Raw genomic sequence first — 126,111 nt, 5'->3', positions numbered from 1 at the left:
TCGGTTCGGCGCGGCTCGGCTCGGCTCGGCGGTGCGCGGAGCCGGAGATCGCCGGGGTCCGGTTCCCCCCGGGAGCATCCTCTCCCCGCTCCCCGCAGCCGGAGCTCTGCGGGGCGCTGCTGCCGCTGTTCCCCCCCGGACTTGGTGGTGCACAGCGTGGGGAGAGCTGCGGGGAGGGGAGCTGGGCAAGGCGAGAGCTCCTGGGGACATCTCGGGTAGCGCTGATGGGGACATCCCAGGTGGCCCGGTGGGCTCCGGGCTCCGGGCAGGGTCCGGGCGGGATGCTGTAGGGACCCTCGCGTGACGGTGACGTGGTGCTGGGGGGGGGGAACCCACCCAGGAGGGTTGCGCCTTTGGGATGCCGCCCGCACAGCCCCTGCCCCGCTCTCCTCCTCCCTGCCCTGCATCCCTTCTCTGCGGGGCCCAGGACACCCCCCGAGCCTCCCAGTGCCGCCGCAGCAGCTCCCGGGCTGTGACATACGTGACACAGCGGAGCTGCCTCCTCACCGCCCCTTCCCTCCCAGCCCCGCGTCTACCTCTGCAGCCTCCGGTTTCTTTTTTCCCCATCCCTCTTGTTGCAGGATCTGTGGGTTGTTGGTATTTTTTTCCCACCTCCTTCCCCCCCCTCTCCCCCCTCCCGGCCTGTTTTCCCACCCGTGCTCTCATTGCTCGAGCCCTCGGCTTTGTTTCAGCTGGGAAAAAAAAAAAAAAAAAAAAAAAAGAATAAAAAAAAAAGCTTCCCTTGTAAAGTTGGCCCTGGCAGAGCCTCTGGAGAGCGATGCTGCCCACCAAAGCAGGGGCCAAGAGCAGCCCTGCTCCCCCAGCGCTGAGGACGTTCGCTCACCCCGATAAACGCGTGTCACCTCCCCGGGACGGCAGGGTCCCTGCGGGCATCGCGCACGCACCCAGGTGACCCCGAGAGCTGCGGGGCTGCGTGCGGGGCCAGCCCCATCGCCGGGCTCCGGCGGGGTCGGGGTGAGCTGCGCCTTCCATGCGCCCAGCTCTGCCTTTGTCTGCGTGGCCGGGGTAGGGGGGGTCCGGCTTTGCTTTTTTTCCCGTTTCCGTGCGGCTCTGATAGGGCAGCGCGTCCCCAGGAGGGGATCCCGTTTCCCAAAGCTCTGAGCAGGATCAGCGCCAGGTGAAGGCACGGATCCGGGCTGGTGCCGCCCGCGTCCCCGCACAGAGGCTGCTTTGTGGCCCTCGGGGAGGTGCTCGGTTTCGTGTCACCATCTCAGGTGTCTCCTGCCGGAATCCGTCGCCGTGTTTATCAGCAGCGGTGGCTGCGCCGCTACCTCCGGCCCGGCACTGGGATTTCAATGGGACGCTGTGAATGGCAGCGGGATGGGGGGGGTCCCTGGGGACGGGGTGACACCGGGCACGACGTGGCCACCGCAGCGGGAGACGTGAGCGAGGACACTGAGCCGTGCCGGAGGAGCTCGGGGTCACTGCGGTTCCATGGTTCCATTGTGTGGTGCCTCCCGTAAGGAGGTTCCCTCTCCATACAGAGGTGACGTGGGGACCTGGGGGGCACACGTGCGTTGGCGCCTCTGCAAAGCGCCGCTGCCTCATCCCAAGACATGCTTTATGGAGCTCCCCTGATGGGCCCGACCCCCCCGTAAACATAGAGCAGAGCATGCCAAACCCTGCTCCGTGGGGCCTGGGGGCCGCAGCGTGGTGGTAGGGCCGCCCGCCCCACGGGGCTCGCATGGTGCAGCAGCCGCAGCAATCCCTGCCGTGCTGCAGCGCCCAGCACCCGGCCACCCCGCACAGCCCCGCTGCCACCTCTGGCCCCGCTGTCCCCGCTCGGTGCTGGCACCGCTCGGCCCCGGGTGGCAGCGGGGCCGAGGGCGCAGGGGCAGGGCAGTGCCGCCGTGCAGGTGCCGTGGGCTGCGCCTGGAGAGCCAGGAGCTGGGGGCAGGTGGGAGCTCGGCCTCGCACGGTGCCGGGGGGACACGTGGGGACGTGGCAGCCGCCGGTGGGCGGTGGGAAGGAGGGGAGACGGGGAAGTGGGGCTGCGGTTTGTCCCCCCTGCTTTGACCCTCGGAGTGACTCGAGGCTCAGCTGCGGCCTCGCACGCAGTGACTCCCGTGTGTCGCCAGCGGTGCTGGGGGCGGGGGGTGGTTTGCAAACACGTCGCTGTGGGGATGGCGGTGGCGGCTCCGGCTGCCACGGTCACAGCGTTGGGGCGTGTGGGTCGGTCTCTCTTCCCCCTGGATCAGAAGGGCCGTGCTCAGAGCCGGCCAAGCGCACGTGCTAACACCAAACCTCCCCGTAACATCCACGGTTCAGCCTCAGCCAGGGTCAGCCCCAGCACTGCCGTCACCGAGGGAGGGCACCGGGAGGGGACCACGGGCGGTGGGTGCAGGTGGCATTGGGGTGGCTCCGCTCAGCTCCAGCGCCTCTCGGCTGTGTCCACCCGTCTCCAGAAGCTGCAATCTGCAGAGCCCTGGGGGGCTCACGCTGCCGCTATCCCTGACACAATGAGGGCCAGGCAGCGCGTTACCTTGGCCTTCATTTTTTCAGCTGGGACCGTGGAAATGCCATCAGGGAGATCGCTGCAGGAAGGGATGGAGCGGGCATGGAGGTACCCAATGCCTCCAGCCCCAACACGAGAGGGCTGTCCCCATGTCACCGCACCATCCCAGCTCCCTTTACTGGGCTGCAGCCCCTCAGCAAGGTGGGACGCAGAGGGTGGCTGTCACCTGCGTCCCTTCCTGGGAGCTGGCATCACTCGTCTGCCCACCCCTGCTCGTGGTGCTTGGCTTTTTGGTGCTGAGAGCTTCATGCACGTTACATGGTGATGTCCCCCTCCCCGTGTCCCCCTGTGATAGTGAGTGGCACCGGCCATGCCATGCCAAGCTCGGCGCCGTCCCGCTGCCCGCGGAGCCGGTGGCAGCAGCGTCCCCCACGCGGACTTTAATGATTGGCTTTCTTCCTTCGCAGAGTACTTTGGCTGACCTTAATGCAATTAATTAGGGCTTAATCAACTTCTGGTGGCCGTGCGCATCGCGCGGCCATTGCTGCCTCTCCAGGAGGGGAAAGCAGCAGGGAGGGCAGGGAGTGGGGCTTTGAGGCAGGTCCCGGTGAGCCAGGCACCTGTGACACTTGGCACGTGTTATAGGGCCACCGGGGTGCCCGCGCTGTGCTTCCCCCCATTGCTGACCCTGTATGTCTGTGCAGACCCATCCCATCAGGCCCCACTTCCTTGTGGGGTGCCACGTGTCCCCCCCGTCCCCACGTCCCCACCCCGTGACACTGAGACCACTCGTGCTGGTGGCTCAGTGCCGGTGGTGGCCGGAGCCGCACCAGCCGCCGTCTCTGGTTTGTTTGTTTCGCTGCCAATTCATTAATTTTGAACAGCTAATGAAGATTCCGCAGCCCTTCCCACCCGGCTCTCCTCGGGCGGGTCCGTGGTGCCTGCGGTGCTGGCCGGCCCCAGCCCACCCATTTGCGTCCCTCTCCCGCTGCCAGCAGTGCCACGTGGATGCAGCCCCTCGAAGGCCGGCGAATGGGAAGTGATATTTGACAATAATCCCCGCGCTCCCCGGGGCGGCCTTCTCATATTGCAGGTTATTAAAAAAACACAAGGCAGGCAGCGATAACCACGGAGCGGGGAGAGCCGGAGCACGGATTGCTGCTGGCCAACCTGCCCCAGAGGGAGGGCTGCGGGGGGTGGCACGGTGCAGCATGGCACAGTATGGCATGGCATGGGACAGCATGGCATCATATGGCGTGGCATGGCACAGCATGGGACAGTATGGCACAGTATGGCATGGCATGGGACAGCATGGCATCATATGGCATGGCATGGCACAGCATGGGACAGCATGGCACAGTATGGCATGGCATGGGACAGCATGGGACAGTATGGCATAGCATGGCACAGTATGGCATGGCATAGGACAGCATGGCTCAGCATGGCATGGCACAGCATAGCACAGCATGGCACAGTATGGCACAGCATGGCACAGCATGGCACAGCATGGCACAGCATGGCACAGCACAGCGTGACCATGCAGGTTGAACCCAGGACAGCGTTGCCTCCTCAGGGCCGGGCAGAGGGAAGCTGGTTTTGTCCCGTAGGAAATTCAATCCACCCAGGAGCCGTGTTTACTTGACATAGTAGTTTCTGAGGTTTTTTTTTGGGTGTTTTTTTTTTGCTGCAAAAATATTGATTTCCATGCAAGGAGGCTCAGCGCGGCTTAAAACGATTCCTTGCGTGGTTTGAGGGGTTTCTTTCTGGTTTTAAGTCAACATTTCCCCTTAAAATGTCACTCTGGGAGGCTGCTTTTTTTTTTTGAGCAAAGTCTGTGATGACATTTTAAGCGGAGAAGACGATTTCTGCTTCGTTTCCATATGTCATCTCGGCACGGGGTGGCTTTCTTTTTTCACTCCCGCATCCCCCAGGGGAGGAGCGCTCGGGTAACCTCGGTGCCCCCCCAGGCTGAGGCTTTTTGCTCTGCCTTGCAGCGAGGAAACTTCTTCCTGCAGAAGTTGTGCCCAGGCCCCATCCCTGGGGGCAGCCCCGGCTCGGCCCCCTGCAGCGAACCCGCTGCCATTGAGTGCCAGTGGGACAGACCCTATGGGTCAATGTGGGGCGATGCCGTGGTTTTGAAGCTCGGTTCTGCTTTATCTGGTCGAGCTCACCCCGCCAGCAGCTTGCGCCGCTCGTGCGGATGAAGCTAGACACTGAAGTTATCGCGCTCGTATTTATTAGGGCAATTATACCTAATGATTCACACGCTCGTGGGGAGTAATTACTCCCAAACGCGGCACCGTCGGTGTTCCCACCCAAGCTGGGCGCAGCCATCCAGGGGCGCAGCTTTCCCCGCAGCCCCTCGTCCCGCCGGCCTCTCCTCGCCGCCGGGGCGGACGCGTTGGAGAAGCGATCGCGATCCCCACCCACGGAGCCGCTCCCCGGGACCCAGAGATGGAGGAGGGTTCCCGGGGGTGGATGTGAGGATCCGAGCTTCCCGGTGCTGCCGCGCGGCGGCTTGGATTGGCGGCACGCGGCTGCGCTGCTGTTCCCTAAGGGCCGATGGGCCCCGGGGTGGCACCGCGCCTCTGCAGCTGCCCGAGGTGATGCCCCAGTGCGGATCAGAGCGGGCGCAAACCCTTCGCCTCGGGTGGGTTTCCCGCACCGCAGTGCCCCGGGGCAGCGACCCGGGGGAAGCGATCCCCGGCGTCATTCCGCCCACGTCCACCTTGGTAGCGGAGGAGCCGTGTTTGTTCGCGCCGGTGTCTGGCCTCCTGTCAAGAGCTCCCGCGGGCAGCCTGGAGCTGCTCCTAATGGGCTGCCAGGGGATTTGCGCTCTGACAGCAGCGCGCCGGGCGCTGACAGCTCCCTGGATCCGCTCACTCCACTTCTCCCCGGCGAGACAGCGAGGGGACGCGCGGGGATGCTCCAGTGCAGGGGGATGGCTGCGGGATGAATCCCTTCTCCTCCCCACCGGGTGTCTGCAGCAGGGGGTGTTTGGGGCTGAACCAGCGCGAGCGGCGGTACAAGCAGGCACAGCGTGGGGATGCTCCAGGATAAGACGGTGATGCTCGATCCAGCTCGGTGCAGGGGTGGGGCCCCGTTAACACGGAGCAAGCAGTCACACCCTGCGGGGCTGCTGCAGGACCCCGCGCTGAAATACACCTCTCTTGTTTCACACAGGGCTTCTCTGCCTCCCCACGGAGCCCCACAAGAGCTACGGGGGCTCCCTGTGTCCATCCTGGCCGGCACGGAGCACCTCACCGTCCTGTATGGCTTTTTATTCCTATGTGATTATACACCTCGCTTCATATAGGGATTGAAGCCGTGCAAGGCGCTGGGGTCTGGCAGCGGGGAGCAGCCCGTGTTCTCCAGGAGCTGAGCTCGGGGGTGCCCCGCTCCGTCCCACTGCAGCTTCCCTGCGTGGCCCAGCATGCAGGAGGAGGAGGAGGAAGAGGAGCAGCGCGGGCCACCCCAAACCGCGCTCCTCAAAGTTTCTCAAGAGGCCGCCACTGCTCTGTAAAGGTTTGCATTAAATCTGTCGCGTTAAGGAAAATAGTGGAAATTACTCAGCTCGTGGAAGAGATTAAAGGCAGGCCCCTTCCGATCACTTCATAAAGGAAGGGCCCCATTAACACCTCGTGAAATATTAGCCATTAATCAGGCTCGGCGCAAAATAAAACCATCCGCATTTATCATTATTGGATCCTTAATGAAGTGATAATGGGAATGCTGGGGAGCTGTGATATTAATGTCTCCTCAGAGGCAAGAGCGGAGCCAAGGGCAGCAGCCAAGATTTTGAACTCACTGCCAGAAGCTCGCGCCGTTCGTCGCACCGTTACCATCCCGGCCATCAGCGGCGCTCGGCCGCGAGCCGCCCCGCTCAGCAGAGCCCTCAGCGAGCTCTCCCACCGCTGTCCCCATGTCCCCTCCGTGGGGATGAGGACACCACTCCCAGAGGGTGCAGGGTGTGTAGGGATGGCCAGGAGCTGCACTCGCTCCGTGCTCTCAGTCCCTCCCTGGGTTTCCTCCTTGCCCCAGGTGAGCTGGAGCAGCACGGGTGTCCCAGGCAGGTACAGCCCCAGGTCCCCAGCAGCGCTGCTGGTGTTCCTCGTTAGAAAAGGGGACAAAAATAAAACCGGACAGGGAGGCCAAGTGAACGTAGATGTGAAATGCACTTCACACGGTTCCATCCTCTCAACCAACCTTTCATCAGCCTCGCCTCAGCAAAGTGCTTTTAATCATGAGTGAAACGCCGCTGCTCGGAATGCAAGGACGCTGCTCAGGGCGTGTGTGGGAGCAGCAGGGAGCCCTGCCCGGGTTTGCAGTGCCCAGGGGAAGGGGAGCACCGAGCCGAGCCGCTCACCTCGCCCACCGGACACAGCACACACCGAGGGAGAGGAGCAGGAAGAAAGACAAGGCTACGTCACTCATCTGGAAAAGGACAGACGAGCCAAACGCAACGCCGCTTCGTCTCCGCCAGTTCCCCCAGATCTGTTTGCAAAGCCTCCTGTTGAGAAAGATGACGGAAGGAAAGTTATTTTGGAACAAATCAGTTCCTCTGAAGACAACTGTAAATTTGCTGGGAAAAAGGAAAACTGCTCCGGATCATTTTATTTTTATTTTTTGATTTTCAGAGGGCTGCGAGGCGCTGGCACTGCTGCCCAGAGCTGTGGGTGCCCATCCATGCAGGTGCCCCAGGCCATGGAGGGGCCCTGGGCAGCCTGAGCTGGGGGGCAGCCGGCCCATGGCAGGGGTGGCGCTGGGAGGTCCCTTCCATCCCAACCGTGCTGTGATTCTATGATTTCCCAGGAGAAGCCAGGGAACGGCTGGAGCTGGAGTCACTCTGGATTTCACTCGATCAGAAGCAATTGCAGCACCCCGGGGCCAGGCTCAGCCAGTTCAGCTGGCCCCAGACCGGGCATTTTGGCTTGTCCGCCTGCAGGGCTGGCACGTCGGGCACACAGCGAAACCAAACGCTCGGAAGCCCACCGGTGACCTTCAGGGAAAACACCCGACACAAAGCGGCTTCTCCCGTGCCCTCAGCCCCCGACGAGCTGTGTGACGCTTGGCAGCTCTCCTCAAGCAGATCTCCAAGCTGTCTGCCAGCCTAAGCCAGCTCAGGCATGCTGCAGAAGACCTCCAGTCCCGAAGCACAAAGGAGACGTGGCGATACGGTTCCCCCCTGGGGCGAGAGCTGCGTTTTCAAATCCCCAGGCTCGCTCCTTGCCACCGAGCTCAGGCTGGCACTGATCGCGAGGGGAAGGGGCTGCCCCCCTTGGCAGTCCTGCCAACACCCCTGCCCGTCAGATAGCAGCTTACGGAGCAAAGCAGGAGGAGGTGTCACAGCCTCCTCACAAATCCACCCGCCCATCCACCTCTGAGCGGAGCACGCGACGACTGCCCCGTGACACCACGAGATGAGATCAGCCGCACGGAGCGGGCGAGTCTGTCTGGGAAGAGTCTGAGTCGAGTGTGTCCTATTAAATTAGGGCTGGATTTTCAAAGGAGCTCAGCTCCCACTTAGGCTCTGTGACAAATAGGCGCATTTTTCACAGGAGTTGAATGTGTTGGGTCATACCGGCTGCTGAGCTGAAGCCTTTGGAATAGGTAGGCAAATTTCAGCCCCCCATCCTGGGAAACCCAGCCCATCTCTGCTCTCCCACTTACTGCACAGCAGTCAGCGGCGAAACCGGCATCACCACGGCGTTCTCGAGGGGGGGGAGCAGCTCCCTGTCAAAGCAAGGCTCCGGCAGCTTTGCCCTTTGATCAGCTCAGCGGCATGGGTCAGGAGAGCTGAGCACGGAGACTTCCTTGCCTTTTGTTCTGCAGAATTAGCAGAGTTAATCAGAGTGACAGCGACTTCTGCCTCGGCACAGAAGAAAGGTCAGTGGCTCAGGCTGGATGCGCGACTGTTTTCCGGCCAGTCGGAAAACACCACCACGAAAGCTCCTAACGCACAGCTGCCTCCACAGGGGCTCTCCCGGGATCAGGGGGAGCTCTCCCCAGCAGCCGTGCCACGGCCTCGCTTTCTCCGTGCCTCTCACTCCCAGCTGAAGCTGTCGCAGCAGCGCTGGCTCTCTGCAGAAGTGCTAAATGTAACATCCACGTCCACAGCGTGACTGCTTACCTTCCTCTGATCCCAATTACAAGTGCTTGACTGTTCCCGATGCTTTTACCGTGGATTTGCTTTTGTCTAATTAGTAGACTCTTGCTGTCAAAGATATTAGCACCCTTGACAGCTAGCCCTAATTTAAGTAGTTTCATCTGCAATGTTTATAGCCTTATTTACCCCCGGTCCTAATTAAATACATCTGAATATCTGCGGAGGGAGCTCTCATGGTCTGTCCGTGGCTCGAATTAAAATAACCTGGATGTCCATGACGTTGGTGCCCGTCAAGCCAGTCACCAGGAGGTGACGCCCGCGCTGGAAGTGGCTGAAGAAGGCGTAGGAGTCGTTGTTGCTGAGAAAGGTCTCTGCATCGAGGCCTTCCTGCAGAGCCTCAGCCACCAGCTCCGGGCTGCAGAAAGCCCCTGCTGCCTCCGTTGGCCCGTCCTGCCCGTCCGTTCCCCCGCTCAGGAAGATGACATCACACTCGCCCAGGGGACCGCTGGCCTCAACCCCCCGTGCGCCGTGCAGCCCCAGCCCCACTCGCAGAGCCAGCTCTTGGTTTCTCCCTCCCTTCCCGGTTCCTTGAAGCCGAACCGTAGTTTCTCCTCCGGCCAGGATGCAGACCGGTTTTTGGGGCTCCAATCCTCGCAGGGCCTGCAGAAACTCAGCCATGTTCAAGCCTGGGATGTCTAACTCCGTGGCCAGCTGCAGGAGAGTCCCCCTCACCTCAGCGCCCCGAGGCCCTTCCCCAAGGCCGGCCAAGTGCAGGCAGAGCAGGCAGATCAGCCGGCAGTACAGCGCAGCAACGCGGCCAACGTCCCCGCAGATCGCTGCGCTCAGAACCAGGGCCGCATAGCCCAGGCCCTCTGCTTGGCGCTTGGCCTCAGCCAAAGCCAGCGCGTTTGACCCAATGATGATGTTGCAAACGTGGGAGAAGTCTTCTGCAGCAGTGGGCTTGGTGGGAGAGCTGGAGAGGACTGCGTCCACGGAGCTGGGCAGGCTGTGCAGCAGGTTGTATTTGGCCAGTATCTGAAGGCAGTCTTGGACGCTGTGCGAGCTGGCAGCAGTGGGCCCGCTCGCTATGATGTCCAGAGGGTCGCCAATCACATCGGAAAGGATGAGGCTCACCACCTGCAAAGAGCAGTGCCAGTGGGTTACTGAGGGAGGCACGCCAGTGAGAGAACAGCCCCTGCGTGAGCTAAGGTTCTGAAAGCACAGCGGGAGTGAACAGAGCAACAAACCAGCGCGATGGAAACTCCTGCTGGGTGAGGGCTGGGGTCTGCCGAGTGGTGCAATTGCATGGGCAGGGCTGAATTGCCCTCCTCCAGCCCTCTCCCTGAGAGTCTGGGTCCTCAGTGAAGTCACAAACCCGAAATAATGCACAAATGTTGTTCACTCAGTGAGGAGAAGAAGCCCTGGCACTTTGGTCAGTTGTTTAAAACACTGTTTAGGAGGCAGATGGTGACTCTGTGCAAGCAGAGGTTTCCTCTGGTTACCTGAGCAGGATATGCGAGGCGGGCCAGCCCTCCACCCTTCAGCAAAGACAGAATTTTCCGGACAGTGTTCAGCTCCTGTATGGCAGCTCCTCGGGAAGCCAGCATCTTTGTGAGTTTCTCCTTCTCCTCCAGGAGAATGGGAGGGATGGGGGCAGGCAGCAGGGCTGATCCACCTCCTAGGATGCAGAAGAGATGGTAGGGACTGAGTGCACTTTACAGTGGGACAGGAATAAATTTGGGCTGTCCAAGAGCTGAACAGGAGCAGCCTTTCCCCTTCCCTCAGCAGTCTGTGGAGGAAAGGCAGAGCTGGTCAGGGAAGTGGCAAATGAAATCTCCTCCATCAGCAGGCTTAAATAACGGCAGTCCTGCACTGTCTGCAGTCAGCTACACTTCACACAGGCACTGTAAACCTCACTGGAGCAGGGTACCACACATCTGCAGTGCAGTGGGGAATGCAGAGAAGGGCCAGAAATTCCTATCCCCACACCATCAGGCTACTAGTGCGTTCCCACACTCATTTTCAAGGGCTCCCTGGATGGGTGAGCAGGACCACAGAGCACAAAGCATGAAGTAGATGGAGATGCTGCAGGCTTTGCTGGTTCCATTTATTCAACACACTGCATAGAAAAACAGCTATGGCTGCTTTAAGATAGGAAACTACCCCCCTAACTGCACACATCTAGGCCTGGGAGGGAAAAAAAAAAGGGGACAGAATAACAAGGGACAAAGCACACCCAGGGTGATAGTTTTATCAGTGGGAATTGGAATCCTATCAGGGCAACTGACACAGGTGGGCATTGGACATGTACGAAAGAAGGTCAGGAAAAGGATTAGAATGGAAAAGCGAAACGGTGGAAAATGCAGAATAGGAAGGAGAAAAATGTGAGCAGAGAGTGAACATGCACAAAAGTACAGCTGAAAGCTACCGTCAAAAGGCAAAATCTGCTCAGAGGTTTGGGACAAATCAGCATCAATAAAACATGATGAGCAAGAAAAACAAATGCAAATGCCCAGGTTTCAGTCAATAGCCAGGATTCTAGCTGAGAGGCAGGAGCCGATGGGGACCAGCTGCTGTGTGGGAGCGCACGTGCACCAGGAGCCACAGCCACAGGTAGGTCCTGATGGGCCGAGGAGTCTCTTGGAGATGCCAGAAGCTAAAGGACTGGAGGACACCCAGGGGAATCCCTAGCGAGAACAGCTAGATGTCAGCTACTTGGGTGTGTGCCTAACAGCTCTGTGCTCTCTGCACCACATCACGCTCCAGCAACCACAATGGAAACAATGATAATTACCAAGCAGAGGCCAAGTGGTTTCAGCAGAGCTGCTCCAAGCCCCTGCTTGCTTTTGCCCTGAATCACCCAGCTGAGCTTGAGCTGTGGCCATGTCGCTGCATCCCCCTGATGCACAATATCCACTTCCCTACGCAGCCCTGGGCCTGGGGATGTCCTGACCCAACACTCAGGGCCTGGGGGTGTTTGCCTGGATGCGGTCAGGGCTGACCCCTCAAGGTCAAGGTGTGCAGCTCCCTGTGTCAGAGGCTGGGGCCTCATTTCCTCTGGCGACAGTAAAAATGAGGGGAAACAGCAAAGCTCTAAGGAGGGTCAGTCCGAAATTTCAGCCTATGTGCTCAGACCACTGCACAAGTTCAGAGCTTGGGAGTTAACCAAGCACTGCTTCTTCCAGGTCTGCATCCTCAGATGTAAGAAGGGAACAGGAAAAAAGTGCCACCCTTGCCAAAGGGTGAGAGCAGCTGACAGGCTGTGTGCCACCATCCCAGCCTGCACAGCTCAGCCACTCCCCAGTACCTGGGGCAGCCCTGTGCCCTCCCCTGCTGCACTCCTGGAAAAAAGCTTGTGAGAGAAGGGAGAGGAGAAATCACTGAAAGGGCTGGAACAGCACGGCAGTCCGCTGCTGGACAGCTGTATGTGGCCAAGTAGCTGGAGGGGCTGCAGCAGCAGCAGGGACCCTCAACAGAGCCTATTCCCTGGGATCCTCACCTGAGATGAGCACGAGGAGCAGGTCATCTGCCGTCAGGCCCTCAGCCAGCTCCCGAATGGCATTTGCTCCCCTAAGAGCCTCTGGGTCAGGGAGGTTGTTCTTGGCACCTTCAATGACCTGGATTCTACTGTGTGGCTTCAGCAGCATCTCCCTGCAGGGGAAGGGAAGGCAATCACACCACTGACGTGAGCACCTGCACAGGCAGCCAGGCTGTCACCCAGCAGAGAAACATGCCTGGTGCACCAGAGGGGAACGGAAAGTGGACATGGTGGGTACCAAAGTGAGGGCAGCTGGAAAAGTCTGAGGGTGCTGACAGCAACACCCCACAGAGGACAAATCTGGCAGTTTACTCCCACCCAAACAGTGCAGGTGGGGGCTCCCTTACTGCATTCCCGCTCGCTGCAGGCTCTCCTGGATGCCTAGCGGCACGTTGATGATCCCCCGAACGAGGTGGTCTCCCAGGATCTCTTCTGCTGCCGCCGCCATCCCCAACACAGCTTTGCCAAAACCCACCAAGTACAGGTCCCTCTTCAACGGGAAGGCACGGCTGTTCACCAGCAGCTGAGGGCACCCCTCTCCCTGAAGCTTCAGTGCCCTCTTCAGCATTGGAGCTGGGCGGACGGTGCCCACCGCGCTGCGGAAGAGGGACAGCGCGTGCTCACGGAGGGACATGCTGCCTGGGGCGGCTGGGCTGTGCCGCTCTGCTTGGTGGGGTGGGCTTGCACGCACGTTGCCAACACCGGCGAGTCCTCAGGCAACCAAGATCCCCCAACCTGCAAGTGAAAGCGACCGTTTTCATTAGCAAAAGAGACAGAGCTGTCACGTGGAGAACAAGGAAGCCAAATTAGGAGCCACGGAGCGCTAGCTCCTGTTTTCTCTGCAGTAAGGTGCCATAGCAGCTGCGTTTTCCCACCGCTCCCCAGGCGGTAGGGAGGGAAGGGCAGTGTCACATTCAAACTACCTGTCAGCTTTTGGTTCCCCTGCAATCCCATCACCTCCTGCAGGGAAGGTGAGCCCTGCCAACCAGCTTTTCCATCACTGTACATTTGCCACTGGCAAGCCATCGTTTCAATTTGCTCAGCGTTTGACACCCTTCCAAACCATGCAAGCTGCTCTCTGTCCTGGAGAGAGCGGGGCGGCCGGGTGGAACAGCTTTTTGCTACATGAACTCTCTTCCACGCGCCAGCCAAATGCTGAGCTCATTCTCTGGCCGTGCAGTGCCCCGTGCTCCCCTGCAGCATCAGGCACAGACTTTGGAAAAACAACAGGCTTGTTAGCTGCCTGATCCCTTGCTGCTGGTGGCCGCAGAAAGATCAGGAATGAGGTTTCCTCGTCGAAAAGCAAATTAACACACGGCTTCGTTCTCCTTTCTTTTTCAGTTCTTTCATTATCCATTAAAATAATACTGAGAGCCCAAATAGGACTTCAGATCCAAACGAAGTTCCCAGTTGGGTCTGTGAAAGCACACCTGAGCTATTGTCTACTATTAGAATTACACGCAACAGATATGAGTGTGGACCACGGAATCTCAGCTGCTCAGGGGCAGACACTCATCCAGACAAAGGAGAGGCAGCCCCCGCCAGCACGCGTTGTTGATGCCCTCCCAGCACGCCTTCCCTCCATTAGCTGGCACTGAGTTCATTGCTGGTTTCTCAGAACCAAGGACCCCTGTGATCTGCATCTCTCCAGCTCATGGCAATTATGGTGCAGGCAATTAAAGTAGGGTGCCAGGAGGCTGAGGCAGTCCTGGCAATATTCTTAATTGTAGAAACATTCCAATTACCTGCCAGTTAATTCCCTCTACTGAATGGATGTGTTTCAGTGCATGGGCAGCGTCTGCCTGCTCTTCGGAGAGAACACACAAGTCCAGAGGTCTCTTTGTCCTAACACTCCCACAGCATTGCAAGGTGTTAATCATTAAGCCAACAAGCTTTCCAATGGTTCCTCTGGGTCTAAATCCACCTTATTTTCCTGCAAAGACAGGAGACAGACCGAAAGGCTCTGTGAAAACCTCCATACAAGCACCTTCTCAGGCAGTGAAACTTGGGTACATGCTAGAAATCATTGGAAAAAAGGACTCGCAGACAAAAGCCAGTGGTGGATCACAGGTTTGCTGGATAAAAAAAAAAAGACTCAATGCTTATGAGAAACAAATTTTAAATGCAAAACCCAGGGCAGATAAGCTACCTATTTAAACTCCCTTTAGATACTGCTCCCTTTAGGACTGTCTTTTCAGTCTTGAGATGAGAAAGAGTTCCTGACCACTTTGTTAACAAGTCCCTAAATCTCACGGCAGCTGGGGCTGTAAGCAGTTTAAGCCACTGAGCCTCAGCCTTCCTACGCTGAGGACCTGAGTAACTGTGCCAACAGCAGTGAAGTGAGACATACACCTCTTAGGAACTGAGATTGAATATACGAATACATATGAATGTACACAACAACCAATTGCTCACCACTCACCAACTGATGCCCAGCTAGCCCCCACAGTGAGAGGAAGAGCCAGGTGAACTCCCACCCCCTTCAAAACTCCTTCCACGTGATGTCATATGGTAGGGAATATCCCTTTGGCCAGTTTAAGTCAGCTGTCCTATTTCTGTCCCCTCCCAGCTCTTCACTGAGAAAATAGAATGGCCTCGGCTCTGCACAACGCTGCTTAGCAGTAACTATAGACATCAGTACGTTACCAACATTGTTTTTCACCTAGAACCAAAATGTAGCATCATCCCAGGCACTCTGAAGTAAACAACACTGTCCCAGCTGAAACTAAGACAGCAAGTTTAAGAAAGTGAAGCCCTAAGGCTTTTCATAGGCTCAGCCTTGATGTTTCTGTGCATGGCTGACCATGAAGTCCAGGGGACTTGAGCAAAATCAGACTTGCAACTGCACAGCCTGTCACACGCAACCTCCCAGCGGCTCCACTCAGCTCCAGCTCCAGACATGACACAGCAGGCACGAGTCATTGAAAAGCAATCCTCCCCTGGTGGAGCTGAAAAAATAAATGCCAGCTTAATTCATCTAGCACTTGTGTACATACTGCTAATGCTTGCTCTGGTCTTGAAAGCGTTTCTCTACAATAGCAGGCATGTAATCTGTTTTCTGCACTCTGAACTCAGACTGTAATTTAACCACCAAAGTCTGTTGAAGTCAGTACATGTCCTTCTTTCCTTTGCTTCAGAAGACCCTAAGGCATAATATCTGCACAGGAGCCCTTACACTGACCTCAGTGCACAGGTGGACATGCAGAGCAAACCCTCCCTGCATGCAGAGGCTACCCAACTGTACTCCAACACAATGGAGAGCTGCATTTGGCACAGACCCATCAGCTTTGGAGGTCTCCATGCGTAACTCTGCTCCCTGTCAGCTCTGATTAGACACACAGGCTCACTGGAGGCTCCCCTTGGAATGGGCGTGCTGCTAATGATGTCACAAATCCATTTTAATGTAATTTATTTATACATCTCAGGCACCGGGTACTAAATGTCAAGAAGGAACAGCTATAAATCAGTGCTAAGAAATTCACTGTGGATATTAAAACACACACACACAAAAGTACTCATTTTATGAGGGCTTTACAAACAAGATCAAGAAAATTGAACACCCTGCACCCAGGGAGGGGCAGCACAGGAAGGAAAACTGATCCAAACAGCAGCTCTCAGACTACCTCCATGGATGGAGGGTATAGAAATGATGCGACTTGAAGCAAGCTGCTGCATCTTGCACTTGGGAAAATACCGTCCTCTCCTCCTTGCTGTCTGGGAGGAATGCAGGGTGGGAAAAGGGGCTTATGAAGTGACTCCCATTGCTTCACGTACTGATCTTTATCTCCCAGTTTATCAGGGAAATCACACAGGGATGAACAAGCCCTCTTCTCTAAAGATATAATGTCACACACTACAGGTGCGAGGCAGAGATTTTTCACCTTCCCTTTGTCCCTGCTTGGGACAGTTGGGAGTTGGGGAATATTCTTTTAGAAAGTTTTCCAGAAGTTCACACTAATCTTAGGAGGAGAACGATGCTGAGAATCGCCTGTTACAAAGAGAGCTGGAGGACTGTAAGGGGCTTAAATTAATCCCCTTTAAATGAAAACTTCCTCAGCTTTCATTGGTGAATAACATTCACCATCTACATACTTGTTTGCATGCATTACCATTATAATTTCTTTCTTCACAGGGCTCCTCCTAAGTCTGTAGAAACTTCCACTGCTAACCCTTACTACAAAAAGCAGCAAAACCCCAGCACTTCATTTTCACCTTCCTGGGAAAAAGGGAGGGAGAGGAGCTGGGCTGTGATAAAACACAGGCGAAACACTCGTTTGCACTACCTTTCATTAACTTTTTAATTAAAGCAATTCTGCAGGCAAGGAGCCAATGTCAGAAGGAGACAGAAACAATCCAGCACCAGGGCAGACACATGGCAAGCTGCCAGGTAAATTGGATGGTGGCAAGAGACCAAAAGCATAGACACAGGGGGGAACAGTCTGAGCCAGAAGCTTGGAGTCACACTGGGGAGGGAAAGAGTGCACAAACGAGCAGTCTGTGGCTATGCAGTGAGAAAAATGAGCCAGTGCCTCACTCCAAGGCAGGTATTTGAAAGGTGGAAAAATATTCCCTTCTAGGGACTAGTCTCCCATCAGTGAGCAGAGCAGAGTTATTCTGGGTGCTATGCTTAGAGTTTGTTTGGGGGGCTGCATCACAGACTTGTGGTTTTCTTAAAGCTGGGGCAACGGGGCTTGCTGCAGGTTGATTCAACCACACAGCCCCGGTGTTTCAGGTGCTGCAAGGCCTGAGGATGCTCTGGGACATCAAATTTAATTGAGATCTTTGGGTTCTAAGGTAGTTTATTTCTAATATCGTCAGGACTTCTGTGGTTTGCTCACAGTGTGGCAATGACTGGTGGCTGGCCCATGGCGTACAGGACTCCAGAATCCTCGAGGGGACCGGAAAAAACCTGAGGTGGCACTGGATCAAACCCCAATCCTTTGGAGAATAATTTCGAGTTCAAACTGTAAAAGACAGATTACATCTTAGTTACAGCAGTAAACTACCAGATACAGCGAATTTTAAGCATCTCTAGCTATTCCTTTTACTTGCTGCACGGCGTTCTTCTGGCCTCTTGGTAGGTAAATTACCGTTAGACTCACTGAGGCTTACCACTTCCATTTTTCATGTGGGAGTTTACCTATCAAGTACAGCACAGCGGGGATTTTACTGCGTTCAACTCCCATGTTCCCACTTACTGACACATCTCTTCTATCATTTGATAGATCAAATTTAATTTACCTGCTGAGCCCTGCTCAGACTCAAACTTGATGTTCCAGATGGTCCCAAAAGCATCACAAGAAAATTTTCAAGGAGATGCACTGAGCCCGGGAAGAAAACAAAGCGGTAGAGTTTTGTTCCAAGTGACTACTTGGGGAGGATTAGATGGGGGATTTTTCAAGACTAATCTCTTTAAATGAAAATTTCAGAATTTGATTAATTTTTTAATCTGCACATGGATTTGCATACAATTACCGCACCACCTCAGCCACACTTTGTAACAGAGAAAATATTTGCAGCTAGGATGGCCCAGCTGGTCACTGCTCTGCCACAAAGAGCCCGGTACACAAGCAGATGTGCAGGAACAAGGTGAAGGGTCCTTCTGCCCCTGCTCACCACAGTGCACCTGCAGCAGTCCCTGGGAAAGAGGACAGTGGTGGACAGAGGAAGTATGAGGAGACCAGAAAGCTGCACACAAGGTTTGCTAGGCAGGCAGGGGAAAAAGCGGGAATGAGTCTGAGCACCTTTGTTTCAAGAATACGCTGAGCTCTGGGAAACCCAGGAGTCCTAATTTCTAATAGATAGCTTTCCAAATGTTTCTTAGAAAAGAAAATATGTTGCTCTCATGACTGATTTACTCACCAAGAAAATGTCAGCAGGGTCTCTCTGCCTTTGATGAGGAATGTAACCTAAGGCTGAACATAGAGAAGATAAGTGTTCTGTTCAGCATTTTATATATATAGATCAGTATCATTAGTAAAAAAAATTAACTGTGTTTGACATATGCATCTTACTAGTTTTTCTAGGTCACACTCCCTTCACTCCCTATATACCTTTTGGAAATGATTTTCCCTTGCACTGGGGATTGTAGGGCAGAAAAATTTTTCACTAAGAATCTTTCTGTAGCTAGATGCAGAACAGTACTACCCTGAAGCCAAGTCCATGCCAAGTCTACTTCCTTTCATGCTGTAATTTCTCAAACTCCCCATTCTGAGTCAACTCACAATCAAAGTTGAGAGTCATTTAGAATATGGGGAAGGATCATAGTATTCTAGAGAAGATGAAAAGTTGCCAGCCTCGAGGACTCGAATAATAGAAGGGACTCGAAATTCAGTACTGCAAAATACAAGGGCATGCTCTTTGGAATTAATAGCAAAAAAAATATGAGCTCCGTCGTTGAAAATAACATGAAGAGAAAAAGCCAGGAATATTAATCAGTCACAGGATGACAATTATGCCTGCCCTCTAGGCTGAGTTGATAGGCTATGGGGAAAGCAGAAAGCAGCAGACGTGAGCTACCTTGACTTCAGTGACACCGCTCTCATTAGCAAGCTGAAGAAGTTCTGGCTGGGTAAATGTACTGTTACGTTGGCTGAAAAACAGCTCGACCACTGGGCTCAGAGCACAGGCATCAGGCTCTGTGTCCAGATGACAGCTGGTAACGAACAAGGAAGGGTTTCAGCTGGGGTTTATTTCATTCCGCAGCTTCATCTGGAGGCACTGATTATTTAGTAATTTTAATTAATTCTATATTCCACTAAGACTAACGTGAGGGAAGTGCTAACGCACTGAATGGCGGAGTCACCTTCCAGAGGCACTGCAATAAACTTGAGGTTGGGATCAGCAGAAACCTCACAATGCTCAGCAAAAAGCACGAGGTTCTGCTGCTGGGATACAATCCATACACACCAGGGCAGGCTGAGAACCAACTGGTACAACCAACTTAGAAGCAACCTGATAGTAGTTACAACTAACTGAAGGGTGGTTATGAACACAACAGATACCAGACCTTGGTAGTGACAGGAAGTATAAAATGGCCACAATTTGCAACTTGAGATGCTGCCATCGGACATGAACAAAAAGTTCTTTATAGGAAGGATAGCACAGCACTGGATCAGGCCAGCCAAAGAAGCTATGGGCTCCATGCTAGGAGATGACTCCAGAGGCCTTCCCACCAACACTTCTGAGGTCACGTGTTGTAAAAGCAGGGATTCTAAGGCATCACATTTAGCTTTAAGAGTCCATAAAGCGATGCCAAGCTGTAGCATTCAGGTCCTCTACACAAGCCTTCAGTCATAGCTGTCACCCACAAAGAATCATCACTCCCAGCAGAGTCCAGGGAAAATTTATTCACCTGAGTAGTATTCTTTCCAGAAACATTTCTTGGAAATTCACATCCACCCATCCAAGTTAATGCAAACACAGGCCTGTTTGTATTGTGCAAGTTACAGTGGTGTCTAATATAGAAATGCATAGGTAGAATGACTGCATTTGCTCAATATTACTCAAGCATCAATTAAACCTTTTTTTCTATTAACTAGTTTTGCAGGGGCATCATTTATAATTCCTACCTGATGTGACACTTTGCTAGGAGATCCAATTATCCTGCCAGATAAAATCCAGCTTGGTATAAACTGACAAACTAAGTTCCAACGATTGGGAAGAAAGGCAGAAGAAAGAATAAAAAGGGAGTGACAAAATATCAAATCAACGACCCACGGTGTTATACAACTCTGAAACTTGGCTAAGTATTGTAGGTGTTTTGAAGTAAATTGTCTTATGATGGTATCGGTGAGTCATCTTCTGGGCCCAGATGAGATAATCCAGGCTTTGATGCAATTTACAGCGTGCAAGAGACATGCTGTTCCAAACTTCTCTAAAGTCTTTTATTATGTGAAAATCGATGGTAGGTTTCTTACTGACCTGTAATGGAGTAGCTGAACCTGAGACCCTCTGAAGCAATGAAAGCGCCTTCTGCGGAGGTTCCTGAGGTGCTGGTGTTAAAACTTTGCATCCATCTCAGAACAAAACTTGGTGAATCATTCCGACATCGCAATAGGAAAGGGTGAATCGGGCTAGCTGCCAAAACCTGCAAGGTAGTAAACAAGCAGTAAAAGCAAGACATCTCAAAACAGACTTTTATTTAACTGACTGAATGCCATACATTGATGAAATAATTATGTGTTTGGATCACATGCCAACAGACCCCTGCCAAGTTCCCAGGCTTACCGCTGTTTGACCACAAGAGGGCAATATTATTCTCAAGCAAACTTTTGGAGACGACAAAGGGAAAACGCAATTAGCATTTACAAAGGCAAGTTCAGCTTTTGGTTTTTATTGGTGTTCTGTTTGCTTAAGTTTCTCGGAGACCGAAACAACAAAAGATTTTTGTTTTTCTTCTAAACTTAACCCACCAGGGTGCTGGAAGTCATCAGAGCGGTGGGAGACTCTCACTGCTATTGTAAGGCCTCAAGGTGTGAGAGGTATAGAAACATGAACACGCAACTCAGTAGCAATATTTGCAATGGGTAAAAAGACAGTCCCGAGGCGACTGTGCCACAGCACCTACCTCAAGAGCCAAGATGTCTTTCTCAGAGGTTTTTTAAATGTTGTCAGTGCTGTAAAACCACAGTGCTATAGCTGTTGTATCGGTGTGGTACTGATTGAAGGCCCCTTTGCAGAATTAAAAGCACTGAGATATAAGAAAAAGCATAAAAATAAAATTTAAAAGCAGGAATTCTGTCAGTGAGTCTTTTGAACTTGGTGAATCTACAGCAGGGACTGGAAGAAGGGCAGCATCGATAAACCCAAGGCCAACCCTTCTGGCACCAACCCGAGGGACACGCTGCAGCCCGACAGCAGGCCAGCCCCCAACCCCTGCTTCCTCACTGACTTAGCAGTAGTTTTCCCCATCAGCTCCACACTGTGAGCTTCACTTCACGTTTTTTGGGTAGGCTAGGGCCGAGCCCAGGACAGGGCCGCAGCATCAGCAGCAAACTCATGGGTTTGCGGCTGAGCCGAGATACAACAGCCCCAGAGAGGAACGAGAAGGCCCAGCGTGAGTTACTCAGGCCCACACAACCTCCTCATGCCCGCCCACCACCGCCGCCGCCGCCTTCAAAATGGCGGCCGCCCCGCCCGGCGCCCTCACCGATCCCATGGGGCTTTGCGCGCGCCCCGCCCCAGCATGCCCCGCGCCGCGCCCCGCCCATAGCGGCGCCCCAAGATGGCGGACACAATGAGGAGGAGCCGCCGCGCCGCCGCCTGAGCGGGCCTAGCCTGGCTGCTCCCCGCTTTGCCCTGCCCGCACTCAGCCCGCCGCCTTTCCACGTCCTCCGCTGAGCCTTGCTGAGCTGCCGGGCCCCGCTTTGCTTTGCCTCGCCTCGCCTCCCCTTCTCTGGGCCTTGCCTTGTCTTTCCCGGCCCGCTCGGCGGCCCCGCCCGCCCGCCCTCAGCGCGGCCGCCCCTGAGCGCGGCGCGGCTCGGCCCGGCGGCGGCATGAAGCTGACGGACAACGTCCTGCGGAGCTTCCGCGTGGCCAAGGTGTTCCGCGAGAACTCGGACAAGATCAACTGCTTCGACTTCAGCCCCAACGGCGAGACAGTCATCTCCAGCAGCGACGACGACTCCATCGTGCTGTACGACTGCCAGGAGGGCAAGTGAGTGCCTCAGGCCCGGGCTGCGGCAGCGCCCTGAGGGCTGGCAGCGTACGGGCCGCGGGGTGGGAGCAGCGTGGGGCGGCGGGGCGTTGCTTGGCCCGGTGGTTGCCCGAGGGGAGATCTCGCTGCAGCGAGACGCACACAGCTTAGGGATCGAATCCCAGCCTTCCTGATCGCTACGAGCATACAAACTGGCTTTTCTGCCTCGCAAAAACACAAGCAATTGCTGTGAGCAGCGCTGTGTTAAGCAGCTGGATTCGGCTGTTGCGTGAATAAACCATAAGGCGAACAAGGTGTGCTGTCTGCTCACTACAACTTGTAATAGCTTGGGGATGCGTTCAGTAAAACCCCGTTCCCAAGTGGGGTTTAAGTGCATTGTGGGTGAGGGTGCTGTGCAATGCTCTGTGTTTTTCTCCAGTTGGATATTTGGGGAAAATGCTGGGCATAGCACAGGCTGCCTGGGGAGCTGGGGGAGTCACCGTCCCTGGAGGTGTTGAAGAACCGTGGGGATGTGGCGCTGAGGGATGTGGTCGGATGGCAGCGGGTGGATGGTGGGACTTGATGATCTCAGAGGTCCTTTCCAACCCTAATGATTCTACATTCCTATTTCTATCTGTAAATCGTGCTTGAAACATATGTGATTTACACGTCTTCAAACATCATGCAATATATTTTTCATCAATCAAGATGCTTACTTATTGGCACAACTTTATACTAATAGACTAAGATGCGTTTGTTTCCCATTGAACAGAATTACCCAATTTATTTTATTTCGTTGATCATGCAGCGCTCCTCCTGTCTTAGGGATAAAACCCCAGAAACCTCCACAGCCATTGGCAAACAGCGCTGTTGTTCAGAGGATTAAAAACACGCGACTAAGACAGCCGGTAACTTTGATAGTTTATGTTTTGGCAAGTGAGCAAAAGGCATTTGTACTCTGTAAGAGTTGGGGCAAATGGATGCTCCATAGCGATGCCATTAGTCCATTAAAATGGAAGAATTATGAAGTTTAGGTAACTGAAAGCTCTGAAAGAGTAATTGGTGTGGCTTTGATACTGCTTTTCAGGAAAATACATAGAGAAACATACTGAGCCTGGAGCTGTACTTTGGAAGGCAAAGAGAACGTGAGCCAGTCTTTGGTGTAGCGTGCAGGAGCAACTAGAAGTTGAGGATAGTTCAAAGGAAAGCTGGGAGTTGAGATTTTGTTGTTTCTGCTGGTGCCGATACGTGCTCGGCTTCTTTAAACTGTTACATTTTGTTTAAGCTTTAGTTTTAAGTGTTTCTTGGCTTAGAGATGTAATTCTCAGGTGGTTTTGTTTTGGAATGTTTTTAAGCATCACAAACCGACAGAAAGTGAAAGGAAAACGTGTGTATCTATTGTAGGACAGAGAGTGAAAATGACAGGGCAATAATGCAGGAGAGAATAACAAGTTGTTCCGCTGGTCAGTGTGTCAGTGTAGCCTGGTACTCCTAGCCCTGTTGCTTTTTCAAGCAGACTAAGGCATCGTTCTTAATGTGTTTGAAAGACACAAAATTCTCTTAATTTTGTAGACTACCAATCATATTCTATGCTTCTGTTTACTTTGCTTGTATTTCAAGTGAAACTTGTTGCTGTTGATAGTGCAAACTTCTGTTTGAAGTGAATTTGTGTTCATTTTTATAAGAGCAGGTAACATGATATGGATGGTGTCTGCTCTGGATGGCGTTCTCGATCCTAGTTATGTACAGCAGCAGAAGCGATGGGTGATGTCCATGCAGGCTTTATTGATTGCTCTTACCCTTTCAGTTTTGTAAAGAATCGTTTGATGGGTTGGGAGGCATTTGGCCCTCCTGTCACCATTTCTGTCTGTTACTGATGTGTGCTTTGCAGTGAGGTTTGCTTTAGCTATGTTAAGTGTAGAAGATTGGCTTTCTGCTGCAGCACTACAGGGCAGGCTGGTTTCATCAAGGTAACCCGTGTTACCAGGATGTGATTCTCTGGTGATTATAACATCTAAGTAAAAGTGACAGTTTCCCCCCACCCCGTTAGGAGTTCTGTTGGCTGCATAAGAAATGCATCTGTGTATAGTTATACTCGAGGCATACGCTCACCTCGTTTGCTTTGCTGCTTCAAATAAGCCACACCAATGCAAGAATCACATTGTCAGTGTAACCAAGGCCGCTGAAGTGAACCTCAGGCTGGGTGTATTAGGGCAGTCCATGAGACTTCAGCTGGAGGCTCATGTCTGTGGATCTGCAACCCTGGTGTCATACAAGGATGGCTTAGCAAAGATTCCGCTTGTATTTTGGTATGTATCCGTTGTATTTTAGTTATCCAAATGGAGAGGTTGTGGAGCTGGACTCTTGCTTAGCCATGGTGTTCACCAAACGTTTGTCGACTCTGGTTCTGGGTGATGGTTTTACCACCAGGAACAGTAGCAGTACAAGCCTTGCCAGTTCTGTTTCCTCTTTATAGCAGACTTGACTGTTATTCTAGAGCATTTTGCTTCGGGATATTGCTTGATTTGCAGTTGGGCTGGGTAGATCGGCAATCTAATGCGTGAAGGTACCGGCTGCTGCTTGTATCAGCTTACATATTCACCTTTCTTAAAACACATCTACAAATAGTCATGGCATTACTGACATACAGAGCATGCATGGGTATGTGTGGGTATTCTTTACTACAGTATGGAAAGAGAAACTGGCAAATTTAACTGGTTTGACCCTGTAAAATGTAACCACGTGGGAGCAGAGCAGTTTCCTGTAAAACGGCTGCTTGTCAACATAGTTTCGGTGCTTATTTTTCAACGCACACCCTTCCTAATACTTTTTTTTTCCTGGTTAAACTATTGCTTATCATGAAGATAAATCCAAAGGTCTGCCTCAGAGGTGTGGCATGGTGCTGCTCTGTTGGGTTTTACTGCTGAGCACATCTGTGGGGCAGCTCCAGGCGAGTGCAGTACATCCTCCCTCTGCACCGCTGCTCTGCTCGGGCTCAGCCCAAGGAGCTGTCCCTGCTGCCTGAAGCTGCCTTCCTCCTCTGGGTAGTCTCCCTCTGGTTGTGTTGCTGTACCCACAGCTGCGTGGCTGGTATCAGCTCTTCTCTGTAGCAAATTTCTATTCTATTCTGAATAGAGTTTCTAAGCTTTAAGCTTTTCAAAGATAAGGAAAAGCCAGGCTGGATTGGGCCCTGGGCAGCCTGATCTAGTGGGTGGCAACCAGCTTGAAGGTCCCTTCTCACCCAAGTTGTTTGTAGGTGCTCGAGCACATAGCTGAGGTAGCTACAAATAACAGGGGAGCATATCAGGTATAGAATACAGAATTTAATTGTCCAAATCCAAATTTTTTATGTTAGAGCATGTTATATGTGTACCATTTTCAATTTGTAGCAGCTTTGCATCTTTGAAGTTTTTGAAAGAGATAGAAAAATCAACTGGAAGAAACTGAGGAAGAATCTGTTGGGATTTGGTGCAAGGGGTACAAGTAGGGGAGTGCTTTTAATTATGTGTGCTATATTGACTTTCAATTACTGGAAGCTTCTCTCCAGCAAGTTCATTCCAAGTAAAGTCCTGTGGCTTCTGCTGTTCAAGAGTTAATCTTTAAGAATGAATGTCTATTCTTGTTCTGATAGGAAAAGTCCCCAGCTCCTGCTCTTGTTTGCGTGTGTCGCTTTGAGGCTAAAGAAAACAAGGAAACAGTTGAGTGTTTTAGAAATACCTTGTCTGAGGGTGTAGTCTGGTGAACTGTTCTTTGGCAGCAGTATTGGTTTAAACTGCTCCCGTTGTTTTGTTTCCACTTGCATGCTGTTACCTTCCATTTGCAATAGTGAAGCATTTTATGGGCCCGGGCTAGAAGTAACTCCCTGAAGAGATTGCGTTATTTCTCGTAGAATCATGTTGATCAGAACCCGTCCTGGTCCATTGCCCAGCTCAGAAACCACTGTGCTGCCTCAGCTGCACAGAAAGAAAGAGGAAGGAAGGTGCTGGAGACCTCACGCCACTTTGCAATTCTGCTACTGCAGAAAGATACACTTTAACTGCTGCTTCTGTGCTTGCTTTGCAGTATGAGTTTCTACTACTGCAGTATGTTGCTTGCTTACCAGACCCTTAACAACCAGTTCTGTATGTCTTCACTTTCTAGAATGTCTCCAATTTTGTCACATAATGTTACACTTGAGTTTCATGCTTTAATTAAGACAGGATTTGAGTATAATTCTCCAGCAGTTTGAGAGTCCCTGTGTTACCATTGCTTTCTTATAGCGCTGCTATGCGTTTGCCTTAATACCAGGAAATTATTCTGAGTGAGATGCTCTGAGGTTTTGAAATGGCATAGGACAAAAAGGCAAAATCAGAATCTAAAACATGCAGCAAATGGATTAGAAATGGACTTTGGCAAGGTACGGATGAGGTAATGCTGCTTGACATTAAAGGCTTCTTATTCTAGCTGCCCCAGCTCTTCATGGTAGACACTGTGGGGGGAAAAAGAATTTTGGAGGGAAACTAATAAGTGAATTTTGCTGACATCGCGGGGAACTCAAGCCTAGAGATGATCTTGGAGATAGCACCGAGGTACTTGTTTGAAAATGAAATACAAACGCTTTTCTTTCATTGTATAAAAACATCTGACTGCTTGAAACAATCTTGTAGCATGGTACTGAAACCAGGCACTGCTAATGGGGTCTGTTTCAGTTTGAGCTTTGTGGCGGTGAGGGCAATTATCTCTGCTTCCTTCTAACAGACCGAAGAGAACGCTGTACAGTAAGAAGTATGGAGTGGACCTCATCAGATACACACACGCAGCCAACACAGTTGTGTACAGCTCCAACAAAATAGATGGTAAGTGATCTGTGTACACTTGAAGTGATGTGCCTGGGTAAATGGCACCAATGGGCTGGCAAAAACTTGCAGCAGCTTTTAGGTGATGAGTATGCTGCCACGGGGGATTTGGTGTTCAACTCTAATGCACAACTTAGTGAAATGCTCTGAAGCGTGCTGTTGTTGAGTTCTGTAGATGGATGTTGGTGAGATAAAATTTCACTTCTTGACCCTGGGGAGTTCAAGAAAAATAAGAATTCAAAGTTCATTTTGTTGTTTGATACCATTGTAGTCAGCCTCTGTGTCTTATGTTCTTCCTCCTGTGAAATGAGGAAGAAGGAGAAGGCAGCAGAAGGTGGGCTAAATGGCTGGTACACTGGCAAGGCAACTGCAAAGAAAGGGAATGTTCTTCTCCTGCAGCAGAGGGATGACAGACAGCTCAGGCAACTGCAAACCACCAGCCACACCTGAAGGAGGTCGCAGAGCTCTTCTGAGATGAGCTTTGTTCCTGTTCATTAGCCCCACTGCTTTTTCCCATCTAATAGGCGTAGGTAGAACACTGGTTTCCGTGCTGTTCTTCCCACAGTCGCTATCTGCAATAGCCACATTCTTCAAGTCAATGACATTGTGGGGCTTTTTAGACCTTCACAACTATCGATGAAAGGATTTGAATTTAATTTAAAAGTCCAATTTAGCACTTGCATAAATAGATGGCTAATCCTTCCATAGGGCACTACTTCTTCCCAAGGCTAGAAACAGCTAGAATCCATTGGTTCTGAACAGTTTATCTCAGTTTTGTTGCTAGTGTCTGACAGGAGTCAGAAAAGAGCCAGAGAATATGAATCTAGAGCAGGTGGAAGTTAAGAGTTAGGAAGTCAAGATAAAGTAGAGCAAGCTAGATCTGAATCTGTAGCAACAAGGAAGTTTGTGATGGCATTGGTTTCAATGATGTAAAAGGATTACGAGTCGGACTGGAAGCACTTGCTTCTTTGGTCTGTTGCACGGCCAACTTACTTGTTTTTTGTGGAATTACTTTGTTCTGTAGAAGTTCTGGCTTGGCTGTAATGTTAGTTTATAATTAATTAACAATTTAAGGTTTTTAATGCTGTTTTCAATTGGGAGTTCTTGTTTACAAGCGCCGGCTTGCCTTTAAGGAGCCAGAATTTAAACGAGTGCTGATCCTGAAGGAAAGCATTATGATAAACACTGAATTGGGGTAAAAGAAAAAGGTGGAATGTGGAAGTATTTGTCTGTGAGGTTTAGTCAAACCAGCAGTGCTCTAGGGGTCCACATACACTGTAGCAGCTAATGCCTGTGCTCTTGGGCAAGGTGTGTGGTAACCCTTCGTGCAACAACCCAGGAACGTGTTGGAGTGCTATCCCTTGCTCCCCAGTGTTGGAGTTGCCACCAATCTGTTTATTTCTGAAGATTTCCTCAAGACCTTTGGATGTAGTTCCTCTTGCCTGATTCCAGGCTGAGGTAGTAGTTTGTACAGTTTGAGGGTCTATGATACCACCCGGTACAGGAGATAACTGTACAGGCCACTGCCTTGCCTGGGACGGAGCGCTGCCAACAAAAAGGATCGCAGGATTACTTGCAAAGAAGGATGAATTCTGCAAGAACGCTTGGGATATCAGGTAATGACTGTTCTCACAGGAAAAACCAGGGATGTGCCTCATCAGCATGTTTGAAGTGTTAGTTCCAGTCATTACGGGATGTGATGCTGGTTTTGGGGATTTTCATTTTAGACAGTCACCTGAGGTCGTTTAAAGCCTTTTGGGGCAGTCACCAGCATTACGTTTCCTGCTTGATCAAGTCAGCCTTAATTTTACTGTCAAATACCAGAGAGTGGTTCAGAACTCTGATCTCAGACAAAAATGGTAACTCAATCATTTTTTCCACAGAGCTCAAATTTTGCAGAATAATCCTTTTTAAAAGTCCCAAATGCTGTAGCTCTTGAGTGTTAAAACGCTCCCTGTATATTGCATCCCTTGGACTCTTCTTCTGAGTCAAGAATAAAAATGATGTTTTCCTTCAGTTTCTTGGAGCCTCAGCAGTCCTTGTTGTTCCAGCAGTGTGGAGTTGCACAGCACTGTATGGAGCAGGTGCATGAGGCCGATCTTTTCCATCTAGCAATAGCTTAAACTGGTTCCCTTCAGCTAGCGTTAGAAGAAATTTGGATGATGCTGTTTTGTTAGTCTTTCCGTGTGAAAGCTGCTTTAGATGTCAGAGGTTTAACTTCTGCTTCTCATGTTTCATTGCTCAAATGCATCTGCATACAAAGGTTAAAAAAATTCTGTGCTCTAATAAATCAGCAAATTGCTTCCTTTTTCCAAAGATTTATTTTAATCTTGGGTGAAAGTCTCAACGGTGCCTTCCAAAATTCTGAGTGCTTTTGGCCTTTACTTAATACAATTATAAATTGATGAGTGCTTTAGTGCTGCTCTCATTTAATTTTTTAATGGTCTTGTCCTGGCCTTGAAGTTCATGTTTTATTTCCTCTCTGGGTAAATTCACATGTTTCTTGAGCTTACTGTTCAGTTGGAGGCTTGATGGATGTGTATGTAGGTAAGACAGCAATGTTCCTACTGTAAAGGAAAAATGAAAGTGGTAGCATCGACTTTGGAAAGTTCTGATTTTGTGAGGGTGATGGAGTAAAACCTTCTGCTGCTTTAATTTGAGCAACATTGAAATCAATGTGTATAAATTGCATGACATTTTTGCCTTTAAAAGATGTAATATTACTTCAGACCGCATGAAGCATCCTTTCTGTTGCTTGACTTCCTCTTCTGCCTTGGAAACCAAGTTGCTTTATGTGTGTTTCTCACTTGATTCAGCTTCAAGTCTGACTTGAACTCAGGTGACCAGGCTTACTCACTGCAGCAAGATTGCTGTTGCTGTGGGGAACAAGTTGACTGTGAGGCAGCTTTTAGCTCACATTGATTTCATGGTGTAACAAAGCTGCTGGTTTGTTTCTGGTTTCAGATACAATCCGATACCTCTCGCTGCATGACAACAAATACATTCGGTATTTCCCCGGGCATACCAAAAGGTAAGATGTGGTTTGGGGGTGGTACAGGAGAAACTGAGATGGTGCTTGTGTTGTGTTGCACTCCAGCCCTTTTTTTTTTTTTTTGCTTTGTAGAACTGTTGAATAGTGGGCTTGTACACAACTGGTGAGATAGGAGTTGCTTCATGAACTCCTTTTGTCTGTCTTTGATGCATATGATCTTGTGTGTTGCAGAGTGGTTGCCCTTTCAATGTCTCCAGTGGATGATACTTTTATTTCTGGATCCCTTGATAAAACTATTCGACTCTGGGATCTTCGCTCTCCGAATTGCCAGGTACAGTATCAAATTGATGTGCATATTTATGTGTTCCATTTTCTGATAGAAAGATGCAAAATGGATGTGTTCTTGCTATCAAAGAAAAGTACTGTTGCTGGTTTAGTATTAACACCTTCTTGGAATGCTGAAGGAGTCTTGATCAAGAAGTCTCAAAAGGTCTCTTAATTATTTCAATTAAGCATGTCACATTGTGTAACACCACTTGCTTCCACTTATATCTCTGTACTGGAAAAGCACCGGGAAGAGCAAGGCATAACACCACAGCTGATAAAACAAGAGGTAGGCTGTTAATGAGGCTGCTACCTCATACAAAAAGTGTTCTCTTAGCCAGCATCTTTCCACGGAAGAGGTGCTGGGAGGTGCACTATGAACACTCAAAACGCATTTGTGTTTAAATTTGAAGCCTTGATGCAATTAAATTGGATGAAGAAATGGGTGATGTAAAGTAACGCAGTAACCGTGTGGTCTGTCTACACCTTCCATCGCCTTTATTGTTTGTCAGACCTGTTTGTGAGCAGATGCAGTTTCCTAAAAGCAAAGAAAAACCCTTTCACTTTTATTTACTTGCTTTGATAGTTTTGTGTTTGGGGCTTTGTTTTGTTTTTAGAGAGGGAAAAGCTGACAACAAAAAATAAGACTGGGAGTAAATCTCCACCTTTCAGTGGTGATGAGCTGTGTCATCCCTGTAGGTAACATGGTAGTGCACTCTCATCTCAATGGGGCTGCATATAAGAGGGCTGCTTTCTGATTTCAGGTGATATAACTAAATGAAAAGGGAAATAAAAGGTTACATTTTTCACTAAATAGATCTATCTGCCCTAGAAGTAAGCTTTTTTTTCTAACTAGAAACATTTTTGCCTTTTTCTGGGAGTACATCTTTTATGCCAGTGTATGAATTTGCCTTGGGGTGAATCTCAATCTCGAAGTTGCAACGGATGCTAAGGTTGTAATTTCAATGATGGTTCTGTGATTTACACCAAAGTTTGAAGCTGTAAGAATAGTAATACCAGGAGTTGTAACTGGAAGCTGCAGCCAGCCACTGTTAGGAAACAGGCTGAGGAGCTGTTGCTTGTAATTTTCAATTTGCCCATGAGATGGCAGCCGTAGTGGCTGAAACATCATGAAACCGAAGATGTCCTGATTGTGAGGATCCTGAGTATTGGCTAGCTCACTGCCTAATCTTCAGGGAGAAATGACCTAAATTAGGGGGAAAAAAAAAGTAGTAAAGGCTACTGAGGAACAGTATACTTCTGAATGCAGAAGCTTAACTGTATTGTTGATTTAATCAAAGATGTGTTCTTATTGATGAACGGTTATATAGAAACATTAGGCTAATGCACAGACTTGCCAGTCAGTGTACAGAAATCATATATCTTGTTGACTTTCATCAAATTCTCTCAAGTCTTTTCTAGTGTGAGTTGTGGAAGAATTCACATTAAGCCATAAAAATGCTCTGATGCCATCTGGGAGGTTTGAGTTGTCATTAAGTTGGGATGGGAAGTTCTGCAGTGGTGTTTACCAGAGCTGTTTCTACCTACTTCAAAAATAGCTTTTTCCCCCTCTTCACAACCATAATTGGAAGCACATTGCTGTCAATTCCAGCAGCACTGTTTTGTGCAACTGCCTCTTGTGAGTGCTGTTAGAGTTGCAACATCCTCCCTCCTCTCCTTACTTTCTGAGTAAATGACAGCTGTAATGAGATCTCGATTTGTTCCAGCATTAACTTTGTCATTACAGTGAACTGGAAGCTCTGTGTGATGATCTGAAGTAGGTGAATTGCTTTTGAGGGGCTAACTTAGAAACGTGATGAAATCTCAGTAGTCACAACTGAAATTCAGTTGTTCAGCCTGTATGCTGCTGACCTGCTTACAGTGAACTCTAAGGGTGGTGGAGGAATACGAGCATCACGTCAGCAAAATAACGTGGACTTCCTCTGTTTCTAGGGTTTAATGCATCTCCAGGGGAAACCAGTGTGCTCTTTTGACCCAGAAGGGTTGATTTTTGCTGCTGGAGTCAATTCTGAAATGGTGAAGCTTTATGATCTCCGCTCTTTTGACAAGGTGAGCCACCCTTACTTCATTTCTTACACTTTTTAGCTTGCAAGAAGTAACACAAACTCAGTGCTTGGAGGCTGGGTTTGTTTGCTCCAGCTTGCTCTCTGTGGTGCCTCTGCTTGGCACCCACAGAGTTTTCGGTTGGTGCATGTCTGATGGACAGTATGTGCTGTCAACAGTTCCTGTAATCCACCCTCGAACACTTGTGGGAGTTGACCTCCACTAACTCTTTAACCTGTTCCAATTTCATATTTGGGGTCTCTGTTGTTGTTGTTTTCCTTGCTGCTTAATCTGGAAGAACATTGGGAAAGATGGAGCCAAGATCTTCAGAAAGGATGGAAATTTCAAAGAAAATCTAGAATTCAGATGACAATTACACTGGCTCGGGCTCTCTCTAACTTCAGTTGGCAGCTTTGTTTGAAAATTCAAGCTCCAGCATTCCCTGAAATTTATTTCTACTATTGGATGTAGTAGAGTAAGGGAAATCAGATACTGAAACACCCTTCCTGTGGCTCTTTCAACTTTGGAAACTGTGGATTCATATTTCATTGAAACTTAAACATGCAGCGGCATGTTTTAACTGTGATGTTTTCCCTTGTCTGGTATTTCAGGCCTAAGATTTTTCTCTTATAAATCTTTTCATTAGCAAAGGTTAAAAGCAGACTCTTGTTAGCAGCAGTGCATCATACTTCTCCTTTTTTCTTTGAAGGGGCCATTTGCTACGTTTAAGATGCAGTATGACCGCACGTGTGAGTGGACAGGCCTAAAGTTCAGTAATGATGGCAAACTCATCCTTATATCAACTAATGGAGGATTCATTCGACTGATTGATGCCTTTAAAGGAGCTGTCCTGCATACGTTTGGGGTGAGCATGATGCCTGTGTTACCTGCTTGAAACTTGGCATTTGAACCATAGAATGGCTTGGGTTGGAGGGGACCTTAAAGATATGCTGCCTTGGAGTATCACAAAAACCAGTATCCTTCCTGCCCCTCTGCACACAGAACTCTGCAGTGCCATAGAGGAGACTCTGCCTTTTTTTTTTTGTGAGATTACTGAGCACACTACTGCATCTTCTCTTTTGTTCCCTAGGGATATAACAACAGTAAGGCTGTCACGCTGGAGGCGTCGTTCACACCAGACTCTCAGTTCATCATGATAGGTAAGATACTCTCCTCAGAAGAAACTTCAGTGCTGTACGTTCTTTAGGACTCAAATTACATCAGTGTTGGGAAGCAGATAGTATTTAAATAATACAGTGCAGTTGTTAGCTTTCTTTACATTGACGGGAATCTTCTGTTTTGTTGGTAACTCACTCAGCATCTTTGAGAACAAAACTTAAGTGAGCCTGCGAGTGAGCGATGTCATTGCGAAAAGTTTTGGCTGAGAGCTTCCTTCTCGCAGAGAAGGGCCTGTTCTTGCTTTCTTCAACCTGATGCTTAGTCTTGTCTTTGGAGAGCACTTTACTGAACAAATTTACATTCCTACTGTGGTCTTCCAAATGAAATTTTTAGTGAAAAAGTTCCAAAATGCTTATTTCTCTTCAGCTTTTAAACATGGCAAGTTATAACTGATGCTCCTTAATTTTTTTTTCTCCCTGAAAGGCCATGTGTAAAAACTGCAGTGGAAAAAATTCGTTGCATTTTTATTGGGAATCCTGTTTAAAATGAGACTAAACCAGAGTTGAGTTGTAAAAATGTTCAGCCTCCAGCTTCACAGTTCACCTTGCAAATAGTGATGCTTTTTGCAAAAATGCCATTTTAAAGTGAAAAACCCGTCCTGTTTGTAGCAGCGTGGGGAGTCGATGTCTCCAGAGAAGCTTCTGGTATTTGGCATAGCACTCTGAAACCTTCACTGGAAAGCCTTTGATTAGTGTGCACACCTAAGGACACATTTATCTAGTTCTGTGCCTGAAATGAGCACTTCTGTGAACAGTGATTCTTGCACTCAGCTTTTGGCCTCTCACACATGAGTGGAAGCTGGCAGTGGTCTTTCTTCCTCGCTTGGTTAGTGTCAGCTCTCCTCTCCTGATGGTGGTTGTTAATCTCTTTGGCAGAATAATGTCACGCTGTGTTGGTTCTCCGTGGTGCAGAGACACAAACCATATGTTTGGATGCAAATGTGTGAACTCTAGCCACGTTTTGTAAAGGTTGTAGGGATACTTTTGAAAACTTAAAAGTTAAGCTAAGAAGAGAAGGTGTTCTTGTTCCTTCATGCTTTTTCTGTTGGCCTCTCCAATGTATATTGTGTATCTTGTTTTCCCCTCCTGCCTGCAGGATCAGAGGATGGGAAGATTCATGTTTGGAATGGGGAAAGTGGGATGAAAGTGGCCGTACTGGATGGGAAACACACAGGTCCTATAACCTGTCTGCAGTTCAACCCCAAATTCATGACTTTTGCTAGCGCATGTTCAAATATGGTAAGAAAATTACTCAACTTCCTTCTAGTTCTGTGATGCACTTACCCTCTTGGAAAGGACTCTGAGAAGGTTCTGTGGTGCCAGTAGGCATTTCCTTGGGCTTTCTGAGAGCCAGGCCTCTATCAAACCTTTATGCACATCACCTGCTGGGTGGATACATGGTGCAGCACGCCAAGTACTGGCAGGGAAATGACTGAACACATGCATGAAGGTGGAACAGTGAATGAAAGTGCAAGGAGAAGTGTGAATTTCTTTGGTTGCCGCACACAGCTGATGTTTTCATTCTATGTAAGGCTGGCTTGCTATGGAGAACATGCATTGCAAACCACAGCAGGATAAGAAAGGGTTTAATTCCCTGGGAGGGTGTTGCTGCCTCTCCCCTAGTCTCTGCGTGTCTGCTTATGGAAGGGAGCCACGAGCAACTCCTGACTTGTGCTGTAGGGTATTTGTATTCTGCTCAGTAACAGATGTTCTTTCTTTCCTCTCTTGTAGGCCTTCTGGTTGCCGACTATTGATGACTAATTCCTACACTGCAGCTACTGTCAGATGACTTTCCATACTGCTAACAGCAGCGTATTCTTGCAAGGATAGTATTGGAGTTGCCTACATCTTCTAGACTCTGATCCCATTCCTGTATATGTTTCCATATGTCTTACCTTATTGGCTGCATTCCTCTCCAAGGACTCCTCCACTTGACCTCCTAGCATGTTCAGAAGTGACATACAACACTTCCTTTCCTTGCAGACCATGCCCAGCAGGCTTCAGCTGAAGTTGGAGCTGGCACAGTATTATGAAAGCAGGGGAGTCTGCTTTATTTACAATATGCTTGTGGCAGTTTTTAAGCTGTAATTTTGTATTATATCCTTCTTGAAGTGCACAACGCAATTGATGTTCTGGGGTGGAATGTGCAGTTCCTTCCCACAAGTGCATGTTTTTCACATCTGGGATCTCTGTTTCACTGCAGTCCACGGATGGAAATTACTTCTGTGCCAAATGTGAACACTGACAGCTTTCAACTCAAATAGCAGATGCTGGAATCTCTTGCAGTTGAACACATGCTGAAAGAGTGGGTGACTACATTTTCATCACACATCCTATCATCCTTTTTTGGCAATTTAGCCTGCAACAAACCATACACGTTTTACACTGCCAGAGCTTTAAGAAGCCTCCGTGCTGTTTGCTCTGCCAGCATCCCAGAGGGCGCACGCAGTGCTGGAGTGTGGTCTGTGTCCCAAGCAATAAAGGAGTCTGTCAGCAGGAAGATGGGGAAACCAAACTGGGACTGAAAGCACAGTCTGCCTCTATATCTTCCTTATGTATCATCATGGCTGATTTTTGTAAATATTTTTGGGGGGCAGTGGGAATGGGCCATATTTTTTTACTTTTAGATATTAAAGAATGTGATGTGGGCCAGTGGTGTGGGATGTCAAAGCTGTTTACTTTCACCAATGCAGTTTTCCCCCTCCTGGTTTGTAAATAAGCTCCGTTAAGTGCTCCCCAGACTGGGGTTAGACCTGTATCACTTGGTTGATGCAACAGCATGCACAGTTGGTTCATTATTTCATCATGCACTTGTTACAGAGTGTACAGGTTTACAGCAGCAGCCTGAAAAGAGCGATGCTTTATTTACCAGCTGGAATTGCATTGAAAGTAAAGCTTAACATGGTCTTGCTGGCTTTGCTCTGCTGTGGCCCTGCTCCAAGGACCACCCCCACAGAGATGGGAGGGACATGCTCTCCTGCTCCAGTGGGGCTCGCTGGCAAATTATACAGTCTTCAAGCCTTGTTCCATGTTCTTTCTCCTGTGATGTTGCATTGATTAGATACATCCAGTGGCAGGCCACGACGGGCTCAGAATGAATGTGGCATTTATTGTATTCTTACCTTTCTAAATGTGCTTGGTGTTATATGCTGGGCCTTGGCCTGGAAAGTGTTCTTCCCTTCTCCTGAATGTAAAATGTTGGCAAGGTGAAAAACACAGCTATGGGCATTTTCTCCGTGCACTCCAGTATCAATCCACACTGGAAAATGGTGCTCAAGCATTTTACCTTTGGTCAGTTATCTAGCAAAGTATTACAGCAAGGTTCTCAGCTGAGAAGAACCTGAACTCAGAGCCTGTCTCCTCCACAAGTAGAACAGCTGCTCCTGTTTTGCTTTTCCTCGCCTTTTATGTTTTTTACAGCCTTTGTCAAATGGAAATGAGCTGCACAAAGAACTGGGGATTTGGAACGAGCGTTTCTCCACTGCTGGTTCCTCTAAAGCACCACTGCCTGCTGAGCTGCAGCCTTTGCCTGTGACAGTCTTCGGGAGGACTGCTGTGCGTGAGGCAGTCTGAGAAGCTCCATGTTTGATGCTGTTGTGGCTGCTTTCTGCTTAGGCTGAGTGGCTTGCCTCTGCTGCCATTACCACGCATGTTTTGAGCCATTTCTCATGTCATCGCCTGTGATGTGAGTGTGCCTGCCTGTCCTCCAGTGGGGGAGCGAGGGGAGCAGCGGACCAACGCTTCTGCTTTCACCAAACCTTTCTGCTGTCAGAGCTAAAGTTGAGAGATTCATACTACGACACCAGCATCCCTCTTCCCGCTGCGTACTGTCCCACCAGCTCCTAGAAACGCCCAGGACAAAGGGAGCTGGATGTCTCAGACCTCACAGTTGACTGGGTTTTCACCACCACCTCCCAAGCTTGGTGTTGTTGCGTTTCAGGCTGCTTGGTGCTATTTTACCTTTCTCAGTGTTTCTGTAAGCAGCCGTCTTCTGCAGCGGTTTGTAACGTGGAGCTGCTTGGGCTCTGTAGTGTGTTTTAACAGTTTGATTTTTACACTCAGTAGCCATTGGTCTTTGGGGGTTCTAAAGTCTGTTGCCTTAGCGAATGGATACCCACCCAGGTGTTCTTTCCCGTTACTCTTAATAGGGAAGCATCTGGAAGTCTGTGATTCTAAAAATGTTCTTTGTTGGCGTGGCTTGAGTGCTTGTCTAAAAATCGTTACTCAGTTCTCTTCTGCTTGCAGTGTTGTACAACTTTGTGCATTGCGGCATGAAATGCTTTTTTTAAGAAAAAAAAAAAAGGACCAAAGTACCCATCTAGAAGGACACATCCACTAAGAGCATCAGTGGGATTCTACAGTGAGATGAACTCACAGGTTTGTGCCCAGCGCAGCACTAAGGCTCAGTTCAAACTGGAATGCTTTCCCAGGGCCAAGCACAACCTGCACGGTGGCAAAACCATCTTAGGGGTTGGTGGGGCAGTGAATGTTCTCCATTTGCCTTTAAAAGAAGGAAATGGGCCGAGTAGTGTCAAGAAACTTTAGTATCCCGTGTTCCTGACAGATTAGGTGAGTAAAGGTGTTAGTTTCCAGCTTCTACAGGCTTCTCTAAAGGTTACAAGACTACAGTTCTTGTGTTCTTCGGGGCACCTAGCTAATGAGAAATGTACCTCGTTAAAAACAGCACTCCCAGATCTAACAGTGTCCAAACTTATGTAAAGCCAAGTAGGAAACAGCATTCTGCACCCCACCCCCCTGCTGGACATCTTTTATGCCAACCCTTTGTTCTTTGGGATGAAATAAAGGTGAAGGGGAATCAAGACTCAGCAGCCCACTCCTAAATAACGCTGTTGGCTGAGCTCATCTGCTTGGGCTGTAGGAGACTCGGTGTAGACTTTTGGAGGCTCCTACATCCTGGGTTAATGCCCCAGCTCCTGGTCTGGGGGACATGGAAGCACTTAAGTGAACAAAGGTGGAAGCAGCAGTGTATCTTCCTCCAGTGCTGCTTCTGCCTGTATTTGCACTTTAAGAGTCTCCACCTTGTTTTTGGGGTCCAGGCTAGGATCCTGGTGAGAAAAAGCTGGCCTCTTCGGTTACGAGCTGGTTTTGTGAATTTTACTCCTAGGTGGTATCTGCAGCTGAGTGTAAATACGTGGATGTGGAGAAGTCAATATTGTGGCTGTTAACAATAAATATTTTGTAGACAGATGGCCGAGTGCTGTAAACTCTGCGTTTGTCTGGTGTGGCACGACTCGCTGGTTTCCTAGAGGGGAGCGGGGAAACGTGTTTGAAAGTCTCCTTAGTTTTGGAGGTAGGGAAGCAGCCCTGTTGAGGCAGAGTGCCCTAGGAAGAGGAGTGTGTGCAGGCGCCTGATCTGGATGGGAGCTGAGGTTTTTCTCAGCGGGGAACAAGCTTGTTGAGCTGGTGTAATAGGAGACTTGGATCGTTCTAGTCAAGCTGCCGTAGGGGGATGGGCAGGTGACAACATGGGTAACATCCCATGCATGTTATTTGCAGGTTAAAGTCGAGGATGAGGGAGAAGTGAGGCTGGAGAGAAGTATTTTTGCTGTGCTGCTTAAAGCACAAACAGATACCTGAGAAAGCTGCCTCCTTCCTGGCTCCAGGCCTTGCACTGAAGAAATAACCTGATGCGTAGCTCTTGGGGGATCGCTGCTTGGGGAATGCTTCTAGCAACAAGCAGCGCTTGGGCAATAGTAAATAAATGCTGAAGCAGTAAGTTCCCTGTGATTCTCTAAGGCCGTTTGCTTTTTAATCTCAGGTCTGTGTAAAACCTGACGGGAAACAACACTGGAAGATGCCACGAACGTTATTTTTATTAGGACTCATCCTTACGAAACTCAAGCAGTTAACAAAAGACAATGGGGTTTGTCCGTTTCACTGAGTAATGTGGCAAACCTGCGTGAGGAATAACGAACACAAAAGTTAGGAAATGGGAAGCTTGTCCAGACCTGAAGTTACCTGCTCAATGAACAGCTCAAACCTTGAAGATCTGCTTTAAAGGCTCAGATCATCTCGGCGTGTCTCCTGTAGCAATGAGTGTACCGCTTGTGCAGCAGCACCCCAGCTAGATGGGAACAACGGGTTCTATTCTACTTGGAGCTCTTCTAGGAAATCAGCTGATGTATTTCCTTACACGCCTCAGCTCTCATCAGCGCTACTGCTACAAAACCAGCCTCGCTGCCAGGGGCAGAAGTGACCCCCGAAGTGTTAGTGAGCGTTGTGAACTAAAAGTTATTAGAGATCTGTACGTTAAGCACATCACGTGTAGCAGAAATGCTCTTAAGTAAGGCATCTACCTTTCCCGAGGAGGCTCCATCTGATAACCCCTGCTCTGAGGTGGTGCTGCCTACACCTGGGACGTTCTCACCTGGAAGAGGTGTGAGCCGCCGATGTCAGTAATGCTGTCCTAGCAGCAGTTCCCACTTTTTCAGCTGATGGAGCAAATGGATACAAGGGACACCTGTAGCTTATACATTCAGTATAAAACTCAGTTCGAGTCTGATTAAAATCCAGCTCTCAAGATCGGTTGGACCTCACTCGATCCTCATTCTTTAATATTAAAAAGGCAGGGTCTCTAGAGACACGGGTTTGAGGGTCGCTGTCCTTAAATCTTAATCCAGCAGTGGTCTTTGGCTCCTGTGGCCACTTTCCCGTTGGCACAGCAAAGTAAACGCAGTAAAAGGAATGATTTGTTGCCACTGTTCTCTTGCACATTCTTGTTGATCCTCTTGCGTAAGTGCTGGCTCTGCGTTCTCAGGTTCCACATCAGGTGGTGTTGCTGGAGGAGGGTGCGTGCCCAGCAGCAATCCCTCAGTCCAGCGCCGATGCTGCAAAGCACCAGAGCAGGAGGGCACCGAGGTGCTGCCTGCGGTGCTAACAGTCCTCAACCCTGTTGTGTAGTGGGATGACAAACACAGAGATGTCGTCGTAGGATGCCTCCTGGCTATCGTCCAGCAGCCACTGGTGGCCGCTCTTCTTTCCCCTTGCTCTGCACACCAAGCTCTTGGCCAGTTCTGAAAATCTGGGGGTGGGAAAACAATGCAAGTTTTGGTTCCGCTCAGTGCTGCTCCCCAAGAACAACACAGACAGGGCTCTGCATTGCTGGAATACATTTCTTAAGGCATCGGCGTCATCACTGCTTCTTTTAGGATGCAGAAGGACTAGGAGTCAGTCCTTCCAGAGCCCCCAGAAAGAGTGCTCGGTCATGCTAGAGCTGGCCTAGAGGCCAAGTGATCTCAGCACGCTTTTGGTCCAGACAGGTTCTTTGGGGAAGGGAAGCAAGGGCAAGGCTGATGTTACCTGTGGGGATCGGTCCTGTTTTCTGCAAGGAAGCTCCTGGCCATGTGGGCCACCTCTTCGTTGCCCAAAACATCCCAAAGGCCATCAGTTGCCATGATGAGGACGTCGTCTTCCTTAATGTCATGCAGAGCAAAGTCAAATACATTCACCTGGAAAGCACAGGAGTGAATCAGAGGGGTTTTTCCACACGTGAAAGCTGCAGCTATTTACCAAGGGCTGTCACATTTCCTGTATTGCACCTGGCTTTGGAAAGCATTAAGCAACCCTGGGATGATTCTTCTGCTTCCCTGCGTGAGGGTGATCACAGACTGCAAACTGCTCCAAGTAGGTGGGGACCAGCGGTGAGCGCACCCCGTGGTGGTCAGGGTGCCTGCAGTAACTCCACTTGCTGCAGTGCACAGGAGGGGACAGGGGGGTGACTGCAGCATCAGGGGGCTTGGAATCTTTAAGTGCCCTTGCTGCTACCGGGGCAGCGTGCAGAGAGAACGGGATGGGAGAAGGGCACGGCTGAGACCTGCTTGGCCACTAGAAAATGGGAGCAGCTACGTTGCACCACCCCCCTGCAGCTCCACGTGCTCTGACTAACCTTCGGAATGCAGGAGAGGAAGGGTTTGACTTCAATGTTGGTGTCGATGACTTTGAGTTGATGATCCCCTAAACCTCGAGAGACAGACAGAGTCCCCAGCAAACGAGCCTGGCCCCAAACAAAACAAATGTAAGAACGCGGCACCTTTAAAGGCAGATGCATGGCTTGCCCTCGAGGAGCCTTGTCCAAATATCACCCAGAGCCACCCCAGGTGACATCAGAGGTGGAGGAGTGATTGCAAGCGATGGCCTGATGGGAGCATGGACATGGACAGCCAGCACGTGGGCGAGGTAGGGGTACATGGTACGTGGTAGAGGCTCATGCTGATGGCCTATTGTGGGTCCTGTAGTGAGCAGCATGTCCTGCAGACACCCATGGGGGTATCTGCTTTTGGTGTGAGATGACAAGGAAGAAAATCGAACTGACTTGAAATAAATGGCCCTTTGTCTTTGCAAAGGGGTGGCACGTGGGCTGTGGCACTGGTGGTGGCAGGGCTCTTCCTGCTCCGCCCCTGCGGGCAAACACTGGATGTGTGCAGTCAGTGCCCCAGTGAGGCTGGGACGCTCTGGGCCTCCCCAGCAGCCTGCTCTGCCCTCCCAGGGTGTAAAGCATCAAGCTACCTGCTTCCCGTGACCATGGACAAGAGGATACTTGAGGTCAGCTTTCTCCACCAGCTTGTATCCCCTACAACAGAGGATTCAGTGTCGATTTGGTGTCTGACTTGATGGTACAACTCAGGCTGAGCATTTCAACTGTGATTCAACCCCGGTGGTGTCCCCATGCACAGGGAGCCAACTGAGGAAGGCACAAGGTGACTTGCTGAAGCAGATGCATTAAGAATGACCCCTTGCTGAATGCCCAGGTGTTTCTTCCTCCCCGTTTCCTTCCAGCTTGTACCCGCACCAGGCTGGGGCTCCCTGCCTCAGCCTGCAGAGCCCAGCACCATCTGCTGTTCCCAACCTCCCTGCAAGGGTCCTGTCCTTCAAGCAGAGCACAGCTTCTGCTAGGTGGCTGCTCACAGCGTCCTTGACCATGCTAACAGCTCTGCATTCAGACAGCCCCTTGGGCATCCCGTCACCACTAGCAGGTAAAGCTGCCCTGTGCCACGTCCCTGCCCCCGCACACTGAGGACTCACCAGCCCTCCATGAAGTAATCCCTGTACAGGACTTTCTGGCCCACATCATCTCCCTTCAGCCTCCGTGGAAACTCAAAGCGTGTGAACTCTCCATCCAGGAGTTTGGGGAAGAGAAAAGCCTGGAGGAGGGAACAAAGGCATAAGGATGGACAGGCTTCGCTTCTGCAGGGGTGAGCACCAAGACTATGCTCTGCTCACATGCTTGGATTCGCACCCCTGGCTGCAGAATGGGAACAACACTGGGAAAACACATCCCAAGGGCCAAGCTGGGTGTGAGCCTCTCCAGCACTAAATGCCGTTAGTTGAATCCTGCTCGCAGGCTGGTGACAGCTGGCATTCTGGCTACACAGTGCTTATTGCAGCCTTCAAGGAAGCAAGCATGCTCCTGCCACCAGCCCTCCCCGACCCAGGCTGATGGTCTGATGGGTGAGAGGAGTCACTCACCAAGTGCTGGAGTCGCTGCCTCTCTGTCTCGGGTGTGAACTCAGAGCTCATGGGCACAATGGTGTCCTTCAGAACAAGAATGGCCCTACGAGAAGAAGAGGCAAAGAGCTGAGCTGCGTCCTGTCCCATCCCCATCACGGCTGCCCCATCTCTGCCAAGAACCCAGGGTCAGCCAGCTAAGAGTGGGGTAATCAGTGGCAGAACAATGCCAGAGAAGAGCCACGCATCCAGGAGGGTTTAAAAACACTGGTGTGCTTTAACTGACTCCACTGCAGCTGTGTTTTCGCAGCAGAGAACTGAGCCTGCCCGGTTTCACAATGGCAGAACTCCCTGCTGGAGGACTGGTGGCCAAGGACACATGAGGAAGCTCTTTAACATGCTTTGAAATCAAATCCCACTTTTGAACTCCTGCCAGCGTGAGCTTACTGCTGCACGGTCCCGAGGCTGGGCAGCGTTAGTGCTTGGAAATCTGAAAACCCTTCTGGAAGGCACGAGAGCACCCACCTACCTACACAGGACGTCCCATGGCAGGCAGGCAGCTGGGCCCCAGCACAGAAGTGCTGCACCCTTACCTTCTCTAGGATTACCTAAGGTGCTGGAAACCTTTGGTAAGGCACTGGAACAAACTGCCCAGGGAAGCGGTGCAGTCACCATCCCTGGAAGAGTTCAAGAGCCGTGGAGATGTGGGCACGGCTCAGTGGGCATGCTGGTGATAGGTGGAGGGTTGGAGCTGATGATCTTTGTGGTCTTTTCCAGTCTTAATGATTCCATGAAACCCCTGCTTATGTCCCAGCTCTCGTTCCCAAGCAACCCCCCCCCTTTCCTTGCACTCACCTGCTGTCCCCAGCGTTAGCCACATACAGCTTTCCCTGGAAATAAAGGGCAGCCAGAGCAGTGCAGCCTCCTGTCTGGTTGGTGGCTTCCATCTCCTGGCCAATGACTTCATCCTGTGGGTTTAAGCAAGTTTGGAGAGTGATGTGAACCAGGGTGCTGCTCTCTGCAGCTGCCTCCTGGCTCCTAGCAGAAATCTAGAGCTAAAATTGATCAAAGACAGTCAGCAGGAAATCAGCAAGGTGAAAGTCAGCATTGCTTCAGTGCAGCCAAAGTTATCACCGCTGGACTGAGTGCTAAGGACAGGCTGATAGCAGAGACCTCAAACTTGCACGTGGTATATGAGTCTAACAATAGCCGTGGTCTAGCCCTGAAGGAATGTATTCCCTGGGTGCAGAGATGCTGCAGCTTTGCTCAGTGTCAGCACTTCTGATGTGCAATGGCCGTGAGGCAGACCTCAGGCAGCTGACCGACCCAGCGCGACGTCAGCTCACCTTAAGGGCGTGCTCTGATGTTCCTGCCTGCTCGAGGAGCTGCAGAACTCATTTGGCAGCCACAGCCTAGCCCGATGCACAGCATCCCTTGCCCATGTGGCAAACCCAAGCAGCTGGGCAATCAGTGCCTGACCATTTCGTAATGAGAGAGCTCAGAGCAAGGGAGCCCTTGTCCCCAGGCAAGGGCTTGCTCCCCAGGGAGCCCTTGCTCCCCAGGGAGGAGCTCAGCTTCTGGCTGCAGGACAGAGAACTCACGCATTCCTGGAAGGCGTTCTCCAGGGCTCCCACCACCACGTCTTCCACGTGGATGTGCTTCTCCTCCACGAACTGGGGGTCACTGTCACAAACGCAGCGCCCGCTCAAGTGCATGGGGGGCCGGGCCTCCGCGATGGCCCCCGCGACCTCCTCCAGCTTCTGCTTGATGCAGTAGTGCAGGTAGTTGGAGGCAATGATGGCAGCTTCTGGGCCACCGTGACCATCAAAGAGCGCCCAGTAGTAACCGGTCAAAAACTGCAACGGAGAAGAGAGATAAAGCAGAGAAAAGAGGCGGGGAGGGGCCACGCAGACAGCGGCTCGCAGCCAGGACGTGCTGAACGTGTCCTGCCTGGCTCTTCCAGCCCAGCCCATGGAGCAAGCCCTTGGGGGCACCTGGGGGAACTCAGAGCGGGGCCGTACCTGCGTGGAGCACAGGATCAGCCACTCCTGGTCCTCCTCCAGGCCCGGCTCCCTCCTGCGCACGGAGATCTGGCAGCACGCCGCCTGGTCCTCGTTGAACTCTGACTTCTCAGCATTGATAACCCTGCGGGCACAAACACTCCAGGTGAGGGGCGAAGCGCTGCCCAGCCAACACGGGAGCGAGCCCCCGGCCTTCCTTCCACGCTCACTTGCTCCCTTCTCAAAGTCAAGGATCTCTCGGCTGGGAATCTAAACATCGAGTCCTTCACGAGAGCAGGAAAAAGCTTCACCTGGGATACAGCGAGTTACAGGGAGAGAGCGGTGATGGGGCACCTCCACCTCCATCAGCCCTTGCTGGCAGCCGGGGCAGCTGGGCCAGGCTGGTGACAGGGATTCTCCTGGCCTCAGTGCTGGGCCCTTCTCTCCCGCACGCTGCAATCCCACGGCCCCCAGCTCACAAAGCGGCCCCACCACAACGTCCCTTCTTCCCACAACCCAGGCAAACGCACAGATTTATGGGGTTGTGTTTTTCCCTTTGCCATTACGGTGCTCTGCCAGGAGCCGGGGCTCAGCGCTCCGGGAAGCCGTGCCCCGCTGCCCGCTCCCTGCTGCTCATCACCTGGGGACGCTACACGGGCTCCGTTCACCAAAGAACGAAGGACTCGCCGCCCACCACAGCCTCGCACAGGGCCAGGGATCGCCGCGTCCAGCCCTGCCCAAGCTTCCAGGTGCTCCTCGCCACGCCCGCAGCCCCCAGCTCCGCACCCCCAGCCACGTCCCCGCACCCCCGAGGGCCGCACTCACTCGGCATAGCCCGAACCCCACGGCAGCGGCCGCTCCGGCCCGGTGCCCCGCACGGCCCTGCCGCCCCGCGGGCTCTCCTCTCCGCCGCGGAGGAACTTGGGCCGGCGGTAGCGCGGCGGGGCGGGCTGCGGGGAGCGCGGTGCCGGCTCCTGGGCACCTCCGGGCCGTTCCGCGGGGCCGCCCCGCCGCAGCCGCCGTAACCATTCGACGGACATGGAACCCCGCGGGCTCCCCCCGCACGGGCCGGGCGCGGCTCGGGAGCCCGGCTCCTCCCGGGGGCGGTGCGGGCGGCGGCCCCGCCCGGTGCCGGCTCCGGAAGCGTCGGTGCGGGCGGCGGAGCCGTTTCCTGCCCGGGACGCGGCGGAGCGGAGCGAAGCCATGACGCACCAGACCGGCATCCACGGTAAGCGTGGGCCGGGCCGAGCCGTCGGGTCCCGTCGCACCGCGCTGCTCCGCGGCCCTTTCCCCGTTGCGGGTCCCGGTCTGCTCGGGGCGGGCACCGCGGAGCGCCCCGGGGGTTGGGGGGGGAGCGCGGAGGATCCGAGCTGCGGGAGCTTCGCGCATCCTTTGTCTGGCGCTGGGTGGGAGCTCCGCGCGATGCCCCAGCGCGGCTCGACGCCCGGTGAGGAGCCTTCTGCCGCGGCGGCTCCGTTATGCGGGGGCACTGCGCGGCCGGCGGGCCCGGCCCCGGGCAGGTGGGTGCAGCCCGGAAGGGTGGGAGCGCCGCGGCTCCCCGCGCTGTGCGTGCTGCTGCCGGCAGCCTCCCGCTGCGGGGCCGCGTTCTAAGGAGAAAGCTCAGCAGCCGCGGTGTCTCTGGAATTTCCGTGCTGGGGGAAGGATGTGCGCGGGGACCCCCCGGAGGCAGCCCCGAGGTTTGGGGGGTGATGGTGCGCGTCTCCGTGGCGTCTCCCCCCGCTCCCACCTGACACCTCCGTGGGCAGCGTTAATCAGGACCGGAGGCGCTGCATAATTGATGGAACCGAATCGATACGTGAGCAGAGATGGGAGAGATGCCGGCCCCGGGCTGTGCTGGGCGGGCTGTGCCGGCTCGCTGTGCCTTCCTCGTGGCAAATGCCTCTCTGGGAGCACGGCGGATTTAGGGTGAATTTACGGCCGCTGTTCCTTGGCACACACCCTGGTGACGTTCCTTTGGCTTGAGGACAGCCGGGAGCATCCCTCCCTTGGGGTGCTCACGGAGCAGCAGCCGGGAAGCGGTTTGGTGCTCAGGCCCTGCTCCTGCTTGGCCTGGCAGTGCTGGTGGCCGACGGCCCCTGGGTTCCCATTCATTGCCTCCAAGCCCCAGGCTGCAGCAGGAAAGCTCAGGGCTTCTTTGTGCATTCCTCCAGTTGCGACAACAACAAAACCAGAACCAAAGCGGTGGGTGCAGCACGGCGCTCTGAGCTCTCAGTGCAGGCAGGGTGCGCTGCCCTGGCAGGGTTTGCAGCCTCCTGGTGCTTGAAACAGGCAGGAGAGAGGGATTGGCGTTGCACTGCTGCTCTCGCAGTGCACTGACCTGTGCCAGCCCCAGCGAGGTGATCTCATCTCCTTCCCACAACTGCCCGCTGGGTGGGCGCCTCATGGGGTCCTTCAGTCTCCCCCACCCCGGCCTGGTGGTCACGTTAATTCCTTCCCCTGGCAGCGAGATGATTCATTCTGAGATGAGCACAGCAATGCTGCTGCTGCTGCTGCTTCCTCCCCCTCTGTGAGTGCCTGAGCTGTTTGCCAAGCAGGAGGGATTTTCCACCTCTTCCATCTTCATGCATTGTGTGTGACCCACCCTGCCTCATCCGAGAGCCCAGCTCACGGCAGTAGCTCGGAAGGGAGAATTTGATATAAGCAGCGAGGAGAAGGCCGGGCGTGAGTGCCTCGGAAAGTCGGGTGACCTCCTTTCCCCGAGCAGCAGGAAGCAGGCGTGCTGCTGGGCGCGGGAGGGAGGAGCATCCCTCTGTGTGAGCTGACTTTGGGGGAGAAGGTGAAGGGTCCCAGGGAGAGGGAGGTGATGGTGGTGCTCGTGTGGGTGGCAGGAACGTCGGGGTGAAAATGTCTCTTGAAGGGTTTTTCCCATCTAGAAAGTGGCGTGAGTGGGCAAGAAGGAAGTGGGAGGTGAAGAAGGAGCGGAAAGTGGGGGCACAGCGGTGTTGTGGCTGCTGAGCTGCCCCCTGCCCGCCCCCGTGGGAGCTGATGGCTCTGCTCCGAGGTGCACGGGTCATCTGGAGGAGCTTCCTGGTTCTTTGATGAGAGGGAAGCCCCAGGAAGAACACGTCCCCATCCACCACTTCTCCAAAAGAGCGGTCGGGCACTGGCACAGGCTGCCTGGGGAGCTGGGGGAGTCACCGTCCCTGGAGGTGTTCAAGAACCGTGGGGATGTGGCGCTGAGGGACGTGGGCAGTGGGCAGGTGGGGGTGGGTGGACGGTGGGACTTGGTGACCTTAGAGGTCTTTGCCGACCGTAACGATTCTGCGATTCCTTGGCTGTAGGTGCGCTCTGTGGGCAGCAGAGAGGAGCGGTGGTGATGGGGTTTCTGCTGAGATAAGGGAAGGGGAAAGAAAACCTCCCCGCTTCTGGCGTCTGCGCGGTGACCTGCTGCAGGGCTGGCTTTGAGGAGCTGGTCCCCATCTGTGGGTAACGACTCTTTCTTCCGGGCTGGGCACCGGTGCCCTGCTTCCTGGCCTCGCTTTGCAGCAAATAGCCGATGTGCCCTGGGCATATGCAAAACACAAAGCAAACGCCCCCGTGACTCAGAAGGCATGGAGGCAGGCTCTAACCCCTGCAGAAGCTGCGCTCAAGCTGTAATTTTGAGGATGTGCAAATAAGAAAGGCCTCTTAAAGTAGTGGAGAAGAGGAAGTCCCTTGGGAAGTGCATGTTGAGAGCCTCTAAATGCAATGAGACCGCTGCTGGGGTCCTGACACCCAGCCCGGTGCTCCCAGTTGTGGCTTTGCTGCTGGCGGCGGAGTCACCGGCTGCTGTGGGTATCGCTGCCCAGAGTGAGACCGTTGTGATCGGGGTCTGGGAGGTGGCAGCGGGGGGAAGATGGCTTCCAGGCCACGGAGGCGGATGGCTCACGGGGTGAGTGGCTGGAGGTACCCAGACAGGGTATGCAGCATGTGCTGGGATTCAGCAGCGTGAAACCCTCCTGCGGCATAGAGCCCAGCATCGTGGAGAGCTGGAAAACGCTTTGGTTGTGTCCCCTCTTGCTCAGATATATCTTCCCCCAGAGAAAAGGCTGCCTGCAAGGACGTGGGGAGAAATGAAATCCTCTCACGGCCCAGCTGCGGGAGGGATTGGCCGCGTGCAGTTGCCTCAGCTCGAGGACGGTGGCCAGAGGATGAAAGATTGATGGCCGGGGGCTCGGGTTTCCTGCCGGGAGGCCGAGGGGACGCGGCACGCTGAGCAGAGCATCTGTTTCAGGGAGCATGTATTATTGATCCGGGAGCTGTCAGCGGGATGGGGACGAGTGGGGAGTTCCCGGCAGGTGTGGGCCGCTCTCCCTGTCTGGACACAGCCCCGGCTCCCTCGGTCTCGCACGGCCTGCGCCTTTCTCCTTGCACGACGCCAATCCTGAGGCCGTGTCAGCACCAAATAACCTTGCTGCAAGCTGTGCTCCTGCTCCTGCCTTCACGACTGACTTTGCAACGCCACGAAGCCCTTAACCGGTGTTGGCTCGCTCTCGGCGTAACCCTCTCTCCAGAGCTGCTGGCCGTGCACGCTGCTCTCCCGCCGTGGTGTTTTGCTTCCTAGTGAGTTTCATCCTCTTTCTTTCTTTCCAGCCTGTTCCTCCAACCTGCTGAGAGAACGGGGAGCTCCCCTCGTCCTCCAGCACGCGCTTGCCTCTCCTCTAGCTCCCGTCTGCAGGACGCGCCGCTGCGGTGGCCAGATCTGACCGTGGAGATGCGGACTAAAGCCGGACCCACGCCGGCTCTGGAGATCTCCAGAGCCCCTCCGGCACCCGGGGACATTGGCTCACCGAAATGCACCTGAGCTGCCTTCCCCTGCCCGTGCCCCTTTGCCCCGGGTGCCCTCGTGCCGTGGGCAGCCACCTACCTCCTGCAGCCACTCTGTCTCACGGTGCCGTGCCATCCCCAGGACCCGCCAGCACCGAGGACTTCGCTTGGGCCCTGGGCCCACCCTCTGCAGCTCCCGCTGCCACGCAGCTGCTCTGGGTTCATTACACACAGGGCTCTCGGCCCCAGGAATTGTATCCCGGGGATGTTCCTGCTGCCCACGTCACCCCGCACCTCAGTGCTGCTCCCTCCTCCATCCCTCTGCTTTTCCTCCGGAGCAGGCTGGGGGCTCTCCGTTAATATTTCAGGCACGCAGACTGTCTCGTCGGGTCTGCTATGCCAATTAAGTAGTAATCATGCTGTAATGAAGCAGTTGCTGAGCTCATGCTGAAAGCCTTCACGGCAGCGTGTTCCTCTCCCTTGGCTCTGCATTGCAGGAAACAGAAGGGAATGGCAAAGACACACCAGTGATTTGTTGTGTTTTTTAATTCACTTTTGTTGTTTTTTTTCCCCAAAATGAAAATTGTTCTTAGTTTTATTTTAGCTTTAAGCCAGGAATATCCAAGACCAGCGTTGTTATTCCCTCTCCCTCCTGCTCGGGCAGCGCTGTAGCAAAGCGTAACGCTCATCAGGACCCTTTGGCTCTCGTGCTAGGTTTCCTAGGTGTAGAAACATCTCTTTTTTTCTCCTCCTCTTCCGCCCTGGGAGAAACCTCTCATATCTTCAGCAGCCGCAGCTGCTGCCGGGAGGAAGCAGGCTGTCAGCAGGGGAAGAGCTAAAAATACCCGGCAGCCTCGGTGGGAGCGGGCTGAGTGCTGCTGGGAGAGCTGCGTGCCTCCATGCTGCTGGGGGCCGTGGGGTGGGTTTTGGAGGATGGTCCCGCTCCCGTGTAATCCCCGGGTTTGGCTCTGAGCCCTGCGGCTTGCAAGACACCAGCCTGGGGGCTGTTGCTCCTCTGTGCCTTTTCTCTCTGCAGAAGATGCCCCATCCCTGAAGGTGCCCAAGGCTGGTGGGCCCTGGGCAGCTTGGTCTGGTGGGGGGCAACCAGCCCGTGGCAGGGCCTGGGGCTGAGGGGCTTCGAGGTCCCTTCCAACCCAAGCTATGCTGTGATTGAGAAGGCATCAAGGGGAGGGAGAGCTTCAAGATCTCTGCTCAGGACAGCTCTTGAGCCGGTGAAGCAGATGCTTTATCACATGGGAGGAAGGAACCAGTCTGCCCGGCCGCTCTGTCGGTGCCCCTGCAAGCTGCAGCTCCCTGTGGGGCTTGCGCTTTGGGGCTGCTGCAGCCTAAGGGAAGGGTCTGCGTGGGAGCAGCAGGTTGCTTATCTTTGCAGCACTGGTTTCTGTCTTTCTAGCGAATGCTGGAGCTCTCTGCAGCTTTAAAGTCACAGGGTGGGACCTTCCAAGCGGGGCTCCCTGCAGTAAGCACCCTGCCTCGGTTCCTCTTTCTTTAAAATGGGCGCGTGCAGAGCAGGGCTGGAGCAGAACGCACGCAGCAGCGTGGAAGGGTCTGTTATAGGGCCTGCACCCACGTGCTGCCCTCGCAGGCCTCCCACAGGGCTCTGTGCTGGGCGGCCCCTACCTGCCCTGACCTCTGTGGCTCCCGGTGCGCTCTGACCCCGTGGATCCCTGTTGGTGCATGGCCGTGGCCATCGGGTTTGCTGTTGAGCGGGGTTTCACGTGGGGATGCTGTGTGTCCTGGGGCTCAGCGCTGCCTTCACCCAAGGCACGGAGCAAACCTCCAGCGATGCTTCCACTTCGAGTTAAGCCTCCAGCAGCAGCCGTGGGCTGCCAAGTGGAAACGTCTGCAGCCACAGCTGGTGGCCCACCGTTCTCTCCCATCTGGAGGGCTCAGTTTCAAGCTGGTGCCTCCGCTCTGGGCTCCCTGACCTGCAGCCCTGGGGCTCGGCAGCGTCCCCGCCTTTCCTGACATCCCCCAGGCACCCTGCACGCCAACCTCGCTGCGCTGCAAAGTTAATAAACTTGTCACTTGAGCTCTGCCCGCCTGCACCAGCCAAGCCATCATCTAAATTTGGGTGATTATGTTCACCCAGGCCAAGTATCAAGTTATCTGGATCACATGCGCTCCCAGCTGCTATTTAACTCCGAAGCCTCTGGGAGACGCGGCGCTTTGCTTCCCCGGATGAGGCCAGCTGTTTGGATTTCATGTTATTTTTATTAGAGCGTTTTGGCACCCGTTATTCTTTTTCTTTTTTCCTCTTTTTATTTTTGTGGCCGTTTTTCCTTTGCCTCCTGCCCAGTCGGTGAGCAGCACCCGCCTTGGCCGTTAAATCTGATCGCAATGTTTCTGGTTCTTTCAGCCACCACGGAATTAAGGGACTTCTTCGCCAAAGCCCGAAATGGCTCGGTTCGGCTCATCAAGGTGATCATTGAGGAAGGTAAGCCCCGTTTCTAAGTGCTTGGATTTATGCCGTGTCAGCCTGGTGTTTCTCCTCTTTTCTTTCCTCGTTGCTGGCCAAACGTGCTGAAAGAGGGCTTGCCTTTCTGGAAATGTTGTGCAAAATCCACCCGGGGCTTCTTGGCACGCGGCAGCCTCGAGCAGAGTGCCGTGGGTCCACGTGAAATCCAAGCGCAGCGTTCAGCTGAGCTGCTGAGCCACCCATGGCAACAACAGCCCCACAGCCTCTGCTGGGGCCGCTCTGGGATCCGCAATGACTTTGCATCCCGCTGACTTGGGACCAGCTCTCCTGTGCCCCCAGCCCCGGGTCCTGCTCCTTCCTGCTGCTATTGCACAGGGGGCTGCACGTTGCCCAGTGGCGTGTGTCCACCACAAGGTGCCTTTTGGCCTCAGTTTTTATCGAATAAGCCCAGCGGAGCAAAGCACTGATTGAGCATCCCAGCAGGGACCTGGGAGGTGTAGGTTTTCCATCGCCTCGGCTTCATACAATTGCATATGAATGACTTGTTCCTCACGGGGCGACGTGGCACTGTCCTGCCAGGCTGCTGCCATCGGGATGGCGGTGGCATCGGCCACCCTGGGCCAGAGAGCAGCCAGCCTGCTCCTCTGACAACCATTGTGCTCTCTGATCAGCTTCAGCTTTTAAAAACCTCATCCTTCTGTGAGGGATGGCTCAGATAAGCCCAGGCTGCAGCGCGGCTGTGAGGGCTTGTGCTGCTGGCTCTGGATGGCAGCTGGTGGCAGCAGCAATGGAGACGTGTTACGACCAGTGGAAATCATGTCCCCTTGCTTGGCGGTGCTTTGTGCTTTGGATCCAGCCCTGCCACCGTGCTGTCACCTCCACGGCCTGGACCGGCCTTGGGCAGCGCTGGCTCCGGGAACACCAACCATGGTGCAGTTTCTGGCTTCTCTGCAGGGGCTAGGAAGGAAAATTTGCCCTGAAGGGATCGAGTGATACTGCAGAGAGTCTGTGGGAGGAAGCAGAACAAGCCACAGAGCAAACAAAGGCTGAAAAGGGTGATGCTGGAGGTGGTCCTATGGAGAATGCTGATGCTGGTGTTGCATTTGTGGAGCAGGCAGTTCTTCAGCCCAGGGAACACCTGGGTGCTGCAGGCTGCTGAGGGCACTGCTGTGTGCTGGCTTGTGCTGCTTCACCTGCAGTGAATTACCTGGCACCAGCTGCTTTGTGCATGGGGTGCTGGGACACCTAGCAGATGGGAATGCCTTGGGGCTGCCTGAGCGTTTGGCCAGGTGAGATTTGTTGAGGTCTCTTCGATTTTGGGGCTTTCCAAAAAGCCAAGTCCTTTTGCTTGTCTGCTTTGTGTTTTTTTTTTTTTTTAAGGGTGCATTGAGGTTTTTATGCTGCTTCTTTCTTTCTTTCTCCAAGCAAGTGGTTTTATTGGAGACAAGGTATTTTCAGCACTCTTCTTCTGAAAGCACAGGCTGGGGATGGCGTCTCTCTGGAGCAGGGCTGATGGAGCAGCTCTAGGCAAGCTGCTAATAGTCCTGCAGCTTTTTGAAGCCTCTTTTCTTCCCTGCAAACTGGGTGGAGGAGCGTGATCTAAAAGCAGCTTTTGGATTTAGGGTGTCCCGCTCTCCAGGGGCAGACCCACAGCGAGTGCAAAACCTCACTGCTGCTCTTCAGGAGCACAGCAACCTGCTGTCCCTGCCTCGTGAGAGCTCTTCTGAGGAGGCTTTGGAGGGTGGCAAGCTTTGCTTGTAGCACGTGCCCCTTCTGCACTGCTTGTCACAGCTGCCATCGTGGGGCTGCGCTGTGCAGGAAATGCCCCATTATGCCACCGTGGGGTGGAAGAAGCTTATCCCAGACCTGGAGTGGCAAACGCTTCGTTCCTCTCCCTGATATTTCTTCTTGTGTTCATACTGTGCCTGCGCTAGCATTTAAATCCCAGCCCCACACTGGCCAGCTTGCTGCTTGCTGCTTCCAGCCCCATTGATGCTTGCGTAGCAGTGGAAAAAATACCCTCTGGACACTTGAGATGCCACCACGTGTGTGAACTACGTAAATCCTTTCCAGAAGCTAGGGCTGTCTGGCAGCACGGCCTGCTGCAGGGGGACATGGCACAGACCCCCAGCTGCTTTTCCCTCGAGCAAGTGTTTTTCCGTCTCTGAGGTTACAGGGAGTCTGATAAGAGCATCTTTGGCTCGTCTTTGGGGTTGGAACTAGATGATCTTTAAGGTCCCTTTTCAACCCAAGCCATCCACGATCTTCCTGACCTGCCCAGCTTTTCTGATGGGAATTTTAGGTTTCTCGGCACCCAATATCTACCGTGCCTGGAGAGGTCCCCACCGAGCCCAGCTGGGGAGGGAGGAGGGATGTGCACATGCATCAAGTCCTTGATCTGTTCTTCTGCAGGGCAGCATCATTTTTGGTGCTGGCACTGCAGCACGCCCTGCACGAGCTGTTCCACCTCCCTGCAAGGTTTGCTGAGCCCTGCCTTTGCATAACCCTCACTTTTCTCCCTTCTCCTTCCAGAACAGCTTGTTTTGGGAGCGCACAAGGAGCTGGCCCGGCGCTGGGACATGGACTATGATGCCTTTGTGCTGCCCTTGCTGGACGAGCAGCAGCCATGCTATGTGCTGTACCGCCTGGACAGCCAGAACGCCCAGGGCTACGAGTGGCTCTTCATCTCCTGGTCCCCTGATAACTCCCCGGTGAGCTCTGCTGTCCCAGGACTTGTGGCACTTGGCCGGGAACAAGCTGGGCAGGCCTCCAAAATCTTCCTTCAATGGCTCCAGGATGTGTAACTGTAGGCCAGCAACGACACCTGGTGGCTCGTAGGCTGGTGCTGGCGTTGCTGTGGTGTGTGAGGTTGGCCCTAGCATACCCCAGGGACTATAAGCCTCAGTGACAGGGGGTTGGCTTGGTACTCCATGTCAGTCAAGGTGGGCTGGGGAGCACTTGCAAAAGTTCTTTCCTGAGCAGGGTTTTGCAGGAGAATGGTGGAGAAGTGCTGAAAAGTGAAGGGAGGCAACATTTTATTTCATCAGTGGGGAATTTTCATTGGAAATGCACGGTCCCTTATGGCAACTCAACAAAATAAAACCAAAACCCTCGGTCCTGTTCTTTTGCAACACGAATGTTTTCAGGATTCCCCATGAAGCTGCTGTCTGTCTGCACAATAAACCAGTGAGCTGTGGTTTGAGGCCAGAGCTCATGAAGGCTGCGGCGTGCATGTGCCTCCATGCACAGCTGTGGAAATAGAGCTGATACGTGCCCACCCTGTGCTCAGAGCAGTCCCCTGGAGCTAGAGGTTAGAAACAGCACTCAGGTAAAAACCAGGTGGTTGTTTCCAGGTACTCCATAGCTCAGTTTTAAGTAGTGCCAATAGCTACAGAGAGCTTTCTGCTCCCTAAGAGAATCTGAAGTCTCTGTATCAGTTTTATTTGTTTTGATTTGTGTGTGTGTGTTTGTGTAATCAGAGCATCCCGCGGTTAGCAGGCACATGGAGGTGACGTTACTCCTTGTTGTGCTGTGGGGTTCCTGGAGCAAGCTGGCTCCCAGGGATGAGTCTCAAATGACAGCACCAGCTGTGGTTGTAGCTACACATGGAAGGGGTGACAGGCTGAGCTTGTAACCCAGAGGCTGAGCTTTGGGAAGGCAGAGCTGCGGGGCAGGAGGTGGCAGTGACCATCAGGTGCCAGTGGGATGGAGGTGACACTCTCAGCCCCCCTGCTTCCTCCCCTGACCATGTTTGCTGTATCCCTCCTCACACAGGTCAGGCTGAAGATGCTGTATGCTGCAACCAGAGCAACGGTGAAGAAAGAGTTTGGAGGGGGGCACATAAAGGATGAGATGTTTGGAACAGTTAAGGTACAGTCGTGGTTCACATAGGGTTCTGTTAAATCTTTTGGGTTCAAACCAGAGCTCTGGGAGCCTACCCAAGGCTCCTGCTGTTGCCATCCTGCCTTGTGGCTGCAATCAGGCCGTGGTCTGCTTTCGTTCTTGCTGTTGTGCTCCCAAGCTTTGCTCCTCAACCAGAGGAGGGCTCACATCAAACATAGTATTTGCATGGGGATGTCCAAGAGCATGACCCACACTGATCTGTCACATTGGCAGGGAGAGAGCCGGAGCACGGCAGCTCAGATCCAGGGTCATAGCCCTGCCCTGACTTCTTGACGATGCTAACTCCCTAATATTTCCCTTCCTGTCCCTCTGTCTGCAGGAGGACGTGTCCCTAAGCGGGTACCAGAAGCACGTATCATCCTGCTCCGCACCGGCCCCGCTGACCGCAGCTGAGCAGGAGCTCCAGCAGATCCGCATCAATGAGGTGGGCATGCCATGGCACCCAGCCCCAGGAGGGCATGGGGCTCAGCCTTTTTTCAGAGGGGGCTCACTCTTACAAAGCTCCCTTGTCTCCCTTGCTTTTGAACCCGTTCCTGAACTCACTGAGGTGGATCAAGCGTTTGCACAACCTCATGGTCAAACTGATGGTGTGAAGAGGAATTTATGGACTCTTTTCCTCACTAGGACGTGAGCTTGGATATCTACTTTGCATGCTGTGATTAGCAATTAGCAGACAGGTTGAGCATGAGGGCAGGCAGCGGTGTCAAATCTTTAGATACTGGGGCAAAACCCAGAGCCGAGTTTGAATTTGAAGGGAAAACAGGAAGGATTCCAGCTCATATTTTGGCTGCAGCAGTGTAGTTCTAGGTTCATCTGTGGCTATGAGGGATGTTGTGCCAAAGGGGAGAGGTCTTAGCCTGAATGTTTGGGGGTTGGTGCTGGAAGGAGGCATGGAAGTGGCTGGATGAGGCCAGGCAAGGCTGCAGCACAACACTGGTCCTGCAGCAGCATGGGACACCCTGTGTGATGCTGTGGAAACCCTGAGGCTGTGAGGAGGATCCCATGGGGTGAGAGGACTGCCTGGAAGCAGTGTTTGGAGGGGGGCATTTCACTGGGAGGTCCTGGAAAGAGCAGTCCTCTCTCTTCCTCCTGTGCTGGGTCTCTGGGGCTCAGAGATGGATGTGGAGCCTGGGAGACACGAAGCCAAGCGGTCTGGTGCAGTTAGTGGCAAGGACAGGGCAGGGGCAGGTCTGGGGACGGTGCCATCCCAGTGCATTGATGTTGTTGGTCCTCTCTTCCCCTCCTTTGCTTTTCCTCCCAAACTGGGAAGGGACCTACCAGCGCCTGGCCTCCTTTCACGACAAGGGGCAAGAACCACATCCCTCTTCCTTGAATGCTGCCTGAACCTTCCTTTCTCTGTAGACCTGGAGAACAGTGGAGTTTATTTCTTGTCCTGCAGCATCGCAGCTGAGCATGTGGTGACAGCCCCAGCTGCTGAGTGGTGCTGGAGCAGATAGGATGAGTGGTTCTGGGGCTTGCCACCAAAGGGTGGTCTTCTAATAGGGCTTGCTGTAGCCATCCCAGCTCCCACCCAGAGGGAGTAGGCAGGATTTGTGCTGGAGAAGAGAGAGCTGATGGTGCCTTGAGACAAGGCTCTGGGCTCTGCTGCTTATTTTGTGGCAACGTTGGGCTCTTCTGGTCCCACCTAGGCCATGACCTTGGCTGGCTGGTGTTGTAGGATTAAGTGCTTTTTCTTGGCTGTGTCTTGCAGGGTGAAGTGGCCCAGGTAAGTGTTGCTCGTGGTGCTTGTGTTCCCAGTGATCTGCTGTGCGTTGCTTCCCACCCTCCTGTCTGCAAGAGGTGGCTCCTGAGTGAGCGAGCTGCCCAGGTTTGGTTTGGTTGGGTTTCATTTTAAAGGTACGCTGTCCCCTGTGTAAGCCTGTAGCACAGCGAGTGGGCATTCTCATCTAGAAAGGGGGAAAAATCACTATTTTTGCCTCTGAATTCGGTGTGAAGCGCCTGGATGCTCAGGCTGCTGAAGGGTCTCTGTCGGTGCTGACCTCCCTTTGTGGCTCAGTGCCACGAATTCAATTTATAGCAAGCTTCTGGAGCAGTGCAAAGCAGAGAGGGGCTATGGGAGCAGCTTTCAGCACCCTGTACAGCAGTGCCTCCATCCTTGCCTGGACGTGCACGTGACTGCAGAGGCAGAGTGCCAGCAAGCTGTCTCCTTGCAGAACACCACGTGTGCTGCTGCACGAGAGCAGGAGGCTGCAGCAGTCGTGTTTGCGGTGCTGGTGCCCTGCTGCTGCCTCGTGTTGGCTCTGCAGAACGCTGGCGCTTCCCCCTCTGTCCCTGTCACCACGGCTGGGGTCAGAGAGCTCTGTGTCCCTCGTAGCTGAAACACTGGCAGTGTCTTCACGTGGGATGACAAAGCGGGCACTAAGGAGTGGCTGTGAGCTGCTCCTCAGCAGCTCTGCGCTTCGGCCGGCTCTTTGTTAGGTCAGGACCCTGAGCTCTGCGAATCCATCCGGATTTTGGAGGTGACACAAGGGACACTGTTTCTTTAAAAGCGACCAAGTGCCGTGCTGTGCATGCCGTTGCCCCTTGCCTGGGATTGCTGCTGGTGGTGCATCTCTTAGCGCGGTCTCTGAGCCTTGCGATGCGCGGTGCCGGCCAGTTTGGCATTTCTCAGTGTGGAAGTACTGGTGTGTCGGGGCTGGCAGCAGGCACCAGTGGGAAGCAAAAGGCAGCAGAGCGGCGAAGCAGGAGCGTGGCTATGGCAGCTGTGCAGCAGCGAGCCCAGCCTTCTGCACTGGGACAGGAAGGAGTTGAACCAGAGTACACCTCTTTACATAGAAGTTGTTCCCCTCGAGAGCTGCCCGGCCCTCTGCAAAGCAAGGAACCCTGCAAGCTTTCTGCTGCAAGATGCGGGCTGCTCCTGCAGTGTGACAGCTGCACGGAAAGGGAGGATGTGCTGAGCCATCCTGCTGGTGGCTGGGGCAGCGTGAGGGAGCTCTCCAAAGTTGAAACCAGAAAATGCATCGTCGCTGTGCTGGAGGCTGTAAGCAACCTATGGGCTAAAAAAATGGTTTTTACATGGAGATTGAGCTGTCACAACCCCCCCCCCCTCCCAAAATGGGAAGTCTTTCTGGAAGCAGCTGCAGGCATTGCAGGCTCAGAAATGCAAAGGGAAACCAGGTTCATCTGTGGGGTGGGGTGGGAAATGAAGGCAAATTAGGAGCTCTGGCCAGCACCCTGCCAGCTATTAGTAGGGAGGGGAAAGCAGAACAAACCCTAATGAAAAGGAGGTAAAACAGCCCCCAGCCCTGCAGCACGAGTGCTGCTGGTGGCTGGCTCAAGCCAAGAGCTATGGGATGCATTGTGGCCATCCCTGTGCGGAGCCTTGAAGTGAGCCCAGTGCTTGTGGCTTTAAAAGAAGGAGTAGGGAATGCTGTGGTGAGGGCTCGTGGCAGAGGCAGCGGTGCTGGAACAACCTCTGGTCCAGGGAGCTTTGCAACTTCACTGTGCTCAGCACTGAAGCGTTTGCTCGTCTCCCCAGCATCATTTAGTTCTCAAGGCGTTTACAGGGGAGAAGCGTGGAGGTCTGGTGTTGGCAGTGGTAAATCCCACGTGCCACACCTCTGCAGGGAAGGGCAATGCAAACCTGCGTGCTCTCAGCATCTGCGTATGCTTGCCCTATCCTTGGCTGTGGGACTGCAGAGCTCCTCATCTTCCTATACTCTGAGCTTGGAAGGAAGCTTGGGCACTTTTTCCCCAAACTTTTAGGGGGATCCCTCTTTTAGGGGGCTTCCTCTTTGTGGGGGAATTACCCCGAGCCCTGTCGCTGTAACTCCTCCGTCCCAGCATGGGTTGGGCAGTCAGCAGGAGGCAGGGCAGGGTCAGGAATGGCCCCGGTGCTCCGGGCTGTCCCACCAGCCCATCCCACAGCCCTGTGCGGGGCTGTCCCTCCCCAGCACCGACATTCCCCATCTCATTGTGTCGCTCTCCATGCCTGCGCCCAGGACCTGCTCTCCCTGGCCTCCAGCAGAGACGTGGTAGGCCTGCACCCTCCCAGCATGTTGGTATCCCCCCCCCCCCCCCCCCCCTTCCCAGCTCCATCCCATCCCTGTGCGGGTGCTGTTGACAGTGTCTCCTCTCCCCCACCCGCAGGATGCCTGCTCACAAGACTCGAGCACGGAGATGGTAGGCTGCTCCACGGGCTGTGTGCTGCATGCTCTGCTGCCCTTGCCCTGCTCTGCCCAGGGGAGCTGAGCCCCGTGCTGGGCTCCCAAAACCACTCCCCGGGGACCTGGTGTCTGAAGTCTGTGTTGGACTTGAGATGGGGATTAGATCACTCCTGGGGTTTTTCCTACTTCAAGTTGGCGACGGGTGGGCTTCTCGTGTGTGTGATTTTCCTCCCTTATCTCCATAAGAAAAAAAGAAAGGGGGGGGGGAGGGGAAGGGGCTTTCCTCCTCTTTGCACCAAACCTCCTAAACTGATCCCACACGAAACCAGCACTTGGTGTGGGGTGTGCGGGTTGGCGCTGCTGTGTGCCTGGGGCAGGTGGGCGGGCTCGGGGGCAGCTCCTCCGCCGTCGGCGTGACTCCGTCTCCCTGTATTCTATGGCAGATGGTGGGGGGCTGTTGCTGCTGCCCATCGCTGGTAGAGTACCCCAGCCCCGAGGAGGTATGCTGTGCCGCTGCGCGTCCCGATCTCAGCCCCTTTTCCCTCCTGCAGGGTCACAGCACGGCCCTGTTCGGGGTGGAGGTGCCTGGTGTGACGCGGCCTGTCCGTCTCTCTGCCTCTTTGCAGTGGCTTTGGTTTCCTGAAGAGGGGATCTGCTTGCTCCGCTGTGCAAAGCGGGGCTGCAGCCTCTGCTTTTTGAGGGCTTGTTTGAGCTGTAGGTCTCTGAATCCCTGCTCCAGTGTGGGCACCTGCAGGTGGCACATTGCGTTCGGGAAGGATGAGATGAAGAGCCAGCAGTGTCGGTTGCAGCACCCTGTCCTGACCCCAGCTAGGAGCTGTCTGCAAACAGCCTTGTGCTGAGAATCATAGAATCACAGCACGGTTGGGTTGGAAGGGACCTCCCAGCCCCAATCCTGCCAGCCTCCAGCTCAGCCTGCCCAGAGCCCCCTCCATGGCCTGGGGCACCGCCAGGGGTGGGCACCCACAGCTCTGGGCAGCAGTGCCACTGCAGCCCTATGAGAACCCTCTGTAGTGCCAAGGTTGGCTGAGATGTTCTTTGCTGGGAGCAGTTGTGTGGGGAGGAGAGCAGAGCTGGGGGTCCTGGGGTTGCACAAACAGGGACAGACTCTGCTGGGTTATTCCTGTACACCGGGAAGCACCACAGCCCCGAGGCTGGTGACATCCTAAATGTTGATGCTGTGTTCCCAGGGAGCTGTGTCCCAAGGATTGCCTCTGCCTGAGAGCTGTGCCAGCACTCATGCACTCGCCCATCAAACCTGCAGGATTCTGGGTTTGGGCTGGGCAGGGGTCCTGCCCCCAGGAGGGTACGGATGCCCTCAGCTGCCGCTCTGTGCCCTGGCAAATGCGAGCACAAGGATGCGCCTTCACCCTGGGGCAGCTGGAGATGGCACCTGGCCCGTGACCACCCTGATACTCAGCACTATTTCTGTTTGCAGGTGAAGACGGAGATTAGCGTGGAGAGCAAGCACCAGACCCTGCAGGGCCTGGCCTTCCCCCTGCAGCTGGACGCGCAGCAGGCTATCCAGGCGCTGAAGCAGAAGAAAATCAACTACATCCAGCTGGTGAGTCCCTGGCACGGCTCCCCCTGCACCTCCAAGCACCCCTTGCTGCGGCACCTTGCTCTCTTTTGTCCCTTTTTGTCAACCAGAAGCTGGATCTGGAGCGGGAGACCATTGACCTGGTGCACACGAGCCCCACAGAGATCGCTGACCTGCCCAAGAGGATCCCGCAGGACTCGGCTCGCTACCACTTCTTCCTGTACAAGCACTCTCACGAGGGAGACTACCTGGAGTCTGTTGGTGAGCGGCAGCTGCTCAGAGCCCCTGGCTTTGCCCTCAGCAATGATGCGAGTGGTTTGGTTGGGGGGGGGGGGGAGGTCTGAATGGATTCCCCCTTGCCATGCCCCCCAGGGGGTGTCAGCAAGGCTTTGGGGGCCCAGAGAATGTGGGGAGTGCACAGCGTGGGGTCTGAGCACTGGGCACCGGGGAGGATTTCTGCAAGGGGCTGCTGTGTTCAGAGTATGGCAGTGGGAGGGCCTGGCCTGTGTGCCTGAGTGGGTCAGGACTCTTTGGATTGGAAAAGCCCCAAAAAGCCAGGATCTGGCTGCTCCCTATCCCTGCGCCTGGGCAGCACTGAGCCTCGTTCCTCTCTCACAGTGTTCATCTACTCCATGCCTGGGTACAAGTGCAGCATCAAGGAGCGCATGCTCTACTCCAGCTGCAAGAGCCGGTTGCTCGACACCGTGGAGCAGGAGTTCTGTCTGGAGATAGCAAAGAAGGTGAGTCCCTACCTCCTGGAGGTGACATGGTTTTGACTGGGGTGGGGCCTCAGAAGTCAGGGAAGCCTCGGGCATCACGGGAGTTGTTTGACAGCGGCCTAGAGAAAAGGGGAACGGTCTTGCACTGACCTCCCCAACCCAGCCCTAATGGGCATCCCCAGCATCTGTGGTTTTGGTGAAGATTTCTATCCGGTGGGAGAGGATGGAGTTCCCTGGTTGAGAGCTTCGGGAGTGAAATGACCTAAATCTTTGAGTCGTTTGACCACAGCACTTGACATGGTGGGCATATGGAGGCCCCTTCGCTTCTGCTCTTTGGGACCTTGGTCGAGACCCACCAGTGTCCTCGGGAGGAGTGCAGGGTGGCCCTGAGGGAGCAGGCATTGGGGCGGGCTGCCCAGGGAACGTGGTGCAAGCCCAGCTCTGGAGGTATTTACGAGATGTGTGGATGTGACAGCAGGGGACGTGGCTTGGTGCTGGGATTCTGTAGGTCAGCTTGGTCGATGGACTCGATCCCAAGACCTTTCCCAGCTCAGCCAGTTCTCTGAGATGTGGAAGCTGCTGACACCCCGTTTCCCTGTGCAGATTGAGATCGACGATGGCGCTGAGCTGACGGCGGAGTTCCTGTACGACGAGGTGCACCCCAAGCAGCATGCCTTCAAGCAGGCCTTCGCCAAGCCCAAGGGGCCCGTGGGGAAGCGGGGACAGAAGCGGCTGATCAAAGGGCCAGGAGAGAACGGCGAGGACAGTTAGATCCGGATGAGGCAGGGACGGGTGGTGAACGGACAGCATCCCCCTGACGTTTCCCAGCTTCCACCCCTCCGTTCCAGGCCTTTCTGCTGACCTGGGGATCTTTCCCTCCATCTCAGCATTCCCCTGCCCTTCTTTTCCCTTTTTCATTCCTTACTGAGCATCAGGACGGGCTGTTTCTCCCGGCGCAGAGCGGTGGGATGGGGACAGGCTGTAGGTGTTTGTGTTTCTTTCTCCGTGTCCTTGTGCAAGCCTGGGGGCAACACAAGCCTGGGGAAGCACGGCAGCATCAGGACCATGTCCCCGGCCTACTCTGGTTCCACCTGGGACCGCAGCTTTCCCTTGGTTTACCTGTGCTGAGGGAAGGACTCACTCATCTGCAAGCTGCTCTATGCAAAGGAAGGAGATGGCACCCGGCGTTGATTTCACAGCAGATAACATTAAATGCTTCTTTCCCTCCTCCCTCTTCCTACAGCCTTTGCTAAGCAAAGCCCCACTGTGCAAGCCCTATGGCTGCCTAAGCCTTGCCAGGCTGCAGCTCAAACCCATCCCTCGAGGGGGGACTTGGCTGCTGCAGCCATGGCGCCTGGCAGGAGCATTTGTCCCTGGTGAGAGACAGCCCCGTGTTCTATCTGGATTTGCCTTTTGGGGAGTACAGATGCTTCCCCCTTCCCCTCTCACTCCCAGCTGTCTTACAGGGCAACCTTAGGGCCAGGGCCCTGGATGTGCAAGCAGCAGCTGCCTGGTTCCTGATGCTGCTGTTGGCTTCCAATACAGCCACTCCATGCTGCTCCCACCCGGCTCTAGGTCCTTGTGCCTCCTGGGCTGGGCTGGCTGTGAAGCCCCATGGGTCTGAGCCTGGTCCTCGGGGCCGGCGGGGCACAGGGATGTGGTTCAATGGGTTTTGAAGCTAGTTTCTCATGGGCGTGGGAGGAGGAAGGGCAGCACCCAGCTCTGCTTCCGTCCTGTCTTGGCACAGGACAAGGTGTGAGCTCCACTTGACCTTGGTGAAAGGTTTCTGGGCCTGTTGGCAATGTTTGGATCCCCTTTCTGACCCTCCAAGGACTGCCTTTTTCCTTGGAGGGAGCTGTTACAGCCTTGCCTCAGCCTCGTGGATGGGTTAGGGGCAGGAGCCAGAACCCATTCCATGCCATCCCTGTCCCCTGTGCTGTCTGTCATTGTACTTCATCCTCCCCCATTTGCTTCATCCCTATCCCTGTGCTTTATCAGCAGAGGGATGTCTCGGTGTTTGTAGTGTGATTGCAAGGCAGGGGCTGGGGCTGGCCTGACTGCTCCTTTAATTCTGCGTGTTGTCATCTGTGGGATGAACCTCTGGTCCAGGCCGGCACCCAGGGGCTGGGGGGGGTGGCTGGACATTGCCACTTGCAAGGAAAGGAGGTGGGAAATGGGATAAAGCCCTGAGCCCTGGAAAGGCCACCCAGCTACCACCTCTCCTGAAAATCCTGTGGGCTGCCCCAAATCCTGGCACGGGGAAGGCCGCCGCCAAGGGAGGGCCAGCTGGGGTTTGGTTGTGCTCATAGTGTGGAGGACATCGCTGGCCACCAAGGGCTGTCCCCAGGGGCTGAGTTTGGCGCTGCGGATTTGGCTTTTCTAGAGGATCTGGGGAGGAGAGCACCTTGCTGCTGGGTACCAGCGAGGTCTGCTTCCCCCACGGCACCGGGCAGTGGTAACACCAGGGCTGCCCCTGCCCTTCCCCACTCACCGGTGAATGTGCCGATGTTGCCTTGACCGTGTTGGGGTGCCCCAGCGAGGGGGGGGGGGGCTGCGAAGCCTGGGGGGAGCGGAGCACACTGTACTGAATGCTGTATTTTCTAAAGAATAAAGTATTTTTAAAACAGTCTGCTGCCCTGCCGCTCTTTGGGGTCTTCTGTGGTCCCAGGGTTCGGGTATTTACCGGGGGTAAAGCTCCCCTGCTATTACCGCTGTCATTAGTCCTGGCTGGGATGCCCACCGTGCTGGTGGCAGCGTCACCACCGTGATCGTGCTGCCTGCAGCTGTGGCAGTGAGGAAGAGGAGTCAGCCAGACTCCCATGGGTGCTGGCTGCTGACACCCATTGGTGACAAGCCCTTGCCCCCCCCCCCCCATGTCCCTCGGCCACGCTGGAACGAGTGGCTGTGCAGCTGCACGCCGCCTGTTGGCACGCATTGCCAAGGCGTGCGTTTCTTTGCATTCAGGATGTTTTACTGCACTTGCACTTCCAGGAGCTGTGCAAATAATAGGTTGAGAAATGGGGGAACGTGCAATTAGGGCTAGGCAACACTCCGCTGGCTGAGTACTGTTGCCGCTGTGGGTCTGCAGGCAAATCTTGGTGGTGCCTTCACACCTCGTCCTTGCTTACTCCGTCAGTGCTACGGCCCATTTGTCCCCAGCTTCAAACATCTTTTACCCATTACTTCCTCTATTATTTTCCAGCAACCAAACTCGTGCTTACACAACCCGCCATTCAAGCTTTGTTTGCTGGGAAACAATCTGTGTTTGTTTTTTCATTCTTTGTCCTTTTTCAATAGGGGAAAAAAAACGTATCCTTTCCATGTGTCATTGGCTTTGTCACTCTTTGCAGCCGTGATGCTCGTCCCTGCCCGCCTCTCACTGCGCTCTGGCCCTACCTTCACCCCTTGCTTACTGGTGCAAGCAAAGGGAATGCACCGCAATGGACGTGAACGAGTGCAGAGGCACCGACCACCACCTACTGAGGCTCCCCGTGCTCCTGCCATTGCAAACAGGTTGTGGGGCTTGGGATGCTCTGCTGGGAGAGGTTGGTGGATGGCCTGCAGGTTTTTCATCCGACGTCTCCGGTGACAGCCCCGCTGCTGCTAAGAGCTGCAATGGAGCTGCACGTTCACGCAGCCTTAGCCACAAGCTGCTCGCTGCAAGGCAAGGCAAGCAGGGTGGGGCACGGCGTTTTTCTCCCAGAAGCACCGGAAAATTCCTAAGATCAGGTTAATGCCATGGCAAGGGAAAGCTGAGCCTTCCGGAGCAGCAAAGCCACGCTTGCCTGCCCCATGTCTGGTGGTGGGTTTGAGCAAACTCCTTTATCCGCTGCCTTGTTCAGCAATGGAGCTAAAGCACGGTGTTAATCCCACAGCCTGAGGGCAGGTGGTTCCCTCCCTGCTCAGAACACCTGCACGAGGCCCAGGCAGCAGCCACTTGTTTACAGGGAGCTTCAGTACTGGGGAAATGCAGTATTTCTAAAGGATTTCTTCCAAGAGAAGCAGCGTGCCTCAGTACACGTGTAAATTACCAGTGATTGGCAGTGGATAGAGGTGTTGACTTTGTGGCTATTTGTGATATTAGAATGGAGCCTCATGGCCCCTTCGGAGCATGCCTGCAACCACAACAGCAGGGGTGCATTGGTTTGTTACAGCCTGAGAACAAGAGTACCCAGAGAGGAGCTGTGCAGTGACTTGGGGAAACGAGTCTGCAGCAGTTACAGGACATGCCTGTGCATGAAGGAAGCAGTGCAGGGCTTTGCTTGGGCCTTCATGCCAATACTGCCCTCTCAACGCCTGCCTACACCCATGGAATCACTTCCCCCTGACTACAGTATGCATTCGCTCTTCCTGAGAGCTTTGTGCAGGCCTGTTACCCAATTTGCCATGCAAACCTTCAGTGGTTGCAAAAGCAGCAGTGTGAGACCTGTCCAAGACCCGAATGATTAAGGACTAGTCACTGACAAGCAGTTTTTCCACTAAAGGTGTGCTCTGAGACACAGGAATACAGACTTGATGGGGACTGAACCAACCATGAACAACTCTCCCTCTCCCCACGCTGTGGGGGTAAGCAGGGCTAGATCCCTACAGAGCACAAGGATAAAGCAATGGGAAAGCAAAAGGGAGCACAGGCAGACTGAGAGCTTCCATGTAGAGGAACTGTAAGTATCTCAAGATCTTCTCTTTTCATAATAAGCTTATCCCTTGTAAAGAAGTAGGAAGGTGTTTTGGCTTACACTCATTGAAGAGACAGTGCTCTAGCTGGCAGTGTAGAGCACTTTTTATTCAATGGGATGCCCTTCTCACCACTGGCACTCCATCTTATGGAGCCCAAGCAGAAAAGGAATAAAAATACAACTGGACAGGAGCTCTAGAAATTTATTTTCAGAGCGTAGTGCTTCAACTATGATTAAAATGCTTAAGTAATTTAAAAATGCTACTGATTGGGTATGAGAACTAGATAAGAATAGGATTAACACTGTTACTTTCATGCACTGAAAGATACTAGTTTGCTCATGCCACTGAAGTAGGATTTTTCCCTTTCGCTCATCACTTCAAAATGTAGAGGTCTTCTGCAGAAGTTGCATTCAGCTGAAGAGTGTGGTTTCAGCTCCAGCCCCACATCCTTCCACGTAGCCAGCAGCTTTTCTGTTATAAACAAGTTCACCAAGATCACATCTCAGAACATCAGATTACTTCAGCCAAACACAAATGTCAGAATGCTTATTAGCCCAGGAAAGGAAGAGATACAGGAATTGTCAGAACAGTGTAATAGGGCTGCAGTCAATCTTTTCTCATTAAGGTTGTTTGGACAATGAACAAGCAGCCCCAGCAGCAGTGACTGGGTCAGAACTGGCCAGATATGGGAATGCAGTGGGAGTGCACAGTATTCTAGGTCAGTCTGCTGGCTTTCACTGCTCATGCTCAAAGCCAGTTAAGTGCACAAGTGCAGGACATGAAAGCTGCAGCGAGCATTATCCAGCTAATGCTATTTAAAATTTAATCATTTTCCAGTCTTATCTTTAAGATAAAGATTGCATAAGCAGCCCAGACTTTTCACCATACTGAAGCATGCATCCACTCACCAAGAAAGTAATTCATCATCTGAGGGGTGTGGTGAGGTGTAGGAGCAATACGTAGCAGCTCTTCTCCACGAGGAACCGTGGGGTAGTTGATTGCTTGGACATAGATGCTGTGCTGGCTCATCAGCTTGTCACAGATCTCTGTATTTTTAGCAGCATCCGCAACCTGAAGTTCCAAACTTGAAGTTTTAATACCAACCAGAATATGCAAGATAGCAAAGTTGTCAGCCCAACTTCACCAGCCACAGGAGTCAAACATGACAAGCCTTCCTTCTGCCCACTAAATAGAATACCCATCAGACATAGAAACTGATGAAAGCTTCCACTCTAGGGCCTCTGCAGCCTAAGCAGATAACTGCTTATACCAGAGTTCTTTTTACTGGCTTGTTCCTAGCCTCTATGCCTAACCTATACTTTTAGGCCGAGAGTTTCATACCCTATCATTTTGCTTTACAAGATTTACAGAGGGCTGAAGTCGATTTAATCACACCTTTATTCTTCCATCAAGAAAGGTAAGCCAGACTTATGGCAGATAAGTAGGACAGAGCTTGAACTTAATGAGTGTTTATTAATACTGGGAAACAATCTGATCATAACCACAGACACAAGCACCAGAGCTCTGTATCGGAGATCTTGAGTACTCACCCTTATTGGAATGATGTGACTTGGGCAGTGCACTACAGGAAGCCCTGCATCCATCAGCATTTGTCTCATGAGCTTCACATTGCGTTGGTGCTGGCGCCTCAAAACTTGGCCCTCAGCACTTTTCAGAGTTCGGACAGATTCCAGGGCACCAGCCAGGAGCATGGGGGGCAGGGACGTGGTGAAAATAAAGCCAGCAGCGTACGAACGAACAGTGTCTATCAGAGCACTCGTGCTGGAGATGTATCCTCCCACACAGCCAAATGCCTTACCTAAAAAACAGTTTACACATTAAAAATGTAAATAACCCAAGCTTATCCCTGCCACCTATCAGAATGGCTGGAACTACAGCCTTGGTTCTCCCTTGAAGGAATGAGTTATTTTGACTACAGAAAGTGCATGGCAGGCAACAATTTCAGGCCCTCCCTCTAATCTTGTCTGTACTCAGTACATGGTGCAGCTTTGTTTCTAAACCAATCCTGATAACATCTATTTAGTTCCTACATAGCAAGGACAGTTCAAGACCACCTCAAACACTCAGCTTCTGATGTGCGGGAAGACCCCAGAAGCACAATCAAGCACAGTCTTTGGTAGTGACCCGAGAAGATCAACACTAAGTCTCTCAGCAGATTTAAAGTAATCTGTTCCATAGATGCTGGAAATAGCCCACACTCCTAAGGAGCACGCATGGTGGTTAGTCTGTGTGATCAGTGTGTTACTTTCCAAATAGGGGGATGCTCTGGTACCCAAGCAGAGCCAGACATAAAACCAGGGTGTTGAGGGTTACACCCTAATGAAAACAGAAGTACAAGGCTGTAAGAGCTCAAGCCACAAACTTTCCTGTAAGCTGTATTTATGTTTCAGGAGCTGTTGTTTAAACAACTTTCGAATTTGCAGCAGTAAACTCACCGCCAAGCTTGCATTCTCCTCAGATAATAGCAGTTGCTTCAGCTCTTGCCAAGTCTTTTTACGTAACCCCCCCATCTCAGGTTTCTGGATTAGGAACACTCCATTTCACATAGAAGTACCATGTACAGAGCACTACCCTGCTAGCTTTCTCACCTGAATTGACTCAGGACTCTTTTTCCTAGCTAGTTTAGAACAAGAATGTCTTAAATCTTTTAGGGTAGCAAAGTAAGTAGCTTAACAAATGCTTTCCAAACTGGGACGTACTTAAATCCTTCGGGCTTTTTGAAAAATACTAACCCCTGCCCCCCCCACAAATCCTTAGCAAGTTCATTTGAATAGACAGATTTTGAGTTAACCCACTTAATTTGGCTGCTCAGAAGCTTTACTGCCTTAGAATAGGTAAGCTTCTGTGAAACTGCCAGGCTGTGCATACCAAGCGTTCCAGAGATGATGTCCATCTTGTGCATGACTCCATCCCGGTCCCCTATCCCACCACCTCGAGCTCCATACAGCCCCACAGCATGCACTTCATCCACAAAAGTGATTGCCCCATGCTCATGGGCCACATCACACAGCTCTTCCAGAGGGCAGACAGCACCTACAGACCAAAGCAGTAAAACACAGTTTACGATCCCCTGTACTCAGTTTGGACAAACATGACACTTCCAACCCTTCCTTTTAGACCCAAAATACAGATAGAGCAGCCTATGTCACCTTACCATCCATGGAGTGCACGGTTTCAAATGCAACAATTTTAGGGGTAGATGGATCAGACTTCTTCAATAGCTCTTGAAGATGGTTGACATCATTATGGCGAAATATGTGTTTGGGCACCCTGCTGTTTCGAATCCCTTGGATCATGGAGGCATGGTTTCCAGAATCAGAGTAGATCTCACAGCCTGAGGGAGCAACCCAGTTACACATCAAGTACAGAATGCATTAGCTAACGCCCAGCATCATTTTATATACCATAAGCACTCAAGCAGCAAGGATAGCATGTTCTAGAAAGTAATGCTCTCAATCAGAAGAGCAGATCATGAAGCAAAAATATTTAAGGTTTATATTAGGTGCTTAAACTAATACAAACTTGAGACTAAGGAAATACAGGAGGTTCTTCCAAGTCCTTAATATTTTATGTAAGTAACATTGTATGTAAGAACTTCTGAAGTCAAAGCAAAAAAGCAAACCCCTCCTGAAGGGATAGAGAAATTCACACCCCCAGGTGGGAGCACGCTGAATTCCTCCTGCCTGCTTCTCAAGTGGCATTTAAGTGAGGGAGCAGAAGATCCTGTGCGTTTTCTCCAATTCTTTCTGCAGTGAAGGACTCCTGGACCTCTGGCTCAGTACTATGATTTGTAGGAGCTGAACACAGCTTGAATGCAGCACTTGACAAAGCATACTTTGCTGGTTGGGTACAATGAATCCTCACTATATAGACAGCCACCTGGAAAGCATGCTGCCAGCTGCTTAGGACAGGGCTGAGCTTCGTGGTAAACACAAGATACAGTTTATTCTCACCTGGCAGCATTTTAGCAAGAGTGAAGAGGGTGGAATCATTGGCTACAAAGCAAGATGAGAACAACAAGGCTGCATCTTTTCCATGAAGATCAGCCAGTTCTTTTTCCAAGTCAACATGAAATTTGCTTGTTCCTGAAATATTTCTTGTGCCTCCTGCTCCAGCACCATGTTGTTTCAGTGTATCCCTACAAAGGGCCCAAAAAGATATATTAGTGATGTTAATATTCATCTGTGCAACAGATGTTCTCAGCAATATCCTTAAATCATCTTCTTAAAAAGGAAATAGGTGCAAAAAGCTGCTGTTAGCTTTAGAGGTCTTCGAACAACCTGCACAACTCAGGTTCACTGAACTAAAGAATCAGTTACTAGGAATAGCTGCAATATACCATCCAGTTTAACTGGTAGCATTTGGGGTTTCAGAGGAAAAATGAAAAAGAAATGGGGTCAAGGACTGACAAGTAAATCTTGCAGCCCTGGAATCAAATATTAAATTACCTACACTAGCTCAAGCGTAGAGCATAAGCTTAATTATACCAAGAACAACAACAGAAGCAGCTTATGTAGCATAGTGTAATCAATTCTTCAGAAGTCTTCTTACAGAAGCTTTTGCAGAGCACCTTAGCCTGTAGGCGTCTCTTAAGAATGCAGCCCTACTCACATCACTGCTCCGCACACGCGAGGATGACGACTCATGCCCAGGTAATCATTGCTGCACCAGACAGACACCTCTTTCTTGGTGATCAGGGAATCAGAGTAGTCATCTGCCATGGGAAAGATCTGTGCCTTTCGGTTCACCGTTTTGAATACTCGATAGGTATGATCTTTCTTCTTCTCATCTATCTTTTTCTCAAAGAACTGATCATACTGGAAGGTGGATACAGCTGAAATGAGACAAAGACTTTAGCACACGGGGAAAAAAAAAAGTCACAAGGGATCAGGCCTGCGCGGGTATTGCCAGATAATCTTACATTTTGGCAAGTTATCCTGAAGCAGATGAGACACACTTTCAGGTCTTTGCTTCAGCATAATATCCTTAAACTTCTTGAGCAAGCCACTCTGCTCTTCTCCCTCAGACTCAGTGTTCCTCACCACGGAATTAGTTGGTATTTTGGCAAATTCTTTACCTACAGATATCACAGTGAATTACAGAGAGCTAATCAGTTTGAAATAGAGGTATTTAAATTAAGTTGAATTCAGCAAGGTAAACTTTTAATAACTCCTCATTCTTTAGAGAGCGCACGCCTGAATTTACACACTCCTGCCAAATTCAGCTATTGCACTGGCTTGTAATTTGGATTAGAAAGGTTTTCATTTTTGTCCCATACAACACAATCACACCACAACACGTAACTTCCTTTCAATACATTTGGTTCATCGTGACTCAGAGCCCCATCCTACAGAGCTACAGCACTCATCTGAACGAGTTGGTACACAGCTAACTGAAGGCAGAGTTCTAGCTGGCAGCCTCCTTTCCACCTCCAGAACTTTGTTCTGTTAGTAGAGTTTTTTTTTTTAAACACTGCCACTAAAAAGAAAAGGAAGAAAACAGACTTCCTTTTGAGACAGATTGTAAGGTTTTACTGATAGTGGTGAAAAGCTTCCTCCTTGAAGGAAGGAAGCATCAGGATGGCAAGTCAGCCAACACCCTTTAGCTCCACAAAACAAAGAGCTGTTGCTCACTTGCTTTCCAGGTTAGATTTGTGCTGCTGTTTGCACAGTACCCTGATTCTTCTATCTCTGTATATACCACCCTTGTCTATAACAGCACTCTGGTAAAGTTCTCTTGTCCCAGCAACCTGCTTGGGTGAAAAAATAACTGATTCAAACACTTAGAACCAGGGTATCAAACTATGGCATACAAGATTTCTGCATGAAGATCACCCACGGCAATCACTGCACAATACTGCAAGCACACCATTAAATCTGCATTCTCCAACAACTTTTTATTGCAGTTTACCAAGTTACCCACACAAGGTATCCAGTGACTGCTACACTTGGCATGGGTTAGAGGAAAACAAACACCAAATGCTCTCAGAAGAAACAAATGCATCAGCAGACACAATACATACCTTTCCTGTCCACCTGCATTTCTTTCACATCCTCCTGCAGTTCCAAGCTGGCTTTGCAGAAGACATTGCTGCTCTTGTGGTTCATCTGAGCCGCCAGGAAAGGGCATTTTGTGGCAGAGCTCTGGCCAGCAGCAGCAGGTGGGTGGCCAGCAGGAGGCTGTGACCCACCTGCGTTCTGCTTGGCCACTTCTTTGGCATTTTTGGCCACTGAGGGGGGCACAGAGAAAAGAAAGCACTTCAGCTTCATCATTTTAACAGCTGTTTGAGCTTTTCTAGACACTTCTCTAGAAAGTCACATAGCACAAGTCATTCAGAGTTATTTAACTGGGCATTCACACACTATTTCTACAAGCGTGAAACCCCAGTAACACCTAAGGAACACCTGATTTAGGATGCTAGATACAGCACCATACCCTTCTGAGGTCAAAGTCCCTCATTTAACCCTAGAAAGGAGATTCTTACTCTTAGCACAGGTGTTTTCAGCCATCAGCACCTTCCCCACAAGCCTCAGCCCTTGGGGCCAGGACAGGCCCCCTCAAGGCGGGATACGGGACTGCCCCAGCCCATGCCAGCCTCACCTCCTGGCTCACTCACAGCTGCACCGACCCCACAGCAGAGCTGCCCCCCCCCCGATCGCACCCACGCTCAATGACCGCTGAGCCTTAAAGCATTAAGCAACCCTCATCTAGAAGCCGGCTGTTCGGGGAGCCTCCTCCAAGACACGTAAAGATCTGAAGGGCAGCGCGGTCCCCACACAGCGCCGGGCCCGTACTCACCCGGCTGGGCCGCGGGGGTCTCCTCCACTTGCTGCCCGCGGGCGGCGGAGGTGGCGAGGCCTCGGGCAGCGGCCGGCGGCGCGGCCTCCATCATTTTGGGACAGTGCTGGGCATAGAAGAGCAGGGAGGGCCCGGCCTTCTGCAGGAAGGCCTGCGAGACGCGGGCCATGAACGGGCAGCGCCGCACCACCGCCTCCATCCTTCCTTCTGCTGCTGCTGCTACCGCCGACCGGACGTGACGTCACACACCCCTCACCGCACCGCCAGCGAAAAGCGAGCAGCGTCCCAGCGGCCAGCGGCCGCCCTTATATAGCCCTGCCGGAGCCGCGCAGGCGCACTGAGGTCGATTTGTGCCCCGCCCTAAGGGGGCGGGGCGTGCTGAGGGAGGAGGCGGGGCTTGCACTGCGCTCGGGGCCGTGATTGGCCCCAGTGGCCTTGAGGGGCCGTGATTGGCACTAGTGGCTGTGAGGGGCCCCAGTGGCTCTGAGGGGGCCGTGAGGGGACCCCAGGGATGCGCTAGCGCGGTTGTGGCTGGTGGCTGCCGGATCCCGGCCCTCACGCTTTGCCTCCAACCGGCACAAATCTCACAGCTTCTCCCCAATCCCCCTCCATTTCCAAGGTGTGATGCCGCTGGTTTTGGTAATAAGGAGCACTCTTGTGAAAACAGCGCAGCAGCGTGTAAAATTGAGGCTGCGTCCTCTGGCTTGCAGTGAGCGTTAACGTTAGGGTTTTTTATCAAAGAATGCTTACAGGTAGTAACGAGAGAAGGAGCTCTCCGTGTAGACGTGGCCGTCCCGGCACTGTTGCTGTAGGGGATACGCCGACTGCTGAGGTGTGACAGGAATGGAGGAGAAGGGCAGCGATGCATTTCTTCCTCATCTTGCAAAACCTTGGCAGAAGGCAGACTGCGGCTGGCCCCGCCGCCTGTACCTTCCCCAGCCCCCAGGGGTTTGTGTTACACGCCTCAGCTGTTTGTATTTCACAAAATGTAATGGTCCGTGAGCTCCTGAAGCCTGAAGACCCCAGCTCTGGGTTTCAGATCACCGGCCTCCTGCATTCAACCATCAGCATCTGTCTCCTTACCCGGACGTTTTGAAGCACACCCGTTGTTTTTAAGCATGAGGGGACAATCAAAATCCTAACCTGCAGCTGTCTGAGAAGCATTTTTAAAGCACGGGGTTGATATCTCTGAACCTAGGGGAGTTCTTAGTTAATTTTATCTTAATGAATACCAGTTCTAAGGATGGAAATCCAGTTGCATATGCTGTATTTACATTCTGGTGATGGGATTTTTCCTTTTCCTCCCACTCCTTCCTTATCCAGTGACCGTGCTGCTTGGCTCAGGACAGAGGGAACGCTCGTTTCGCTGTAAGATGCACCAGAGAGGTGTTGTGCAAGCAGGCTGGCAAAAGGCTGTGGAGTGTGGAGCTCATCCCCGTGGACACCTGCCGCAGCAGGTTCAGTCCCACAACAATCTGATAATGCTGCTCTATCCTTCTTAATAGCAGCACCTCAGCTTGTTGCAAGGTTGAGGGATGAAGTGTGTTAGTCTGCTCTGTCGCTGGAATACAGAAACTCTTGGTTTTGTATTCAAGAGTGCACGTCAGGTTTGAAGCCTGGAGACCATCTGTGTTCTACTCAAACTTGATTCAAGGTTGGAAGCTGAGGCAGCAACCTTGGCTATGGTATAGAGGTCTCCAAGTGAAGCAGAGCTCTCAGCTTTGCTGTCAAGCTTTCTTGCAATCTGTGCTATTAATCAGATGTGATTATAACACTTCTTTAGAGCTTGGTTTTGGCGTATTTCTTTAACCTTGCACATGACAGGAGTTGCGCAGAGCTAAACAGCAATGGAATGACATTAACTTGACCCTTGTCTTGGACGGTTACTGGAGGAATGTGTCCTTGTCAGTGCACAGAGATTATTTTGAACTCCAGGACCAAGAAAACGGGGGTGAATCCAGTGGAAAAAGGTAAAGGGTGTCTTTTCAGCACTGACCTTATTGCCAGACCTTACATGTCGAAAGTGAAGCAAATACTACTAAAGCTGCCATTAATTAAAACTTATTAGGGTTTCGACGGATTAGTTTCGTGGTATGTAATTGTGGCAATGTATTACTATCATCCTACAGGGCTAAGGAGAAACTCCCTTGGACTGTCACACAACCTCCCTTTGCCACACTCCAGAAAGAGGATTTGGGGACTGCACCTTTGGGCTGAATGAAGAACAGAGAGCTCATCCCTGGCTTCCATAGCCTGCCCTGGGGAGCGGGTGGGTATGGGAGACTGATTTCTGTAGTTGTCCATGAAGAGCTGCTGTGAAAGATGGGCTCTTTCATGATGCTGGTTTACCAAACAGCCTCCGGTGGAAGTTAGCTTCGGTACTTCCCTCCTGTCTCTCTTCTGTTGAGCAAGTTTTCCCAGAATTCCCAAAAGCAACATTGGATGCACAGTACATTTCCTTCACTCAGTCCCACATCTGTCAGCAATTAGCTCCTTTCTTAGAATTTTAAGGGGTTTTATGCTTTTGAGGGATCATTTAGACACTTCATGAGAAAAGCAAGAGCCGAAGCCTCTCTGTACTCAGTCTGTGCAAACCATAGTGTATAACTGTACCGCTAGCAACATTTAATCCCTTTTTCCCACTTCTCCACCCAGAGCAATGCACATTCCTCCTTTTTTCCCACCCAGTTAGTATCACGAGAGGGCAAGCCAGAAAAACAACCCCCCCCTCCCCACACACAAGCCACGCTCTATATTGAGATCTGAATTTTCTAAGGGAGTGGATGTGATCTTGACATCTGGATTAAATCCAGACTCAAATTCCAGGCTCAGATCTGGGAATTCCACTTCCAGTGCTGAGAACAGCAGTTCTTGGAGAACTTAGTTTACCTTTTAAGGCAAAATTCGAGGGTTGCGAGAGTAGTTGCATAGCGAAAATTCCTCCCGTGCTGAATTTCTTTAGCAGATTTTCCCCATTTGGATCCAGTGCCCTCCATGTGTTTCTCACAGGACAGAAGAGGAAATCTCACTTATCTCCAAGACCAAGCGCCTGAGTGCTCCTTATATTAGGGGCCAGGAAGGAAGGACAGAGGCGAGAGGGCAGGGAAAAGACTTTGCTCTGAGGTCACAGCTTTCTCCAGCTCTCTGTAATCTGAGTTTCCAGAAAGCAGTTCCAGATCCCTGAAGCAGATAGTTTGGCCCTATCTGTACTGGAAGGACAGTTAGCAGGGGAGAGAAAGGTGTGTGTTACTTCTGTATCTGATGAGAGACACTCAAGTCACGCTTGCACAGTGGAGCATCTTTGCTACACCATGCAGCACTAGTGAGATACAATCACTGCTTGCACCTGCGTTAGTGTGGGCATTGGCATGAAGGTGGGTGTCAGAGCAGAGATGGGAATGGAAAGGTCCTTGAAAACAAGAAGTCAGTACACACTAATGGAAATGGCCTGATGGGGCTTTGGGGCTGCCTCTTTTAAAGCAATGTCAGTGTTAAGGCTTCTGTGTCAAGCAGAAGATTGCTGGAAATCAAGGACACACCTTGTTCTGCCCTCCTTATCCCATATGTATCACCTCTCTGACATCTACCACATGCCAAAGCCTCTTCTGGGCAGACGGAAATGATGTGGTTTAAAAAGGCTGTCACCTTAAAATGGTGCAGCACATCCACCTGCTGTGCTACTTATTGTGGTTGTTCCTGCAAAGGCTTATGCTTTTCTCATGCAAATCTGCCCATCTCCCAGTGTAAGTGTGGTGCCTCCTGCCCACTGGCCTCGCTCTGCTCCTTTGCAATAGCTCTGGTTGCTAAACCTTTGGGGTGCAATACTTATTTTTCCTCTGAAGATTACAGATAAGCTAGAAGACATTGATAGGGTATTAAAATGAGAAGAATGTCAGCAATAGAGGAGAAGGAGTCAGCGCTGAAGTAACAAGGAAGGAAATTATCATATCTCCAAACTGTGAGCTGCAATCCAGAGAAACTGCAACACATTTAGGTTATCAGAGTGCATGAGGCTTCCACCCCTCATTTGCCTTTGTACCGAACTCGTCCAAATGCTGGCGAATGCTCTGTTTGCACTGCCTTACAAACAAGCTTAGTCACGCAAAGATCTGGGCTCTACTTCCAAGGCTCCCGACCATTCTGCCTGCCAGGTGGCAGTGTCTGGACTGGGAGCAGTACCAGTGAGCTCCAGCCAGGAGGGCTGGGGATGGGAGGTTGCGTGAGGTACTGCGACCCAGCCAGCGTTTTCTGCATGTAGGTTATTTGACCCGACGGTTTTCGGGTGGTTTGAACTCCATTCCAGCTGGGATTTTTAGTGTTCGGAGGAGCAAGTTTTGGAGGCTCTGACTTGGTGTGCCGAGCAAACCAAGCCTTGTTGGGTGTTGGCTCGGTGGTGGTGATGGTTGGAGTCTTGAATGTCTTCTTTCAGGAACTGCTCCACTTCTTGGGGTGAGATGCATGTGGTTTCTCTTGTAACTATGCATTGCTCCAGCCCTGGGTGAGGGAAGATAAAAGCTGATTCGAGGAAACATCCTAGAAGGAGATGGAAGTGCAAACATTGTGCAACAAACAAGCTGAAAGGAATCAGCTATGAAATGGCAAAAATCAAACACAGTTAAGTCATTCTCTTTACTTTCACGTCCAATTTCCCATGTTGAAGTGGTTGTAGGGGAAAACCAAGGGAGACTGGGGAGTTGTGTGCATTGCTGGCTTAGCAATGGATCATTTAATCAACATTTGTGCTGTGGCTGTCAACGGTTTATGGGCGTTCATCCCAGTTCCGTGACGAATGGGACGGGGGACCCACGGGCCCACGCCCCCGGAAAAGGGAAAAGGGGTAAGGAGATGGCCCTGGGAGCAAAGAACAGCGGCAACAATCTGAGGAGAAACAAACTAATTTACTAAATAAGATATCGGAATGCAAAACAACACACTATAATACAATATAATTACAATTGGAGCTGATAAATCCAATACAGAGAGAGAGAATGTCCCAAAATCAAGGTAGGCCCTACTCTACTACCGACGATAAGATGGCTGGAGAGCGAGGTGCTGCCAGGACAAGAGATGGGCGGAAAAGGGACGAGGTCTCGTGATCTGCAAGTTTTTATACTGCAAGCTTTTATCTTTTCCCTCTGGCCGGAAAAATGGTAACAGAGGAGCAAAGTACCGTGGGGAATGTAGTAGTCCTTCTCTTCTGAGAACCAGGTACATTCACTACATGATGTTATGATGCGGAACCAATAACTGAAAATCACAAAACCATGACAGTGGTTTTACACAGAACCCTATTCATCCCACAGAGCTTTTATATACATCAGAAAATCTAGTCTCTTTGGACTTGCAGCACTTTGCCCAAGGATTCCTGCTGCCATCCCACGAGCTCCTAGTAGAACGGGAGTGTGGTTGTGATGTGACTTTTAAAGACCTCTGATCTTAGCAAGTCTGTGCTTCAAAGCTGAACCTAAAAAAAAAACAAACCCACAATTCCGAGTTCATGTTCTTAAAATGTTGCATCCTGCTCCTAGTGTGAAATTTTATGACGTGCTTGTTTATATATCTGTATTTTTAAATCAATGATAGTACAGGAGATCCCTCCTGAGACACCCCACTGTGCAATGATAAAGGCTGACCCATCAGTCTAAGCTTCCCTCCTGGCTCAAACAGGGAGAAGGGACTGAGCCTTGAGAGAATATGGCGGGGAGGGGTGATGCCTCTACATGGGGAGGAAATTTGGGGTGACAGGTAACCGACTCTCTCCAGACAACAGCAGCACTAACAAACTGCACATTGCTATTACTGGGATGCTAGGGCTGAAGTGGTGCCTATCAAAGCATATTAGGATAATTAGTAGTGGATATTAGGAAAAAAATTATTGAGAATGTAATCAGTCACCGGAAAAGGCTTCTTAGGGAGATGGTTGATGCCTCGTGCCTGTCCACGTTTAAGAAGCATTTGGATAATGCTCTTAATGATATGTTTTAATTTTGAACCAGCCTCCAAGGAGTCTGATAGTTGGAATCAATGGTCTTTATAGGTCCATTCCAATGGAAACCTATTATATTCCATTCCATTCCATTCCATTCTTTAACAAGTGGGGAGGTGACTGCCAAGCAGCCCTGACATCAGCCATGAAACAGAAGCCGCCAGCTCCAACACACAAAGTGGAGCCAACCCTCTGGATCCCTATACTATGTTGTGTTGATGTCCAGAAGGTCTTTAAAGCTGGCACAGTGCCTGGAATTGCACTTTGGCTGGAGGGACGGGGGGAGGCACAGAAAGGGAGTGTGCTGCTGAACTGCATGGGAGAAGAGGGGATGAGCTCTGGGTTCCCCTGCGAGCCCTTGGGATTGCAGCTCGCCCCATGCTGCCTGTGCTCTCTGTACTGCTGCCTCCAAAAAGTGATGACTTTTCATATGTTCCCTTCAGTTTGGTTCCCAAAACCACATCTCCTTCACAGCAACCTCCCTGTTAAGATGTATTTACTGTGAAGGATGATGAGATTTTGAGCAAGTAAGTGAGATTTAAAGCTCCAATTACAAGAGGGAATAAACTAGAACTGCTTCCTAAGCTTGTGTCTTAATTGGAAGAAGTGATTGCAGTACATACTTCCCAAAGCCCTTGCACCATCTCCTGGGCTTGTTTAGCCAGTGACCTGGTTTTCGTGGACCGACCTTGTGGCACTGCAGTCCCTCATCCAGCTGCACTTGGATCAGGGGAACAATGCACAGCGGAGCGGTGATGCATACGGCTGGAGCTCAGTTCCTCTGCTAGTCGAGGTTTCTCTGGGTAGAAATACAGTTTTATGTCTATTTGGCAGCTTTTCTGCTTGCTCCTTGTTCGGGTTGAGTCATATGCAGCTACATCCGAGCTCTGGTGCTGTCAGTTGTGCACAGTGCTGAACACAATGCCTTTGGGGGTGGCAGCGAGCACAAGTGACACCTTAATAAGGGTCTCTGCAGATGTGGCTTTGGTACTAAGCTGCCCCCATCTACCACCATTGCTGGCTTGGGGCTTATTACTCACACATCCCTCCTTTGAGAGCACTATTTTTAATGTTCCTCCTCTGCGTGAGTGCTCTGAAGCCCTGCTCAGTTTTGCTGTCTCTGCTGATGGTGGCTGCCCAGGTGGGAGAAGGGGGACTTGAAAGCTCAGTCGACATGATCTCAACTTATCTCTTCATGGTGGGGGGATGCAAGCAGATCATGGCATTCATAGTGATCAAGCGTGGATGCAAAACGCTGCTGGAGGCAGAGCAGGTCACCTGTTCTCCCAGGTGTCAGCCAGCCATGCCTGTGTGCTCAGCTGCCACCCCACTGCAGAGGGGCTCCCTGCAGCACCAGGAGGTGTGGGGAGGGCTGGAGTCAGGGTAAGTACAGCATGGGTGGCTGGGGCTCAGGACTCAGCACGGCTCCTCTGTTGGAGCCCAGCTCTGCCTGTCCCAGGCTGGTTTTTCTCCAGACTCTCCCCTGTGACAGGCTTACACTGGTGTGGTTTGGGTGGTGGCTTCCTCGCAGGGGACAGGGACAGCCCGGTGCACGTGCTGGCCAGGAGCAGGCTGGGCAGAGCAGCCACTGCCACCAAACAGGATTTGTCCTCATATCTCCAGGGGTTAGGCTGGAGTGTGGCATTCCCTCCACCTGCTCGTTGGCTTAATGAGCTGCCTTATCTGTCATCTTCCCCATGGCAGATGGGGGTCTCTTCAGGATTAATTAAGGATCATAACTGTGACCTACTTACCAAGCCACTGCTATTGCTACTGGAGCTCCCTAAGCTGCCAGCCTGCTTGAGGGAGCTTCTTCCCCTGCTCTGCTCTGGTTACTGGCTCTGTGCACCCTGTCAGCACTGTGCTGAGCCCCAGATGGACTCCTGTTACATCCATGTCCCTAACAGACCCTCGCCTTACCCTTGGGTAGGTAACTGCAAGCTTCCTGCCTGCAGTGCACGAGGTATGGGGATTAGAGCTGTTGGCCTGCATCTTTCTTAGCACTGTTTTCGTTTGGGAGCAGGGGCTTGAGGGTGGGCAGAGGTCAGCTGCAAGATGAGAGAGGGTGGGCGGTGAAAAGTGGCTCGAGACCATCTAGTTCTGCTCTACCAGATCCTAAATCCTACTGATGCTGAAGGGCTCTCCCCAGGTTTTCCATCTCTCAGGGCTACTCAATTCCTTCTTGTTTCCAGCTTGTGCATCATTGCAGCAAGCCTTTGGGAGTAAAGGAGCAGAACTGCCTAGAGACTGAGAAAGTCAAGCTCTGCTAACCCTCTTGTTACCTGCCAGATTTTCAGGCAGAGCACTGTTCTGGATGGGAATAACTCAGTGGTTTGCTAAAACAATTCCCTTCCTTCAGCTGGGGATGGGTTGCTCCACCGTGGGGACTTGTCCCCTCCGCATTCTGTTCTCTCCTTCCCTCCCTTCATTGCTCATTCGATGAGAGCTCGTTGTGTGCAGCAGATTGAATCTCAGGCAGCGTGGGCTCCCTGCCACGTGCATAGGGCTGCTCATGGCACGTTTGCTGCTCATGTGAGGAGGGCTTGTGCACCCGAGCCTCTCCTCAGTCCCCCCATGGAGCTGGTCCTCAACCAGTCTGACATTCCGTGCAGGGTCCAATGGTCTCCCTGGTGGGACCCAAGCAGCTCCCACTGCTTTCAGATGGGAAGAGCTGGCTGTCAGGCTGAACGAGACCCCTGGGAAGCAGCACTTCGCTTTGTCCTCAGATACAAGCACAGAGGGGGAATTGCTTGGCTTTTCTTCTCTGCCTCGGAAAAAATCTCTCATGTTCCAGTGACCTGCTTATTATGTAGGTCATTGCCAGCTGGAAGGAAGAAAACAGTTTCAGAAGTAGGAGAATTCTAGCAGGACTCCTCCACTGAGCAAGTCTTTCTGGAAAAGCACGGAGAGTTGTGGCAGACAGCCTGGCCTTTCCCCCTCCACTGCTCTGCCCAGGGTGATGGAGGAGGGATGCGTGCTGCCCTGAGACTGGGCAGACTGCCCAGGGTCTGGTGTACCCTGGGATGGGGGAACGATGCACGAAGGCAGACAGCAGGGCTCAAGTCTACTCGTGGTCTGGGGTTTTTGTCTTTTAATGAGCTTGGTTTCGGTAATTAGGAGGTCTGTTCTGCCAGCCATGTGGCTGCATGGCAGAGTCCTGAGCTGGGGAGCAGTCCGTGCTGGGAGATGGGACAATCCTGCTGGGGTGAAAAGGGGACGTGGAACAAGCAAACGCCTCTGGGTGCCAATGGTAAAACTGGGACCCAAACCAAAACTCAGCACTGTGCTGGTGCTGTTAGCCTGGGGCTGCTCCACTTTGCACACAGCAGAGCTGACACTTTGTGATACCCACAGAGGAGAGGAGGCCCTCAGCGCGAGCTGTCACCTACAGCAGGGCAGATTGCTGTGGGGCTTAGAGGAGGTTTGATGAAGTCCAGCTTCACTCGTACTCACCTCTGATGCAATACTCCTCACTATCCTCTCTTTTTTCCCAAATCCCCTAAATATCAGCTGGCCTGGAGACACCCTGTGACCTGGCTGCTTCTTGCTTGGGGAGGTGTGTGCACTGCCATGCAGCCTGCTTCCAAGGCAGCTGAGAAGTCTCACACAAGATGTAGGACTAGGATAAGTTCCTAGTGCAAGACCTTCTCAGTAGGACAGGGCATGGGCAGGGCGCCCTGGGGCTGTCACATTGGCTCGGTGGATCCGTGCATGATGCAGATGGCAAAGGGCTGGCACTGTCACATACTCACGGTGAGAACACGGAGGAACGCTATTATCTTTGCTCGGAGGAAGGATTTGATTAGAAACTGTCTCATAAATGTGTGGTTATTGAATGAGTTGCTCATTTACTATGTATGAGCCATCCCCACAAACGTGCCGAGTGCATCTGTCCTTGGCAGGGATGCAGCTGCTCTGAAGGGAAGCAGATGAGCCTTCCTCGTCACAAGGCTTTCCTCATCGAGACTTTTCTGAATTGTTCCCTGCATGGAGCAATTCTCCAACAATATTCAATACAACAGCAGGGGTGAATCAAGCAGACCTTATCAACGCTGCCCTATTTTTAACTCTTCTTGGTTTATATTTCAAAGCAGGCTTCAAATGCACCGTGCCACAGGGCACGGCGATGCTTCTAGCACAATTGGTGGCCACAAAGAGCTAGCTGCCCAGGAATGCATTGTATGGGCTGGGGAGAACCTCCTGTTCCCAACATCTCCAGCCTCTCTGCGGCTTATTTCCACAATATGAGAGAACTTAACAAAAGAATGGCTGGGCTGTGAAACAAATCAGTTTAACCACCGCAAGGCTGAGCTTGCTTATGTCTGTCTCATTGCCACCAGGAGTGGCAATTTACGGCGAGGCCATAAATTTAATGAGATGAGGTGCCTTAACTCAGGTTCTCAAGCCCCAGCAGGGAGGCTGGGGCTCTTGTACCCACTCGGGAAGCATCTGGTGTTGGTGTGGATGAGAGACAAGGCTAGGTGGCCCTTGGGCTTCTTGTGAAGGAGGAGCTGGCAGCAGTTGGCACAGTCTGGGGCTCTGTGTAGCTCTGTTGCATGAGCACGTTGCTTATTTGCTCAGCTTTTGTTAGCTCAGATCCAGATAAGTCGCGATGTTGTTTAATGCAGGTTTTCGCCCAAACCACAGGACAGCAGTTTAACGGTTGCTGTGGCCTCAGACGTTGCTGAACCGTTGTGGCCATGCACTGCTCAGTTGTCCACACACCTCCAAGTAAAGCAAGCAGGCTGCCTTCCCCACCGAGCCTTCACTGAGGCTTAATGAGAACCACACAAAGCCTTCGGGATCACATCTCTCCTTAGCCACTGCCTTCTCAGTGAGCTCAGCCCAGTGTGGCCACAGCAGCTTGGATTGGGACCGTGCCTGCACAGGGGACCTGCTGCAAGCTGTGTTCACAGGCTTGGTGCTTGGTGGTGTTGCTTTCTTCAGGGACGGATAGAAATAAATGCTCGCTGATCTGCCTAGCCTGGAATGGGCTGCGCTGCGGGGAATAATTGACTCCAAGAACAAAGTGGATGTAAGGACAAGTCCGTGCAAGGGGACTGCCAGGTGGTTTTTAGCCTGCAGCACCATTCTGTAGGACCTGCAAAAAGTGAGCCGGCACGCCTTCTGCACTGCCCCTGTTAGCACCTGAAAATCACCGATCGCTTATACACTGGCCTGTGCTAGAGGGAAACAGTTCAACAGGGACTAGAAGCCTTGCTTTACAGCAGTCAGGCACTCAGACATGCCCTCAGGTGGCTCCCAAGCTCACGTTGTTCAGTGCCCTTTGTGGCTCTTGTGTGTCAGGCACCCACAGGTTTGACCCTCTGTGTGCTGCTCCTTGCCTGGGTGGCTGCTCCACGCTGGCTTCTGTTTTCTTTTTCCTCTAACATCCCGACCCTGGCCTCTGATGTGTATGTCAGGAAGTGGCTGCTGTTGGCTGGTGGGGGGCTTCTTGTGCTATCTGCATGGTGTTAGAAACAGAGGTGGCAATGCCAGAACCCCACATCCAGTAATGAGCAGGTCCCGAGAACACAGTGGGTAGGCTCAAGTTGGGGGATACGGGGTCTCTGTCTGAAATGCTCCTTTAGGGTTCCCACCATCCATCAGGAAATATGTAGATGTGGTACTTAGGGACACAGCTTAGTGATCAGTACTGCTGGTAGGTGGATGGTTGGACTAGTTGGTCCTAGAGGTCTTTTCCAACCTTCATGATTCTGTGATTCTAAGAGCATCATACAGTCTATCAGCCCACCTCCCTTGTAGCAGAACAGACCAGGGCAGGAGAGTCTTGAGGAGGCAGAGAAGCTTTCACAGCCCTCTTTTGCTGAGTGACATCGTATGTGGGGACAAGAAAATAGCCCAGTGTCCCAGCATGAATCAGCCATCCATTCACACACAGCTTGCTTCGCCAGTGGTGCCAGGCGGTCCTGCAGGGAGACGGGCTGCAGGGATGAAGGGCTGGCTCTGCCTGTGACAGGGTGTGTTGTGCTGGGCACTTGTAAGTGTTCACGAGAGAAGAACCAGATTCCACATCTGGACTGAAGAGCTTTGCCTGTGTCCAGGCATTCAGAGCTGAAGGTCTGGTAGCTAGCTCTAAAGAGCTCACGCTGTGGGTTTGGAGGCTCGTCTGCATCTCTGGGAATTGAGATGAGCTACAAGCAAGAATTTTCTGATCTGATGCCTTTTCAGATTTGGTATTGCAATATTGCCTGTGAAAGGAGTTTTGCTGGACTATGACATGGTTGCCTATTGGCCTCCTTTTCCAGCTGCTTTAAGCTGAGCTTCAGAATGACACATGGCTGTACTGGTGCACAGGTGATGGCTGTGCCTGCGTTACAACCCTGCCCTGTGTTTCTCCAAGCTTATCAGCTGGGAGTCACCACGTGTTTATTTACAGCATGCATGCAAACCATAGGAATGCAGGTACCGGTGTTTGCAGAGCAGAGGCAGAGCAGCTGCAGTCTCTGGAACTGATCACCCTCTCCCGAGGAAACCAGTGGGATATCTCAGTGCATTCACCTCACCTACTGCCTTAGCCACAGCCATGGCTCTGCCCAAGGTCTGTGCTTGGTGCCATGTCACGCTGAGCAACCACACCTGCTTGTGTTAGAGCTTACAGTGTGCCCGGCACCAGGAATTTTGCCTTATAATTATGTCACCTGAAGGTGAAGGCCTATCTTTACGACAGCAGTGAACCATTCCTAAACGAACACGTATAAAGCGGTAAAATCATGCTTTTGCTGCTCGGTTGAAGCTGTGCTAGCAAGGCAGCCTGCTCCACAGGCGGGGCAGATGCTCAGTGCAACCGTGAGCTAAGGCCAGAGGCAGCAGAGCAGGTGGGCACAGGTTGCTGGGCCAGCACAAAGCTGTCAGGAAGCTTTGTTTGTAATTACAGCGAGTAAGCCGTGATGGATGTTTCTCAAACTCCCCTTCTTCGGGTCATTTTTACCCATGATATCACCAATTGCAACACCAGCGTGACTCATCCCACGCATGGGATTTATCTGAGATGCCTGTTTCACCCGAGGCTGGACTGTTTGTTTGCACAGGGTGTTGTAACCCTGCACAAACAAGGAGCAGGGCAGCCCAGAGCGCAGTGTCTGCTCTCACTGCGGGCAGTGCTCCGCTGCTGGGGCTCATGAGGGACAGAAGGAAGAGATTTGGGGAGCAAGGATGAAAAATCCCACCACACCAGGTGGGGAGGTCTCACTTTGCACCAACAAAACTCACATACTCGGTAAGAAGCACAGTGTCACACCTTGATTCTCAGCTCACCGTGCGCTGCTAATGCGTCAGACCACAGATCCGTGCAGGAGATGCTAAGAGGTGTCTGTGTGTGGGTGCTGTGCTCACGCAGCCCCTGACACAGCCCAGCACGTAGCAGTGCCACTGAGCCCACTCCCCATGGGCCTCCCAGCCCTTGGGTTGCCTCCAGAATGAGATAGACCGCTCTGCATCATTTGGAAAAAAACACTTCTTTCACATCAGCTGGTGTCGTGTGCCCGCTGTGGGCAGCATCTGCCTGCCCTCTAACATCTCGGGCAGCCTATCGCGCTGCAGTAAAGCTCGCTGGTCGTTACAGCACCCTGGCTGAAAGGCATAAGGTTTCCTCCTGGCTGAGCATGCAGTCAATAGCTTGCATTTCTGACGCCCTTTGTCACGGAGTAAGTATTTATATCAACTACACAGTGCTGTAGGTTCTTTCCTTGAAGGTCAGGACAGCTGACGATAAAATTGTGTAACCCTCCCTGTGCCAGCCCCTTACTGTACATCTGCCATTTCCAATAACTGATTACTCATTAGGAAGATACCCTTGGATGATTTGGCAGAACTAAGCGCTTCCGACCCTAATTGTTCAAGAAGTTGACTTCATCTCTCCTGGGGGGGGGGGGGGAGGCACATATGGGGCCCTTTCCCTCTGCCTTCTGGTTCTGACCCTTTGTGGCACACTCAGCTGGGTGATGAGCACTGTTTCTGCGCAGCAAGGAGAGCAAAGCGCTGGGTGCTCTCAGCATGGAGTTCTCCTCCACCCTGGAATCAGGCGCTGGTGCTCTTTGGGAGAATGCAGCGTGCAGAAAGACACGTAATAAAAATAACAGGAGCTGGAAACAAGCAGCCTGGCACCTCAGCTCTAATTATAACAGCGCCCAGCCGCTGCCCACGCTTGGCAGAGGCGTTCCGTGAGCGAAGCACCCAGCTCGAAGCAGCCCTCCCCCGGGGGAGCGGTGCCATCCTCGCGCTGGTTGGCACAGGGAGTCCCTTGCGTGGGACAAGTTTCAGCGGAAGCCCCTCATGGGTTTCACGGCATCACTTCCCCATTTCGCTTACAGTCAAAGCTACTCCGAGCCTGAAAATCAGGCGGCAGCCTCGTGGCTCTCGGGCTGTGCCAGAGTGAGGGCGGCCCTGGTGGAGGCTCACGCCAGTGGGGGTGCAGACCTCCTGCACTGGGGTTATTGAAGAAACCAGGCAAACCCTGAGCACGCTCTGGGCTGTGTGGAGCATCCGGAAACTCAGCAGGTACTTTCCATGTGGAAAAATCCCCAGGCTGTACTAAGTGGCTGCGTAGATAGCTATCTACTGATTTAGCAGGCTGGGCAGGAGCGTTTGTGCTCAGCTGCCTGGACTTCATCACTGTGCTGCATCCCCTTCCCGGCTGCTTCCTGCTGCTCTTCAGTACAGCGAGATACGGCATCACTTTTGTTTGTGTCTTTGGAGGAATAAACAAAACAGAAGGCCAAAAGCCAGCTGCCTAAAACACATTCCTCTGCCGTGACTTGGAAAAAATTTCTTCTTTAGATGTAAGCATCCACTGTTTGCATTGCTCATCCTCCTGGCGGGGGTTCTGGGCTTTGTCTGCCTCACTCGGTTGGAGCCTGACCATCCTGCTCTTCCTATTTCTGAGCTGCCTGATATGCCATCCCTTCCTGCCACAGATCGTGGGTCCCAGCTGCCTGCTGCAGCTCCAGGAGTTGATAAAACAGACCTGGTACCATGTACATTGGATCAAGGCATAGTGACAGGCAGGAACCCGCTTGGTCTTGATAGGGCTTACTTTGTTTAGCAGGCACTTTGCAGAGTTGGCATTGAGCAGAGAGGCAGAGGCAAAGGAATGTGTCTGCTCTCCAGCAGGGAGCTGGTGCAGCATACGCCATCCAGCCCTGTCCTGGCGTCTGGGTCCATGCAGTGATGGCCCCATGGGTGGGGAACACTTTGTCCCAAAGGTCTCTGCCTCATTCTTGTGCACTGCGTTTACCTTTGCCTGGTTCCGATCTTCATGCCCTCTGAGTTGAAGCAGTCATGAGTTCAACCGAGTCTGAACTCTGCTCACCCCGGTGGGAAACAGCAGAGAAAGTTCAGGGCTGGAGGCACCTGCACGCACTCAGTCAGGGAGATCAGCAGAGACTCTGCTTCCTTAGCAAGAACCTGTATTTAAATAAAACAATGCCCCTGGATCTACGGACTTTGTGGCTAGCCTGTAATGTGGTGAAAGGAGGTCTTCCTCATTCTGCAAGAAGGGAAACCTAAGGGCAAAAGAGGTGTGTGTGCCCTGAGGAGCAGATCCATAGTTGTATTGGGAGATATTTTAAAGACGGTTTTGCACTACATTCATGGAACAGATTGGTGTGCCTTCCAGTGGCTCAAGATACAGTAGTGGGGACAGCTTCACAGATGCCAGAAAGCTGCTGGTGGGATTCAGGCCAGGTCCAGCTCTCTGAGTCTTCTCGCTCCTGGATCTTTCTGCTCCTTTAGGCCAGTTCTGGAAACAGACGTGTCTGAACTCCCCTCCACCTCTCTCAGATGACTGAATTACTGTATATCTTTGCATAAGGAGTGCCAGGGCATTCCTCTGACTGAATCCCATCATCAGTATGTCTCTGATCCCTCATCACCCACCACAGCTACATGGCAGCCTCCCCCAGCTCCACCAGCCTCTGTAGTTATTGCTACAGTCAACTCGTGTGACCTTCCTCCCTGTTTTCAAGGTTCTGATAACAAGCTTCTAGGACAGCCTGGTGACCTTTGGCTCAGCTTCCTCTTTAAACTCCGGTGGCTTTTGCTTCATTGTCTAGTTGTTATGCAGCAGTAAAGATCAGTTCTGATAACAACAGGGGCTGCTCCCTTCCCCCTCTTCCCTACATAGGTCAAATCTCTCCCGGTTTGCTTGAATAAATTTGCAGGTGGGGCAGTGAGAGATTGATTTGCTTGAGGAAAAGGCTTTGTCTCTCTGTCATTTTTCTTAACTCCCTAAGGAAGCAAGGCAATCACAGAGGCAGGTGGGAGAAAAAAAACACGATGGGATATGGTGGAATGGGTTTGGCACAGCTGCGAGGACGAAGTCATTAGGAGCAGAGAAAATCACTGATGCGGCAGCTTTACATCTTCAGCTGGTGCAAAGCAACATCTTCCTATGGAAGAAATGGGACCGTTGTCATCGGCTGAGCTTCCCGCCTCTTCTCCATAGCGTGAAAACTGGCTTGAGCTTCAGCAGCAAGGAGAGAAGCATGAACTGCAAGTCTTGGCTATACTGATCTGTCTCTGTGATTTTTGTCTGCGCTCTGTGGATGGGAAGGGGCAGGATCAGGGCGGCCGTCCCATCCAGCTGCTTGAGTTAACACAGCCCAGAGCATTGCAGGGTTGCTTGCTCAAGCCCTCCCTCTTCCCTGTACTGTGATGGGACACCAAACAGCTGCAGAAAACCCATGCTGTGACTGGGGAGACGGGATGACCTTGCTCTGAGAGTGCAGTTAGTGCCCTGGAGACCTGGGTGCAGTCTACAGGCAGCAAATGCTTCTTCCCACCGCTTGTCTCGGAGATCCTCAGCTTTCTCAGGAAAACGTGGTCTCACTGTGGCTGTGCAAAGCCTTCACTGTCACCCAGTTGGCATGGTCTTAACGCCGTGCAGATTAATGCATTCAGCATTTTAAATATTAATAGGGCGTTTGAGAAGTGGGCTCAGCGATACTGAAGGTAAACGTTCAGTTCAGTTGCTAAACTCAGACCCACTCTAGCGAGAAGTTCAGCGCTTTCTGAACCGGGACTGAAATCAAAGGTTAGCTGGAATTCCACGCAAGAACAACCCGACCAGGAGGGGAAAATACAAGGGGAGGAGGGCTGAGAGCTGGTGGGAGTGGTGACAGCAGGGAATGCAGCCGTGGATCGGAGTCGCCACCTTGTGACTGCTCGGGCCACTTCCCCGCTGCTGGAGATCCACGGGACGGGACAGCGCCTTGTTCTTATAGGCCCAAAGCTTCCTTTTAGGGTCCAGCCTCCCAGATGTGAGAGTCCGGACCTTCATTTTTAGAGCGCGATACCTTTTTTGTGTGTGGCCTAGACGCTCGGTTTTCCTGCCGAGGGTCTCATTTCTGGGACAGAAAGTGTTATTTTGGGGCCAACAGTCTCATTTTTTTGTGTGTGTGCAAAGCCTCATTATTAGGGTCCAAAGCCTTATTTGACTGTACGAACCCTCTTCTCTATGGCCTACAGCTTCATTCTAAGGGCCAAGGCCTGGATGTTAGGGCCCAAAGCCTTATTTTTAGGACACAAACCCTCAGTTTTGGCTTCCAAGTGTCGGTCATAGGGCCCCAAGCCCTGATTTTTAGGGCTCACAGCCTCATTTTTTGTGTACAAGTGTCCCTTCTGGGAGGGGGTCCAAACCCTTATTTTCAGGGTTTGGGGGATCCATTTGGGTTCCAAAGCCATGTTTTTATAGTCTATGCGCTCATTTTTAAATACACAGTTAGAGCCAAGCCTTACTTTCAGGGTCCACACTCAGGTGAGAGCACAAGCTCTCCTTTTTAGCCTCATTCAGGGGGCCTGAATTTTAGGGTGCAAAGCCTCCTTGTTAGGCTCCAAACAACCAGTTTTAGGGCACAAGTTTCCATTTTCAGTCCCACTCCACCTTTTTAAGGGTGCAAAGACTCATTTTTAAAGTTCAAAGTCCATTTGAGGACCAAACCATCATTTTTAGGGCACAAACCCTACTTCAGGATCTACGACCTCCTTTTACAAGACTAAAGCATATTAGTAAGGTCTAGAAGGGCTCTGTTTTTAGGGCTCAGGGACTCATTATCCAGGCTCTGAGACTCAATTTTAGATACAAACCATTCTTTTTATTGCTTAAACCCTCATTTTTAGCTCCAAAACTTTCTTTTAAGAGCCTACAGTCTCATTTTTTGAGCACAAACCTTTCTTTCTAATGGCCTTACTGCACAGTACAAACCATTCTTTTTAGTGCCTAAAGCCACAGTCTAGAGCCCAAGGCCTGAATTCTGGGACCCAAAGCCTCTTTATAGGATGCCTGCACTCCTTTTTAGTGCCCAAACCCTCAGTTTAAGGACTGCAACTCTCCGTTTTACATTCTTAATATCATCCTTAGGGTCCCAAATTCTACTTTTAGAGCCCAAAAAGTCATAAAAAAAGACAGCATGGACAATCAAAATGAGTCTTGGAGCCCTCTTAGGACACTTGGGGATGTACGAAAATGAGGGATCAGTACCTTCAGCGAGACTTTGGGATCTAGAGAGTGGTTTAGAACCATAACAAGTAAATATAGAGACCATCCAAAAGGATATTGCCGTAAAAAAAAAAAATAGAGAGGTTTTGACTGTAAAATGAGGTTTGGGCCTAAAAAAGTGATGCTTCCGAACCTAAGAACGATGGATGACTGGGATCCAAGACCCTGTCTTCCCCTGGGAAAGGGCACTCTGGATTGCCCCTTCCTAGCTGTTCAAGCATTTCTGAGATCAAAGTCCTGCAGTCCCAGGAAATGAAGGTAATGGAGAAGAGGAAGAAGTCTCTGGTCAGATGGGGCTGGAGGCCCAGGGCCAGTGTCTGCATGGGGTGATTTTCAAACCTGGCAAGAGCTCATTCGCCAGCCCCTAATACTCCCTGTTTGGGACCACGCAGAAGTACCAAACACAGCTCTTCCTGGTGAGCAGGAGAGCCCCAGGATGTATTGTTGCCACCAACAGGCACACAGCCCAGTCTGTGCAGTGCCACCCCCTGAAGAGCAGAGCAGGACCCTCCAGGCCAGAGAGTTGCCTAAGCACAGTGATCATGGCTTGGAATGCGTGGAGCAGAAGGATCACCACCTCAGTCAGCAAAACAGCTCTGTGGTTCCCTCCTGTGTCATTCTTGGGTGCTGTTTCCTGGTAGACCCCTTAGTTCTGGTTGAAAGGATGGCAAAATTGCCAACTCAGGCTCTTTCCGATGAAAAAAAGGCTGAGATAAGGATGGGGAGCTCCCTCAACAATCACCACCACGGGCAAAATATATCCAACTTGGGAAGATTAATAGAGTTTATCGCTATCTGAGAACAGCACAGTGAGAACTAAAAGCACAAAGTCCAGAAAACTTGCCACGTAAAACCAGTCTCGATGCCGGGAGCAGCTGGGTCAGTGCAGATGCGGCTCAGAACTGAGGCTTTGGCCCAACAGACACAGCAGACAGAACGGAGCTGGTTCGTATTGCAGTACCAGGGGCAGCTCTGACTGTGCCATTGTGGGTGTTGCTGTGTGAGGAGGAAGGGCCAGGCAACACCTAGGGACCCTCCCCTGTGCAGCTCTGCCTGCTGCAGCTGCCCCAGCTCAGGGGCTGGTGGTGGTGACAGGGGCAGTCAGGACAGGGGATGCCTCCGGTGCCGGCAGCAATGTGTGCAGGCCCACACCGGGACCCCACTGGGCTCTGGGGCCATCAAAGGGCAAAAGAAGAGGTGCTGAGCGGAGGGGGAAAGGGGCAGAAGAGGTGGTGGTGGCACTCAGTGACATCTCTGCCCTACCACAGGGCAGAAGCCTCATCTGCCCCGTCTCCTTGCTGCAGGATGGAACAGAGGCCCCCCAGTTGCCCCCAAGAGGCCTGGCCAGAGAAGCCTATGGTATGGCAGGCCTCCAGGGCCCAGTGGGGGACAGATGAGGTGTGTGAAGTGCAGGTGCCCTCGGGCTCAGGTGAGGGTCCTTCTGCTAACATCGTGTCGCCGCAGGAGGAGGATCCCCTGAGCTTCATCCGCGCCTGCTGCACGCGCAGACCCCAGGTAGCGGGCACTCTGTGTTTCCCTGGCTGCCCTTGCCCGGCCATGCCCAGAGGGTGCTGGGATCCCCTGATGCTGCCACCTGTCCCTCCCCTCCCTGTCTCAGGCAGAGGCACACAAGCTGAGCTTTCTGGCCTCCATCCGTGCTGTCTGCGAAGCTGCCCTCGAGGACCGCAGTGCATACTACGGGCTGTGTGTCTGCCCGCTGGAGGTGGCACAGTGCATTGAGGTAAGGGGAGCACCCCAGGGCCGGGCGGTGGGTACGGCCCTTCCCACTGTGGGGTCACTGGGGAGCCCCGGGAGCCAGGGGGTGCTGGGATGGGGTGCCCGGGTTCTGCCCACTGAGCAGGGCACACTGCCCTATTCCATCCCATCCCATCCCATCCCACTGTGCCCTCAGGAGCTGCTGCAGGAGGAGCCCGCCGAGCGCCTGGACACGGAGCTACAGCAGCAGGCCCTGAGCACCATCGCCGCCATGAGGTACTGCCCCAGCCCAGCTTTGGCTGCCGTGGTGGCACTGGTCCCAGCTGGGTGCCCTGAGCCAGGCAGGCAGCGGGGCACAGGGTGCCGAGCAGCGCCTCACGCCTCTGCCCTCTCTCCCCTCTCAGCTGCGCGCGGCTGCTTCCAGAGGAGCGGAAGAGCGGCCTCCTGCGCGCCTGCCTCGGCAGCGTCCTGCACCTCCCTCGCCACGAGGATGCGAAGGACCACAACACTGCACTCTGCACAGAGGTGCGCACGGGCCGGGCCCTGGGGACGCTTCCTAGGCACCACCACCCGGGATGCCCCTCTGTTGCCAGCAGGACGCGGCAGGGAAGGCCGCCCTGAGCCCTGTCCTCCTTGCAGACCATGGAAGCCCTGCACCACCTGCTGCAGGTGCTGGTGGGCAGCGCCGGCGCCTCTGTCCTCCTGGAGCTGCAGAACATCGTGGAGGTCTGGCTGTGGCAAGGCTGGGAGTTGCAGGGACGGTTCAAGGCCGGGAAGGAGGGAGCCACGCGCGGTGCTCCCAGGGCCCGCTGTGGGCAGGGGGTGCTGGCCCGAGGCCGGCCCTTGCGGGGTCAGAGGGATGGGTGGGGAGCAGCGCGGAGGCGGCGGGGCTGCAGCAGGACAGGGACGCAACCACCAGCCCCCACTGCAGCTGGGGAGCGAGCGGAAGGACGAGTGCCCCGTGCCGTGGGCACACCGGCCGCTTTTCTCTCCGCAGCTCCTGCTGCCCTTCACCACGTGCCAGCTGGCGGCCGTGGAGGAGAGGGCCGTGGCGTGCATTGCCAGGCTGCTGGCCTTCAGCAACACCTGCTCCTTGCCCGAGGTAGGGAGCCCTGATGCGCACAGCTCCAGTGCCCCTGTTCTGGCTCCCCAGCCGGAGCCCACCTGTCTCCAGGCTTGCACAGAGCCTGGGCTGGGGCTCTGCTGCCCCGCTCAGCCGTGTGCCTCTGCTGCCTCTCTCCCCAGGTGTGCTCCTGCTTCACGGGAGCCGTGATGCTCCGGCATCGGTGCACGGAGAACCAACGTTTCCCCGTGCTGGGGAAGCTGGCCGGACACCTCATCCTGTGCTGCACCTCCACGGATGAGGCGACCAGAGATGAGGCGATGAAGGCTGTCCGTCAGCTTTTCATTTTCATCGCCTCCCAAAGTGAGAGGAGTGGAGTCAGGCCGGGTCCCTCCAGACCCCCAGGTGCCCAGGCCCCTCACTGACATTGTGTCCGCTCCTCTCCAGGAATGTGGCTGTGGCAGAAGGATCCCAAGAAGCCACAGCTCCGGGAGCGCGAGCAAACACTGCTCCACCAGCAGGTTTCCCAAGAGAACAGTGTCAGCAAAATCTTCGAGGTAAGAAGAGCAAACCCTGAGCCCACGGGAGAGCCCAGGCCTGCAGTGTCAGTAAGAGCGCAGGCGCTGTCCCCGAGCAGCCCTGGTGCCCGTAGGGCCCTCCTGCTCCGTACCCCAGCAGTCACCCAGCCCAGCCCCAGCTCCCGGCTCTCCTGAGGCACCGGCACGGCCCAGCAGCCATGCGGGGGATGAATGGTTCCTCCTCTCCTTCCTCCCACAGATGTTTCTGAAATACCTTCAGTACCCCGAAAGGGTCAATGTTTTCCTCACGGCCATCGAGAGCATGACAGCGCCGAGCCTCCACAGCACTGAGCTGGCTGCCCACATGGTGGATGTGCTCGCGGCAGAGGCTCGCTTCCCTCCAGGGCAGGTGGGAACCTGCTGCTGCCCCAGCTCCAGCCCTCGGGGCTCTGCTCCTTCCCCGGCACTGGCACCGCGCTTGGCCGGCAGGCAGCAGTGGGGATGGCAGCAGGGCCCTGCTCCGGTGCCCTCCCATTCTCACGTGTGTGCCCCTCCAGGTGCGCAAGATCGTGAAGATGATCTACAGCAGCCTGCCTTCCATCAAAGCCGAGCTGGTTCTCGAAAGCCTGGGCAGGGCCCTGCTCGTGCTGGCCAACAAACACCCGAGAGAGATGGTTAGCAGCCTGCTGGGCTGCTCCCCCACTTGCACCAGGTACGGGGCCCACAGCCCTCAGGGCTCCTCTCCCCTCCCCACCCCACAGCTGTCAGCCAGGAGGGGGCAGCTACGCTGACAGCCCTGGGGACCCGCAGTGTCGCCGTCACCATGTGGAGGGCAATGCTCTCGGAGCCCCCGGCCGTGGAGAAGGTGCTGCAGGAGCTGCTCCAAGTGCTCACAAACCATTCTCTGTACCACATGTCTGCATCCGCTGGGGACAGGCCACGTGTCCTCGCCCTGGCCGTGAGTTCCTCACCCACCCAGCTGAGGTTGAGTCCCCGCTCCCCTTTCCTGTCTGCCCCCAAGCCTTGCTGCTGCCCTGGGATGCACCCATAGACCTGCCTGGGGCTCTGGGGGTCTCCCTCCCCGTTTGTCCCTCCATCCCCACACCTCTCAAGGTGAGCTGGAAACCTGGGGGATGAGACAAGGACGGTGTCCGGGTGCTTTCTGCAGGCAGCAAGGACCATCCCTGAGATATTCCAGTTGCCTCTCGTCCTGAAGGAGGCGGAGGCCATTTTCCCCCAGCTCTTCCTGGCCCTCCTCTTGCAAGCGTCCTTCACCGCGGAGCTGACGCTGCAGGAGGTGGAAATCTTCTGGGTGGAGCACCAGCAGGGCCAGCTCACTCCCATCAGGTGCCACATCCCCGTCCCCCCCGCACCCAGGGACCCGGTGCTGGGGCTCCCGCTGTGACTCGCACCGTTCTCCACCCGCAGGTCCGCAGTGCGGGCCTTGAAGCTGCTGCTCTGCAGCGTGGGCCTCCAGAGGCAGATGGAGGCCATTCAGGAGCGGGGCGGCTGGGACGCGCTTCTCAGCGCCGTGACCCACCTCCAGGGAGTGCAGGTGGTGGCCAGGTGAGAGCCCTTCCTTGTGGTGTCGGGGGGTTCCCCTGCTCTCAGACAAAGCGCTGCCACAGCACCAGAGCCTGCGGCCCCCGGGGCAACGTGAGAGCGGTGCACAGCCAGGAGAGCTGCGCCCGCCCGGCTCGGGGCTGATGGTGCCTTCTTGTCCCTGCCAGGGTGATGAGGGAGCTGCCTGGAGCTCTGCGTTCCCCCATCTTCCACCAGCTGCTTGAGCTGCTCAGCACCAAGTTCTGCTCCTGGGAGATGGTGGCCATGGTCTTCCTCGTCGAGGTGAGCGGAAGCAGCGAATGTGAGGCTGCGGGACCTCCGCACCAGCCCTGCTGCCCTAGGGCCAGGCCTGGCCGTGCCCTGCTGTCCTTGCCCCGAGCTGCTGGTGGGATCCAGCACTAAGAGCCACGTGCGTTGCAGATGCTGGAGCGTGTGGACCTCAACGAAGAGCTCCACCGCGTCGTGAGCCTCTTCAACACCTGCGTGCAGAGCCAGAGCGTGGGCGTGCAGCAGCTGGTGCTCAGGGGCATCCTGCAGCTCAGCACGAGGCAGGACACGGTGAGCAGGGGCAGCTCTCTGCCCATCCCCTCGCTGCCCGCTGCCCTCGGGCTGTGCGGGACCGCCCTGCCTGCCAGCACCGCACCGTGCCACGGTGACAAGCCAGCAGGAGGCTGCTGCCAGAGCGGTTCTGCCCCGGCACTGGTCTCCGTTGTACCAAAAGAAAGGGGATGTTTTTCCCACAGGCGAGGAAAATGCTCGGCCTGCTGCCGTGCATCACGGAGCAGCTGCAGGACGCAGACAGCAGCGCCCGCACCGTGGCCCTGCCGGTGCTCAGCACCCTGCTGCGGCTCCTGGAGAGGGGGAAGCTCAGCCTCGTGGCTCTGGAGCTGGCCGGCAAGCTGCCGGCGCTCTTTGAGGACGTAAGGGGAGCAGGGAGCCCGGCTTGCTAGGGACGTGGCAGTCACCCCAGTGTGCCCATGTCCACTGCGCTGGGGGTGCTGGCCCTGCTCGCCGTGGGCTCGGAGCTGCCGGCGCTGACATCCTTCCCTCCTCCTCCGCAGGAGTCCGGCACGGTGCGGCAGCTCTCCATCCGCCTCTTCTTCGACACGCTGAGCTTTGTGGAGGGCAGAGAAAAGAAGAAGATGAGGAAGGAGGTGTACAGGAGCCTGGTCCCGTTGTATCTGCACCTGCACGATGAGGAAGAGAGCGTGGCCGAGGTGGGAATTGCGTTCATTTGGGGGAGGACGATGCCGCCCCCGTGGTGCCCCCAAACCCAGGGGTACCGCAGCCCACGGCGTCGGCCCCTGCTGCCGCATCCTCCCTGCTCTGGGCTCCGGGGGACGCGGGCTCTGCTGCTGCTTGGGCTGCGGCGGCATCTCAGCTGTTTGGCAGGCCTCCCAGAAAGCCTTCCTTGGTGCCGCACGGTTCCTGCGCTGGAGGCGGCTGGAGCACCTGGTGCAGACGGCGCAGTTGTGGCAGATCGGCGAGTGCATGGTTCGCACATTCCCACAGCCCAGGACAGGCTCGGGGCCGCCCTGCGCTGACCCCGCGCTCTTCCCTCTCCAGCTGGCCGAGAGGAGGAAGAGTGCAGCGTGGGACTACCTGGGACAGAGCCTGCTCTACCTACAGAGCCCGCAGGAGCCCCTGCGCCGGGAGGCCGCGAGGTTCATCGGTGAGCCACGAGACTGACGTTCCCCTGTCCCCGGCCCTCGATGCTGCACCCAGGGAGCAGCCGGGGTCGCTGAACCTCTGACCGCAGAGCTCATTGGGAGGCACGGGACCCCGACGGCGCGCTCCCGGCGCTGGCCGTTCGGGCAGCGCTGACCCCCGCGGGACGGAGCCCGGCGCCCTCCGGCGGCTGCGCGGGGCACCGCGCACGGCTGCGCTCCGGCGGGGCGGGGGGACGCTGCGGCTCGTGCCCGTGCCCGTGCCCGGCGCAGAGGAGGTGGCTGCTGCCCCGGGGCCATCGAGGTGAGCGTCTCTTAGCGCGGTCTGAGAGTGATAGGACGGAGGGGTAACAATTTTAAATTGAAAGAGGGGAGATCTAGGTGAGATGTAAGGGGTAAATTCTTCACTCAGAGGGCAGTGAGGCGCTGGCACTGCTGCCCAGAGCTCTGGGTGCCCATCCCTGGAGGTGTCCCAGGCCATGGAGGGGCCCTGAGCAGCCTGAGCTGGGGGGCAGCCAGCCCGTGGCAGGAGTGGGGCTGGGGGCTGGGAGGTCCCTTCCAACCTAACCGTGCTGCAATTGACCACGAGCAGGGCAGGGTGCATCGCTCTGCGCTTTGTGCATGGCTCATTTGCACTTCCCGAGGCAGGAGAGGCTCCCCGGGGTTATGTTCCCTGCATCCCCATCTCCTCAGGCCACAAGTACGTGCTATGGTGATGGGACTTGGGTGCTGCCACATGGAGCCATGCACTGTCACCAGTGGTGCTTGACCCTATCCCCACGTTGTCACAAACCTCCGACGCAGGAAGGCAGGTGGGAGGCGAATCCCTTCCCAAGAGGTTGCAAGTATCCGGGGGCCACCAGCGCACCCGTTGTGCCTGGGGCTCTGCGTCCTACAGGGGACCCCCCCAGAGTGCTCACAGCTACCACTTAATGTCAGCTCTCCTTGCAGGGCCTCTGCCAGCTGCATCCAGCTCACCAAGGAGCAGTGCACGGCATCGGGCACCAAAGTTTGCACAGCAGCAGCCTGAGGCCAAGGAAGTGCCCCCACCTCTTTCTTGGGCGCACACGGTGCCCTTCCTGAGGCTCAGCCAGCCCCGGGGAAAGGCAGAGTGCATTAAAAAAGAAAAAGAAAAAAACCACGAACAACAAAAATCCACTTTATTTACATAAATTACAAAAAAAAAAAAAAAAAAGGAATCTTGGGCACAGAAAAAATCTACTCTTAAAAAGGGGCAGGGCTCATCTCCCTGGGGCCCGTCACTCAGCAGCGGTCCGAGCCCCTTGCCAGGTTCTGCAGTGCCCCAAGGCATGGAGTGGGCGTTTGGGGGGGGTCTCCTGTCCCTCTGCCGCCATGGGACAGGAGCACAGAGGGTTCCTCAGGGACAGGACAGTGGCTGGGACCCTGCAAACCCGGGAGTAAAAATGAGGAGGAAAAGGGAAAGTGCCACGGGTGCAGGTGTTGTGGTCCGGGTGTGCTGGGGAAGCTGGAGTGATGCTTGGCTCATCCAAGGGGGATGTGATATTGGAGAGAAAGTGGGGTGGTGGGTGAGGGCAGCGTGCTGTCAGTGTGGCTCTGCCTGGGGGAGGTGGACGGTGGGGCATGGCTCAGGGCAAGCAAAGCGTGATGGGCAGCGCAGCTCAGTGCAAGGGAGCTGGGGATGGGGCCGTGCACCGCTGATGGGCACGAGGGATGAGCGCTGCGGCACAGCGCGGGCTGGGGCTGGGCCGGGGGCCGCCTTCCTGCTCCTGCAGCCCCGGCTCTGGGGCTGCTGCTCCCCGGGAGGGGGTGGGCTGGGGCACGGCCTCCCCCAGACTTCACAAGGACGACGTCGTGGAGTCCACCACCTCGCGGCCGTTGCACACTGTGGGCACGTACTGTGAGGCCGAGCCTGGAGGGGAAGGCAGCAGTTACAAGAGGGGAGGTCCAGCAGCAGCACCCACCCAGGATGTCCCAGTGCAGTGACCGACCCTCAGGAGCATCTGTGGGGTGGAGGGCTTGGGGTGGGGCGGCCGATCCCTTGGGCGCTGCAGCACCCCTACCTCCCGCTTCCCAGGTCCCCGTCCCAGCTGTCCCCCTGCCCCTCCCCGGCCCAGCCATGCTCACCGTGGGACTGGCTGGAGCTGGCGGCCGCCATGCTGAAGCGTGCCGTGCCCACACGGTGGCTGGCCACGTTCTTCTGTGGCTGGAAGAGTATGATGTGGAGCTTGGGGGTGAAGAGGCAGCCGAGGACCACGGTGCCGCTGAGGCTCACCGAGATGCACATGGTGGTGGTCTGCACCTGGAGGCAGAGGGGTGAGCGTCACGGGTGCAGTGGCACCATGGGCCCAAGAAAGAGCATGGATGGGGCCCTCATCTGCCCTTCCCCACACCCTCCCAGCCCTGTGCAGCCCAAATCATGCGGACCGGAGTCCCCAGAGCTCAGGCTCTTACTCGGTAGTCGCTGGAGGTCACGTAAAAGATGGGCAGGAAGGCCAGCCAGATGATGCAGGTCGTGTACATGGTGAACCCAATGAACTTGGCCTCATTGAAGTTTTCGGGGCATTTCCGCGTCTTGAAGGCGTAGACCGTGCACAGGACAATCAAGAGGACGTTGTAGGTGAGCGAGATGAGCATGTTGGAGTCGCGGTTGTTGCACTTGAGGGTGACGATGTACCTCTTGTCAGGCTCGGTCTCCTTGCCCGTGCCGGGGGCCTCCACCAGCAGCCAGATGATGACGATGATCAGCTGGCAGGAGATGAGGGCCATGCAGATGACCACCTGCGATGTGGGGCTTATGAAGCGAGGGCGCTGGACCCCCTCCTTCACCCCGCTGAAGATCCTGGCGATGCGATTCGTTTTGGTCAAGAGGGCCGAATAGCAGACAGCAAAGGACGTGCCCAGCCCCAGGCGCCGGAGCGTGCACACCTCAGTGGAAGGCTTCGCAATGAAGATGAAGGTCATGCTGTAGCACATGAGGACTCCGGTCAAGAGAATGTAACAGAGCTCCCGTCCGGAGGCCTTCACAATGGGAGTGTCGTTGTTCTTCATGAAGACTCCGAAAACAAAGAGAGTGGAGATAAATCCCAAGCATGAGATAGTGACGGGGCCGATGGCCCAGACGTCTCTCCAGCGGATGTACTCCTGGGGCAGCTCATAGCAGCCATTCAGGGTCTCGTTGGGCCAGTAACCCAAACCGCAGTCCATGCAGGTGAACTCATCCAGCAGGTACTCGTAGGGCTGGCAGGGGATGCAGATCCAGCAGCAGATGTCTCCCGGCTGCATGCTCTTTATCTCGTTCTTCTTGCAGGGATCGCTGCACTGGGACACCGGGATGGACGTCTCTGCCCAGGGGATGAGACTGGTGTTGAGGATGAGCCCCTCCGCCCAGTAGCCCACCTTCTGGTACCGGTACCGCCCATCCGTGCGCTGGTAGTTGAAGATATTGTAGCGCCCAATCCCGTCCCCGTAGCGGTCAAATCGAACAACGCTCTCAGTGTCTGCTGGCCTGAATGGAGCTGGAGGGAGGAGAAAGGGAGGTGGTCACTGCCTGGAGAGCTGGCCCACGTGGCCATGGGGTGGGAGCACTCTCGCTCCCACAGGGATGCACTGGGGAGGCACGGCCCATCATGGCCAAGAGACTATTTCCAACCTGTCCCTTGCCTTTGTGCCCAGAATGCAGCATTATTCTTTGGGATCGTGAAACCAGTGGTGCAGAATGCTCTCACTGTGCTGGCAGCCCCTAGCCACACTGCAGGGCAAAGCAGGGGGATCTGCATAGCCATGCAGTGTCACTGCCCCCAAAAACTCCATGGCTCTGAGTGCTACGTGGGGCTCAGCCCAGCCCAGAGGGGATGATGGTTCTGATTGACCCCAGACCTGTGGGCTCCTGATTGAGGCCCTCCCTCCAGCTTAGTCCCTGAGGGCTGACGAAATCACAGAGCAAGTGGCTGAGGTCTCCAAGGAGAGACTGAGACCTCAAGGAGAAGGTGGAGCATTAGGGTGAGAGCATGACCTCCTTGCTCCTCCCTGCCCCTCCACCCATTCAGCCGTGCAGCCAAGCCCCATCTCCACCTCTGGACTCACCATCAAAATTAACATTGAGCATGAAGTCCTTGTAGAACCTCTTGCCATTGACGGGCTTCATGGAGTCGCAGAGCTTGGTGGTGTTGGGGCACAGCGCCCGGTGCATGTTGTGAAGCGAGTGAGCCATGGCGTAGACCGCGTTGACCACAAAGGTGATCTTGGACTCTGGCTCAAACTTGCCCGTCTTTAGGGAGTACCGGCTGCAGTCCTGCGTGTGGAGGCTGCACTTGAACTTTTGCTCCCAAAACTCCCGAAACCAGGGATTTCGGCTGTTGTTGTAGGGGTGGAGGTTGAGGAAGTAGGCGGCAAACTCCTGGATGGGGTACGCTGCCAGCTCGATGGTGATGGCTCCCTCCGCCACCGCCTCGCTCCCCGCCACCACGCTCTCCAGGGCTCCCCAGCCATCGCTGGCCACCCACACGAAGGAGACGTTGGCTCTGTGGGCGGCCGCCAGCAGCTCCCGGGCATCCTCGCTGCGGGTGAAGAGCACGACCACCTTGGCATTGGGCTTCTGCAGCAGCGCCCGCACCACGCCGTCGTAGGTCTTCTTGTTCATGGAACGTCCCACCTTCTCCGAGGTGGCGATGCAGATGTTGCGCATGCGGGCTTCTTGCTCAAAAGCCTCGATGCCCGTCTCGCCGTAGTCGCCCTCGGAGGCCACTGTGGAGACGTAGGTCCAGTTGAAAAAGCGGAGGATCTCCGACATGGCTTTGGCTTGGTAGAAGTCGGGCGGGACGGTGCGGGCGAAGTAGTCGTAGCGGGACTTGTCGCTGAGCTTGGCGCTGGTGGAGGCGTAGCTGATCTGCGGGATCTGGAAGAGCCGCAGCAGGTTGGCGACCTGCGTGGAGGGGAGAGGTGAGCGTGGCCAGCGGGGACGTGGCCCCACGAGGAGCGTCCCCTGGGAGCACCGGCTCCTAGACATGGTGGGTGGCCGACCCATGGGCAACCCCCACTTGGAGGCTGGGGAACCCCAGTGCCCAGCGGACAGATGGACGCAGGTCGCCCAGGCCCCCAGTCCTGCACTGGAGCACAGGGAGCTGTGGTCATCCCAGGGCTGGGGTGTAGTGCTGTTCCCTGGGCATCCTGCCGAGGACGGGATGGAAGAGGTGGTGGGGAGGTCCCTGTGTGACCACGACCTCCAGGGGCTGTGGGACAGGAGAGCCTGGCCATGGCCAGCCCCTGGTGCCCAGCACAGGGCCCTGGGCTCATTTTCTCGCAGAGGTTTCTCACTCCGTGATCCCTGTGTGTTCCTGCTCCTTGCAGCCTCTGCTCATTTCTTTCTTTCTTTTTTTTTATTATTTTTATCAATATTTTATACTCCCCCCTCTGAGATTCAGGGCGGGACTAGATGGATTCATGGCAAACACTGAAACTCCACCGCAGGCGACAGAGCGATGCTCGTCCGCGAGGACAAAGCTGGTGCCCGCAGGGCTGGGGGGGCACAGTGGGCACTGTCCCACCGAGCCCCGGGGGCCTGGCACCGTGGCTGCCATGGATGCTCCTTCCCCTCGTTATCTTCAAAAAGGAGAGAGCCCCGCTAATGAGGCCGTTAGAAGCCACGGCTCTCACAGCCCCCACGCAGCTCTGCTTCCCATGCAGGGGATGCAGCTTAATTAACGTGGACAAATGCTTTTAGCGGCAGATCGCCCTAATGGCATGAAAGCCCCAGAGGGCCGCAATGCTGTGGGGACAGTGGGGGATGTGGGGCTGTCACCATCCGGTGACTCCATTGCATCGGGCCGCCCGGGACCAGGGTCCCCCTACCCCATGCAGAGTTTTCTGGGCCATTCTGACATCAGGAGCTGTCGCTGTCCCCGTGGGCATTCTGCACCCAACCGCACACCTGGGATCAGGAGCCATGGAGATGCAGGTGAGCCGGCCTGCCCTCCCCGGAAACGGCCGATCCCAAAATCCCATCCCGACCCACGGCGCTGCCCTGAGCCCGCCCACGTTCTGTCCCTGCAGATAGACCCCAGCACGGCCGCGGCCATGGCCATCCAGGCGTGGTGGCGCGGGCAGCTGGTGCGGAGGGCACTGCTGGTGGCGGCCAGCAGCGCGCGGCGCATCCAGAACTGGTGGCGGCGGGTGGGCAGCCAGCGGAGGGAGCAGCAGCGCCTGTGGGTGCTGGCCGAGTACGTCAGGCTGGAGCGGGCCAGTGTCCTGCTGCAGTCTCAGGCCCGGGCGTGGGTGATGCGGACGGAGTACAAGCGCTGCCGGGAGGCCGCCCGCACCATCCAGACCTGCTGGCGGGCGTACGTGCAGCGCCGGGCCAGCAACTGCACCAAGGACGTGGATCTGCACATCGACATCGTCCTGGGCGTTCCGGGTGACTGTGGAGCCCAGAGTGAATAAAGTGGGATCCCCACGGAGGGATGGCCGCCTGCGTGGATGCTGACCCCTGCGTTTGTGCCCAGTGGGGCTGGGAGCACCGCAGCAGACAAATGGCTCCACCCGAGGGGCTCACGTCCCCCCCGCTGCTGCTGAGGATGGGGCAGCATCCCATGGCACGGGGCTGGCACGCGCTCACCCGGCCCCAGGCAGCCTGGGATGGGTGCTTTCCTTAGCAGGTGCTGAGCTCCCTGACACACAGTCCAGCAGAGAAGTGGGGCTGAGGAAGGGGATGGGCCCCGTGCTCCCCAGCTCCAGGAGGTCCCCACCCGACGAGGGCTGAGGTTTGGCGGCCCTGCAGCCAGCATATGCCCTCTGCCACTTCTGCCCACAGCCCAGGCTCTTATCTTGCATGGGGTACCTGGATGGAAACATCGCTGTAGGAGCCCCCGATGACACCGGTGATGGCCGTGGGCACGTCATCGTGGACAGCGTAGGAGCCATCGGGGCAGATGTGCTCGGAGCCATCCACCCTGGTCAGGGATGCGCGGACAAAGTCGAGTGACTGCTCGAGAGCGTAGGTGTCCTTGGAGCAGGTGTCCAGGATGTGGGCACCAAGCCTCACCCCCGGCAGGATGCTCGGGTCCTTGTTGATCTCATCCAGCGCGAAGAGCATGGCCTCGAGGCGCTGGATGCCCCGGTGCTCATTGATTTTGCCACAGTCTTCGCCCCCCACTCCTTTTTCATGAACGGGGAAGAGCCCCCCGATGACCAGGTCCCCCTCAGTGCTGATCTCCTTCTTGCCGTGGGTGGGGCCGTGCCCGGCAGCCAGGCAGGAGGCCAGGTGCGTCAGCCAGAGCCAGGCGGCAATGGGGACCGCCATGGGGTGTGACGGTGCCGGCCGGGGACCCGTGTGCCCCGTGTCACCCAGCGCCGCCCGTCAAGGTGCGGGCAGCCAGGCCCCCGGCATCGAGTGTGGGGACGGAGCAGTGTGGTGGTGGCAGGGGGTCGTGCCACCTTGGTGGAGCCCTCGTCGCCTGGAAAAGCAAAGGGAAGAGGTGCTGGGTCTGCAGGTCACGGGGTGAGCTGGGGCTGTCCACCTGGGAGCTGCACGGGGATGCTCGGGGCGGCCGAGCCAGGGCAGCATGCAGGTGCTTTGTGTCCCCACCAGCCCACGTCTCCCCCAGGAGGGATACCCACGGAGAGAGCTGAGCAGATGTGACAGCTCCAGCAGCAACTTAGGACCTGCAGGATGCAGCGAGTGACACAGATGCGGGCAGACATGCAGGGCCACTCTGGCTGCCCAGCTCCCCGGGATGAGCTGGCACGTGCAGGGAGGCAGGCAGTCAGCGCCGCAGCAGTTCCAGGCAGTGCAGCCTAGTGGGGGACAGCTTTTCTGGCACTGGGAAAGGAGCCAGGGATGTCACCCAGGGGCTGGGACATCACCCAGAGCAGGGATTGAGGCAGACCCGATGCCAGATCGGAGCCCCCTGACCCCAGTGCCACCTGCTCGGCCAGGGCCAGCTGCTCCATCCCAGTGCAAGGGGCACAGCCACGCTCCCACCCCATCCAGCCCCCGAGCCCCATCCCCACTGGGTGCCGGCTCCATCCCGCAGTGCTCTAGAGACTGTTCTCTCACCACCGCCCCTTCCTTCCTCGTACACTAAATTCAGAGATTTCAGTAGAAGTAAGAGCCAGGTTTGCTGGCTCCCTCTGCATAAACCACGGAGGAGCTGGGGAATCAAAGGCTTTTGCAACAGACAGGCCTTTTTTTGGCAGTAAATGAGGTCCCCTCAGAGATGAGTTGTCTTTTCCCACACCATGAGAGAGATTTGTTTCCCATTTAAAGTCTGCTGCTGGCATCCCACAGGGCCAGGGTTTCAGGGGCTGTGAAAGAAGGGGACCCCCAGCCTGACAGCCCCAGCCCCAGGTGGCTGCAGCTCACGGGGGGGCTCCAGGTGAGATCCACCGGAGGAAGGGCACCTTCAGCTCTCCCAAAGGGTGCTCCCCAAATCATCAGCTCCATCGGGGAGGCAGAGATGGCTGCAGACATCCCTGGAGCTGCTCACTGGGCTGACACGGTGCTGGGGGGCGACCGGCCCCCGGGAACATCTGGAGAACATCTGGGGGTGTGAGGCACCCCACTGGGCAGAGCCACGGCTGTCCCAGTGGCCACGGTGCATTGGGAAGGCTCTGCCGGCTCCCATCTGCTTGCAGCCGCCCTCCCCCCGAAAGCATCAGCGATCAGAGATGTTTACAACACGCAGTTGGTCCCGTGCCCCCCAGAGCACGCTGACACCTGCACACACAGGGAGGACCCCGGCTGCTGCCCTGCTTTCAGGAGGGGGTGCACGTCCAGCTGTGACCATGCAGCTTTGCAGCCAGGACCCTGCCCTGGGTCCACACCGTGCATGCAGGTGTGCACCCGTGCAAGGTGCATGGCAAGCACTGCGCAGGGGCTTGCACACCGACACCACGCACTCTGCAGGCATGCCCGTACCGTGCACGCTCATGCCTGCAGCATGCCGGTAACGGGCCCATGCCCTGCACGCGTCCGCAGAGGTGTGCACCCCGCACGTGTGTACAAGAGCTGCACGTTGCAGCGCACGCATGCCGTGTGGCCGCACACGCGTGTGCAAAGCACCGGGAGCAGGGTGACACCTGGAAGCGCCTCCATCACCTCCTCCCTTGGGGTCGCCCCGTACATTGAAGCCACCGGGCTCCTCTCGTCCAGCCGGGGGGAGCAGGAGGGGAGGACGCAAAGAAGAGCGGCCGGCAGAGCTTCGGCGGGCGGCCGGGGCGCCCCTGCCCCGCGCCAGCCCCCGCGTGATCGGGGAGGATGCGGGGTCACCCATGCACCCAGCCGGCCCAAAGCACCCCAGGGGCCGGCAGCCCCCGGAGCAGCGAGCGAAGGGCAGGCGGGGGCCGTCCCCGCACCTGCCGCGCTGCCACCTCCGCGCCCCGGCGCCGCGCTCTCGGAGCCGCAGCCGGACGGGCCGGCGGCCACGGCGCCTACTCCTGGGCTCGCAGCGAAGCTCCCGGGGAACCCGCGGCCCCCGGCGCCGTGCCGGCCCCCCGGCTCCGCTCCCCTCCCGCCGCCCCGCGACTCCCGGCACCGGCTGCGGGCGCTGACCGCGGTGCCGCGGCCCCGACGGCTCCGGGAGCGGCCGACCCCCTCTCTCCGGGCACCGCCGTTCGGGCGGCCCGAGGCCACGGCGGAGACGCGGGGTCCGCAGCCCTTACCTGGGCCCGGCGGGGCTGCGCCGGGAGCCGGTGCCGGTGCCGCGGCCGCTTCGGAGCTGCTGCCGCCGCCCGCCTCCCGCCGCCGCCTCTGACACTCCGCCAACCCCAGCCCGGCGGAGCCGCTCCGCCCCCGGCCCCCGCCCCGGCCCGGCCCCGGGCAGCGGCACCCCGCGGGGCAGCGGTCGGGACGCGGGCAGGGCGAGCGGCACCGCTGCGGCACCGAGAGACCTCCCGGGGCGCAGCTCGGCCCCCGCGCCCCCAGCCGCCCCCGCTGAGCACGGGGGTCCCAGCCCCGGCTGCAGCCCCGCGGTCCGCGCCCGGCACCCAAGCGCCGAGCCCTGGGAGATGCTCCCCCCTCCAACTCGCAGTGCAGAGCCTCCGGGGGCACAGCTCGGGCTGGAATTAGGGTTTCGGGACCTCGACGGACTCCACCGTTTGCCCAAATATTCCCGAAGCCCAGGATCCCGCTTTGCTGTGACCTCCCCCCACCACCCCGCACCCCCGATGCCGCACCGGCAGCTCAGCTGGCCCCAGCATAACCCAGGACATCCACAACAAAGCCCCCCCTCGGCTCTCCTGCGGCACCAGGACACTGCTGCTCCCAGCACTGAACGGAGCAGGGCAGCAGCAGCAGCAGGTGCCTTCGCTGGGAGGAGATCAGAGCGGGACCGGCACAGCCCGAACCCCGCAGCCCAGCCCGGCACACGAGGCTCACACGGTCCCAGCACTCAGCAGCAACCACATCCCAGCAGGACGCATCCCGGCTGCTGCTGCTCCGGCATTTCTGGCAGCGGAAAGACGACGGCAAAGATCCCCCAGCCCCCGTTTTCCATGGGGTTAGGGGACAAGTGGGGTCAGGAGCTGTCGTCTGCCTCCAGTCCCTACAGAGACTCAGCCGGGCATGAATATTTCAGGGGGCTTGGCTGTTTTGTAATAACCAGCAATAAACACCAGGAAGAGCAATATTTTTCCGTGTGGGCTGGAGGAGTTTAATATTTTATCACTCAGAGCACAAAATATTTATAAATAATCTCCTGTCAATCACCGGATGAGGACTGATCGTGACCTTTTCAAGGCAGAGAGGGTAACTCCCCCCACAAGCGGGGGACGAGCCAGGTCCCCTGCCCCTTGCTGCCGGCCCTGGTGCTGGGCTGCACGCTGGGAACAACCCCTGGGCTGCCAGGGGCGCCGGGGACACATTGGGCAGGGAAGGGGTTGCGCTCTGCTGGGTGAAGTGCTCCGGCACCGAATGTTGCAGGGTGAAGTGGCGATGGGGTCAGGAGGAGAGGCAGCGTGGCTGTGCCCCAGCTCCCCCTCCCCGCAGTGACTGCTTGGGGTGCAGCGGGCAGCAGCAGGGGACGGTCCCCACGACCGCTGGGATGGGGACCGTGGGTGATGAGCGGGGCCCCTGCGGTGCAGGACAGCCGGGGCCAGCCCCCTGCCCAGCAAGGACAGTGCGTTGGCAGTCAGGAAAGGCAGCAGGCAGCGCGGAGGAAAAGCATCCACTTTATTACAGACCCCGGAAGCTCGTGTGGCAGGTCCAGGACAGCTTTACAATGGATGATTCCATTTTCAGCAAAGGGAAAGAGAAGAGGGGAACGAAACGAACCAACCCTACTCATCGCTCTTTGGTGCTAGAGAACACACGTCCGTGTCGGCAGAGAGAAGCCGTGGGTGAGAGGGGCACCAGCAGAAAAGGGGGGGACCCACGCTGCCCCCTGGAAACGCACCCAGAGACACACGAGCGGTGAAGGCATGTCACCCCAGCCTGCACCCAGCAGCGGGTGGCCCCATCCACACCCCCTTCCTGCAACGGCAGTGGCCCCAGGAGGGATCGGTGCCCGGAATGTCATGGTGCCAAGGAGGGAGACAGGAGAGGCGCACGAGGCCGGGGGCCAGGTCCGGCTCTACTCTTCTCCTCGCTCAGCGGCGATGGGCTCCTTGGTCCACTTGTCTGCGAGCTCCTGGGATTCCGCGTAGCCCGAGGCGAGCAGCAGCCCCGGGGTGCCCTCCCCATCCGCAGCAGCTTCCAGGTCCAGCTCCTCGAAGGAGGAGCCGCTGGCTCCGGACTCGCTGTAGCTGTGCTCGCTGCGGTTGTCGGCCTCCTCCCGGCCACGGCTGGCGGGGAAGGGCAGCAGGACCGAGGTGGCCACCGAGGTGTCCCTGCTGTCAGTCGTGGCCTCGATGCTGATGGAGCTGGCCTCGCTCATGGTGTCGGCCCCTGGGATGGAGAGAGAAGGGGAGGGCGTGAGTGCTGCGGGAGGAGGGGCGGCTGGGTGCCACACCAGCGTGCCTCTGAAGCCACCAAAGCCTGCAGAGCGCAGTAAAGCGTCATGTGGGGACCACCTGTAACCCTTGTGACCTGACCAGGCAAGCAATGGGATGCTGGTGGCCCCGTTTGTGCCATGCACCAGGGCTGACCCACTGGCTTCCCAGAGGCTGAGGGTGTCGTGCAGGGGGACGGGGCTGGGCGGAGGTGACCACATCCCTCCCTGCACTCTGCCCTGGGCTCTGCAGTGTGCATCCTTCCTTCTCGCCCCACCTCCACGTCCTTCAGCTCCCCGTGGCCCGCCAAGCTGCCCCGTGTGCCTATGGGGATGGAGGAATGGAGGTGACCCCTGGGAAGCCTGCAGTCTTTGGCACAGGCACCGGCACGGAGTAGCACAGGGTGGCCACAAGCAGGAGGAGGGTGCCCAGGGCCTGGGAGCCCCTCCAGGCCAAGCCCACCGGCCCTCCCCGTGTCACCGTCTCATTAGCTCGGTCGACAACGCAATTAAGGAGTCGACAACGAGACATGCGTGTCAGATTGAGACCAGCAGCTGAGTGCTGTTGCCGGAGCAACCAGCTGGGAGACAAAGCCCTCCTGTAAAACATTAATCATTTTTAATTATGACATCACAGATTCACGCTGTTAATTATGACAACAGCAGCGAACTCCGGCCGGCCTTCCCGCGGCGGCTGCGCTCCGTCCCCCTGCCGGCTGGCGCTGCCTTCACCACCTCCTTCCTCCCCTCTCCATCTTCATCCTCCCACCTCTCCGCTTGGGAAGAGAGCACAGCAGGGATGGCCCCACCGCAGGTGTAGGGGATCTGGGTACTCAGCACTCTGGCTGCCTTGCCCCGCTCGTGGCACCAATGCAAGATGCATCTCCAACCCCCCCCAAAATGGCCAGGGTGCCCAAACCAGGGTGGGGAGCAGAGGGGACAGGGTGGGTGCTGCCCAGCCACCCTGCAGCATCGCTGGTGCCCGGCCTGGCATGGTGACACCACCTGGAAGGCAGAAGGAGCACAGCCAGTGCTGACACACAGGGAGCGTCTCAACATGGAAAATGCATTTCCTCTAAGTTTCAAAAGGTGTTCAGCGGGCTCCCGGGGAGGTGCTCATAGGGATGCCCCTGGCCAGACAGGTCAGAGGAGAGCCTCCAGAAAGGGAATGGAGGGCAGCAGGGCCTTGGGGCCCATGGGATGAGTCCCATTCGTGGCAGAGACAGGCTCAGCAGCACTAGGTCCCACTGCACACCGGAATGGGCCAAGCAGCTGGGGACGTCACCACAGCTAGGGCACCCTGGAGTGAGCCAAGGGGAGAGCATGTGGGGAGCACGGCAGCCTTCTGGGGCTGGGATGTGAAGGGAATGGTTGGGATGCACGGCCCAATGAATCTCTGCTGAGCCTGTGGCTGGGCACCCACCCTCCAGGACATGGCACAGCAGTGAGTCTACCTCAAAAAAAGCCAAATTTGGCCAAAGACCCAGCGTGATGCCAGCGCTCTGAGGTAGCTCAGACACAGCCCATGGCAAGCCACAGAGCACGGTGTCAGGCTGAAGCTGCATCGGTTGCACCCGCCGCAGGTTCCTCGGAGAGCTGAGGGCACCGATCCTGCCAGGCCCTGCCCTGCCTGCACAGCATCCGTTCTGCGCCAAGGGGGCTGTTCTGGTTCCAAGCTGTCGTGCACCCACGCACTGCAACATACAAGAGGAGACAAGCACCGGCTCGGGATGCTGAAGATGGGTGAAGGCAACCTACGGCTGCTGGCGCTCTGCTCCGAGAAGACGGCTGTCCTCGCCCCCAGCTGCTTCGTCCCTGCCCCGCTCCGAGGGCGACAATAAATAGCCATGCATCCCTTCAGCCAGGCGCTTTTTCCCTGCTCTGTCACTTCGGATCACGTTTGAGCAGCCCCCGCCGGCACATCTGCCCGATGCGGCAGCCGTGTCCTCCTCTGTGCAGGACAGGGCCGGCCTCAGTGTGCGGGGCGAGGGAAGGAGCCATCACTCCTGGAGAAGGGGGGCTTCCTTGGGTGGAGCCCTGGGGTGAGCACAGCCCTGGCTCTCCTCCCGTGGGCACTACTGCTGCTGGCAGCCCTCGCTTCCAGGAGCATCCACACTTCGCAGCCGGCGCTTCCCTTCTCCAGTATGCACGGCCCCAGCTGGAGGGAGCCTCCAGAGCTGGCTCAGCCCTGGGCGAAGCAGCCCCGAGCCTCTGGGCAGGGCCACGTGCTCCAAAACCATCAGTGTCCATGTCAGGAGAGCCGTTTCTGTTTGCTTTCCCCTCCATGTGCCGCGGTGGGGTCATGCTGGAGAGCACAACCCCGGCACAAAAGCCAAGTAGAAAATAACTAATCGTGATTGACACCAGCCCCTGGAGAGACATCAGTCGTTGCGACGACCCCGGTGATGGCCCAGGAGGGACAGAGCTGGGGCAGAGGCAGCTGCACCGCCCCGCTCATTGCACAAGTGCTGAGCAGAGCTGTGCTCAGAGCAGCAGCCAGCACCGGCTCTGTGCGTGCAGGGCTGGAAAGCTCCGGCTCAGGCCTAGCAGCACTGCCTCGCTCAAAGCCAGAGGCACCCAGCACATTGCGGGACGAGCCCCAAACCTGTGGGATTTCTCCAGCATCTCCCACCAGTGAGCAGAGTTTCTCCAGGCCCATGTCTGGGCCGAGCCCGCCCGTGCCATGGGATCACACGTATCATCACGTGTGCAGCGTGACCCCGCCGTGCGACCGGGCTGTCACCGGCACGGGCAGGTGCTGGGGGCACGTTTGGGGACGTGGCACAGACACAGCGCGGGCAGAGCGCCCTGAAAACACCGCGACTGCAGGCGCTGGGAAACCGCACCAATTAGGCTCTTCATTGCGGTGCTAAATGGACGGAGCTCTCGGAAAGCAATTCCCAGGCTCGCTTTTAACGACCGACGCAATTAAGAATTAAAGCGATCCAAAACCGAAGATGTGTAAAAAGATTACCAGACCAGGGGCGAGGCGGCGAGGCGTGCTCCAGCCGCCGCACGCGCTCATGTTTCTTTCATGGCCGTTAGGCACGCCTGGGTGCCCGGCGGGGCCGCGGCCGGAGCCCTGCCTGCAGCCCGCAGCCTGCAGCCCGCGTCGTGCTGCGTCCCGCAGCCATGTGAGCACGTGGGCCGGCGCGGCAGCCAGCACTTCGGGTTACTATAGCACTGCTGTTCCGCGCCCACAGCCATTGTGGTCCCTTCCTGTATAAATACACCCAGGCTCCAACAGATCCCTGCGAGCAGATGCTCTCGGGCAACTCCACCACCAGCTACAGAAACCTGGTATTTAAGTGCTTCACAATCGCAACATGTAACAGATGAAGATGAGATCGAGAAAGATGGATGTGACAAGGAGAAAAACAAGCCCAGCTGCGAGCAAACGTGTCGGCACCCAGCTCTGCTTTCACAGCCGCGGGCCCGCAGCGCTGCGGCCGCACCAGGAGCAGCTTTGTCCCCTGCCACCGACAGGACCGCGTGCCGCCCGGCCCACGGCGTGCCCACAGGACGGGGTCAAGCTGTGCCACACGGTGATGGGACGAGGTGTGCCGAGCCCTGGGCAGGAATCCAGACGCAGCGCAGGCCCTCTCACCTCCTGCTCAGAACAGCCAGGACACCGGGACCCCACCTCGGGAGGGGTGGTGACGCACGGAGGAGCCCACGCGTGAGCCATGCTACCTGTGATGTCCGTCTGGGCGTCTTCGGCCTCGGCCGCCGCCCTGCTCTTCCTCTCCAGCTCCTTCATCTCGGGCACGTAGAAGTCCCCTTGGCGGGCGAGGGGGCACACGAAATAGATGCGGTCCTCCTTGTAGATCTCAATCCTGGGGTGGGCACACAGCTTCCTCTCCTGGAAGAGAGCGTCAGGCCGTCAGCCTCCGCGCGCTCTGCCCCGCCCCGCTTGGTTTGGGCCCATCTGGCACCGTGGGCAGGAGCCCCAGCGCCCACCACCCCGCGGCACCCCCCAAGCTGCTCCTATTGACAGCCCCCAAACACAGGAGGATGCAGCCCCCAGAGGGCGGACGTTTCGGGGGGTTTTGGAACACCTGCAGCTGCTCACCACGTCCCCATGCCTGCCTCCCAGCAAGGACCCACGGCAGGCGTAGCGCTTCTCTGCTAATTAATATAATCCAGAAGCGACAGCTCCAGCAGCTCCTTTCAGAAGCGGGAGGGCAGGGCGGTTGGAGACGGAGCCGTGGCATTTCAGACAGCCTCCCCTCCGCCTCTGCCCCCTCCTCCCCACGCCTGCCCCGCTCCCCCAGTCACAGCGCAGGCTGCTTCCCGCTGGGTGAGCGGGGCGAGCACCCTGCGGCGCTTGCTCTTTTTCTCTGCTTTTTCCCTTTCTCAGGTCCCCGAGGACCTTTTCTTATTTCAGGAGCTCCGGTGCCAGCGGCACGGGCCGGCATCCCGGCGCTCACAGCCCGGAGCTCCCACTCGCAGGCAGGTGAAACGCAAACACACGCAAGATCAGCACCGTGTTCAATAAAAGCAAGCCGGGCTGTTTTTAGCAACGGAGCAGGGGCGGCTCATCTCACTCCTGCTTTTTAAGCAACAAGCCAGGCAAGCATCCTCCCCACCACTCTGCCCCTTGCTCCACCAACCACAAACCCAACTTCAGCTCGTTTTGCTATTTTCGGTAACCGCAACACATACCCGAGACGGATATTTCCAAGATTCACAGGTTTCTTGGATGCATCCAGCTCCCCCCCACACTTAACGCAGACGGGGACGACTCAAAGGATCTCAGAGCAAAGGGACCTTCACTGAGTTCATTCTCCAAGCAGCCTGAAGCCTCAGGGCTGCGGGCAGGCCTCCAGGACACCAAGGATGCTCAGTACTTGATTTCTTCCCAATTCACCCCATTTCTCCCAAAGCAGCTGGAGGGAAATCACCGCCCATGCTGGGTGGCAGTGAAACAGGCACTGGTGATACTGGTGCTGTGCCTCAGAGGGACGGCAGAGCTGGCACTTGGGCTGCAGGATGCTATATCTTGTGGGAGGGACAGTGGGATGCCCAGCCAGCTCCAAGGGCCAGGTTCCGGGGACACCAGCAGCACCGTGACCCCACCACTACGAGTGGGTGGGATGAACTCACCCCTTTCCCAGCTGCCCAATGTACGCCTTTGCAAATCAAGTTGTGATCCAGATGCCAGCCCCTGCTGCTGCCGCGGCCCAGAACAACCAGCCAGTGTGTACGGCCACCCCCAAAACAAGGGACCCAAAAAACCAGGGGGCACCCTGAGTCCAAAGGCAAAGGGAAGCAAAGTGGGAAGCAAATTAACAAAAGCTTAACTATGTGGCAAAACAACATAGGAGCTCAACGGGCAGTAGAGGGCTTTGCAGCAGAGAAGGAAGCCCCCCGGCTGGTGTGAGGCCAACAGATGGAGCAGCAAGGTGGATGCAGAGCCCTCAAGGCAGATGAAATGCAGTCTCACATGGGTGGAGGAGCTCGGCAAGGTGCCACCAGTGGGAGGCAGTGGGCAGGCTTCTGGCAGGGCAGCGGGAGCGCAGCAAGTGGGGCAGAGCGGGGACTCGCCTCTTCCCAAGGTCGTGCAGCACTGACCACGAGCTCACCCTTCCCGCATTACTCACAGCTCCTTCCTGCCCTTCATGGGGATCTGATGAGTCACCTTTGGGAGGAATGCATCAGATTTAGGAGGAAATTCTTCATTCAGAGGGCAGTGAGGCGCTGGCACTGCTGCCCAGAGCTGTGGGCGCCCATCCCTGGAGGTGTCCCAGGCCATGGAGGGGCCCTGGGCAGCCTGAGCTGGGGGGCAGCCAGCCCATGGCAGGGGTGGGGCTGGGGGGGCTGTAAGGTCCCTTCCATCCCAACCATTCTGTGATTCTGTGACTTACTGCATATGATCCATACAAGCCACACAGGCAGCAAAGACCAATGCTTCCAGAGCCCATGGGTTTGATGCTGGCACATACATCCGCTCCAGCTACATCAGCCTTCTGCTTCACACAGAGCCAACCCGCTGTCCCACCTTGGGGACATGGCTGTGCCAGGGGTACCCACAGTACAAACCTGGTCAGAAAGAACCCCAACCACACAGAACCAAAGGGCTCTAAAATCAGGCAGTAAAATTAGAGCTGGAGCTCAGCATGCTGAAAGTGAGCCACCAGCCAGCTCCGCAGGGACGGTGCTGCGTGCCACATCCTCCTCCTCTCCTCGCACGCCCCACGCTCAGTGTGTCATCCCGCCTTACACCAGGAGCGCTCTGCCAGCGGGCCTGCACTGCTCCTGGCACTGCAGGGCAGCACTCCTCAGTGGGACAACACCGGGCTCTGTCTGCGTCTGTGAGGAGGGGGCATAGAGGATGGGACCAGGCTCTGTCAGTGGTGCCCAGGGACAGGCTGAGAGACGGTGGGCACAACCCGGAAAAGGGGGCACGGGGAAGGGCCAGCTGCTGTGGGTGGCCCCGTGGGGCACCAGGTGACCCCCAGAGGTCCCCACCAGCCTCAGCCACATGGTTCTGGGACATAGCTCCTCAGCTGGACATGGCCACCTGGCCCCGATACCAGGACAGCTCTGCTTTCCTCTCCCCTTCAAAGCCCTTTGTGCTTCAAGGCACTGCACAAACAGGAGATGATACTGTGATCAAGAAAAATGTGGGTCGTGGGAGCTGTGAAACGCCCGGCTCGAGCAAGGGGAGAGTTTTTCATTTTCACCTCGGCAGAGGCAGCCCGCCATGCAATTTACACCTCGCCCGCCCGGCACCTCTGGGGGCCGAGGAGCTGGGAAGAGGCTGGTGTCGGTGTGGCTGAGCCGTGGGACCGGTCCCAAGCAGGTTTGGGGGCTCACAGCCCTTGAGATGCAAAATCAGCCCCTCTGGGGAGCTGGGAGCAGCTGGGAGCGGCGTGGAGCCATGGATGCTCCTCTGCAGGATGGACACGGAAATCCAGACCCTGCCCTCCTCCAGGCTCGCCGCATGGATACGCACAGGGCCCCCTCCCCACTCCCCATACAGCACCTGCAGGAAAAGCCCCGCAGCACGGCCAGTGGTACCTCCATCTGCAGAGAAGAGTCCAGGAGAGAATCCTTCTCCCCATCACTTCCACACGGAAGCTTTCTGAAGGGGACTCTGGGTGTAACCACTGGAAGGCTCCAGCACCGGGTTTTCATTACATGAGGAGGAATCCGCGTAAAGCCACATAACCTCTTCTCGCTCGAGGAACGAGCTCTGGATTTCTGCTCCCGTCCCGGTTACCTTCACTGCTGCAGGAGCACACACAGCCCCACAGTGTGGATGAGCCCGCGGGAGGCCAGGACCACAGCTGGAGATGCTGCCTCCGCTCGGCAGCGCGGCTCTCCGGGGACCAGCGCTCACCTCTCAGCCCTCAGAGGATGCTTTTTCAGCATTAATCACAAAGCCAAAGCAGAGGTCGACGCGATGATCTCTGCTATCATGGATGACTGGAGCAGTGCTGAATTGCTCTGCCTGCTCTGTTGCCTTAGTGAGGCTGCCAGGAGCAGCAGCTGCGGCGATTTCTCTGCCTCGCATCACGACAGAGCCTTCCACCACCTTGTTGGGGAGGGATCCATTGCTGGAGACTCCCACCCTCCATGGGGCATTACACGGTGAAAGGAGCCACTCTGAACCACACATTCTTCATTAGGCCAAATATAAACCTAGAGCACAGCAACGCACCAGCCACGGGATGCCCAGCAGTTCCTTGTTTCTTGTGGAGAGACCTTCCACAGCCAACTCACAGCTGAGAGCCTGGAGAGCTCCTAGCCCAGCCGGACATTGGTCCCGACCCACCTGGATTTCAGATCTGACACTTGAGTGTTTCCCCTTCCACATCACAAACAACACTCCAGGCCTGTCATTTTCAATCCTCTCATGTCCCCGATGAAACCTTTTTAGTTTAAAACTAAAGCCCCAGCGATGTTACGGGAGCACGAGCTCCCAACCGTGCCTTGCTGCCGCCCACAGCCACAGGAGATCTCAGGCACCAGGGCCAAGATCTGGGCTGTCTTCTCTGAATCTCAGAGCTCCACAGGCTTTCTGGAGGGTGTGCACCCCCAGCTGCTCTTCCACACCTTGGTGTCACCAGGACACGCTCAGGACACGTGTCACATTCACATCCCTGGAAAGAAAATGGCACAATGGGATAAATACCCTCCTGTCCTTCCCTACCTCCCGGAACAACCTCATCTTTCTGCAACACCCCCAGCTCCAAGACCTTATTGAAGGCGTTCCATGACGAGCTGAAGTCAGCCTCACACTGCTCCTTCACAGATGAAAAAACCAAAAAACAGAACACTCGGGGCCTTCACCATGCTGAGCTCGTGCAGACCCAGCCACTGGCGCAGAGCAGAGCCGGGAGGTGAGTGTCCAACTCCCAAACACATCTTGGTGAACAAAACAAGTCCTTCCCTCCCCACGGACAAGAAATTCACATCAGCCTAATTTAGAAGGCAAGAAATGCTACCACAGAGGAAGATCAAGCAGCTTCTAGCCTGGCTTGCTGAGCAGGAACAGGTAAGATGATCCTGACGTCCACCAGCCCGTCCCAGCACAGCATCTCTGCAGACCCATCGGTGCGAGGCGCATCCCTGAGGCAGGAGGCTCTTCCTGCTGCCGGGCAGGTGCAGCCAGCAGCAGAGGAAGGCTGCCCGACCTCCTGCTCTGTGCTCGAGCTGGATGTGGCTGGCAGGGACCGCTCACAGCTCGAGGTGGCAGGACGCTCGCCCCGGCAACAGATGTCTCCTGTTTTAGAACCGGTGTTTTAAAGCAAGCCAAAGCCCCAGGACGAGCTCCTTTCTGGATTTTTATCAGCCTGTGTAAACAAACAAGAGAGACGTTTCCCCGCAGGGCTCCAGGAACCCTGTCCAAGAGCTTATACCTCTTCCCAAAAAGCTGACAACCTGGAGGCCAACAGGAGAGAGCCGGTGACCCCAGCAAGCTCCCGTGCAATGAGTTGATGAGCTCGGCTAGCAGAGCCCCAGAGTCACTGGCCGCATTCACAACCTGCCCCAGGGCATCCTCGAGGCAGGCAGTGCTGGTGACCAACGGGAAAAGGCACAGGGACAGGGCCAGGTGCTAGAAACTCAGGCAGAGGCAGGGAGGAGAGGAGCTGTGGGGAACCAACAAACAGCACTGGGCAGCAACAGCCATGCCAGTGGGTCAGGTTGGCTCCGCACAGCCCAAGGTGGGTGTAGAGCCCAGGGAGGGAAACTCAGACCTGGGTTGAGACAGTGACCCCAGTCTCTTGCCTCTTCCATGCCCAGAGATAATAATGAAATAAATAACCACAGACACAGCACTATTTTGGCAGCTGGGCATGCTGACAGCCCACCTGCCACACTGCCTGCAGCAGGGGGCTGGAGGGGAGGTGGGTGGGTGCCTGCCTCCCCATCACAGCCCTGCTCCTCCTCCTCCAGGTCTCACCAGGGCCATACTGTGGTCTGGGAGGGGTGAGCACCGCCAAGCACTGTGGTACCAAGGCACATGGGCAGGCAGGCAGGAGGGAGCAGGCTCACACACCCCGCAGCCCCAAAGCCCAGCTTTCCAGCAGCCACAGGCAGCAGGGAAGGAGGGCGACAGCTGCTTTGGTGGCCCCTGCAGTCTGGAAGCTTCTCCTCTGCCAGCCCAGAATCACGACTTTCTGCAGATCAATCAGATGAAAACAGAGAGATCAGACAAAAGGACAGAACCCAGCCTGACTTCTCCCTTCCAAGAGCCTGCTCCCCTCCTGCAGCTCCCCAGTGCTCCCATGGGCACTGGGACACAGTGGGCTGGTCCTGTAGCCACATAGGCCCATCTCCTGGACTGGCCAGCAGAGAGATACCAGAGCAAACCTGTCTCCCACACTGACCTCTCGATAAGCTTTTGCCAACTCACAGCCTGGTTATCTGATCTCACCTCAAACTGTGAATCTGCATGGCACGAACAGTAGAGCAGCTGGCCTCAGCAGATGATGGATATCCACCTTTCAGCATGGGAAGGAGCCGCTGTCAGCTCCTGGCAGACATAAATCCCAGCCAAGAGTGCCTGGTCAGGGAGAAAACGTCGGTGCCCACCATGGGAGCAAGCCCATAGCAGCCCCGCATCAAGCACCTGGCAACAATTGTACAATGTAACAGAAAATGACAGTCCTTCAAGACCCTGCACACTGCTGACCATAAAGAGATGAGATTTGGAGAAAGTGGCCACGGTCTTCCCCATCCCAAGCATGGGATGGAAACCTCCTTCTGGCTGGTCACTGCTCTATGTTCCTAAAGTGCTGGCTTGCCCACTGGGGTTATCAAGCTCCTCTAATCTCTTACCCAAGCAGGATGTGGCAGAAGAGGTGATGAGAGAACCCAGCTTGGGGCGATCGAATGTGTCTCACCTCCGAGCTGATGCTCACGGTGCAGCCATCTCTTCAGCCTGCTGCGGTATGGCAGTGGGACAGAACATCCTGCTCCATGCAGCGAGGCAAAGAGGAGAGGTGCCAGCTGCCCACTTCCATCGCGTGCTCCAAGCTGCTCTGGTCTGGCTGGAGCAGAGGCTGCAATGAGCTGCCACGTGCTTGGACAGCAACAGGACCAAAGGAGTCCTGGTGCTGGGTGCTGCCCGGTGCGCCCCAAAGCCCGCAGCAGCCACGACAGCGGCACTGGATGTGGCCCCACTGAACTGCTTCCATGGGTTTGCCCCCCCCCCCAGCCAGCCCCGGGCCCCGGCCATCCCAGCGGCCACCAGACCCGCATCTCCACTCGACACAAAAGCGCGATGCGATGTCTTCTTTCCCCCAGCATGTTATACCTAACCAGAATTGAAAAATCGCAAGTTAGTCACAGCGCAACTGTACCTTTTCTGGACATAAAAATGCCATTACTTTCAAGTCTATTATCTCGCTGCTCTGCAGGTTTCAAAGCAGGAGCTTCACAGCGATGGAAAGTGGGGCAGCCGGCGTTGGCTGGGAAGAAGCAGGATTTCTAAGCAGCGGTTTCCCATTTGTTCGGGTTCGTTTCGCTGTTTCACGAGGCCGGCACAGCTGGCAAAGGCTCAGAGGGGTATGGAGAAGAGCAGCCCGGGAGAAACTCATTAGGCCTCTGCTAAAATAATTGTGGAGAGACAGACCCGTGGATTAACTGACAAGCTGGCGAGGAGGGAAGGCCCAAAGGTTTGGGATGGTGTCACTGCCCAAGAGAGCTGGAGCCACCTCAAACGCCTGACGAGCTGACTGCATCCTCCGGGATGCTCTATAAATACATTCGGGGGAGAGCACACAGACTGATTGAGTCGATAAAGAGATCTGACAGAAAAGTGCTGTAGTATTTTACTCTCCCTCCTTGCCCAAGGCAAGCATTTCAGTGCTCTCTCCCTTGGACAGCCACGTGAAATATCCCTGCCTTTCTCCACAATCATTAATCCTCACTGCAAAGGCGATGGGGGAGCAGCTCTTTGTGCCTGAGCAGATCCATCTCTACGACAGTTTTACAAGGCTGGGTAAGAAGTCTTCACAAGGCTGCAAGGCTGAAGTTTGCAAAGCAGCAGCTAGGAAAGTGCGGCAGCTTCTGCTCTGCTACCTTCTGGGGGCTGGCAATGCAGCTTCTGGAGCATTGTGCAGGCTGCCGGCTCCGGTGTATCAATGATGCCCACATGCTGCAGGTACGGCAGGAGCTGCCCTCCTCTCAAGAGCTGCCTTTGGGAAGGCTCCTAGGGAAGGAACCAGGATTACAACTGGATGAAAGCGTGGATGTCAGGGGAAGCATGCACGGTGGCAGCAGCACAGGACAGAGCAGCCACAAAGCTCTGCCTTCCTGGTCGCAGTCTCTCCAGGGCTGGAGCTGGGGATGAGCCAGCTGAGCCACTCCTGGCTGCTGCCCCAACCCCACGGCTCGTGCAGCCGCCCCCAGCAGACCAGCTGTACACGTTCCATATGTCACTCACACCACCAAAATGTCCCACAGTCACAGCAAGGAACAGCCAGACACCTCCCAGCCTAGGACAGGGCATTTCACACCACAAAGGCCACACGAGAGCACCCATCCTCACCCCAGCACCGGGTCCAGCTGCCCACAGCTCCAGGAGGAGGCAATGGTTCTGCCACAGCCCAGGACATGGACAGGGCAGCCTCATCCACTGGCAGCCCATGCCCCACACAAGCTGCTGCCCCAGCTGGGACGTGGCTGCAGCCGCATCTTGGGAGCTCCATGGCCGACACTCACACTGAGTCAACAAGAAGTAGGGAAAAAACGGTGATTTCACACATGAGACAGACAAAGCGCGGAGGCAGGGAGCTTCTGCGACTACTGGAGCGCTAAGCTGGCCAGAAAACCTCTTTCCTGCTCAAAGCAGCAATGCCTCAGAGCTGCGGTTTCACACCTGCCCCCAGGCAGCAGAAGCAAAGCAGGAGAAGGGCAAGCAAGGTGGAGGAGCCTGCACAAACCTCCGACATGAAGCGCGCTGAGCCACGGGTCAGCCACCCGCCTGCCAGGACGCACGGCAAAGTGACAGCAGATGAGCGGTGGCCTGGGGCTGCCAAATTTCCCCCAGAGAAGTGGGAAAGCTGGGAAGCCCGCTGTGAATGGCAGGGGATGTGACGCAGAGCCCCAGCTCCCCATATGTTCCATTAGCCACACAGGAGGAGCGCGCTGCTCTGCAGAACCAGGTTAGAAGCAGAACCTCGCTGCGTGGCGCTGACCCCAGCACGGGTCGGGAGGTGCCCATGGCTCCACATGAGCCAGCACCATGCAAGCCCTCCAACCTCTCCATCTGCAGGAGGAGCAGAGCTGGGCCCCTAGCTCCCGTGGGGCGAGCGGCGTGGCGTGGGGGCTGCTTGCATGGCAGCACAGAGCCCTTGGATGTCAGGGGAGGACACGGAGGCTTGGGGAGGCGGCATGGTGAACTACCCCCCCCAAAAAAACGCCCTTTCAACCTGGTCCCGGCCTCATGCATGCTGCAGCTTGGGCCTTCCGTGCTGAGGGGTTGGGGCACTTACGCTCACGGGACGATTGCTAAAAACATACAATAAATAGAAATCGCTGTGAACGCGTGAAGGGATGCGACCTGACACGCAGCTGGGGGGTGCCAGCTATCGCCGAGCCTCGCTGCAGAGCGGCCGCCAACAACCAGCTATCAGCAGGGCATGAATCCACCCACACGGACATCGAGACCCCCGGGCACGACAGGGGACACAGAGGGGCCGGGACTGTGCTGTGTCACCTGCACCCAGCTGGCATCCAGCAGTGCTGGGCGCACAGCACCTGCACGCAGTCACTGCGTCAGCGCTGGAGGGGAGATGGTGGGGATGGGTGGGGAGGCCTGCAGCTTGTCCCTATCCCGAAATCATCTTCCCCTAAAATAAGGGGAAATCTCACCTGCTTCCATCACAGCCTTCTCTGTGCTGGAAGCATATGAGCTGGGTTTTATTTCCAAGAGGGGAATATAGCCACAACACATGAGAAGGGGGGGTCCTTTCTGTGTCTTGCCTTTGCCAGCTCTGCTGCGGGCTGCCACCAGCGGGGCAAAGCCAGGGATGTGGGGACATGGCCTGGAACATGGGGATGTAGCTCATCTTTGAGTCCCCGCTCTGGGCCAGATCCAAAGCGCTGAGGTCAAAACACACAAAAGTCAAGAAAAAAAACAAAACAGAAAGGGAAAAACTTCCACCCTATGCTCTCATAGGGACAAGCACCTCTCCAAAACATCTCCCCCAGAGTACAGACCCCTGCCCTATGTCCCTGCCAAGCCCCGGGCCCACAGCCTGTCACAGTGTCAGCGCTGGTCTCATCTCTGCCATCAGCATGTGCTGGACATGCTGAACCCTCTGTGCCTCTCCAGGATTTTCTTCCCATTTTGATTTGATGCACAGGGACCACTTACCAGCAGCATCCAACCAACCCTTGCCTCCCTGGGGCTGCCTCCCAGCACATGTGGCTTCATGGGAAGCACTGGGAAGAAAACTGTCAAGGCTCAGGACCGGGGTCACTTCTGCCACCCCAGGCACTGCTCATCCCTGCAGGACAAGAGGGAGGGGACAAGGGGACGCACACGGTCCCCGGCTGCAGTATGAGCGGCAGCAGCCAACCCGCACAGCCTGCAGCCCCCGGCGCTCGCACAAAACAAGCTGGTATTTTACAGGGCTTCATTTGCAGAGCCTGAAATAAACAAACAAAATCAGCTGGGAGAAGGAATTTAAGCAGGAAAATGTCAGAGTAATTGAGCGCTCTGTGCAGCTGCCAGCCCTTTGACCCCAGCTCCTCTCGCACAGTCCCGCAGAAAGGATGCTCTGCGGTTCTGCCTTCAGAATGCAGACGGGCTGGGACGGGAACACAGCCCTGAAGACAATCATTTATAATAACAAGCAGGGGAAGTGTGACCTTGGCAAAGCTGAACGAAGCCAGAAGCTGTAACAACAGGGGTAAGGGAAACAAAAGGAGAAATAGGAGGTGTGCGCACACCCATGCAAGCTCCCGGCATCGAGACCCAGCTGTGGGTTCCCAGTCCTCTGCGGACAGAGCAGGTCACGCCAGGGAGGATGCGCCCTGCGAGCCATCAGCATCCCACAGCAATGAGGCCACGGCTGAAATCAAGTGTCCTCTCCTGCAGGTGGCACTTCAGAGAGGCTCCTGAGCTCGACAGGGGCCAAAAACAGGCACCCAGAAGAAAATATGTCAGGGAAGCTTTACAAGCCCTATACATTCGACTATCAAAGGGAAGGGTAGGAGATGACTGCATCCTGAAGTATCTCAGCCAACAAGGGGAACAGAGCTCAGCTAACAGGCACGTCAAGCCAGTGGGGAAAGGAATAATGAGGTTCCCTGGCTGGCAGCAGAAACAAGGCACGAGTGCAGCCTTACTAGCAGCAAGAGCAACACCTGGCACAGGGACTTGGGAGCACCCTGGGGTGCCCTATGGATGGAGCAGGAGCTCTGTGGTACTGCAGAGTGCTCACCAGCTTGTGCTGCACGCTGCTGGTACCCGGGAGCCACAGGGACAGTGAGAGCACCTCTCCTCCTTCCCTGCTCTACCTGCACACCAGCCTTGGTTAGAGCACGCGCCTCCACCAGCCCAAGCCTCCTACATAAAATCCCAGTGAAAGAGAGCTGCTGGCTCCAGCAGACACCTGGGGCTGCAATTAGTGCCTCTCCAGCTGCCCACGGAGCCCTGGGGACAGGCAATGCCAGGCTGCCCGCTGCGCAGGGCTCGCCAGAGTGGTGCAAGCAGCCCGCTGCAGAGAGCTAATTAAACCCGAGCCAGAAAAAACACTGCTTGAAATGGCAGGAGGTTGCAGTTTAATAACCGGCTCCCTCAGCTGCTAAGGATGGTCACTCCAGGGATGGGCTCTGCAGGGGCTCCCCATCACCATCCCAGAGTGGCTGGGGGCACCAAGGAGCAGCCGCTGCCACGCTCAGGGCCAAGCACAGAGCCAGGAGTGGGCTCAGACCCCAGCAGGACAGACTCCAGCTGTCACCTGCCCTATGCAGAAAGCCCTGGCCCTGGGACATCTCAGCCACGCCACGTCCTGCACTGTGCCAGCCCATCTGCCTTCAGTCTCTCATGAAGGGAGGCATCTCCTTCAGATTTTACTGTTTTGTAGGCAGA

The 126,111-nt window shown here is 54.8% G+C and overlaps 9 protein-coding genes, 1 long non-coding RNA gene and 1 pseudogene across 18 annotated transcripts in view; 5 read left to right on the top strand and 6 right to left on the bottom strand.

Moving 5' to 3' along the window:
* GLYCTK (glycerate kinase) lies at positions 4,953–21,262 on the bottom strand. Of its 6 annotated transcripts, none has more exons than XM_021409090.1 (9): positions 21,203–21,262; positions 20,690–20,812; positions 20,044–20,209; positions 17,983–18,035; positions 13,866–14,053; positions 12,468–12,855; positions 12,082–12,233; positions 10,085–10,260; positions 4,953–9,719 (listed from the first exon to the last, which is right to left on the bottom strand). In XM_021409090.1, exons 6-9 carry the CDS (start codon positions 12,752–12,754, stop codon positions 8,814–8,816), a joined length of 1,521 nt encoding a protein of 506 aa, XP_021264765.1. In that variant the 5' UTR covers positions 12,755–12,855; positions 13,866–14,053; positions 17,983–18,035; positions 20,044–20,209; positions 20,690–20,812; positions 21,203–21,262; the 3' UTR covers positions 4,953–8,813. The 6 variants fall into 6 exon arrangements, with proteins under 6 accessions (XP_021264765.1, XP_021264763.1, XP_021264764.1 ...); XM_021409088.1 differs by adding an exon at positions 14,924–15,068 and having other exon boundaries at positions 20,690–21,234; XM_021409089.1 differs by having other exon boundaries at positions 20,954–21,234.
* On the top strand, positions 21,350–37,970 carry WDR82 (WD repeat domain 82). The gene is made up of 9 exons (XM_021409096.1): positions 21,350–21,778; positions 26,495–26,592; positions 29,557–29,623; positions 29,816–29,915; positions 31,862–31,978; positions 32,682–32,837; positions 33,063–33,132; positions 34,247–34,389; positions 34,882–37,970. The coding sequence occupies exons 1-9, from the start codon at positions 21,618–21,620 to the stop codon at positions 34,909–34,911; spliced, it is 942 nt and encodes a 313-aa protein (XP_021264771.1). The 5' UTR covers positions 21,350–21,617; the 3' UTR covers positions 34,912–37,970.
* PPM1M (protein phosphatase, Mg2+/Mn2+ dependent 1M) lies at positions 38,960–45,837 on the bottom strand. Its single transcript, XM_021409086.1, has 10 exons — positions 45,441–45,837; positions 44,637–44,760; positions 44,217–44,471; positions 43,471–43,583; positions 42,637–42,721; positions 42,193–42,311; positions 41,677–41,740; positions 41,057–41,164; positions 40,471–40,619; positions 38,960–40,192 (listed from the first exon to the last, which is right to left on the bottom strand). Exons 1-10 carry the CDS (start codon positions 45,818–45,820, stop codon positions 40,045–40,047), a joined length of 1,545 nt encoding a protein of 514 aa, XP_021264761.1. The 5' UTR covers positions 45,821–45,837; the 3' UTR covers positions 38,960–40,044.
* Positions 45,728–64,756, top strand: TWF2 (twinfilin actin binding protein 2). Of its 2 annotated transcripts, none has more exons than XM_021409094.1 (9): positions 45,728–45,843; positions 51,763–51,840; positions 54,355–54,533; positions 55,597–55,692; positions 56,045–56,149; positions 61,309–61,434; positions 61,521–61,671; positions 62,029–62,150; positions 62,733–64,756. In XM_021409094.1, exons 1-9 carry the CDS (start codon positions 45,819–45,821, stop codon positions 62,898–62,900), a joined length of 1,050 nt encoding a protein of 349 aa, XP_021264769.1. In that variant the 5' UTR covers positions 45,728–45,818; the 3' UTR covers positions 62,901–64,756. The 2 variants fall into 2 exon arrangements, with proteins under 2 accessions (XP_021264769.1, XP_021264770.1); XM_021409095.1 differs by lacking the exon at positions 45,728–45,843 and adding an exon at positions 48,061–48,507.
* ALAS1 (5'-aminolevulinate synthase 1) lies at positions 66,992–73,918 on the bottom strand. Its single transcript, XM_021409717.1, has 10 exons — positions 73,626–73,918; positions 72,850–73,056; positions 71,749–71,904; positions 71,439–71,661; positions 70,781–70,965; positions 69,982–70,161; positions 69,696–69,860; positions 68,357–68,625; positions 67,715–67,877; positions 66,992–67,277 (listed from the first exon to the last, which is right to left on the bottom strand). Exons 1-10 carry the CDS (start codon positions 73,822–73,824, stop codon positions 67,117–67,119), a joined length of 1,908 nt encoding a protein of 635 aa, XP_021265392.1. The 5' UTR covers positions 73,825–73,918; the 3' UTR covers positions 66,992–67,116.
* On the top strand, positions 93,470–98,693 carry LOC110404873 (maestro heat-like repeat-containing protein family member 7). Its single transcript, XM_021409640.1, has 19 exons — positions 93,470–93,643; positions 93,747–93,869; positions 94,041–94,120; positions 94,249–94,369; positions 94,484–94,570; positions 94,842–94,946; positions 95,090–95,270; positions 95,355–95,464; positions 95,685–95,834; positions 95,983–96,137; positions 96,236–96,383; positions 96,594–96,772; positions 96,854–96,991; positions 97,156–97,270; positions 97,409–97,546; positions 97,732–97,908; positions 98,050–98,205; positions 98,381–98,482; positions 98,555–98,693. Exons 1-19 carry the CDS (start codon positions 93,485–93,487, stop codon positions 98,675–98,677), a joined length of 2,547 nt encoding a protein of 848 aa, XP_021265315.1. The 5' UTR covers positions 93,470–93,484; the 3' UTR covers positions 98,678–98,693.
* On the top strand, positions 98,888–99,791 carry LOC110405090. The gene is made up of 3 exons (XR_002442681.1): positions 98,888–98,959; positions 99,349–99,467; positions 99,607–99,791. It is a non-coding gene; the product is annotated as an uncharacterized LOC110405090 (long non-coding RNA).
* Positions 99,864–104,388, bottom strand: GRM2 (glutamate metabotropic receptor 2). The gene is made up of 4 exons (XM_021409517.1): positions 102,721–104,388; positions 101,089–102,152; positions 100,762–100,936; positions 99,864–100,546 (listed from the first exon to the last, which is right to left on the bottom strand). Exons 1-4 carry the CDS (start codon positions 103,658–103,660, stop codon positions 100,473–100,475), a joined length of 2,253 nt encoding a protein of 750 aa, XP_021265192.1. The 5' UTR covers positions 103,661–104,388; the 3' UTR covers positions 99,864–100,472.
* LOC110404810 (IQ domain-containing protein F5-like) lies at positions 104,499–105,115 on the top strand. The gene is made up of 2 exons (XM_021409522.1): positions 104,499–104,590; positions 104,686–105,115. The coding sequence occupies exons 1-2, from the start codon at positions 104,579–104,581 to the stop codon at positions 105,070–105,072; spliced, it is 399 nt and encodes a 132-aa protein (XP_021265197.1). The 5' UTR covers positions 104,499–104,578; the 3' UTR covers positions 105,073–105,115.
* LOC110404872 lies at positions 105,428–105,988 on the bottom strand (annotated as a pseudogene).
* The window catches only part of TEX264 (testis expressed 264), a 23,539-nt gene continuing 7,206 nt past the window's right edge, over positions 109,779–126,111 (bottom strand). For all 3 annotated transcript variants that reach the window (XM_021409518.1, XM_021409521.1, XM_021409520.1), the window contains 2 exons: positions 114,249–114,417; positions 109,779–110,512 (listed from right to left, as the gene is read on the bottom strand). In XM_021409518.1, the coding sequence (XP_021265193.1) occupies positions 110,199–110,512; positions 114,249–114,417 (483 nt within the window). In that variant the 3' untranslated portion in view covers positions 109,779–110,198. The remainder of the gene's footprint in view (positions 110,513–114,248; positions 114,418–126,111) is intronic.

The sequence above is a fragment of the Numida meleagris genome, chromosome 11 (assembly GCF_002078875.1).
Source record: "Numida meleagris isolate 19003 breed g44 Domestic line chromosome 11, NumMel1.0, whole genome shotgun sequence".
Lineage (NCBI taxonomy): Eukaryota > Metazoa > Chordata > Aves > Galliformes > Numididae > Numida > Numida meleagris.
Note: the sequence above shows the minus strand (reverse complement) of the source record. Positions and strands in the feature narration are given on the sequence as shown.

Coding starts and splice junctions, on each gene's coding strand:
- GLYCTK (XM_021409090.1), bottom strand. CDS start 12,754: ATGTCCCTCCGTGAGCACGCGCTGTCCCTCTTCCGCAGCGCGGTGGGC. Junction 12,234..12,467: donor CTGCAGCGAGCGGGAATGCA/GTAAGGGAGCCC, acceptor CTTCCCCTGCAG/GGAGATGCTGCTGAAGCCAC. Junction 9,720..10,084: donor GCCTCGCATATCCTGCTCAG/GTAACCAGAGGA, acceptor TGCTCTTTGCAG/GTGGTGAGCCTCATCCTTTC.
- ALAS1 (XM_021409717.1), bottom strand. CDS start 73,824: ATGGAGGCGGTGGTGCGGCGCTGCCCGTTCATGGCCCGCGTCTCGCAG. Junction 70,966..71,438: donor CGCGTGTGCGGAGCAGTGAT/GTGAGTAGGGCT, acceptor GGCCCTTTGTAG/GGATACACTGAAACAACATG. Junction 70,162..70,780: donor TCTTGCTAAAATGCTGCCAG/GTGAGAATAAAC, acceptor TTGCTCCCTCAG/GCTGTGAGATCTACTCTGAT.
- TWF2 (XM_021409094.1), top strand. CDS start 45,819: ATGACGCACCAGACCGGCATCCACG. Junction 54,534..55,596: donor GGTCCCCTGATAACTCCCCG/GTGAGCTCTGCT, acceptor CTCCTCACACAG/GTCAGGCTGAAGATGCTGTA. Junction 55,693..56,044: donor AGATGTTTGGAACAGTTAAG/GTACAGTCGTGG, acceptor CTCTGTCTGCAG/GAGGACGTGTCCCTAAGCGG.
- WDR82 (XM_021409096.1), top strand. CDS start 21,618: ATGAAGCTGACGGACAACGTCCTGCGGAGCTTCCGCGTGGCCAAGGTG. Junction 26,593..29,556: donor CAGCTCCAACAAAATAGATG/GTAAGTGATCTG, acceptor TTCTGGTTTCAG/ATACAATCCGATACCTCTCG. Junction 29,624..29,815: donor TTCCCCGGGCATACCAAAAG/GTAAGATGTGGT, acceptor TGTGTGTTGCAG/AGTGGTTGCCCTTTCAATGT.
- LOC110404873 (XM_021409640.1), top strand. CDS start 93,485: ATGGTATGGCAGGCCTCCAGGGCCCAGTGGGGGACAGATGAGGTGTGT. Junction 95,271..95,354: donor CATTTTCATCGCCTCCCAAA/GTGAGAGGAGTG, acceptor GCTCCTCTCCAG/GAATGTGGCTGTGGCAGAAG. Junction 96,773..96,853: donor GGCCAGCTCACTCCCATCAG/GTGCCACATCCC, acceptor CTCCACCCGCAG/GTCCGCAGTGCGGGCCTTGA.
- PPM1M (XM_021409086.1), bottom strand. CDS start 45,820: ATGGCTTCGCTCCGCTCCGCCGCGTCCCGGGCAGGAAACGGCTCCGCC. Junction 42,722..43,470: donor GCTAACGCTGGGGACAGCAG/GTGAGTGCAAGG, acceptor TTCTTCTCGTAG/GGCCATTCTTGTTCTGAAGG. Junction 41,165..41,676: donor TCCATGGTCACGGGAAGCAG/GTAGCTTGATGC, acceptor GTTTGGGGCCAG/GCTCGTTTGCTGGGGACTCT.
- GRM2 (XM_021409517.1), bottom strand. CDS start 103,660: ATGGGTCGGCCACCCACCATGTCTAGGAGCCGGTGCTCCCAGGGGACG. Junction 102,153..102,720: donor GCTCAATGTTAATTTTGATG/GTGAGTCCAGAG, acceptor TCCTCCCTCCAG/CTCCATTCAGGCCAGCAGAC. Junction 100,937..101,088: donor TGACCTCCAGCGACTACCGA/GTAAGAGCCTGA, acceptor CTCTGCCTCCAG/GTGCAGACCACCACCATGTG.